General features: G+C 43.5%; 6 protein-coding genes across 7 annotated transcripts; 3 read left to right on the top strand and 3 right to left on the bottom strand.

Annotated features, from left to right (window-relative positions):
- Positions 1-12,307: 12,307 nt before the first annotated feature.
- ccl19a.1 (chemokine (C-C motif) ligand 19a, tandem duplicate 1) lies at positions 12,308-39,435 on the bottom strand. Its single transcript, XM_064934373.1, has 4 exons — positions 39,141-39,435; positions 29,975-30,098; positions 22,282-22,396; positions 12,308-13,313 (listed from the first exon to the last, which is right to left on the bottom strand). Exons 1-4 carry the CDS (start codon positions 39,202-39,204, stop codon positions 13,275-13,277), a joined length of 342 nt encoding a protein of 113 aa, XP_064790445.1. The 5' UTR covers positions 39,205-39,435; the 3' UTR covers positions 12,308-13,274.
- A 6,737-nt stretch (positions 39,436-46,172) lies between these two features.
- ccl19a.2 (chemokine (C-C motif) ligand 19a, tandem duplicate 2) lies at positions 46,173-49,058 on the bottom strand. Of its 2 annotated transcripts, none has more exons than XM_064973426.1 (4): positions 48,888-49,058; positions 48,215-48,338; positions 46,924-47,055; positions 46,173-46,643 (listed from the first exon to the last, which is right to left on the bottom strand). In XM_064973426.1, exons 1-3 carry the CDS (start codon positions 48,934-48,936, stop codon positions 46,929-46,931), a joined length of 300 nt encoding a protein of 99 aa, XP_064829498.1. In that variant the 5' UTR covers positions 48,937-49,058; the 3' UTR covers positions 46,173-46,643; positions 46,924-46,928. The 2 variants fall into 2 exon arrangements, with proteins under 2 accessions (XP_064829498.1, XP_064829415.1); XM_064973343.1 differs by having other exon boundaries at positions 46,173-46,646.
- Positions 49,059-59,870: 10,812 nt separating this feature from the next.
- On the top strand, positions 59,871-66,775 carry LOC135511497 (ubiquitin-conjugating enzyme E2 L3-like). Its single transcript, XM_064933022.1, has 4 exons — positions 59,871-59,976; positions 61,510-61,605; positions 62,667-62,853; positions 64,436-66,775. The coding sequence occupies exons 1-4, from the start codon at positions 59,950-59,952 to the stop codon at positions 64,588-64,590; spliced, it is 465 nt and encodes a 154-aa protein (XP_064789094.1). The 5' UTR covers positions 59,871-59,949; the 3' UTR covers positions 64,591-66,775.
- Positions 66,776-69,149: 2,374 nt separating this feature from the next.
- On the bottom strand, positions 69,150-80,606 carry ydjc (YdjC chitooligosaccharide deacetylase homolog). Its single transcript, XM_064933118.1, has 6 exons — positions 80,497-80,606; positions 79,452-79,627; positions 78,629-78,788; positions 76,035-76,134; positions 71,362-71,539; positions 69,150-71,049 (listed from the first exon to the last, which is right to left on the bottom strand). The coding sequence occupies exons 2-6, from the start codon at positions 79,613-79,615 to the stop codon at positions 70,698-70,700; spliced, it is 954 nt and encodes a 317-aa protein (XP_064789190.1). The 5' UTR covers positions 79,616-79,627; positions 80,497-80,606; the 3' UTR covers positions 69,150-70,697.
- Positions 80,607-85,589: 4,983 nt separating this feature from the next.
- sdf2l1 (stromal cell-derived factor 2-like 1) lies at positions 85,590-90,718 on the top strand. Its single transcript, XM_064933206.1, has 3 exons — positions 85,590-86,031; positions 87,789-87,985; positions 88,130-90,718. Exons 1-3 carry the CDS (start codon positions 85,854-85,856, stop codon positions 88,412-88,414), a joined length of 660 nt encoding a protein of 219 aa, XP_064789278.1. The 5' UTR covers positions 85,590-85,853; the 3' UTR covers positions 88,415-90,718.
- A 41,968-nt stretch (positions 90,719-132,686) lies between these two features.
- Positions 132,687-135,264, top strand: LOC135506138 (octapeptide-repeat protein T2-like). Its single transcript, XM_064925641.1, has 2 exons — positions 132,687-132,813; positions 134,531-135,264. The coding sequence occupies exons 1-2, from the start codon at positions 132,687-132,689 to the stop codon at positions 135,262-135,264; spliced, it is 861 nt and encodes a 286-aa protein (XP_064781713.1).
- Positions 135,265-139,435: the final 4,171 nt, after the last annotated feature.

Here is a 139,435-nt window from a genome sequence, read left to right on the forward strand (position 1 = left end):
GATTGGATGAGAGACCTCCCCCCGGGACCTATGTGTCTTGTGTATCACCAGCGTCACCAACATCCAGGAGCGTCACACTGCCAATATATGACTTCTTCATGGAATATTGGTCTGAATTGAATTTCACTGAATTTACACAAATGAGAAATGTCATTATTAATAGTTAGGACAATATCAAAAGTTTGATTCATCAAATTGATTCCAATGTTACTACCAATGTCCCTAAAATACTGTCCATATTGCCCCACTACCACTAAAATAGTTTAAATGAAATCTAATCCACTTAGGTTTTAGTGGCACTAATCTTTATCAATCACCTTATATATATTTTTGTTGTTGTTGTTGTTGTTGTTATTATATTGCTTATAAAAATATAGGAGCTCTCTCTTCACCTCGTGCTTGGGACGGACTTGACCTCGTGCTGTGCTTAGCTTCATTTATCACCCTGGTTAACCCATATTCAATAGAACAGAAACACAAAAGGCTTTCAATTACAGCACATAAAAGGTTTAAATCTAACGTGTAGTGGTGTATCTACATTAGGATGTTTTGACGATGCTGGAGAGAGACGCTTTTATTAGCCAATCATTTCATTTGGTCCAGTAGGATTGTTAAGACCTCTTAGGATTCTAACACCAGTTCAGCATTTCAATCATATTCTCCACTCATATTGCTGACAGCAAGCAAGCTGCCTTAAACTTTTATATTGCTGACAGCAAGAAAGCTGCCTTAAACTTTTATATTGCTGACAGCAAGAAGGCTGCCTTAATACACTTTTATATTGCTGACAGCAAGAAAGCTGCCTTAATAAACTTTTATATTGCTGACAGCAAGAAGGCTGCCTTAATACACTTTTATATTGCTGACAGCAAGAAAGCTGCCTTAATAAACTTTTATATTGCTGACAGCAAGAAGGCTGCCTTAATACACTTTTATATTGCTGACAGCAAGAAAGCTGCCTTAATAAACTTTTATATTGCTGACAGCAAGAAGGCTGCCTTAATACACTTTTATATTGCTGACAGCAAGAAAGCTGCCTTAATAAACTTTTATATTGCTGACAGCAAGAAAGCTGCCTTAATACACTTTTATATTGCTGACAGCAAGAAAGCTGCCTTAATAAACTTTTATATTGCTGACAGCAAGAAAGCTGCCTTAATAAACGTTTATATTGCTGACAGCAAGAAAGCTGCCTTAAACTTGTATATTGCTGACAGCAAGAAAGCTGCCTTAATAAACGTTTATATTACTGACAGCAAGAAAGCTGCCTTAATAAACTTTTATATTGCACTGAAGTAAACCACTTAGCAGCTGAGCTGGTTTCAATAAGCAATATATAGAATATAGATATATATTATAGAACTAATTGGGTATAGTTACAATGAAGTAACAGATTCCTTTACATTTAAATCCCTGTTGTTTTTTTGTTTGTTTTTAAGAAAGCAACTTTTGAAGTAGCCACAATCAGCAGAGACATTGCTTAAAATAATTTCTAAACGCAGGTAATTTAGCAAGTTCTTTTTTTTCTTCCAAGTCAAGCATTTCATTCACAGCCTTCAACGTGTATCACATATTTTCTGTTTTCAAACCTCAGCATTTAAATATTCTTTGTGTCTATTATGGTGCAGCTAAATGAATGTTCAACAGGGTGAAACCTTACAGAACGTTCAACGTAGAAATGTACTGTGTAGAACAGATATGACTGTCTGTCAGGTAGAATAGAGAATTGTTTCGGCTCTAGTCAATACATTTCCCCTCACTGAAAACACCTTGTTTTATTATCCAGCTGCAGTGGCCAGCACATCAGTACAAGAAGCCCCATAAGGGGAGAATCCGGATGCACTTGTTGAGCAAGAGGCTGGCCTGATCATCTGGAGGAACCCCGTCGAGATCTTTTCATTTCCCTGGAACTGTGCTCGTCTTCACTGCAGCCAAGGGTTTATTGTTCAGTAGATCTCCCACCGTTTCCACAACAGCCTATTTCTGCCACTGATATCACTGTTATTAGAGAAGACGCTATTTACTCGGAGCGTTTGTGGATTAAGAGAACATTCGCACCACGCAGACTAAGAGTTTATGTCATTCAAGTTATTTTAATGTGCCAAGGTCTTACATGATATATGACTAACAACAATTAAAGGGACATGTGTTAACTGCCAAATGTCATTAAGCATTAAAACTGTCATTGTAAATATTTGACATATTTTGGCGAGACCTGATGAGAGTCAGACAGTAACTCTTAATCCAAAACATTCTAAGGGTGCTTGAAACGACTGTCTGCGTTCGCAACGTCTTCCTCGTGTTTATCTGACTTTCAGGGAAGACTTGAACCCGTTTAACCCCAAGTTTTTTACCATCATTGTAAAGTCCTCGTTATGTTAATTAATTTCTGAATATTATTATTTATTTCATATGATTAGTGATTCATTTCTGAATATTATTATGTATTTCATATGATTAGTAATTAATTTATGCATATTATTATGTATTTCATATGATTAGTAATTAATTTATGAATATTATTATTTATTTCATATGATTGGTAATTCATTTATGTTTTGTACCTCATTGTTAGGTGAACGTGAACTGAAGTGTCATTTTAATATGTTGAAAATATTATTTTTTGAAATTATGTTTTCAAGAGAAACATTGAACATCTAACAGTCAACTCGTAGTGTAAAAGCAGGTGAGCTGGGTCTAGTCTTTTTGACCATTTCCTGGTGTTTTGTGGTAGAAAACTGAGCACACATAACACGTCAACCCCTGTTACCCATAGATAGATATAGAAGAAATGTATTAACAATTTCAAAACAAATTTAAACTTGCATTTAATTTCCACTCCCTGTTGCAGGTTTAGCCAAAGAATACATTTTTTTCTTCTTATCACAAGGGGATTCGTGGCTGATTTAGGATGACAACCTCAACCCTGTAATGATCACACCTCTTACTTTATTGACACATTACTGGCACTTACCAAGTGTAATTTCTATTTTATTCAACCTCTTGAGATTAATAGTTTTAATTAACGACCAAGTTAAACACCCCCAAATGTACTCTGTTTAACAGCCCTTTGTAATCAACACAGACAAGAGTTTGCCTGAGACACACCGATGCCTTAGCTGACATAGGGATTCGTAATATGATTCAAGCCATTAAAATGTCACACTTGGTAAAAATCTAAATCTGGATGTGAAATGTCACATGCTGTGGCATGGGTTCCCCCGAACTGTACATCTATTATGGTGTCCAATGTCAGCAATGTAAGGACCTTGTGGTCGACTAATAAGGTCAAAATAATGTGCTGGCCTGTATCGGATCTCTCCGTGGTCCAGAGTATAGTTGATGAGGTCTTCACTTTTCAGCACAGTGAATTCAATGGAGGGGTACATTTAATATTAATCTCATACATTTACGAGGATAAACACTTTGACCAAACGGGGAGCTACTGTATTGTGCATTACAGATCTTTGGACAAACATACTAAGAGGCATAAAAGGTAGATTTACAAGAAGTAGTTCCATTTTCCGCTAGAGTTTAGCAACAGATCAACAAGCGACAGATAATTTACACGCCTAATATGGCCATGTTCAGAAACCAGTGTGCCAGAAATACATCCCGCTTCCACACAGTATTGCTTTATTGCTTGGTGGCAAATCTGCTGCCACTTGAGACCTGAGGATATATAAGAAACTGACTTATACATGATAGGGCCATTACACGGACCAGTCAAATACCTGCTTCTTATTGGACAGCTTCATTTGAAGACTTTCAAATACGTAGTTTTAAATGTCAAATGTTGAACATTATACTGAACTGTTATAGACTAAACAGAGTTATTCCAAGCTCTCTCTCTCTCTCTCTCTCTCTCTCTCTCTGTCTCTGTCTCTGTCTCTCTCTCTCTCTCTCTCTCTCTGTCTCTGTCTGTCTCTCTGTCTCTGTCTCTCTCTCTCTCTCTGTCTCTCTCTCTCTCTGTCTCTATGTCTCTCTCTCTCTCTGTCTCTGTCTCTCTGTCTCTGTCTCTCTCTCAGACAAACAAAAGGTCGTAACAAAAAATGTCAGCTCTTCTTAAATGACACATTATGTCCAATAACGGACAAGCGCCACGATTGATAATTTATAGTCATAACTTGACACACTACAAATGTAAACAGATTGTAGGAAGACAAAGTCAAGGACAAGAAAAGGAAAAGTCCATAACGGAGAACATAAATATAAACCGTGAATCCCACACCCTCCCTTCGGCTGCAGCTGTTGGAACAAGTGTCTTGGGGAGCAGGGTTGGAGACTCTGTCTGGGAAACACATACTGGCACATTATATTATTCAGTACATGAAGCAAGCCTTTGGAAGAGTCAGGACAAGTTACAGCTGAATCCACTAGATGGCCTGATGCCAGTGATCAATGTTTAAGAGTGAAAGTCTTCACATCAGTCGTGCAATTTGAAGACTGCTATACAGTGCACTTGGAAAGGATTAAGGCCCCTTGACCTTTTTCCCCATTTTGGTACATTACAGCCATATTCTAAAGTGGATGAAATTGTTGTTTTCCTCTCATCCATCTACACACAATACCCCATAATGACCACGTCAAAACAGGTTTTAAGACATTTTTGCAAATGTATTACAAACAAAAAACAGATATATCACATTTAAATAAGTATTCACACCCTTTACTCAGTACTTTGTTGAAGCACCTTTGGCAGCGATTACAGCCTTGAGTCTTCTTGGGTATGACGCTACAAGCTTGGCACACCTTTATTTGGGAAGTTTCTCTCATTCTTCTCTGCAGATCCTCTCAAGCTCTGTCAGGTTGGATGGGAAGCATTGCTGCACAGCTATTTTCTGGTCTCTCCAGAGATGTTCGATCGGGTTCAAGTCTGAGCTCTAGCTGGGCTACTCAAGGACATTCAGAGACTTGTCCCGAAGCCACTCCTGCGTTGTCTTGGCTGTGTGCTTAGGGTCGTTGTCCTGTTGGGAGGTGAACCTTTGCCCCAGTCTGAGGTCCTGAGCACTCTGGAGCAGGTTTTCATCAAAGATCTCTCTCTACTTTGCTCCGTTCATCTTTCCCTCGATCCTGACTAGTCTCCCAGTCCCTGCCGCTGAAAAACATCCCCACAGCAAGATGCTGTCACCACCATGCTTCACTGTAGGGATGGTGCCAGGTTTCCTCCAGATGTGAGGCTTGGCATTCAGGCCAAAGAGTTCAACCTTGGTTTCATCAGACCAGAGAATCTTGTTTCTCGTGGTCTGAGAGTCTTTAGGTGCCTTTTGGCAAACTCCAAGCCGGCTGTCATGTGCCTTTTACTGAGGAGTGGCTTCCGTCTGGCCACTCTACCATAAAGATCTGATTGGTGGAGTGCTGCAGAGATAGTTTCTTTCTGGAAGTTTCTCCCATCTCCACAGAGGAACTCTGGATCTCTGTCAGAGTGACCATCGGGTTCTTGGTCACCTCCCTGACCAAGCACTTTTCACCCTCTTGCTCAGTTTGGCCAAGCGGCCAGCTCTAGGAGGAGTGTTGGTGGAATGATGGAGGCCACTGTGATCTTAGGGACCTTCAATGCTGCAGACATTTGTTGGTACCCTTCATCAGATCTGTGCCTCGACACAATCCTATCTCTGAGCTCTGCAGACAATTGCTGCGACTTCATGGCTTGGTTTTTGCTCTGAAATGCACTGTCAACTGTGGGACCTTTATATAGACAGGTGTGTGCATTTCCAAATAATGTCCAATCAATCAATTTACCACAGGTGAACTCCAATCAAGTCGTAGAAACGTCTCAAGAATGATCCATGGTAACAGGATGAACCTGAGCTCAATTTCAAGTTTCATAGCAAAGGGTCTGAATTCTTATGTAAATAAGGTATTTCTGTTGTTTTAAACATTTGCTAAATTTTCTAAGTACCTTTTTTAGATTTGTTATTATGGGCTATTATGTGTAGATTGAGGAGATAAATAATTAAATGAAATCCATTTTTAGAATAAGGCTGTAAGCTGACTAAATGTTGAACATTTCTGAATATTCTCAGAATGCACTGGGGAAAATGTAAAGTGTTTCTGTCTGCCTGTGAATGAGTTGATAGGTTGCCAAGTTCAACTGTTGTTATGGTAACAGCTTTGACCTCTATGGCAGTTGGGAGATCTAGAATGACTGAAGACCTGATGACAGAAGCCTCTCCTTTATAGTCCTGCAATTTATCCCACGGACATGGCCATGTGCTGAGGGATTTATGTCCAACTGTCAGAATAACAGTCAACTTTAATATCCCAATCCTCTTAATAATGTCGTATGAAATTTGTTGGATCAGAATCGGGGTGGTGTTCATTAGGCACACTGCATCAAAACACTAGAAGAGCGGGTAGTTAACAGACCAGGGATTTAACCAGAAACAATTCTTGCTGGTATCTATTCACACCACCTGTTTTATTAAAGGGGAGCGGAACCCCAAAACAAACTTCTCTGGTTGAAAACGGTCCATCGCATTCTAGTGGCAAAATGTACTACAAAGTGTAAATAGGAGCACTTTTGGTCATAAAGTCAGTATCTTTCAATTTGGAGATTTACGAAACTAGAAAGTCCATTTTTTCCTTGGTTTGGGTTTAGATTTCAATCGTGCCCACACGGGACTGCTTCTTGGCACATTCTAATCAAGGCTGGCAGTCGTCAAGTCATCTGGAGCACAGCTGCTGGGTGTGCTGCAGGGCACGTTATCCAATCCCTCCGGAGAAACAACCACATTGATTTACGGACAGCCGAACAAACCATATGCACGCAGCGCCTCGGACTTTATACTTTTTTTTTAAAATGCAAAAATCGGCTTTTCATTTAACATTTAGCCTCACAATGAAGTTGTTTTACCATGTTATTTTCAGGACAACCAGGGCGACAAGTAGGACACAAGTAGAAGGTTCGTCCCCTTTGACAGCGTCCTGTGGACGGAGCCGCGCGTCGGGGAAGGGGTACTTTCACGTATACTCCCTCTCCGGCCTCTCCGTCACCAGGCTGCTGATTATCCCGCACAACTATCACCGTCGTCTCGCGCACCAGCGTCTCATGACACTCACCTGGACTCCATCACCTCCTTGATTATATTCCTTATATCTGTCACTCCCCTTGGTTCTTTCCTAAGCTGTTATTGACTCTGTTTTCATGTCGGGTGTTGTTTTCTTTTCGTGGTCATTGTTATTTTTATTTATTAAAACACTCACTCCCTGAGCTTCCCAACTCTCAGTGTACATTGTTACAGGACTCGTTGGCTTAATCTGTGGTTTCTACAATCATTGTTGGACTTATAAATTAATAACATATACATTGCCTTCAGAAATAATTCACACCGCTTGACTTTTTCCACATTTTGTTGTGTTACAGCCTGAATTCAAATGGATTAAATTGAGATTTGTTGTCCCCGGCCTCCACGCAATACCACATAATGTCAAAGTAGAATTACCTTATTCCACATTCATTAAAAATAAAAAGCTGAAATGTCTTGAGTCAATAAGGATACAAATCCTAAAGGAAAACCTACTTTCCACCAGACACTGGGTGCACCTTTCAGCAGGACAATAAGCTGAAACACAAGGCCAAATATACACTGGAGTTGCTCACCAAGAAGACAGTGACTGTTCCTGAGTGGCCGAGTTACAGTTTTGACTTAAATCTGCTTGAAAATCTATCACAAGACCTAAAAATGATTGTCAAGCTATGACTAACAACCCATTTGACAGAGCTTGAAAATGTTTGAAAAGAATTATGAGCAAATTGAATACAAACATATGGAAATCACTATTGACTCCATTCCATCGATTCCATTCCAGACATTACAATGAGCCTGTCCTATAGCTCCTCCCGCCAGCCTTTACTGGTAGACACAGGTATTGTGCTGGAGATAATGAATATGAGGTTGAAACATGACGAAATTGCCCTTTAAAACAATAAGCATTTGTGCCAATTTTGATTGAAATTGGTTCAGTGGGTACTGGGGGAACATAGAGCTGAGGGAACACAGGGCTGAGGGAACACAGGGCTGAGGGAACATAGGGCTGAGGGAACACAGGGCTGAGGGAACACAGGGCTGAGGGAACATAGGGCTGAGGGAACACAGAGCTGAGGGAACATAGGGCTGAGGGAACACAGGGCTGAGGGAATATAGGGCTGAGGGAACACAGAGCTGAGGGAACACAGGGCTGAGGGAACACAGAGCTGAGGGAACACAGGGCTGAGGGAACATAGAGCTGAGGGAACATAGAGCTGAGGGAACATAGGGCTGAGGGAACACAGGGCTGAGGGAATATAGGGCTGAGGGAACACAGAGCTGAAGGAACATAGAGCTGAGGGAACATAGAGCTGAGGGAACATAGAGCTGAGGGAACATAGAGCTGAGGGAATATGGAGTTGAGGGAACATAGAGCTGAGGGAACACAGGGCTGAGGGAACATAGAGTTGAGGGAACATAGGGCTGAGGGAACATAGAGCTGAGGGAACACAGAGCTGAGGGAACATAGGGCTGAGGGAACACAGGGCTGAGGGAACACAGAGTTGAGGGAACATAGGGCTGAGGGAACATAGAGCTGAGGGAATATGGAGTTGAGGGAACATAGAGCTGAGGGAACATAGGGCTGAGGGAACATAGAGCTGAGGGAACATGGAGTTGAGGGAACATAGAGCTGAGGGAACATAGAGTTGAGGGAACATAGAGCTGAGGGAACATAGAGCTGAGGGAACATAGAGTTGAGGGAACATGGAGTTGAGGGAACATAGAGCTGAGGGAACATAGAGCTGAGGGAACATAGAGTTGAGGGAACATAGAGCTGAGGGAACATAGAGCTGAGGGAACATAGAGTTGAGGGAACATGGAGTTGAGGGAACACAGGGCTGAGGGAACATAGAGCTGAGGGAACATAGAGCTGATGGAACATAGAGTTGAGGGAACATAGAGCTGAGGGAACATAGAGCTGAGGGAACATAGAGCTGAGGGAACATAGAGCTGAGGGAACATAGAGTTGAGGGAACATAGAGTTGAGGGAACATAGGGCTAAGGGGACATAGGGCTGAAAGAACATAGACAATGGGAAGATCTCAATTGCATACTCCTCGCATCCTCCCTCCTCGCCTCCTTCTCAAACCCCATTGGAGGAGGTCACAGGGGACGTCATCCAGAGACCTCTGGATTTCTCTTCCAATGGTATTGAGAAGGAGACGAGGAGAGAGGACACAAGGAGTATGCAATTGAAATCTTCCCATGGTCCAGCCTCAGCTTCCTACCAAAACAAAGGCGAGTAACCATTTTTTGTCCCCCACGATGAAATTGGGCAGGGGACTGTGGATTGGTCTCCGTCCGTCTGTCTGTTTGTACATTCGTCACACGCGATATCTCAGACAGCACTGGCCCGAAACATGATGAAACTTGGGTAAATGATGCTTCTTGCCATAGAGATCCGGCATTTAAAAAGTTTTGACTGATTGGCCCATTAGTAACTGAAAGTTGTGAGGTGATGCGAGAGGGAAAACTGGGCCGTAAATTCTGTGGTATTTTTTTCTTTGGCAACATGACATGGAGTACATGGAATGGACTACCTAAAAAGACTGTTACCCGGGTTAACTGCCTTCCATTTTTGAAGACATTTATTTTAATTTTCAAAACGGTCACTTGAGTATCTGGTCAATACAATGGAATAATCTGTGGTCACACACGACAACTGGAATTTGATAACTGAAATATGTTTGTCACACACAATATCTGCATCATTCATAGGGGAAGACATGTTTACTGTTGCTTTGTTTATTGTTTTAACTGTGGATTGGCCATCTAAGGTCCAGATCTTTTGTCAGAGTCTGAATTACAGGTGATGATAGCCAATGACAGCCTTTCGGTTGCTCAAAGAATTCAGGCTTTGCATGTGATGCTGTTGTATAATGAGCCTTTGACAGAAATCCACCTTCCTGTGTTAGAAACCATGGAAACTACCAAGGTGGAAATGTTTTCTGTGTGTAGATCAGATCGCGTGTTTTTGCATAATGCTGCTTTTCTAACAACCTGTCTTGGTTGGGTTCATTCCAGTGACTGATTGACTGTACATGGGAGGAATCCACACTATCACTGATAAGCAATTTGTCAGTATATCCAGAACATTGCTCTGCGAACCAAAAGGAGTATCTCAGTTTCAATGTAAGAAGCCTGGTGTGGTATCAGTCAGTCTCATGCAGGAACCAACCATGCTTTTAGGACTTGTTTGTGTAGCAGTATATTTAAACAGCCACAAGCCTGGGACACAAGGGCTAATCGCATTGCGGGGTATGTTCAAAACTGTGAAGCAAACCTGGCTGGCTTGATAGCTAGCAGCTAGGCTAGCTGCTTCACCAAGCAGCACCTCTTCAGACTTTGGGCTTTAGCGGTGTCCCCGGGACAGATAGTAGCGGTCTCAACAACTGAGAATAACTGCATCATCTGGGATCCAAATGAAACAGGTGGGTTAGTAAACCATTTTTCAGAAACCGAGCTCTCTCTCTCTCGTTCCACGTTCAGCGCGCATCGCACTCACAGTGCTTCTACATCTGCATTGCTTGCTGTTTGAGGTTTTAGGCTGTTTGTTTTTTTGTCCATACGCACTTTGAGACATCGGCTGAGAGGCTTTATTAATCAATTTGATTGATTGATGACGTGCGTTGTTGAGTATGTGTCGTGTTTGTGTTGTCGGGTATGTATTACATCAGAGGCCTGATCCTAAAAAAAAGCACACGTATCTACTGTGGTGATCCTCTTCCTGTTTCCTGTGGATGGTAGAACCATAAATACGGACTGCCAGCCAGCCCAGGAGAAGCTCTTGCTGAATACTGCAGTGATCTCCTGTTTCCTAAAACACTCACACATCTTGGCTATTGCCACGCCGTGACCGTAGAGAGCTTTTTATGTCTCTATTTTTGGTTTGGTCATGGTGTGATTTGGTGGTGTGATTTGTGGTGGGCATTCTATGTTCATGTTTCTATGTTTTCTATTTCTTTGTGTTTGGCCAGGTATGGTTCTCAATCAGGGACAGCTGTCTATTGTTGTCTCTGATTGGGAATCATACTTAGGTAGCTCCCCCCCCCCCATTCTTCAGTGTGGGATCATGATCTTCGTTTGTGACCAGGTAGTTTGCACTACGATGCTGTTTCCTTCCTTTCTTTCTTTCTTTCTTTCTTTCTTTTTTTCTTTCTTTCTTTCTTTTTTTTCTTTCTTTTCGAAGTTTCACTTCAACAATAAATATTACGTGGAATCCAAGGAACGCTGCGCCTTGGTGTCATCCTTCTGACGACAGCCGTTACAGCGATAAACACTGTTGGTTAGCCAACCACCTGTCAGGGGAAACACTCACTACGTACTGACTCACAGACAGTAGGTTAATTGTGGTTATTTGGTTTAGTCAATGCTTTCGGCTCCTCCGATTCCCCTCTCGTCAGGCATATCTAATAACCTTTGCTAAAAATAGCCAGTTGCGTTGCTTCAGGTAGCCTAGTGGTTAGAGTGTTGGCCCAGTAACCAGAAGGTTGCAGGATCAAGGTAAAACATCTATTGTTCTGCCCCTGAACAAGACAATTAATCCACTGTTTCCTGGTAAACGGTCATTGTAAATAAGAATTTGTTCTTGACTGACTTACCTAGTTAAATAAAATAATAGTCATCCCCCTCTAGTGGAGAATAGTTATACCACTTGTTGTTTACAGATTTGGGCCCATGAGCTTAATCCGTGTCTGGGAATCTGGCCCATACACCGTGTCTGGGAATCTGGCCCATACACCGTGTCTGGGAATCTGGCCCATACACCGTGTCTGGGAATCTGGCCCATACACCGTGTCTGGGAATCTGGCCCATACACCGTGTCTGGGAATCTGGCCCATACACCGTGTCTGGGAATCTGGCCCATACACCGTGTCTGGGAATCTGGCCCATACACCGTGTCTGGGAATCTGGCCCATACACCGTGTCTGGGAATCTGGCCCATACACCGTGTCTGGGAATCTGGCCCATACACCGTGTCTGGGAATCTGGCCCATACACCGTGTCTGGGAATCTGGCCCATACACCGTGTCTGGGAATCTGGCCCATACACCGTGTCTGGGAATCTGGCCCATACACCGTGTCTGGGAATCTGGCCCATACACCGTGTCTGGGAATCTGGCCCATACACTGTGTCTGGGAATCTGGCCCATACACCGTGTCTGGGAATCTGGCCCATACACCGTGTCTGGGAATCTGGCCCATACACCGTGTCTGGGAATCTGGCCCATACACGATCGTCCTCAAAATATACAGCAATACGTTCACTCAGAATATTGATTTGGCAAAGTCTTTATTGAAAAAACAAAAGGTCCATGAAAAAATAAGAATTTGTCATATACATTGTATATTTCATTATCTGAGATGTACGTATAGATTAGGCAGATGGGTGTTCTAACCAGCTGCCAGCACCTTGACCCCTGACCTCTAACCCCTGATTTATTCTGATTTCTGATTCTGATTTTATATTATATATATTTTTCTATCTTTATCCTGCGTTGTTGGAATATGACGTGTTGGTAAGAATTTCACTGTTGGAACACAGCTGTTCATGAAGCATGTAACTAATAAAGTTGTATTTGATTGACAAAATCAGTCTGGGATCTAGGAATCTGGTCGTTTCAATTACTTCTGCCATTTTGTTGCTTTTTGAAATCACAGACTGTAGCTTTAAGGGTCAGTTCAAATGTGGGGTCAAGGGTCAAAGCCAGTCTACCCTTTTTTTTTTTATATTATCATTCGATATTTTGTCACATAAAAATAACATGAAAAACGTCTTCTACGTGAACGTGCCACTGAGAAACAGCATGGTATCTTAAGCAAGACGGTCTATTGGACAAACAAAAGACTGAAGACAGAAGGAAACTTAATAAAAAAGTGCATTAGTGGTAAGAGGAATCACATTTGTCTTTTTTTGTCATTGTTTTACTTCTCCCACCCTGTTCTTCACCCACTTGGAAGGTTCTTACATTTACATTACATTTAAGTCATTTAGCAGACGCTCTTATCCAGAGCGACTTACAAATTGGTGAATTCACCTTCTGACATCCAGTGGAACAGCCACTTTACAATAGTGCATCTAAATCATTTAAGGGGGGGGGGGGGGTGAGAAGGATTACTTTATCCTATCCTAGGTATTCCTTGAAGAATACTTCTCAGGCTCTGACATGGTTGTTTTGACCGTGGGGGTGGAGGTGGAGGTGGTGGTGGTGGTGGTGGTGGTGGTAGGCTCTGGCAGGGACCTTAGGGACTCTTGTGCATCAGCTTCTTACAGTGTTTAGCCTGCAAACACACAGACACACTTAGAGTTAGGTCACTAGCTAAAGTAAGTTTCTTTTGAATTCCAAAGTTTTGTGGTTTAGTAACCGCTGAATCACATCAGGGTTTTGTTTTTCCTTCTTCGTTTTGTGACTCAACACTCAACAACATTGTTGTTCAATGGTTGCAGCTAAAAACACCTGGAGGATTTGCAAGAGATTAAGCCAACCGCCAAATCATAATTCTGACTAATTTAGCATGTTATCTAACCAGTACTATAGCTACTATACTATACTACTATAATCTATGTAATCTACCCAGTACTATATACTGTAAACTATGTTATCTACCCAGTACTATAGCTACTATATACTATAATCTATGTAATCTACCCAGTACTATATACTGTAATCTATGTTATCTACCCAGTACTATAGCTACTACATACTATAATCTATGTAATCTACCCAGTACTATATACTGTAATCTATGTTATCTACCCAGTACTATAGCTACTATATACTATAATCTATGTAATCTACCCAGTACTATATACTGTAATCTATGTTATCTACCCAGTACTATAGCTACTATATACTATAATCTATGTAATCTACCCAGTACTATAGCTACTATATACTATAATCTATGTAATCTACCCAGTACTATATACTGTAATCTATGTAATCTACCCAGTACTATATACTGTAATCTATGTAATCTACCGAGTACTATAGCTACTACATACTATAATCTATGTTATCTACCCAGTACTATATACTATAATCTATGTAATCTACCCAGTACTATAGCTACTACATACTATAATCTATGTTATCTACCCAGTACTATATACTATAATCTATGTAATCTACCCAGTACTATAGCTACTACATACTATAATCTATGTAATCTACCCAGTACTATAGCTACTACATACTATAATCTATGTTATCTACCCAGTACTATATACTATAATCTATGTAATCTACCCAGTACTATAGCTACTACATACTATAATCTATGTAATCTACCCAGTACTATATACTGTAATCTATGTAATCTACCCAGTACTATAGCTACTACATACTATAATCTATGTAATCTACCCAGTACTATAGCTACTATATACTATAATCTATGTAATCTACCCAGTACTATATACTGTAATCTATGTAATCTACCCAGTACTATATACTGTAATCTATGTAATCTACCCAGTACTATATACTGTAATCTATGTTATCTACCCAATACTATAATCTATGTAATCTACCCAGTACTGTATACTATAATCTATGTAATCTACCCAGTACTGTATACTGTAATCTATGTAATCTACCCAGTACTGTATACTGTAATCTATGTAATCTACCCAGTACTATATACTGTAATCTATGTTATCTACCCAGTACTATAGCTACTACATACTATAATCTATTTAATCTACCCAGCACTGTATACTATAATCTATGTAATCTACCCAGTACTGTATACTGTAATCTATGTAATCTACCCAGTACTATAGCTACTATATACTATAATCTATGTAATCTACCCAGTACTATATACTGTAATCTATGTAATCTACCCAGTACTATAGCTACTATATACTATAATCTATGTAATCTACCCAGTACTATATACTGTAATCTATGTAATCTACCCAGTACTATAGCTACTATATACTATAATCTATGTAATCTACCCAGTACTATAGCTACTACATACTATAATCTATGTAATCTACCCAGTACTGTATACTATAATCTATGTAATCTACCCAGTACTGTATACTGTAATCTATGTAATCTACCCAGTACTGTATACTGTAATCTATGTAATCTACCCAGTACTATATACTGTAATCTATGTTATCTACCCAGTACTATAGCTACTACATACTATAATCTATTTAATCTACCCAGCACTGTATACTATAATCTATGTAATCTACCCAGTACTGTATACTGTAATCTATGTAATCTACCCAGTACTATAGCTACTATATACTATAATCTATGTAATCTACCCAGTACTATATACTGTAATCTATGTAATCTACCCAGTACTATAGCTACTATATACTGTAATCTATGTAATCTACCCAGTACTATATACTGTAATCTATGTAATCTACCCAGTACTATATACTGTAATCTATGTAATCTACCCAGTACTATATACTGTAATCTATGTAATCTACCCAGTACTATAGCTACTATATACTGTAATCTATGTAATCTACCCAGTACTATATACTGTAATCTATGTAATCTACCCAGTACTATATACTGTAATCTATGTAATCTACCCAGTACTATATACTGTAATCTATGTAATCTACCCAGTACTATATACTGTAATCTATGTAATCTACCCAGTACTATAGCTACTATATACTGTAATCTATGTAATCTACCCAGTACTATATACTGTAATCTATGTAATCTACCCAGTACTATATACTGTAATCTATGTAATCTACCCAGTACTATATACTGTAATCTATGTAATCTACCCAGTACTATATACTGTAATCTATGTTATCTACCCAGTACTATATACTGTAATCTATGTTATCTACCCAGTACTATAGCTACTATAATCTATGTAATCTACCCAGTACTATATACTGTAATCTATGTAATCTACCCAGTACTATATACTGTAATCTATGTTATCTACCCAGTACTATAGCTACTACATACTATAATCTATGTAATCTACCCAGTACTGTATACTGTAATCTATGTAATCTACCCAGTACTATATACTGTAATCTATGTTATCTACCCAGTACTATAGCTACTACATACTATAATCTATGTAATCTACCCAGTACTGTATACTGTAATCTATGTAATCTACCCAGTACTGTATACTGTAATCTATGTAATCTACCCAGTACTATATCTACTACAGTGCCTTGCGAAAGTATTCGGCCCCCTTGAACTTTGCGACCTTTTGCCACATTTCAGGCTTCAAACATTTAGATATAAAACTGTATTTTTTTGTGAAGAATCAACAACAAGTGGGACACAATCATGAAGTGGAACGACATTTATTGGATATTTCAAACTTTTTTAACAAATCAAAAACTGAAAAATTGGGCGTGCAAAATTATTCAGCCCCTTTACTTTCAGTGCAGCAAACTCTCTCCAGAAGTTCAATGAGGATCTCTGAATGATCCAATGTTGACCTAAATGACTAATGATGATAAATACAATCCACCTGTGTGTAATCAAGTCTCCGTATAAATGCACCTGCACTGTGATAGTCTCAGAGGTCCGTTAAAAGAGCAGAGAGCATCATGAAGAACAAGGAATACACCAGGCAGGTCCGAGATACTGTTGTGAAGAAGTTTAAAGCCGGATTTGGATACAAAAAGATTTCCCAAGCTTTTAACATCCCAAGGAGCACTGTGCAAGCGATAATATTGAAATGGAAGGAGTATCAGACAACTGCAAATCTACCAAGACCTGGCCGTCCCTCTAAACTTTCAGCTCATACAAGGAGAAGACTGATCAGAGATGCAGCCAAGAGGTCCATGATCACTCTGGATGTACTGCAGAGATCTACAGCGAATATGTAGCGATGGCCAGCCGATAGAGCATACAGGTCGCATTGGTGGGTGGTATAAGGGGCTTTGGTGACAAAACAGATGGCACTGTGATAGACTACATCCAATTTGCTGAGTAGAGTATTGGAAGCTATTTTGTAGATGACATCGCCGAAGTCAATGATCAGTAGGATAGTCAGTTTTACTAGGGTAAGTTTGGCGGCGTGAGTGAAGGAGGCTTTGTTGCGAAATAAGAAGCCAATTCTAGTTTTAATTTTGGATTGGAGATGTTTAATATGAGTCTGGAAGAAGATTTTACATTCTAGCCAGACACCTAGGTATTTATAGTTGTCCACATATTCTAGGTCGGAACCGTCCAGGGTGGTGATGCTAGTCCGGCGGGCGGGTGCGGGAAGCTAACGGTTGAAAAGCATGCATTTGGTTTTACAAGCGTTTAGGAGCAGTTGGAGGCCACGGAAGGAGTGTTGTATGGCATTGAAGCTCATTTGGAGGTTAGTTAACACAGCGTCCAAAGAAGGGCCAGATGTATACAGAATGGTGTCGTCTGCGTAGAGGTGGATCAGGGAATCACCAGCAGCAAGAACGACATTGTTGATATATACAGAGAAAAGAGTCGGCCCGAGAATTGAACCCTATTTTTTTTTTACCTTTATTTAACCAGGCAAGTCAGTTAAGAACAAATTCTTATTTTCAATGACTGCCTAGGAACAGTGGGTTAACTGCCTGTTCAGGGGCAGAACGACAGATGTGTACCTTGTCAGCTCGGGGATTTGCACTTGCAACCTTTCAGTTCAGCGCAGTCCAACGCTCTAACCACTAGGCTACCCTGCCGCCCCTATGGTACCCCCATAGAGACTGCCAGAGGTCCGGACAACAGGCCCTCCGATAAGACACACTGAACTCTGTCTGAGAAGTTGTTGTTGAACCAGGCCAGGCAGTCATTTGAGTAATCAAGGCGGTTGAGTCTGCCGATAAGAATGCGATGATTGACAGAGTCGAAGGCCTTGGCCAGGTTGATGAAGACGGCTACTCTATACTGCAATCTATGTCAAATCAAATCGAAGTTTATTTGTCACGTGCGCCGAATACAACAGGTGTAGTAGACCTTACAGTGAAATGCTGAATACAACAGGTGTAGTAGACCTCACAGTGAAATGCTGAATACAACAGGTGTAGTAGACCTTACAGTGAAATGCCGAATACAACAGGTGTAGTAGACCTGACAGTGAAATGCTGAATACAACAGGTGTAGTAGACCTTACAGTGAAATGCAGAATACAACAGGTGTAGTAGACCTCACAGTGAAATGCCGAATACAACAGGTGTAGTAGACCTTACAGTGAAATGCTGAATACAACAGGTGTAGTAGACCTTACAGTGAAATGCCGAATACAACAGGTGTTGTAGACCTTACAGTGAAATGCCGAATACAACAGGTGTAGTAGACCTCACAGTGAAATGCTGAATACAACAGGTGTAGTAGACCTTACAGTGAAATGCTGAATACAACAGGTGTAGTAGACCTTACGGTGAAATGCTGAATACAACAGGTGTAGTAGACCTCACGGTGAAATGCTGAATACAACAGGTGTAGTAGACCTCACGGTGAAATGCTGAATACAACAGGTGTAGTAGACCTTACAGTGAAATGCCGAATACAACAGGTGTAGTAGACCTTACAGTGAAATGCTGAATACAACAGGTGTAGTAGACCTTACAGTGAAATGCTGAATACAACAGGTGTAGTAGACCTTACAGTGAAATGCCGAATACAACAGGTGTAGTAGACCTTACAGTGAAATGCTGAATACAACAGGTGTAGTAGACCTTACAGTGAAATGCTGAATACAACAGGTGTAGTAGACCTTACAGTGAAATGCCGAATACAACAGGTGTAGTAGACCTTACAGGGAAATGCCGAATACAACAGGTGTAGTAGACCTCACAGTGAAATGCTGAATACAACAGGTGTAGTAGACCTCACAGTGAAATACCGAATACAACAGGTGTAGTAGACCTTACAGTGAAATGCTGAATACAACAGGTGTAGTAGACCTCACAGTGAAATGCTGAATACAACAGGTGTAGTAGACCTTACAGTGAAATGCTGAATACAACAGGTGTAGTAGACCTTACAGTGAAATGCCGAATACAACAGGTGTAGTAGACCTTACAGTGAAATGATGAATACAACAGGTGTAGTAGACCTCACAGTGAAATGCTGAATACAACAGGTGTAGTAGACCTTACAGTGAAATGCCGAATACAACAGGTGTAGTAGACCTTACAGTGAAATGCCGAATACAACAGGTGTTGTAGACCTTACAGTGAAATGCCGAATACAACAGGTGTAGTAGACCTTACAGTGAAATGCCGAATACAACAGGTGTAGTAGGCCTTACAGTGAAATGCCGAAAACAACAGGTGTAGTAGGCCTTACAGTGAAATGCCGAATACAACAGGTGTAGTAGACCTTACAGTGAAATGCCGAATACAACAGGTGTAGTAGACCTTACAGTGAAATGCTGAATACAACAGGTGTAGTAGACCTTACAGTGAAATGCCGAATACAACAGGTGTTGTAGACCTTACAGTGAAATGCCGAATACAACAGGTGTAGTAGACCTCACAGTGAAATGCTGAATACAACAGGTGTAGTAGACCTTACAGTGAAATGCTGAATACAACAGGTGTAGTAGACCTTACAGTGAAATGCTGAATACAACAGGTGTAATAGACCTTACAGTGAAATGCTGAATACAACAGGTGTAGTAGACCTTACAGTGAAATGCTGAATACAACAGGTGTAGTAGACCTTACAGTGAAATGCCGAATACAACAGGTGTAGTAGACCTTACAAGGAAATGCTGAATACAACAGGTGTAGTAGTTCTCACAGTGAAATGCTGAATACAACAGGTGTAGTAGACCTCACAGTGAAATACCGAATACAACAGGTGTAGTAGACCTTACAGTGAAATGCTGAATACAACAGGTGTAGTAGTTCTCACAGTGAAATGCTGAATACAACAGGTGTAGTAGACCTCACAGTGAAATGCTGAATACAACAGGTGTAGTAGACCTTACAGTGAAATGCCGAATACAACAGGTGTAGTAGACCTTACAGTGAAATGCCGAATACAACAGGTGTAGTAGGCCTTACAGTGAAATGCCGAATACAACAGGTGTTGTAGACCTTACAGTGAAATGCCGAATACAACAGGTGTAGTAGACCTCACAGTGAAATGCCGAATACAACAGGTGTAGTAGACCTTACAGTGAAATGCCGAATACAACAGGTGTAGTAGACCTTACAGTGAAATGCTGAATACAACAGGTGGAGTAGACCTCACAGTGAAATGCTTACTTACAGGCTCTAACCAACGGTGCAATTTTAAAGTAAAAAATAGGTATTGGGTGAACAATAGATAAGTAAAGAAATAAATGCAGAGAGAGGTTATATACAGTAGAGAGGCTATATACAGTAGAGGTTATATACAGTAGAGGCTATATACAGTAGAGAGGTTATATACAGTAGAGAGGTTATATACAGTAGAGAGGCTATATACAGTAGAGGCTATATACAGTAGAGAGGCTATATACAGTAGAGAGGCTATATACAGTAGAGAGGTTATATACAGTAGAGAGGCTATATACAGTAGAGAGGCTATATACAGTAGAGAGGTTATATACAGTAGAGAGGCTATATACAGTAGAGGCTATATACAGTAGAGAGGCTATATACAGTAGAGAGGCTACATACAGTAGCGAGGCTATATACAGTAGAGAGGCTATATACAGTAGCGAGGCTATATACAGTAGTGAGGCTATATACAGTAGCGAGGCTATATACAGTAGCGAGGCTATATACAGTAGAGAGACTATATACAGTAGAGAGGCTATATACAGTAGCGAGGCTATATACAGTAGAGAGGTTATATACAGTAGAGAGGCTATATACAGTAGAGAGGCTACATACAGTAGAGAGGTTATATACAGTAGAGAGGCTATATACAGTAGCGAGGCTATATACAGTAGAGAGGCTATATACAGTAGCGAGGCTATATACAGTAGCGAGGCTATATACAGTAGAGAGGCTATATACAGTAGCGAGGCTATATACAGTAGCGAGGCTATATACAGTAGCGAGGCTATATACAGTAGCGAGGCTATATACAGTAGAGAGGCTGCATACAGTAGAGAGGCTACATACAGTAGCGAGGCTACATACAGTAGAGAGGCTATATACAGTAGAGAGGTTATATACAGTAGAGAGGCTATATACAGTAGCGAGGATATATACAGTAGCGAGGATATATACAGTAGCGAGGATATATACAGTAGCGAGGCTATATACAGTTGCGAGGCTATATACAGTAGAGAGGCTATATACAGTAGAGGCTATATACAGTAGAGGCTATATACAGTAGAGAGGCTACATACAGTAGAGAGGCTACATACAGTAGAGAGGCTACATACAGTAGCGAGGCTATATACAGTAGCGAGGCTATATACAGTAGCGAGGCTATATACAGTAGAGAGGCTATATACAGTAGCGAGGCTATATACAGTAGCGAGGCTATATACAGTAGAGAGGCTATATACAGTAGAGAGGCTATATACAGTAGCGAGGCTATATACAGTAGAGAGGTTATATACAGTAGAGAGGCTATATACAGTAGAGAGGCTATATGCAGTAGCGAGGCTATATACAGTAGAGAGGCTATATACAGTAGCCAGGCTATATACAGTAGAGAGGCTATATACAGTAGAGAGACTATATACAGTAGAGAGGCTATATACAGTAGCCAGGCTATATACAGTAGCCAGGCTATATACAGTAGCCAGGCTATATACAGTAGAGAGGCTCTATACAGGCACCAGTTAGTCGGGCTAATTGAGGTAGTATGTACGTGACTATGCATGTATGATAAACAGAGAGTAGCAGTGGCGTAAAGGAGGGGATTGGCGTATGGCGGGTGGCGGGTGGCGGGTTGCGGGTGGTGGGTGGCGGGTGGCGGGTGGTTGTTGGCGGGTGGTTGTTGGCGGGTGGCGGGTGGCGGGTGGTTGTTGGCGGGTGGTTGTTGGCGGGTGGTTGTTGGCGGGTGGCGGGTGGCGGGTGGTGGGTGGTGGGTGGCGGGTGGTTGTTGGCGGGTGGTGGGTGGCGGGTGGTTGTTGGCGGGTGGTGGGACACAATGCAGATATTCCCAGCATGTAATCTACACAGTACTATATCTACTATACACTCTAATCAATGTAATCTACATTTACATTTACATTTAAGTCATTTGGCAGACGCTCTTATCCAGAGCGACTTACAAATTGGTGAATTCACCTTATGACATCCAGTGGAACAATCTACATACACATTGCTTGTAATGTACATACACATTGCTTGTAAGGACGTTACCTTGAAGTTGTTTTCGTGGCATTTCTTGATGAGGCGGTCCATGAAATTCATCAGGTCTGTAACCCAGGTGGGGTCAGTGGGAGCACACAGCTTGAGTCCCCTCCTGGTAGTGAAGCTGCAGTAAGGAATGAGAGGGGAGACAGGTTACAGGGAGGTACAGAGTAAGGAATGAGAGGGGAGACAGGTTACAGGGAGGTACAGAGAGTAAGGAATGAGAGGGGAGACAGGTTACAGGGAGGTACAGAGAGTCAGGAATTAGAGGGGAGACAGGTTACAGGGAGGTACAGAGAGTAAGGAATGAGAGGGGAGACAGGTTACAGGGAGGTACAGAGTCAGGAATGAGATGGGAGACAGGTTACAGGGAGGTACAGAGGGTAAGGAATGAGAGGGGAGACAGGTTACAGGGAGGTACAGAGAGTAAGGAATGAGAGGGGAGACAGGTTACAGGGAGATACAGAGTAAGGAATGAGAGGGGAGACAGGTTACAGGGAGGTACAGAGAGTAAGGAATGAGAGGGGAGACAGGTTACAGGGAGGTACAGAGAGTAAGGAATGAGAGGGGAGACAGGTTACAGGGAGGTACAGAGAGTCAGGAATGAGAGGGGAGACAGGTTACAGGGAGGTACAGAGAGTCAGGAATGAGAGGGGAGACAGGTTACAGGGAGGTACAGAGAGTAAGGAATGAGAGGGGAGACAGGTTACAGGGAGGTACAGAGTCAGGAATGAGAGGGGAGACAGGTTACAGGGAGGTACAGAGAGTAAGGAATGAGAGGGGAGACAGGTTACAGGGAGGTACAGAGAGTAAGGAATGAGAGGGGAGACAGGTTACAGGGAGGTACAGAGAGTAAGGAATGAGAGGGGGGACAGTTTACAGGGAGGTACAGAGAGTAAGGAATGAGGGGGAGACAGGTTACAGGGAGGTACAGAGAGTCAGGAATGAGGGGGGAGACAGGTTACAGGGAGGTACAGAGTAAGGAATGAGGGGGAGACAGGTTACAGGGAGGTACAGAGAGTAAGGAATATGCTGGGATCAAACTCCTGCTACTGGCATAGCCATGGGAAGTAGGGGTGCTGAGGGTGCCGGCAGCACACCCTGATTTTGTTTTTAGAAAAATGTATATTTTCACAAAAGTAGTCCACTGGGCCTTTACTAGTATTAGCAGACCGGTATAGATGTCCGTAGCATGGGCAAAAACTGTTTTTCATCATCTCTGCTTCGACAAAAAAAAAGGTAGCTGTATAATTAAGAACAGTATCTTGCAGGATTTAATAGTTGTAATTGTGAGAGTTGTTGGTTGCCCTGTCCCTTTCTCTGTGATGTCATTCTCATGTAATCCAGAAAGAACAAAACCCTGTCCCTTTCTCTGTGATGTCATTCTCATGTAATCCAGAAAGAACAAAACCCTGTCCCTTTCTCTGTGATGTCATTCTAATGGAATCCAGAAAGAACAAAACCCTGTCCCTTTCTCTGTGATGTCATTCTCATGTAATCCAGAAAGAACAAAACCCTGTCCCTTTCTCTGTGATGTCATTCTCATGTAATCCAGAAAGAACAAAACCCTGTCCCTTTCTCTGTGATGACATTCTAATGGAATCCAGAAAGAACAAAACCCTGTCCCTTTCTCTGTGATGTCATTCTCATGGAATCCAGAAAGAACAAAACCCTGTCCCTTTTTCTGTGATGTCATTCTCATGTAATCCAGAAAGAACAAAACCCTGTCCCTTTCTCTGTGATATCATTCTCATGTAATCCAGAAAGAACAAAACCCTGTCCCTTTCTCTGTGATGTCATTCTCATGTAATCCAGAAAGAACAAAACCCTGTCCCTTTCTCTGTGATGTCATTCTCATGTAATCCAGAAAGAACAAAACCCTGTCCCTTTCTCTGTGATGTCATTCTCATGTAATCCAGAAAGAACAAAACCCTGTCCCTTTCTCTGTGATGTCATTCTGATGGAATCCAGAAAGAACAAAACCCTGTCCCTTTCTCTGTGATGTCATTCTCATGTAATCCAGAAAGAACAAAACCCTGTCCCTTTCTCTGTGATGTCATTCTAATGGAATCCAGAAAGAACAAAACCCTGTCCCTTTCTCTGTGATGTCATTCTAATGGAATCCAGAAAGAACAAAACCCTGTCCCTTTCTCTGTGATGTCATTCTCATGTAATCCAGAAAGAACAAAACCCTGTCCCTTTCTCTGTGATGTCATTCTAATGGAATCCAGAAAGAACAAAACCCTGTCCCTTTCTCTGTGATGTCATTCTCATGTAATCCAGAAAGAACAAAACCCTGTCCCTTTCTCTGTGATGTCATTCTCATGTAATCCAGAAAGAACAAAACCCTGTCCCTTTCTCTGTGATGACATTCTAATGGAATCCAGAAAGAACAAAACCCTGTCCCTTTCTCTGTGATGTCATTCTCATGGAATCCAGAAAGAACAAAACCCTGTCCCTTTCTCTGTGATGTCATTCTCATGTAATCCAGAAAGAACAAAACCCTGTCCCTTTCTCTGTGATATCATTCTCATGTAATCCAGAAAGAACAAAACCCTGTCCCTTTCTCTGTGATGTCATTCTCATGTAATCCAGAAAGAACAAAACCCTGTCCCTTTCTCTGTGATGTCATTCTCATGTAATCCAGAAAGAACAAAACCCTGTCCCTTTCTCTGTGATGTCATTCTCATGTAATCCAGAAAGAACAAAACCCTGTCCCTTTCTCTGTGATGTCATTCTAATGGAATCCAGAAAGAACAAAACCCTGTCCCTTTCTCTGTGATGTCATTCTCATGTAATCCAGAAAGAACAAAACCCTGTCCCTTTCTCTGTGATGTCATTCTCATGTAATCCAGAAAGAACAAAACCCTGTCCCTTTCTCTGTGATGACATTCTAATGGAATCCAGAAAGAACAAAACCCTGTCCCTTTCTCTGTGATGTCATTCTAATGGAATCCAGAAAGAACAAAACCCTGTCCCTTTCTCTGTGATGTCATTCTCATGTAATCCAGAAAGAACAAAACCCTGTCCATTTCTCTGTGATGTCATTCTAATGGAATCCAGAAAGAACAAAACCTGTCCCTTTCTCTGGGATGTCATTCTAATGGAATCCAGAAAGAACAAAACCCTGTCCCTTTCTCTGTGTTGTCATTCTAATGGAATCCAGAAAGAACAAAACCCTGTTGTCAAACATTTACATCAAAAGGTGCAAAGTTATGGGCAATGACACAAGACCTCAATCTACCTCAAATTAAATATATTTCTCGATCAAATAATATGGAAAACAACCACTTTTTGTGCAGCATTATTTTTTATTTTTTTTATTTTACCAGGGAAGTCAGTTAAGAACAAATTCTTATTTTCAATGACAGCCTAGGAACAGTGGGTTAACTGCCTGTTCAGGGGCAGAACGACAGATTTGTACCTTGTCAGCTCAGGGTTTTTGAACTTGCAACCTTCCAGTTACTAGTCCAACACTTTAACCACTAGGCTACCCTTACCATCCATACAAACAGTGGAGGCTCCTCAGAGGACGAAGGGGAGGACCATCCTCCTCAGTGAATTTAATTTTTTTTTAAAGTAAAACCTTTAAAAAGTATTCCTTTGTAGATGAAACTATACTAAATATAATCACATTTCACCATTTAATTGATTAAAACACTATTTTGCAATTCAAGTCTACAGTAACATCAACAGAACTCTGTAGGGTAGCACTATAGTGTAGCCGGAGGACAGCTAGCTTCCGTCCTCCTCTGGGTACATTGACTTCAATACAAAACCTAGGAGGCTCATGGTTCTCACCCCCATCCATAGACTTGCACTGTAATTAAGGCAACCTCCGGAGAACTTCTTCCAAGCTATCAAAGCTCTTGCAGCATGAATTTACATGTTGTCCACCCAATCAAAGCATAAACTACAGCTAGCTAGTTGACTCAAAGAGAGAGAAAGACAATAGTTTAACAGTTTTGAACAAATTTTTTCTTCCAAAAGGAAGGAGAATTAAGTGAATTAAATGATTGAGAGTCATCTAATATGCTGTATTCGAAATAAGGTCATGCTCATGGAAAAATAATTGTCCTCCCTCACTGACCGCCACTGCCTCTCTACTACAAACCACTTAATGTATATGTCATTACTGTATTGTACATACAATTGATGTCGGAAGTTTACATACACTTAGGTTGAAGTCAACAAAAACAAAATATAGTTTTGGCAAGTCGGTTAGGCCATCTACTTTGTGCATGACACAAGTCATTTTTCCAACAATTGTTTACAGACAGATTATTTCACTTATAATTCATTCACTGTATCACAATCCAGTGGGTCAGAAGTTTACATACACTAAGTTGAATGTGCCTTTAAACAGCTTGGAAAAGTCCAGAAAATTATGTCATGGCTTTAGAAGCTTCTGATAGGCTAATTGACATAATTTGAGTCAATTGGATGTGTACCTGTGTATGTATTTCAAGGCCTACCTTCAAACTCAGTGCCTCTTTGCTTGACATCATGGGAAAATCCAAATAAATCAGACAAGACCTCAGAAAAAAAGTTGCAGACCTCCACAAGTCTGGTTCATCCTTGGGAGCAAGTTCCAAACGCCTGAAGGTACCACATTCATCTGTACAAACAATAGTACACAAGTATAAACACCATGGGACCACGCAGCCGTCATACCGCTCAGGAAGGAGACGCGTTCTGTCTCCTAGAGATTAATTTCAGGTACAAAAGTATCTACAGCACTGTGAAAAAGTATTTGCCCCCTTCCTGATTATTATTATTATTTTTTTTTTACATTTGTCACACTTAAATGTTTCAGATCATCAAACAAATTTAAATATTCCACAAAGATAACCCAAGTAAACACAAAATGCAGTTTTTAACCCATTCAGAGGTGGACTTGCTGGTCTGTTTTGGATCATTGTCCTGCTGCAGAACCCAAGTGCGCTTCAGCTTGAGGTCATGAACTGATGGCCGGACAATCTCCTTCAGGATTTTTTGGTAGAGAGCAGAATTCATGGTTCCATCAATCACAGCATTTTGTCCAGATCCTGAAGCAGCAAAGCAGCCCCTGACCATCACACTATCACTACCATATTAGACTGTTGGTATGATGTTCTTTTTCTGAAATGCTGTGTTACTTTTACGCCAGATGTAACGGGACGCACATCTTCCAAAAAGTTCAACGTTTGTCTCGTCAGTCCACAGAATATTTCCCCAAATTCTTGGGGATCATCAAGATGTTTTTTGCCAAAAGTGAGACAGGCCTTTATTGTTCATTTTAGTCAGCAGTGGTTTTCGCTTGGAAGAAAAGGGGGATGCTTGCAAGCCGAAAAACAACATCCCAACCGTGAAGCACGGGGGTGGCAGCATCATGTTGTGGGGGTGCTTTGCTGCAAGAGGAACTGGTGCACTTCACAAAATAGATGGCATCATGAGGTAGGAAATGTATGTGGATATATTGAAGCAACATCTCAAGACATCAGTCAGAAAGTTAAAGCTTGGTCGCAAATGGGTCTTCCAAATGGTCAATGACCCCAAGAATACTTCCAAAGTTGTGGCAAAATGGCTTAAGGACAACGAAGTCAAGGTATTGGAGTGGCCATCACACAGCCCTGACCTCAATCCTATTGAACACTTGTGGGCAGAACTGAAAAAGTGTGTGCGAGCAAGGAGGCCTACAAAACTGACTCAGTGACACCAGCTCTGTCAGGAGGAATGGGACAAAATTCCCCCAACTTATTGTGGGAAGCTTGTGGAAGGCTACCCGAAACGTTTGACCCAAGTTAAACAATGTAAAGGCAATGCTACCAAATACTAATTGAGTGTATGTAAACTTCTGACTCACTGGGAATGTGATGAAAGAAATAAAAACTGAAATAAATAATTTTCTCTACTATTATTCTGACATTTCACATTCTTAAAATAAAGTGGTGATCCTAACTGACCTAAGACAGGGAATTTTTACTAGGATTAAATGTCAGAAATTGTGAAAAACTGAGTTTAAATGTATTTGGCTAAGGTATATGTTAACTTCCGACTTCAACTGTAGGCTTGTCATCTATGTTTGTACCTGTAGTCTTTCCATCACTGTGACAATAAAACAATGACCAATCCAGTAATTGAGTACAATGAGACAATGAGACAAGCTGTTAGTGGTGATGTGGCTCAGTTGATAGAGAGTGCATGGTGCTTGCAATGCTAGGATTGTCGATTTCGGTTCCTAAATGGGGACCAGTATGAACGTGTATGTAGTTACTCTGGATATGAGGGAGTCTACTAAAATGGAAAAGGAAGGAATGGACCATTTTAGTTTTCACATAGAAATAATTTGCATTTGCCAAAGTATTTCAAGAACCTGGAAAACATATATCAAGCAAGTATTCTTATATTCCACAAGTATTTTATCAGATTAATTGTTTTTGTACAGATAATTATGAGACTCTTAAATTTGAAATGTTTTCATAAACGTAGTGCACTTTTCTAGTCCTGTAGTAGTGGACAGATATATAGACATCTTCAGCAAATCCTCCAAACTACCGTTGCTATGGCTACTGGGGGGCATGTGAAGTCTTGTCGACAGTGCTACCACTACTAGACAATGCTTTAGAAAGGTTGCTGCTATAGACCTACCACGTACTGTACGGACTAGACAATACAGCACCTTAATTGATTAGCATTATGTAAGGTGACAGGGTAAGGTATAAGCAAGATATACTGAACAAAATATAAACGCAACATGTAAAGTGTTGGTGCCATTTTTCGTGTGTTGAAATAAAAGGTTCCAGAAATGTTCTATACGCACAAAAAAAAGAAGCTTATTTTTCTCAAATTTGTTTATATTCCTGTTAGTAAGCATTTCTCCTTTGCCAAGATAATCCATCAATAAGCTGATTAAACAGGATGATCGTTGCATAGGTGCACCTTGTGCTGGGGGACAATAAAAGGCCACTTTAAAATGTGCAGTTTTGTCACACAACACAATGCCACAGATCTCTCAAGTTTTGAGGGAGCGTCCAATTGGCATGCTGACTGCAGTAATGTTCAACAGAGCAGATGCCAGAGAATTGAATGTTCATTTCTCTACCATAAGCCTCCTTCAATGTAATATTAGAGAATGTCGCAGTACATCCAACCAGCCTCACCACCGCAGACCACGTGTAACCATGCCAGTCCGATACCTCCAAATCCAGCTTCTTCACCTGTGGGATCGTCTGAGGAGGGGCGAGGGGGGTGCTGAGGAGTTTTTCTGTTTGTAATTAAGCCCTTTTGTGGGGAAAAACTCATTCTGATTGGCTGGACCAGGCTCCTAAGTGGGTGGGCCTATGCCCTCCTAGTCCCACCTATGGCTCCTAGGCCCATCCATTGATTAGGGCCTAATGAATTTATTTCAATTGACTGGTTTCCTGCTATGAACTGTAAGTCAGTAAAATCTTTTAAATTGTTCCATGTTGCATTTATGTTTTTGTTAAGTATAATAACAGCCCTCACTTTCTTATAAGGCATGTGAAGTTTTCACCATATTTCTTCTACCAAATCAAATCAAATTGTATTTGTCACATACACATGGTTAGCAGATGTTAATGCGAGTGTTTGCGAAATGGTTGTGCTTCCGACAATGCAGTAATACCTATACAATCCTCTCAACCCCACAGTGGGTGGTCGTTGTAAATCCAAACCAATGAAATACAAGTTTTTCACTTACACCACAGCGCTGATGGAGCAGCCTTGACCTCTGACCTGAGGCTGGTAACCTATGACAACGTGTCTAGGTATCTCTCTCTGACTGACCGTCAGACAGCAGTCCATCACCATCTGGCCCTGAGTCACTGAGAGAGAAGAGAAAGAGAAGGTAAAAAACAACAACATTGAACCTTCAAAATAAAAGTTTAAACAATCAAACAGTCAGCAGATAATTGCCTCAACAACAAATAATGGGTAACACTTTTTACAATAAGATTTCATTTGTAAAGGGCTTATAAAGGGGTTATTATATATTTTTTAAATCAATTATTTAATCATTTTAAAATGCATTATAAACCATTAATAAATGGTTATAAATCATTGGTAAAAATAGTTCAATAACTGGTCAGTGTTTGCCAATAGGAAGCCAATATTTATGTCCAGTTACTAACCTTTTAATAACTTACAAACGCTTATAATATTGAACCCTTGTGTATCATCATGCATCCTTATTTTCAATAGTTGCACAGTTCAACAATAGTTATTTTCTCCCTTTTAGGTGTGATGTAATTGGTGCTCTGTCCCAGGAATAGAAGTGGTTGGTTTTCATGATGCGTCTACATCCAGAACACGATTCAATCATCATTCCTAATTCCTTACAAGATTATATCAACACACTTAAAACCACTTCTCTGTGATAGTCCAAGTATGGTGAACGCTCTGGTGTGAAATGGCAACCGTAATATCACTGGATGTTGAAACAGAGGAGGAGAAATCCTTGTTATTGATACATAGGGCTGTGGCAGTCATGTTATTGATCCCTAGGGCTGTGGCAGTCATGTTATTGATACATAGGGCTGTGGCAGTCATGTTATTGATACCCAGGGCTGTGGCAGTCATGTTATTGATCCCTAGGGCTGTGGCAGTCATGTTATCGATACCCAGGGCTGTAGCAGTCATGTTATTGATACCCAGGGCTGTGGCAGTCATGTTATTGATCCCTAGGGCTGTGGCAGTCATGTTATTGATACCTAGGGCTGTGGCAGTCATGTTATCGATACCCAGGGCTGTGGCAGTCATGTTATTGATACCCAGGGTTGTGGCAGTCATGTTATTGATACCCAGGGCTGTTGCAGTCATGTTATTGATACCCTGGGCTGTGGCAGTCATGTTATTGATACCTAGGGCTGTTGCAGTCATGTTATTGATACCCTGGGCTGTGGCAGTCATGTTATTGATACCTAGGGCTGTGGCAGTCATGTTATTGATACCCTGGGCTGTGGCAGTCATGTTATTGATACCTAGGGCTGTGGCAGTCATGTTATTGATACCTAGGGCTGTTGCAGTCATGTTATTGATACCTAGGGCTGTTGCAGTCATGTTATTGATACCTAGGGCTGTGGCAGTCATGTTATTGATACCTAGGGCTGTGGCAGTCATGTTATTGATACCTAGGGCTGTGGCAGTCATGTTATTGATACCTAGGGCTGTTGCAGTCATGTTATTGATACCTAGGGCTGTTGCAGTCATGTTATTGATACCTAGGGCTGTGGCAGTCATGCCATTTTGTCAGCCTGTGATTTTTATGCAAATAACTGCCAGTCTCATTGTAATGGATCATTAGTTAACGTAAACATGTTTAGCATCTCCTGCCTTCCACGCAGTCGACAAGCCACTGACGAGGAACCTTATGAACATTTACAGTCTACAAGCCACTGACGAGGAACCTTTAGAACATCTACAGTCTACAAGCCACTGACGAGGAACCTTTAGAACATCTACAGTCTACAAGCCACTGACGAGGAACCTTTAGAACATCTACAGTCTACAAGCCACTGACGAGGAACCTTTAGAACATCTAGTCTACAAGCCACTGACGAGGAACCTTTAGAACATCTACACTCTACAAGTCTTCATTTAGCAGACAAGATTTGCTTAAAATTCCGTGGCATTATTTTATATTATATTATAGTAAGGATGAATACAATTGAACATAGCTGAATGAAATAGAAGGGATATTTTCCCCAAACAACTCTTCTGTGTCGGGCGGTTAACAGAAAACAGGTCCTCCTATCAGACATGGTGCGTGGGTAAAATCACAAAGGAAGCCAGGGGGAAAAAATACATATTATTTTTGTTGTTTGCTCTACAACCTGTTAGTTCACATCCCTTGCCACCGTGAAATATAGGCCTAAGGGTCGAGACAAGAAGAAGACACATTGGCAGAATAAATCCAACCACACCTTTGTTTCATCACAAAACCTGGGAGCAACCTCTGTCCAGTCCACATACAGTTACATGATCTACAGCATGGTCAAGCAAGTTAATGTTTCCGACATTTTCTGACTACTGAACAACTATTGATTTAGACCCCAAGTCCCAAAGAAAACAGGAGCTGCCTCGAACTACTCCAGCACCATTTGGACTTCCATATTTCAACATAATTTAATCACCTACAGTATGCTTATGTAACGGATGTGAAACGCTAGCTTAGTTAGCGGTGGTGCGCGCTCAATAGCGTTTCAATCGGTGATGTCACTTGCTCTGAGACCTTGAAGTAGTAGTTCCCCTTTGCTCTGCAAGGGCCGCGGCTTTTGTGGAGCGATGGGTAACGATGCTTCGTGGGTGACTGTTGTTGATGTGTGCAGAGGGTCCCTGGATCACGCCCGGGTATGGGCGAGGGGACGTTCTAAAGTTACACTTAGTCTAATAGTGACAACTAAGATACCAAAAAAATTTAGTCCAATGAAATATAATATGCCTGCCCATGCTACTGTGCATAGCCGCGGGAAGTAGGGGTGCTGAGGTTACCTGGGCCTTTACTAGTCCTGCATTAGCTGACCAATATATTAGTGTAGTGGAGACTAAACTATTTCCTGCATTTACACAGTGCCTTTTTGTAACGGATTTCTTACTCTTCGTCTGAGGAGTAAGGATCGGACCAAAGCGCAGCGTGGTAAGTGTTCATGACGATTTTAATTAAAGAAAGCACTGAACACTGAATCAAAACAATAAACGATGACGTGAATTTACAAAACCGAAACAGTACCGTGTGGCCCAAACACACACACACGGAAACAAACACACACAAATCAAAAGTGAAACCCAGGCTACCTAAGTATGATTCTCAATCAGAGACAACTAACGACACCTTCCTCTGATTGAGAACCATACTAGGCCGAACACAAAAACCAACATAGAAAAACAAACATAGGTTGCCCACCCCAACTCACGCCCTGACCATACTAAAACATAGAATAAAATAACAGAACTATGGTCAGAACGTGACACTTTTTGAAAGTATTCAGACCCCTTGAATTTTTCCACATTTTGTTACGTTACAGCCTCATTCTAAAATGGATTAGAAATGTGTATATATATATATATCCTTAGAAATCTACACACAAGACCCCATAATACATTTTTATAAATGTATTAAAAATATGGATAAAAATAAGGATATGCATATAATGGTAGCATTGGATAGAAAACACTCTGAAGTTTCTACAACTGTTAAAATAATGTTTGTGAGTATAACATAACATATATGGCAGGTGAAAACCTGAGGAAAATCCATCCGGAAAATGTATTTTCGAGGTCACACACCATTTCAATGCGAGCCCATGTGAAAAACAAATAGATAGGACGCATATTGCAGTTCCTATGGCTTTCACTAGATGGTAATATGGTCACCGTAACGAAGTGTTGAATCTTCTGTCATGTATTGTATGTAGTGATGAGTACCCAATACTGCCTTTAAGTATGTCTACACTCTGAGTGAACTCTCAAATAATTTATAAATGATGTATAACTGCTAAAAGTGTACCTTATCCTAAAGTGACCGACCTATAAACATTTATAATTGAGTTATCAACATTTTTAAGAGCTAAATGTATACCTTATTCTAAAGTGGTAATCCACTGACCATTAACAAATGAGTTACCAACATTTATAACTGCTGAAAATATACCTTTAAAGAAAGTGGGTTAGGCCTATCAATATTTATAACTTCTAAAAATATATCTTAAAAGAAAGTGGAAATATTCTGGACGTTTATGAATGAGTTTCAACCATTTAAAACAGCATATCATCTCCTAAAACATACAAAACAAGAGTAAGAACAAAATGTAATTTAATCGAATGATACATTGGGAAAATAATTATAATTTCAGTGACTCGTTTTTTTCTCATTTTTACCATTACAAGTCAGAATAGAAATTGACAACAGCTTAACTATTTAAAATACAACATTGGGTCTCATGGTCCCCTTCTGTGTTTTCACAAGGGGAGGCAGGTAGCCTAGAAGGGGCGGTAGGTAGCCTAGAAGGGGCGGCAGGTATCCTAGAAGGGGCGACAGGTATCCTAGAAGGGGCGGCAGGTAGCCTTGAAGGGGCGGCAGGTATCCTAGAAGGGGCGGCAGGTAGCCTAGAACGAGCGGCAGGTAGCCGAGAAGGGGCGGCAGGTAGCCTAGAAGGGGCGGCAGGTAGCCGAGATGGGGCGGCAGGTATCCTAGAAGGGGCGGCAGGTAGCCTAGTGGTTAGAGCAATGGGCCAGAAAGGTTGCTAGATCAAATCCTTGAGCTGACAAGGTAAAAATCTGTCATTCAGCTAGCTAAATGGTGATACATTTACTGTTCCCTGGACACTGGAGATGTGGATGTCAATTAAGGCAGCCCCCCTGTACCTCTCTGATTCAGAGGTGTTGGGTTAAATGTAGAATGTATGTCAATTTAGCGTAGACACTCTAGCTACAGATATCTCTGCTATCATGACTTAGGCTTAGCTAGTTATGTTATCCACTGCTAGCTAATAATAATAATAATAGCTAGCGAGCTAGTGTTTAACATTACTTGCTAACACTAATAGCCAGCTACCACTGATTAAAGGGGTTAGCTAGTTATCCCAACTTTTGCTAATACACTAGCCTGTTAGCTAGCTAGATAGTAAGTTAGTCTGAAAATTGGAACTACTACTGTGCTGACAAAGGATGCTAGCTAGCTAAATGACCAGCTAACGTTACCTAGCTAAAGACAATACCTGAGTTCAAAGGTTAGATAACTAGCTAGCTAGCGTACGAATCTAAACTAGCCAGCAAACATGATCTACTTCGCTAGCTAACTACATAATGCCAAAGATTATCTCGTGCTAAATCATCTAGCAGAATTTTTACATTCAAAAATGTGTTTTGGATTTTACCTAAAGCTAGTTAGCTAGCTAACGTTTCCTAGCTAGCTAGGTAGGACAGAGGTGCTAGCAAACATTAGCTTTGCAGCAGAACTTCTGTATCCAAAAGTGAGACAAATTGCATAGAGAATGTACCCTTTCTCCTCTGTCACCATTTTTTATCTTGCGAGCAATGTTTATTTTGTGCAATCTCTTCCTTCTGGCCTTTACACACGTATCATAGCCACATCCATCCTGATTCTTCACAATGCACTGTGACATGATGTAAGTGTCAACACAAAAATTCGGGGCATGTTCCAGGTCGTCTTTATATCAAGCGCATTTCAAAGATTGGTATCTCTCATCAAAGTTTGGGGAATTTCTCCGAAACTAGCAAACCACTATGGCTTGAGATCTTCAGATGAGGCCTTCATTCCTGCAATAAACAAGTGTACCAATGCATCGTCACGGTTTCAAACGTGGGGCAATTGACACATCGTGGGAGTTTGACCATTGGTTTTGAAAACTCAACCATTTCCGGTCCTGGGACAGAGCAACAATGCATCACACCTAAAAGTGAGAAAATAACTATTGTTTAACTGTGCAACCATTGAAAATTAGACAAGATAGCATTTCATCGAATACAGAAAGAGAGGAGAGGAATAGAAAGCTGGAGGTTAAAAAACGATGTGTGAGAAAGAGAGAGGAACAGATGTAGGAAACCGGGGGGGGGGGGGCTGACGTGAACAGGCCACACCTTTACAGAGATCAGTGTGTGTGTGCGCGTGCCCGTGCGGGACCGCGGGTGTGTGTTTGCCAATGTGTGTCTTTGTGGTAGTGATTGAGTGTCCCCTTTTTTGGGGGTATCTCAAAACAGAAATATGGTAAAACAGTTTTAAGTTGTGTAAGACTAGATCTGAAATATAATACTCCCTTTACCGTGAGTCTCTGATTAGGGATGGCTTGAGTTTCTCAGGATTGATGTCGTTTCAGTTGTGGGAAACAGGGTAATGGTCCAATGATTTATCATGGTTATTTCAGTCCAACACACTATTGTGGATGTAGCTGAGCATACATGAACACAGAGAGGGAGAAAGAGAGTGAGAGGGAGAAAGAGAGGGAGAGAGGAGAGAGACATGGACAAGGACAGGAAGTGGAGGGAGAGAGCGAGACTTTAAGAGAGCGAGAGCGAGAGAAATCAGTAGTGTTCATGCTGATTTGACACTATAGTTAAATGATGTTTATCTCTTTTATCTGGCTGGGAATTTCCCTGTAACTTAACAACACTACAGGCACTAGACGGTCAAACTATAGCGTAGTGTTAGGTAACAGCTCGTTCACACACACACACAAACGTTTGCACGCGTGCACACACACACACACACACACACACACACACACACTCCTTTTCTGTTAACAGAATTCTATTCACTGAGTGCCAACATTTAGTTTCCTGGTGGGAGAGGTGATAACATGAGTTGACGATTCAAGGAGCTCACATGATGACAAAGTATTTTCGTGTGTGTGTGTGTGTGTGTGTGTGTGTGTGTGTGTGTGTGTGTGTGTGTGTGTGTGTGTGTGTGTGTGTGGCTGATTCAACTTGCAATTATTGAGTAACTGGTTCCACAGACTTTTTTTAGTTACTGAACATTTTCGATCGAAATGAATTTAAACATTTCAATATTTTAAATTGGCACAATCTACTGCACTGGCCAATCAGAGAGCTCACATAACCATGCATACGGCTACCACAACCCCGCCCATAGAAAAGATACCAGCCGACATGAGATTTCATCATGTTTAAAACCATGACCAGAGAGAGAGACTGTCAAAGAATACAGCAAAGAGCTGCTGAGTTTAAGTTTTTAATTTTTTTATTCAACATTGTCAACACTGTTTTGATTCAACACTATTACATAATATAAAACATGTTTCTCTCTACTTACACTCACACTGTAATGAATGAGGAGCCAAGTGTATCGACAGCGCTGTGTTTCTATTATTATTAGCATCTCGTCCTGTCTATTTTAATAGGGAGGGATATTATACTTTCTCTGGTCAGAGGAACAACATGAATTTGTGTCTGAAAGCAGATGTGGTGTGACTCGACTTTAGCCATCAGGTAGAAGACGTTGTCCCCTCTCTCTGGTCAGTCTCACCTCTCTCTGGTCAGTCTCACCTCTCTCTGGTCAGTCTCACCTCTCTCTGGTCAGTCTCACCTCTCTCTGGTCAGTCTCACCTCTCTCTGGTCAGTCTCCCCTCTCTCTGGTCAGTCTCACCTCTCTCTGGTCAGTCTCCCCTCTCTCTGGTCAGTCTCCACTCTCTCTCTGGTCAGTCTCACCTCTCTCTGGTCTGTCTCACCTCTCTCTGGTCAGTCTCACCTCTCTCTGGTCAGTCTTACCTCTCTCTGGTCAGTCTCATCTCTCTCTGGTCAGTCTCACCTCTCTCTGGTCAGTCTCATCTCTCTCTGGTCAGTCTCACCTCACTCTGGTCAGTCTCACCTCTCTCTGGTCAGTCTCACCTCTCTCTGGTCAGTCTCACCTCTCTCTGGTCAGTCTCACCTCTCTCTGGTCAGTCTCACCTCTCTGTGGTCAGTCTCACCTCTCTCTGGTCAGTCTCACCTCTCTCTGGTCAGTCTCACCTCTCTCTGGTCAGTCTCACCTCTCTCTGGTCAGTCTCACCTCACTCTGGTCAGTCTCACCTCCTCTCTGGTCAGTTTCACCTCTCTCTGGTCAGTCTCACCTCTCTCTGGTCAGTCTCACCTCTCTCTGGTCAGTCTCACCTCTCTCTGGTCAGTCTCACCTCTCTCTGGTCAGTCTCACCTCTCTCTGGTCAGTCTCACCTCTCTCTGGTCAGTCTCATCTCTCTCTGGTCAGTCTCACCTCTCTCTGGTCAGTCTCACCTCTCAGTCTCATCTCTCTCTGGTCAGTCTCACCTCTCTCTGCTCTGTCTCACCTCTCTCTGCTCAGTCTCTGGGAACTCTGGGAAATATGAGGTCAAGTCATGATGTCCTTGGTCTTCAGGTCGAAAAGTCAGAGATCTACAAAGAGGTCCAAGTTCCTAACTTGGAATTCCAAGTTGGAAAAGCGATTTTTTTTTTCTCCCCCAGTCAGAACTCTTAAGATTTCCAAGTTCCCAGTTGTTTTGAACGCGGCATTGAACCCACCATGCCCATCAGATGTAGGTACCATCAGTCCAGCAAAATAAAAAAACAAATTATTTCAATTTATGCTCAACTCTGCCTCGCAAGTGCTACACCAACAGATCTATTTTGTTATCAAAGCTCGAGTTTTGAAATATAATATGGTCAGAAAAGAACAGTATTGGCAGACCAGACATATAGCCAATATGATGTGATAATATATTAGACCTACTGCACAAACCTCATTTTTATTAGGTTAATGTTACATGCACAAAGTCAACGTGTGTCAAATATGTAATCTGAAAATGTTGTATGTTAAAAGCACTATTTGAATGTCCCTAATTTACCTTTTCCAAATAGGAGCTCGGCCCAACTGAAGTTCGGGCCAACTGAAGTTCGGGCCAACTAAAGTTCGGGCCAACTAAAAATGTTAATTTCAGGTAACACTTTGATCGAAAAGTTAAGTAAACAAAAAAAAGATGGGAACCAGTTGCTAAATAATAATGAATTGAATCAACTAGATTTTTACAGTCTGTCTGTCTGTCTGTCTGTCTGTCTGTCTGTCTGTCCGTCTGTCTCTCTGTCTCTCTGTCTGTCTGTCTGTCTGTCTCTCTCTGTGTCTCTCACTCTGTCTCTCTCTCTGTCTCTCTCTCTCTGTCTCTCTATCTGTCTCTATCTGTCTCTCTCTCTATATATATATATATATATATATATATATATATCACTCTGTCTCTGTCCGTCTGTCCGTCTGTCCGTCTGTGAGTGTGTGCCTCGTGAGTATCTGTTTTTGTTGTTGTAAAGTAATAAACCCACTAATAAAGACATATCTACATCCCGTCATCATGATTAAGTAACCAAGCCGTCCAGTAACTGAGAGGACTTACCTCGGCAGCAGCTGTAGAGGAACAGAACACAGAAGAGGATCTTGGCAATACCCACGGTAGGCATTATGACTGGTCACCGATAACCTGAGCTGTACTGTGGGGTCTGGACTGGACTCAAGCTGTGTGTCTGAAGATATATGCGTGTGTGCGTGAGTGAGGATGGCTTCTGGAGAAGGGAAGTGTGTGAAATGTAGATTTTGTCTGTTATTGATGCTATGTAAGTAAGGATTTCCCTGTTGTGTGATGGTTCCTACCCTGCTATTAGCTCTGCTTTGTGATTACACTACCTCCCTATCCTTATAGGCTCTATCCAGTTTCACTTTTAGTCACACAAACTCCCCATTGGTCTTTTGGTAGTCCTCAGACTGCCCCTCCTACTGGTCATTCATCAATCCATATATATATATATTGTGTGTGTGTGTGTGTGTGTGTGTGTGTGTGTGTGTGTGTGTGTGTGTGTGTGTGTGTGTGTGTGTGTGTGTGTGTGTGTGTGTGTGTGTGTGTGTGTGTGTGTGTTTGAGATCCTCTATGTGGTTGAATGTGATTCCTTTTATGAAATGTTTATTTTGTTTTGTTTATTGTGCTGAATTATATTGTTTTATACACGCGTGTATGTTGTTTTATAATTGAAATGCGTGTGTGTTTTGAGACCTACCTTAAATATCTTCTCTTGTCCTAAAGATGATCTGTAGATGTTCAAACGGTCCGCTAACTGAGTAGACATGGCCGCTCCACTTCTAGCGCCTAAGCAACTTTGCGATATTTCGTTTTTTTGTGTGTTATTTCTTACATTATTAGCCCAGATCGTTTTTTTTTATTTTTTATATATATTATTACAATACAGCCGGAAATAAGTTTTGGATATCAGAGCGGTGGTAATTCACCGGTATTTCGACCAGAAATACAACTTTCCGGAATTCGATCCTTTGTTCGTACACCCCCCCCCCCCCAAGACTCTGCCGAGAAGAGGTATTCAGAGTGGACTTTTAGTCCGAGTAAGGAGGCATGCACACCATCCACCACTTACAAGTACATTACTCGCTAATGTTCAGTCACTGGACAATAAAGTAGACGAGCTCAGGGCGAGGATCTTCTTCAAGAGAGACATTCAGGGACTGTAACATACTCTATTTCACAGAATCCTGGCTCTCTCCAAATATACTGTCCCTGTCCATACAGCCAGCTGGATTCACAACACATCGCGCAGACAGAAATAAAGAACTCTCCAGGAAGAAAAAAAGGCAGAGGTGTATGTTTCATGATTAACTACTCATGGTGTGATTGTGGTAATGTACAGGAACTCAAGTCCTCCCTTCCTATAGGCAGAAACTTAAACAGGAAGTACCCATGCTAAGGTCTATTCAACGCTGGTCTGACCAATCGGAATCCATGCTTCAAGATTGTTTTGGCCATGTGGACTGGGAAATGTTCCGGGTTGGCTCTGGGATTAACATCGACATATACACTCGCACGGTGACTGAGTTCAACAGGAAGTGTATAGGAGATGGCAGCATTCGTACAAAACCGAAAAGCGAGAACCACCTCATTTAACCATGGAAAGGTGACTGGCAATATGGTTGTATACAAACAGTCCAGTTATTCCCTCCGTAAGGCAATCAAACAGGCAAAACATCAGTACAGAGACAAAGTGGAGTCGCAATTCATTGGCTCAGACATGAGACGTATGTGACAGGGACTCCAGACAATCACGGGTTACAAAGGGAAAACCAGCCACGCCACGGACACTGACGTCTTGCTCCTGCAAAACACCAGTCTCAACGTCAACAGTGAAGAGGCGACTCCGGGACGCTGGCCTTCCATGAACATCTGCTGATTGGCTCTCCTCTCTGCAGCTTTGGCAACGTGTCTATGCTAAGTCCTCCTGTGGATCTGCCTTTTTACTGAAGTTGCTGGGAAATGACTGACAACACAGCTCTTAGCTCCCTTAGTAGATGCCTACTGGAGAACTTGTTTTGTATTGCTTTTAATCTTTTTAATGAATTTATCTTATTAACACTGTTCTAGCTAGGTATTTGTGTAGGTAGCTATCAAGTAAACGCAAAGCCATATCTCAGACGGGCCAATAAAAAGAAAAGTTTAAGATGGGCAAAAAAACACAGACACTGGACAGAGGAACTCTGCCAAGAAAGCCAGCATCCTGGAGTCGCTCTTCACTGTTGACATTGAGATTGGTGTTTTGCGGGTACTATTTAATGAAGCTGCCAGTTGAGGACTTGTGAGGCGTCTGTTTCTCAAACTAGACACTCTAATGTACTTGTCCTCTTGCTCAGTTGTGCAGCAGGGCCACTCCTCTTTCTATTCTGGTTAGAGACAGTTTGCGCTTTTCTGTGAAGGGAGTAGAACACGGCATTGTACAAGATCGTACTTTTCTTGGCAATTTCTTGCATGGAATAATAGCCTTCATTTCTCAGAACAAGAATAGACTGACAAGTTTCAGAAGAAAGGTCTTTGTATTTTTTGGCCATTTTGAGCCTGTAATCGAAACCACAAATGCTGATGCTCCAGATACTCAACTAGTCTAAAGAAGGCCAGTTGTAATTGCTTCAATAATCAGCACAACTGTTTTCAGCTGTGCTAGCATAATTGCAAAATTGCAAAATTATTTTCTAATGATCAATTAGCCTTTTAAAATGATAAACTTGGATTAGCTAACACAACGTGCCATTGGAACACAGGAGTGATGGTTGCCGATAATTGGCCTCTGTACGCCTAATGTAGATATTCCATAAAAAAAACATTCCATTTCCATCTACAGTTATATTAAAATCAGCCGTTACCAGCTACAATAGTCATTTACAACATTAATAATGTCTACACTGTATTTCCGATTAATTTGATGTTATTTTAATGGACAAAAAAATGTGCTTTTCTTTCTAAAACAAGTACATTTCTATGTGACTCTGTCACGCCCTGACCTTAGAGATCCTGTTTATGTCTCTATTTTGGTTTGGTCAGGGTGTGATTTGGGTATTCTAGGTTCTATTATTTGTATTTCTATGTTTTGGCCGGGTAGGGTTCTCAATCAGGGACAGCTGTCTATCGTTGTCTCTGATTGGGAACCATACTTAGGTAGCCCTTTTTCCCACTTGTCTTTGTGGGAAGTTGTCTTTGTTTGTTGGCACTATAACCTTTAGCTTCACGGTTGTTTTGGATTGTTTATTGTTTTTGTCGGCGTTATATAAATAAAGGAATATGTACAGATTTTTCAAAGTTGCCACCCTTTGCCTTGATGACAGCTTTGCACACTCTTGGTATTCTCTCAACCAGCTTCATGAGGTAGTCACCTGGAATGCATTTCAATTAACAGGTGTGCCTTTTAAAATTTGTGGAATTTCTTTCCTTCTTAAGTGCGTTTGAGCCAATCAGGTAGGGATGGTATAAAGAAGATATCCCTATTTGGTAAAAGTCCATATATATGTTAATACTACGGACTCCGACACTTCTCGTTATAAAATTATCTATTTTGCCTTTGGGTTTGTGTGTATTGTTGTGTCTTGTTAGATTTTACTGCACTGTTGGGTCTAGGAACACGAGCATTTTGCTACACCCGCAATAACATCTGCTAAATATGCGTATGCGACCAATACATTTTGATTTGATCTTTGTGTGACACTGACTGTGCCCAACAAAATCTCCAATGTACTTGTGTTACTTATCAGTGGTTAACACATAGAAATATAACATAATACAGTGGGTTAACCTCTCTTAGCCTGATATCATGTCAATATGAGGAAGTCAATCTGTACTCTGATTTATTGGAAAAAAGATACACTGATTACAACCTAGGGTAAAATGATTATCCTTGTTTCCAATGTGGCCCCCTTTTTTACCTTTATTTAACTAGGCAAGTCAGTTAAGAACAAATTCTTATTTTTAATGACGGCCTAGGAACAGTGGGTTAACTGCCTGTTCAGGGGCAAAACGACAGATTTTGTACCTTGTCAGCTCGGGGATTTGAACTCGCAAACGTTCGGTTACTAGTCCAATGCTCTAACCACTAGGCTACACTGCCGCCCCTTTGTCCGTGGGGTCGTGCTCTTCGCTGAACCCGCTGTGGTCGTCGATGGCTCAGTGCAACGCTGCTGCCTTCCTGCCTGAGACCTAGAAGTACTGTGGCCCTGGATTCATGGGATCAGTGGTATTGACGGTTCTTCTGCATTGTTACGGCAATGAGGGTTGTGAGTTCCTGCCCTGGTTGGAATGGAATTTCCACATCAGCACAGGAACGCATCAATGTCTGTGTGAAACTATAGAGCTTTCATATAAAATGCCGGTAACAATAAATTATCAGAAAATGACCTTATCGCATGAAGTATCTGCAAATATTTGCTCTTTAGCAGGGTATTGCAGGATTTAAAGGGGAAATCTGTAATTATGTCATCCATTATTTGACTATTAAATGAATAGTATACCCATTGATTCTTGAGGAATATATCATTTATATACGCCACATGAGCTTAGTTCAACTGTCGTACCCCAAAATCAGATCCCCAAAATGTAATCTTGTTTTAATTATAAACAAACCCTGTATAACTTTAAAACATGGTTACAACTCTAATTTTTGATCTCATGGATGGTCAGTTCTTCCATCCAGAACTCTGTATAGAAATATGAGAGTGGCCCCATCCCTCAGCTGTTTGTGCCAAATTAAGAGGCAGGGTGAACGTTTTGTTGATTTTTAGAATTGTAAATTGTCCCTTTAAGTGTTACGAGAGTCAGTAAAACCGCAGGTTACTCTCTAACAGAGTTAGGTTTCATTTTCTCCTCAGTGTTTCTTGGAAGTGGAAGTGGTTTCTCTACTACTGGAATGATTTGGGTTCTTCCCCAGACTCCAGGATGTGACACTTTTGATAGGATAAGCTGAAGCAGAAGGACGTCCATTGCGAACAGAGTTTGGCACATTCCCAGACAGTGTCGGGAAATGACTGCAGGTGTCCAGGCTGTATGTCATATGTTGGAGGGATTGAGCATAAGGAAACCGCACAGTGTCTAAGTCATTGGCTCTTTATCAATTAATCTTTCTGCAATCCCTTGCATCATCTCTCCTCGCGTCCTTCTAGAAACAGAGAGAGGGAGGGGGGGGGCTTGGACTTTCTCTTCCAATGTGGTTGAGAGAAAAGCGAGGAGATAGGATGTGTGGGTAACCACAGGAAAATGTATTGAGAAAGAGTCATGGTGTCGCGGTCACAGCATCTCCCTAGTGCACCCTGGGTAACACGACAGGATGGAGGACCTTTGACCTAGGCCTCTTGGGGTCATTTCCCTAGATTTACTTGAAATGAAGTGTGTGCGTGTGTTCGTTCTAGGGGCAGCAACATGCTCCTGCCTCATGTAGCTGCCCCTGGGGTAGTTACTATAGCAGATACTACTGATTCTGCTGCCCCTGGGGTAGTTACTATAGCAGATACTACTGATTCTGCTGCCCCTGGGGTAATTACTATAGCAGATACTACTGATTCTGCTGCCCCTGGGGTAGTTACTATAGCAGATACTACTGATTCTGCTGCCCCTGGGGTAGTTACTATAGCAGATACTACTGATTCTGCTGCCCCTGGGGTAGTTACTATAGCAGATACTACTGATTCTGCTGCCCCTGGGGTAGTTACTATAGCAGATACTACTGATGCTGCTGCCCCTGGGGTAGTTACTATAGCAGATACTACTGATTCTGCTGCCCCTGGGGTAGTTACTATAGCAGATACTACTGATTCTGCTGCCCCTGGGGTAATTACTATAGCAGATACTACTGATTCTACTCCCCTGAGGTAGTTACTATAGCAGATACTACTGATTCTGCTGCCCCTGGGGTAGTTACTATAGCAGATACTACTGATTCTACTCCCCCTGAGGTAATTACTATAGCAGATACTACTGATTCTACTCCCCTGAGGTAATTACTATAGCAGATACTACTGATTCTACTCCCCCTGAGGTAATTACTATAGCAGATACTACTGATTCTGCTGCCCCTGGGGTAATTACTATAGCAGATACTACTGATTCTGCTGCCCCTGGGGTAGTTACTATAGCAGATACTACTGATTCTACTGCCCCTGGGGTAATTACTATAGCAGATACTACTGATTCTACTGCCCCTGGGGTAGTTACTATAGCAGATACTACTGATTCTACTGCCCCTGGGGTAATTACTATAGCAGATACTACTGATTCTACTGCCCCTGGGGTAATTACTATAGCAGATACTACTGATTCTACTCCCCCTGAGGTAATTACTATAGCAGATACTACTGATTCTGCTGCCCCTGGGGTAATTACTATAGCAGATACTACTGATTCTACTGCCCCTGGGGTAATTACTATAGCAGATACTACTGATTCTACTGCCCCTGGGGTAGTTACTATAGCAGATACTACTGATTCTACTCCCCCTGAGGTAATTACTATAGCAGATACTACTGATTCTGCTGCCCCTGGGGTAATTACTATAGCAGATACTACTGATTCTACTGCCCCTGGGGTAATTACTATAGCAGATACTACTGATTCTGCTACTACTGATACTACTGATTCAGGGTAGCCTCGTGGTTAGAGCGTTGGACTAGTAACCGAAAGGCTGCTAGTTCAAATCCCCAAGCTGACAAGGTACAAATCTATTGTTCTGCCCCTGAACAGGCAGTTAACCCACTGTTCCTAGGCCATCATTGTAAATAAGAATTTGTTCTTAACTGACTTGCCTGTTTAAATAAAGGAGAAATAAAATAAGAAATTCCTACATTTAACACCTTATAGATGTGGAACATAAAGGATAAACGGTACCAGAAGTACTTTTTTCATGTTTGCCTCTTTTAAAATGGTTTATAATGTTTCTAGTAAACCATATGAAGATTCAAATACCAAGTTAAACAACGTTTTAAAAATAGTTTGTTTGGTCTTATTGGACAATATGTCAGGATAGACTGTGTGATAAATTATTAAAATGTGTCATGATTGTCCCAATAAAGTTGGACAATTCAAACATTTTGGTTAGAATCATGTCTCAGAGAACAAACATTTTACAGAAAACTATATTTTATTGGAAATATTCATTTGAAATATACATTTTCATGACAGCTGACATTCACGTCAACATTTTCTCTAATCCACCCACCAAACCATATTAACAAATTGTACAATTTGAATATAACATTTTACAAAACCAATCTAACACATCTCTAAATATATTGATGGGAAATGGTTTTGCTATGATATGAATTTACAGTATGCAATATTCACAAGGGTTTCTTGTACAGTATTTTGTAAAAACGATTTGGTCTACTACAGTCTCTAGGACGACTCTTCAGTTAAAAAAGGTTTAAATAAATGTCTCCTCCACTCCTCCACGTCTCCTCTCCTGGTCTTACTCTGCTGTGGTCATCATGTGAGGGACCTCCACTCCTCCACGTCTCCTCTCCTGGTCTTACTCTGCTGTGGTCATCATATGAGGGACCTCCACGCCTCCACGTCTCCTCTCCTGGTCTTACTCTGCTGTGGTCATCATATGAGGGACACAGGCACCAGAGAGGACAGATATTAAAATAGAGAATCTTGAAATGTTGAGTTGTGAGTGAAAAAAACCCACTGCAGCAGATTCCTTTTAATTAAACATAATTTTAAAAAATATATATATATATATAAGAAAACAAAAAATAAATACATATATGCAGTTTAGCCAAACTATGAGCCCTAAATGAAGAGAGACAAGCACAGGAAAGTAGGATATTATTTCATTTGTTACGTGTGTGAACATAGAGTAACAGCTAACCTCCTTTACTCCTGAGGTGAGTGTGCTCTCCGGGGGGAGATGGTTCGCTCCAGACGTTTCACGTAGTCTGCCACCCACTTGCTCTCTGCGGGATGGGGCGAGCACAGTCTCGCCCCTGTCTTGGTGATAAACCTGGAGGGATACGATTTACAAATAGATCCGTATCAAAGATAATCATCAATATCCACAACAGTATCAGACAGGCGATTGCCAAAAAGTGCTCCAGGCACCACCTAGTGAGATCAGTGAGCCACTGATGGGGAGCAGAATCTGGCAGGCCTCCAAACTGCCTCGGAGTGTAAGACAAGACCTGAAACTAGCCTTTAAGTAATGTGGTTTCTAAAACTAGGGATTGTAATACACTTGGAATTGTGCTCTTGTGTGCTTATAACATGTGTCATATCATGTTTATAACAGTTCTATTCAGCCTGAAAATACAATGAGATGCTAAGTAGCCTACATATAGTGGGAGAGATGCTTAGTAGCCTACAGATAGTGGGAGAGATGCTAAGTAGCCTACATATAGTGGAAGAGATGCTAAGTAGTCTACATATAGAAGGGAGAGATGCTAAGTAGCCTACATATAGTGGAAGATACGCTAAGTAGCCTACATATAGTGGAAGAGATGCTAAGTAGACTACATATAGAAGGGAGAGATGCTAAGTAGCCTACATATAGGGAAGAGATACTAAGTAGCCTACATATAGAAGGTAGAGATGCTAAGTAGACTACATATAGAAGGGAGAAATGCTAAGTAGCCTACATATAGTGGGAGAGATGCTAAGTAGCCTACATATAGAAGGGAGAGATGCTAAGTAGCCTACATATATTGGGTGAGATGCTAAGTAGCCTACATATAGTGGAAGATACGCTAAGTAGCCTACATATAGTGGAAGATACGCTAAGTAGCCTACATATAATGGAAGAGATGCTAAGTAGCCTACATATAGTGGAAGAGATGCTAAGTAGCCTACATATAGAAGGGAGAGATGCTAAGTAGCCTACATATATTGGGTGAGATGCTAAGTAGCCTACATATAGTGGAAGATACGCTAAGTAGCCTACATATAATGGAAGAGATGCTAAGTAGCCTACATATAGGAGAAGAGATGCTAAGTAGCCTGCATATAGTGGAAGAGATGCTAAGTAACCTACATATAGTGGGTGAGATGCTAAGTAGCCTACATATAGTGGGTGAGATGCTAAGTAGCCTACATATAGTGGAAGAGATGCTAAGTAGCCTACATATAGTGGGAGAGAAGTAATTTGTCTTAGAAAGGAAAACACTCACACAGTGGCATCGATGTCACAGCCTCTGTCTGTAGTCTGCAGCAGGTAGGAGACCATCTTAAAGTGGCGAGGGAAACGGATGTCAGTGGTTGACAGACAGCAGTCCACGGGTACCTCTGAGAATGCTGCAGGAGAGAGAGACAGAGAGAGAAGGGGGTGAGAATTGTCAAAGAAGAGATAGAGGATGAAAAGAACATGGCCCGAGAGAGAGGGAGAGAGAGACGGAGAGAGAGAGAGACGGAGAGAGAGAGAGACAGAGAGAGAGAGAGACAGAGAGAGAGAGAGACAGAGACAGAGAGAGAGAGAGAGACAGAGAGACAGAGAGAGAGAGACAGAGAGAGAGAGTGAGACAGAGAGAGAGAGCGAGAGAGAGAGAACTAGAGAGAGAGAGAGAGAGAGAGAGAGAGAGAGAGAGGCCAATATGAGTGATCCAGGTTCTACTTGTGTAACTACCCCAGGCTGGTGCAACTTTCTAAGTCAATCACTGCAGAGGAATGTTTCCTGAGGACTCTTCTGTCCGTGTGTGTGTGTGTGTGTGTGTGTGTGTGTGTGTGTGTGTGTGTGTGTGTGTGTGTGTGTGTGTGTGTGTGTGTGTGTGTGTGTGTGTGTGTGTGTGTGTGTGTGTGTGTGTGTGTGTGTGTGTGTGTGTGTGTGTGTGTGTGTGTGTCTTTTACCTGCTGCATAGCCCAAGCAGATTGTTGCAATGAAGAGAAGAGCTGCCATATTACTGCTTTGAGCGTTGTGCTTCAGAGAGTCTGAGGATGACAGAGAGTCTGAGGATGACAGAGAGAGAGAGTCTGAGGATGACAGAGAGAGAGTGTCTGAGGATGACAGAGAGTCTGAGGATGACAGAGAGTGGGAGAATGCTGAGAGGTACAGGTGTATTTATACACCTGACTGTCTCTTTCTCTTTCACTATGACTTGGAACAAAGTGAAAGACTCCGCCTTAGTCCCGTAAATTCACCTTAATCTTTATATTTTTATCCCTCCCTCCCTCCCTCCCTCCCTCCCTCCCTCCCTCCCTCCCTCCCTCCCTCTCCTACTCTCTCCCTCCCTCCCTCCCTCCCTCCCTCCCTCCCTCCCTCCCTCCCTCCCTCCCTCCCTCCCTCCCTCCCTCCCTCCCTCTCTCCTACTCTCTCTCTCCCTCACTCCCTCCCTCCCTCCCTCCCCCTCTCTCTCCTACTCCCTCCCTCCCCCCCCTCTCCCTCTCTCTACTCTCTCTCTCCCTCCCTCCCTCCTTTATCTCTCTCTCCCTCCAGCTCTCTCTCCCTCCTTCTCTCCCTCTCTCCATCTCTCTCTCCCTCCTTCTTTCTCTCTCTCCCTCCTTCTCTCTCTCCCTCCTTCTCTCCCTCTCTCCCTCTCTCTCACTCTGCCTCCTTCCTTCCCTCTCTCTCCTTATTTCACTCTGTCTCCCTCAAATCTTCCTTCTCTGTCTTTATCTCTATTTCCTTGTCTGTCAATCAATCGCCCACCTCTGTAACGGTGGCAGAACATTGGAGCTTACGGTATCTGTTTTTTTCTTATCAAATGAGATGTTCAATTATCCATGCAAGGTTGTGTGTGCACGTGTGTGCCCTCGGGCTGTTTATCTACAAATGCCGGTCATTGAAGATAGAGGTCTGTCTTTCTACTACTGAAACTCCCCCGGTCGGTTGAATTCAGAGGAACAGAGAGGGAAGTGGACAAGTGACGCAACATTCCAACGAAGAGTGTGGGACAAAATAAATTTGCAGTAGGACATTCCTGTCAGTAGCTTTGTTTGGCATACATTTTAAGTGAAATATCTGAGTCTCAGGACAATTCTGTTAATGTGGAATGGCCCGTGTGAGAGCTATGAGAGCCTTAACAGTAATAGTGTCAACATGCTTTGAACATACTGGAAAACCCCTCCATAGTATCAGGAAGTTACAAGACAGCTGTTCATCGCAGGGTCAAGTGCACGGCGGTCATTGGCTGGGAGACCTTGTAGTCCACAGGAATAGTCAGTCAAAGATGAAGAAATGTACCAAGATAACTTTCTCTCACTTCCTTATCTCTTAAGACTCACAACATGTCATTTTAGTGGACACTAAAGATTGGAAAGCTGCCGCGGTCATCCCCCATGGGGCATGTTCAGCACAGGAACATGGGGCATGTTAAGGTGGCAGGGTAGCCTAGTGGTTAGAGTGTAGAGGTGGCAGGGTAGCCTAGTGGTTAGAGTGTAGAGGTGGCAGGGTAGCCTAGTGGTTAGAGTGTAGAGGTGGCAGGGTAGCCTAGTGGTTAGAGTGTAGAGGTGGCAGGGTAGCCTAGTGGTTAGAGTGTAGAGGTGGCAGGGTAGCCTAGTGGTTAGAGTGTAGAGGCGGCAGGGTAGCCTAGTGGTTAGAGTGTAGAGGTGGCAGGGTAGCCTAGTCGTTAGAGTGTAGAGGTGGCAGGGTAGCCTAGTGGTTAGAGTGTAGAGGTGGCAGGGTAGCCTAGTGGTTAGAGCATTGGACTAGTAACCGGTAGGTTGCATGTTCAAATCCCCGAGCTGACAAGGTACGACTCTGTCGTTCTGCCCCTGAACAGGCAATTAACCCACTGTTCCAAGGCCGTCATTGAAAATAAGAATTTGTTCTTAACTGACTTGCCTGGTTAAATAAAGGTTAAGTAAATAAATAAATAAAAAAAACAGGCAGAGACTAAACAAAAGGACAAGATAAATAATAAACCCTGCCATAGCCATGAGGATTTTTGAAGCTTCACGCGAGAATGACAAACGAATACAGTGATGTCTGATCTAAATTGTAGACAGGTTGTAACAGCTTTGACACGTGAAGTGAGATGGTAGAACACAGACAGTGATGTTGCTGAATGATCTGCTGGTTATGAACCATAGTGAACATAACTTTAGACAGGAAGTCGGGATTGCGTTAAGTATAAACATTTGGGTGTAGTGGTGTAGTGGTGAAGGTGGTGAGGTTTAATTACTGTATGTACACACACACACACGCACACGCACACACACACACACACACACAAACACACAAACACAAACACACACAAACAAACACAAACACTCAAAGCAGAATTGGTCACAGCTTTCACATGGTTCTTCATTAGAGGTTCTTGGGAGGATGGGGGGGGGGGGGTCGAGGTGAGTAGAGGGAATTATTTAAGATACTCTTTGAAGAGTTTTCAGGTGCTTTTTGAAGATGGGCTGTGACACTGCTGTCCTAGGAGGGATGTATATGTAGAGGATACAGCCTTCCTGAGACCAGGTACTGTTGCTCTGGGCTTTTCTAGGTCAGTGGTATTGACAGTGATTCTTGTTATGGTGCTCCTCTCTGGGCAGAATTGCCACTCTCTCGTATACAGTGCATTGGGGAAAGTATTCAGACCCCTTTACTTTTTCAACATTCAATTGATTGGACATGATTTGTAAAGGCACACAACTGTCTATATAAGGTCCCACAGATGATAGTGCACGTCAGAGAAAAACCCAGCCATGAGGTCGAAAGAATTGTCTGTAGAGCTCCGAGACAGGATTGTGTCGAGGCACAGCTCTGGGGAAGGGTACCAAAACACTTTTTCAGTATTGAAGATCCCTAAGAACACAGTGGCCTTGATCATTCTTAAATGGAAGTAGATTGGAACCACCAAGACTCTTCCTAGAGCTGGGCGCCCGGCCAAACTGAGCAATTGGTCAGGGAGGTGACCATCTCCTCTGTGGAGATGGGAGAAACTTCCAGAAGATAACCATCTCTGCAGCATTCCACCAATCAGGCCTTTATGGTAGAGTGGCCAGACGGAAGCCACTCCTCAGTAAAAGGCCCATGACAGCCTGTTTGGATTTTGCCAAAAGGCACCTAAAGGACTCCAAGAAACAAGATTCTCTGGTCTGATGAAACCAAGATTGAACTCATTGGCATGAATGACAAGCGTCACATCTGGAGGAAACCTGGTAGCATCCCTACTTGCCTGAGCGGCCCCCAGCTTCTCCTTCACCCAAATCCAGATCGCAGATGTTCTGAAAGAGCTGCAAAACCTGGACCCGTACAAATCAGCTGGGCTAGACAATCTGCACCCTCTCTTCCTAAAATTATCCGCTGTCATTGTTGCAACCCCTATTACCAGTCTGTTCGACCTCTCTTTCGTTTCGTCCGAGATCCTTAAAGATTGGAAAGCTGCCACGGTCATTCCCCTCTTCAAAGGGGGTGACACTCTAGACCCAAACTGTTATAGACCTATATCCATCCTGCCCTGCCTTTCCAGAGTCTTTGAAAGCCAAGTTAACAAACAGATCACTGACCATTTTGAATCCCGCCGTACCTTCTCCGCTCTGCAATCTGGTTTCCGAGCTGGTCACGGGTATACCTCAGTCTATCACAGTGCCATCCGTTTTGTTACCAAAGCGCCTTATACCAACAACCACTGCGACCTGTATGCTCTAGTCGGCTGGCCCTCGCTACATATTTGTCGCCAGGCCCACTGGCTCCAGGTCATCTATAAGTCTATGCTAGGTAAAGCTCCGCCTTATCTTAGCTCACTGGTCATGATAACTACACCCATCCATAGCACACACTCCAGCAGGTATATCTCACTGGTCATCCCCAAAGCCAACACCTCCTTTGGCCGCCTTTCCTTACAGTTCTCTGCTGCCAGTAACTGTAATGAATTGCAAAAATCGCTGAAGCTGGAGACTTACATTTCCCTCCCTAACTTTAAACATCAGCTGCCAAAGGTGCTTCAACAAAGTACTGAGTAAAGAGTCTGAATACTTACATAAATGTGATGTTTCCGGGGGGTTTTATACATAAATTTGCAATAATTTCTAGAAACATGTTTTTGCTTTGTCATTATGGGGTTTTGTGTTTAGATTGATGAGGGGGGATATATATATACTAGCATTATATTGTGTATATGTGTGATAAGGTTTAATAGGAATACAGCATATAGTTCTTTATTTTTAAATATCACTTTAAGCTGTTTCACAAGAAACGGGTGTAAATGTAGAATAGAAGTGCACCAAACCTATCCTTGATAAAGATTTTCATTGATAGTGTCTGTCTATCTGTCTGTCTGCTTGTCTGTCTATAAGCCTGCCTGCCTGCCTGTCTGTCTGTCTGCTTGTCTGTCTATAAGCCTGCCTGCCTGCCTGTCTGTCTGTCTGCTTGTCTGTCTATAAGCCTGCCTGCCTGCCTGTCTGTCTGTCTGCCTGTCTGTCTGTCTGTCTGTCTGCTTGTCTGTCTATTGGCCTGCTCACCTGTCTGTCTGTCCTCCTATCTGTCTGTCTGTCTGTCTGTCTGTCTGTCTGTCTGTCTGTCTGTCTGTCTGTCTGTCTGTCTACCTGTCTGTCTGTCTGTCTGTCTGTCTGTCTGTCTGTCTGTCTGCCATCCTATCCACCTACCTGTCTGTCTGTCTGCTTGTCTGTCTATTGGCCTGCTCACCTGTCTGTCTGTTCTCCTATCTGTCTGTCTGTCTGTCCTCCTATCTGTCTGTCTGTCTGTCTGTCTGTCTGTCTGTCTGTCTGTCTGCCATCCTATCCACCTACCTGTCTGTCTGTCTGCTTGTCTGTCTATTGGCCTGCTCACCTGTCTGTCTGTCCTCCTATCTGTCTGTCTGTCTGTCCTCCTATCTGTCTGTCTGTCTGTCTGTCTGTCTGTCTGTCTACCTGTCTGTCTGTCTATCTGTCTGTCTGTCTGTCTGTCTGTCTGCCATCCTATCCACCTACCTGTCTGTCTGTCTGCTTGTCTGTCTATTGGCCTGCTCACCTGTCTGTCTGTCCTCCTATCTGTCTGTCTGTCTGTCCTCCTATCTGTCTGTCTGTCTGTCTGTCTGTCTGTCTGTCTGTCTGTCTGTCTGTCTGTCTGTCTGTCTGTCTGTCTGTCTGTCTGTCTGTCTGTCTGTCTGTCCTCCTGTCTGTCTGTCTGTCTGTCTGTCTGTCTGTCTGTCTGTCTGTCTGTCTGTCTGTCTGTCTGTCTGTCTGTCCTCCTATCTGTCTGTCTGTCTGTCTGTCTGTCTGTCCTCCTATCTGTCTGTCTGTCTGTCTGTCTGTCTGTCAATGTTTTTACCCCCTGTATTGACAGCACATTCACCACATTCAATTTTAATAGGTCACAATCCTGAGCCAAGCCACTTCAAATTCCCCTCTGACTGTTTTATGGTGGGAATCGCTAACTACTTCAGTCTAAAATTATTCTCTAAACAAGGCCAAGGAAAATGTTCATTGTCCTCTTTTATTTAAAACGACAACCATAAACATCCAAAGAAACAAACATCACACGCATGCATGGTCCCAAACACACAGCCAGTCTCTGTGCAGAAATGCCCTCTGGTGGCAATGAGGGCATCATATGGGTCTTGTGTCTTGGTATCTTATCGGTATGCCAGACATGCCCGCTGTTTATGGAAGTAGAGAGTCTTTTATCACCCCTTACTGGCATCAACAGACACAGATACCAGACCTGGTTCAAAAACATGATGTGAAATCTAGAATTAGAATCCATTGCAGTCATTCTGATTCTATGCCTCTCACTGCAACCTCTTTGACCGAGAAAGTGTACTCTCTCTCTCTCTCTCTCTTCTGTAGAATTCTGAGATTGGCTTGATGATGAAATAATGTGTCTAGGACAGTGGTGGGCAACCGGCGGCCTGCGGCAGCCCTTGTTGTTTCGTTTTTAGGAACTCAGTCGGTGTATCAATTTACTCTTGAGTTAGAATAATAAAATATACCATTTCGAAATTTGGCTGTGCATCAAATAAACTGTCACTCAATTTGCCCATGTCAGCTACATGACTAACTTTTTGGAAAAGTTAGTCTAGCGTCAGATATCTAAACTTGTAGCAAGCATGGTCAAATTACTGACTGGGATGGGGCCCATAGATCATCACTTATCATATTAAAAACATTTGCCTCCAACCTATGGCAAAATGTGAAGAATATCAGATCATCAGCAATTGTGACTCAATCAATAGATTTTATTGTCCCAGGAAGGGCCAATTCTTATGCAGCTTAAAATGACACGGCCATTTTGAATGGAATTATTGAGTCTCGGAGGCAGACATGGCTGATGAAGTAAGATGGAGACAGAGGGGTGAAGTCTCTCTGGCGTTTTTATGCAGAAATCACTCTTGTTTTCTATCATTGTTTATGTCTGTTTTTTTTTTACTGGTAGACTTACAGTAAACTGCTGCTCATCATGCTCGGGCTAGTCCCAACCGAGGAATGCTAAGTGGCGGGAAAGAGAAAGTGTCAACTGGAGCCAAACTGTCATCACACCACAAAGCAAACAATTTCTATTGGTGGTCCTAAGTACAGGCTGTTTATATGCCACTGTCATGATAAGAGAAAAAAAACATGTTCAAAAAAATGTATAATATTATTATATTATACTCAACAGAAAGGTTTTGTGTTTGTTGCGCAAGGCTTGTGTATAATGAATCGGATGAGTGATGACACGTTTATGATATCGCTGCAGGGCAACGGAGAAGAGGACTGTTTTGTCTTGTGTAAACCTGTGATCATACAATAGTCAGCACTGGTGGAGAAAGTACCCGATTGTCATACTTGAGTAAAAGTAAAGATACCTTTAAATATAGAAAGTTCCTCAAGTAAAAGTGAGTCACCCAGTAAAATACGACTTGAAGTAAAAGTCTAAAGGTATTTGTTTTTAAATGTACTCAAGTATCAAAAGTAAAAAAGTATTTTAAAATTCCTTATATTAAGCAAAACAGACGGCACCATTTTCTTGTTTTTTTAATATGTACGGATATCCAGGGGCACACTCCAACACTCAGACATGATTTACAAACAAAGCATTTGTGTTCAGTGAGTCCGCCAGATCAGAGGCAATAGATGACCAGGAATGTTCTCTTGATAAGTGTGTGAATTATTCAATTTTCCTGTGCTGCTAAGCATTCAAAATGTAACGAGTACGTTTAGGTGTCAGGGAAAATGTATGGAGTAAAAAAAAAATATTATTTTCTTTAGGAATGTTGGGAAGTAAAAGAAAAAGTTGTCAAAAATAGGACTGAAGTTCAGATACCCCCCAAAAAAGCAACTTAAGTAATACTTGAAAGTATTTTTTTAATTAAGTACTTTATACCACTGCCGCCTTTGAGGTCGGTATTTTTTTGTGACTTGCAAAGGGGCGACATAAAAGTTCATATTTCACACACTGGGTGTGTAACAGTATAACGTTAGACCGTCCCCTCTCCCACATCAACAACAGTCACCCTCGAAGCGTCGTTACCCATCGCTCCACAAAAGCCGCGGCCCTTGCAGAGCAAGGGGAACTACTACTTCAAGGTCTCAGATAAAGTGACGTCACCGATTGAAACGTTATTTAGCGCGCACCGCTAACTAAGCTCGCTGTTTCACATCCGTTACAGGTGCATCCTCATTCGCAACCCTCTCCCAACGTATGCACTGGCGCACTCCCCTCAGACACTTTTGCTTACAACAGGAAAATGCTTGAAATCCATGACAGGCAGTGATAGAGGGGTGTAGAATCTGACACTGCCTGCAACGGGAAAATGCGGTCTCTCCTTCACTGCAGCGGAGGTGAGTAAAACATTTAAACGTGTTAACCCTCGCAAGGCTGCAGGCCCAGACGGCATCCCCAGCCGCGCCCTCAGAGCATGTGCAGACCAGCTGGCTGGTGTGTTTACGGACATATTCAATCAATCCCTATACCAGTCTGCTGTTCCCACATGCTTCAAGAGGGCCACCATCGTTCCTGTTCCCAAGAAAGCTAAGGTAACTGAGCTAAACGACTACCGCCCCGTAGCACTCACTTCCGTCATCATGAAGTGCTTTGAGAGACTAGTCAAGGACAATATCACCTCCACCCTACCTAACACCCTAGACCCACTCCAATTTGCTTACCGCTCAAATAGGTCCACAGACGATGCAATCTCAACCACACTGCACACTGCCCTAACCCAACTGGACAAGAGGAATACCTATGTGAGAATGCTGTTCATCGACTACAGCTCGGCATTCAACACCATAGTACCCTCCAAGCTCGTCATCAAGCTCGAGACCCTGGGTCTCGACCCCGCCCTGTGCAACTGGGTACTGGACTTCCTGACGGGCCACACCCAGGTGGTGAGGGTAGGTAACAACATCTCCTCCCCGCTGATCCTCAAAACTGGGGCCCCACAAGGGTGCGTTCGGAGCCCTCTCCTGTACTCCCTGTTCACCCACGACTGCGTGGCCACGCACGCCTCCAACTCAATCATCAAGTTTGCGGACGACACAACAGTGGTAGGCTTGATTACCAACAACGACGAGACGGCCTACAGGGAGGAGGTGAGGGCCCTCGGAGTGTGGTGTCAGGAAAATAACCTCACACTCAACGTCAACAAAACTAAGGAGATGATTGTGGACTTCAGGAAATAGCAGAGAGAACACCCTCCTATCCACATCGATGGAACAGTTTTAAGTTCCTCGGCATACACATCACAGACAAACTGAATTGGTCCACTCACACAGACAGCATCGTGAAGAAGGCGCAGCAGCGCCTCTTCAACCTCAGGAGGCTGAAGAAATTCGGCTTGTCACCAAAAGCACTCACAAACTTCTACAGATGCACAATCGAGAGCATCCTGGCGGGCTGTATCACCACCTTGTACAGCAACTGCTCCGCCCTCAACCGCAAGGCTCTCCAGAGGGTAGTGAGGTCTGCACAACGCATCACCGGGGGCAAACTACCTGCCCTCCAGGACACCTACACCACCCGATGTTACAGGAAGGCCATAAAGATCATCAAGGACATCAACCACCCGAGCCACTGCCTGTTCACCCCGCTATCATCCAGAAGGCGAGGTCAGTACAGGTGCATCAAAGCTGGGACCGAGAGACTGAAAAACAGCTTCTATCTCAAGGCCATCAGACTGTTAAACAGCCACCACTAACATTGAGTGACACTGACTCAACTCCAGCCACTTTAATAATGGGAATTGATGGGAAATGATGTAAATATATCACTAGCCACTTTAAACAATGCTACCTTATATAATGTTACTTACCCTACATTATTCATCTCATATGCATACGTATATACTGTACTCTATATCATCGACTGCATCCTTATGTAATACATGCATCACTAGCCACTTTAACTATGCCACTTTGTTTACATACTCATCTCATATGTATATACTGTACTCGATACCATCTACTGTATCTTGCCTATGCTGCTCTGTACCATCACTCATTCATATATCCTTATGTACATATTCTTTATCCCCTTACACTGTGTATAAGACAGTAGTTTAGGAATTGTTAGTTAGATTACTTGTTGGTTATTACTGCATTGTCGGAACTAGAAGCACAAGCATTTCGCTACACTCGCATTAACATCTGCTAACCATGTGTATGTGACAAATAAAATTTGATTTGATAGAATCTGAATTTAGCCTCCGACCCCAGTACAATTATTATTGCGGTAGTATGGGGACCACTGCTGTCATCTAGTGGTTAATACTACCAGGCCTGGAAAAGCAGCTCCTATATAGTTTGGGGAGTTGTCGCTTGTACTTTAAAACACTACAGCAATATTTAGTGGTCATTCGTTGTGTTCTGCTATATATACAGATAGTGGATGGAGGTGTATGTTGAGTGATTTGATTTTAAACCAAGGGAAAGGGGGATACCTAGTCAGTTGTACAACGGAATGCATTCAACTGAAATTTAACCCAACCCCTCTGAATCAGAGAGGTGCGGGGGACTGCCTTAATCGACATTCACTTCTTCGGCGCTCGGGGAACAGTAAGAGCAGCATCGGGTGGTTGTGATAGCACAACAAAGTTATTGTTTACAAGAGAACTTGACTTGTTCTATTCTATACAGAGGGGTAGAAAGGAAATATTTAATTCATTGACAAAACACTCGCTAGTGGCTAGTTTACAATGTTCGGCCCATTGGCTACGCTACGGGTTGAGCAGTCAGACAACTACAACCATCTCAAACAAATTATGACTTTGAATATGTCCTATTTCCATAAACATAATTTGAGATGCCTGTATTTATCTGTCACATTCAAATGTCACTCACGCACACACACACAGTCGCGCACGCACACACACACACACACACAATGAATTATGTGGGGCCGCAGGTAGGCTAGTAGTTAGTTATCCCACTGTTCCTAGGCCGTCATTGTAATTAAGAATTTGTTCTTAACTGACTTGCCTAGTTACATTTAAAAAAATGTCTGAACCGGACACACCTTTTTCATTTGATACTGTAACGACCCTGGGTTTCTAAGCGCGGAAATCGACTCGGCTTTTGCGGAACAGTCGATAGCGCGCCGGACTTCGGGCTCGAAGGTCGAGGGTTCGAGACCTGCTCCCTGCCTGTTTCATTACAATACTACAAATACAAGTCCAGGGAATGAATATGCTTAATTGGTATCGTAGCCAACGGGAGAGTTTTGAGCTGTTTATATGGGCTACACTGCAGTGTACAATAAGGGTATTTTCAGAATCAAGGCTTTTGACTAATCAATGCATAAGCCAGACAATAAATGAAACATTTCTGGTAGCTTCTAAACCTTTGTTGGTTTGAATGTTTACAAATTTGCCATCAACAACAGAAAAAAAAACAAGTGGACTGGCCTCTTTTGTATTCTAAAATGATTCATATAACACATGATAAAGAGAATCAACATTTTGGGGGTCATTTGTCCCATACTTCTTTTATTGCCTTTTTGGAACTGCGACCCCAAGACAAGTCGCCGCGTTGTATTCTGGGAACACACAGTAGATGCAAGATGGCGGCGAGCAGGAGACTGCACAAGGTAAATATCATGAGAACTCTATTTTCATACATCTATCCATATATTTTTTTTCAAGTCAGAATGGTCTATCTGAGGGCTTGGTCATTATTCAGTACGACTCAGTCACGATATCTTATTGTTGTCCTAAATTGTATTTGGTCCAGAAGTGTTGGAAGTCCCGCTGAAGGCGAGAAGGCAGTCTCTTTTACAAACTAGGCCAGCGAGCATAAAACCGGTGAGGAAAAGCACCGGCTGGGCCAGAGAAGATTGAGAGACCGGGAACAGCAGGGAAACTAGTCTGCGGCGTTGCTTGCTCATGCTTAGTATTGACACCAGTCTCCGGAAAATGTACAAACAACATTTACACCGATCAATTTCTGTGTATCATAACCGTGTTATGGCTACTGTCGTAGCTGACGAGTTAACTATTTCCTTTACGGAGCTGTCCTGGTTTTTTTATGACTCCTGGTTTTAGATTAACTAGATAACTAGTAGTTACCCAACTAACTAAATGGGGGAATTATATTTCGCATTATTTGTGAGACTCACACGATGCACAACCTCATTGTCCCGATGTTTTAAAGGGTTAAAAACTAACATTGAAACCGATCCATTTATGTTTTATCACAACCTTGTGATGGCTAGAAATACCGCGGAGTGAGTTATTTCCGTAACAGATCCGTCTACGCGGTTTGCTACTTTAGGTTAGCTAGTAGCTACCCAAAATTGCCTCACCTACATGGGAAAGGATGTTTCGCCTTATTTTGTGACTCACACGAAGCACAACCTCACTGTCCCGTTGTTTTAAAGGGTTATCAAGGGCTCGGTCATCATTCAGTACAACTACAGTACACCGTCTTATTTATCGTCCTAAACTGCACCATGACATGAGTCAATTATTCAAGTTACCCGGTTTATACATGCGACTTATCAAGAGCTTAGCTAACTAGCGAACAGTAACCATTTAAATCAACTGCCAAAGAAAATGCAATCATCTTGGGTTTTGTAACCGCCTGGGTACCACTCCAGTTGTATAGATAGATAGATAGCCAGCTATGGCTCTATCAAGATACATAACGTCATTGTAGAAAACTGCACCATGACACGAGTCAATTATTTCATGAGCTCATCAGCAGGAAACAAAACCTACATTCATACACTATTATTAGATATTTAAAAAAAATATGTTTATCTAATAAACAATCAGCCGCTAGCTAAATTAATTCTGTGGACCAAACAAAACATTCATTATTAGTATGTTGTCTGTCCAGACAGTAACATGACAAGCACAAAATTGTCTGTCTGGGTTTCAGTTTTGTTTACAATTACAAGACATGTCAATACCAAAAGAGCTGTCATTGACTGACATAGATGCCTCACAAGCAGCCACCTCTCTATTTTATCTGTTTATTTTATCTAGCTATTACTTGATTGACATCAGACTCATTGTAGGTATTTCTGAGGGTTACTCATCCTTGGAAGGATTGTACATTACCATCAGAGTCGTTGGAGGGGCCTTAACATATCATTATGTTTCTCTCTCTCCTCTTTCAGGAACTTGAAGAGATTCGCAAGTCTGGGATGAAAAACTTCAGAAACATTCAAGTGGATGAATCCAACATACTGACCTGGCAAGGTCTCATTGTCCCTGTAAGTGGTCTTATTCTCATCATTGATTCATGGCTTCACAATTCTCTCATGAAGGCTATTACATTCAAGAAGTCTCTATGTCCTGGTTCTAGAAGGACTATTACATCACAGAAGTCTCTGTTCTAGAAGGACTATTACATCACAGAAGTCTCTATGTTCTGGTTCTAGAAGGACTATTACATCACAGAAGTCTCTGTTCTAGAAGGACTATTACATCACAGAAGTCTCTATGTTCTGGTTCTAGAAGGACTATTACATCACAGAAGTCTCTATGTTCTGGTTCTATAAGGACTATTACATTCAAGAAGTCTCTATGTTCTGGTTCTAGAAGGACTATTACATCACAGAAGTCTCTATGTTCTGGTTCTAGAAGGACTATTACATCACAGAAGTCTCTATGTTCTGGTTCTAGAAGGACTATTACATGACAGAAGTCTCTATGTCCTGGTTCTAGAAGGACTATTACATGACAGATGTCTCTATGTTCTGGTTCTAGAAGGACTATTACATCACAGAAGTCTCTATGTTCTGTTCTAGAAGGTCTATTACATCACAGAAGTCTCTATGTTCTGGTTCTAGAAGGACTATTACATCACAGAAGTCTCTATGTTCTGGTTCTAGAAGGACTATTACATCATGAAGTCTCTATGTCCTGGTTCTAGAAGGACTATTGTATCACAGAAGTCTCTATGTCCTGGTTCTAGAAGGACTATTACATCACAGAAGTCTCTATGTTCTGGTTCTAGAAGGACTATTACATCACAGAAGTCTCTATGTTCTGGTTCTAGAAGGACTATTACATCACAGAAGTCTTTATGTTCTGGTTCTAGAAGGACTATTACATCACAGAAGTCTTTATGTTCTGGTTCTAGAAGGTCTATTACATCACAGAAGTCTATGTCCTGGTTCTAGAAGGACTATTACATCACAGAAGTCTCTATGTTCCAGAAGGACTGTTACATGTATTACATGTCATAACACAGTCATAAGAGATGCTGCTTGGATATGGTCATTGTCACACTAACTAACCATGGTTTATTTTCTACACGTTACTCCTGCAGGACAACGCTCCTTATGACAAGGGAGCTTTCAGGATTGAATTAATCTTCCCCGCCGAGTACCCCTTCAAGCCCCCCAAGATCACGTTCAAGACGAAGATCTACCACCCCAACATCGACGAGAAGGGACAGGTGTGTCTGCCTGTCATTAGCGCAGAGAACTGGAAACCAGCAACCAAAACTGACCAAGGTGGGTCTCGCACACACACCTCTATAATTTGCATATAATGTAAATTATGCTGAAATACTTACATTATTATATTTTTGTACCTTTTTTTATATAGGCAAGTCAGTTAAGAACAAATTCTTATTGACAATGACGGCCTACCGGGGAACAGTGGGTTAACTGCCTGATTTTTACCTTGTCAGCTCAGGGATTTGGTCCAGCAACCTTTCGGTTACTGGACCAATGCTCTAACCACTAGGCTACCTGCCAACCCAAATGATACACTGACACAATACACTGACATGAAACCGTACCACTGGTTGATACCCTGACGCGCTGTCATGACCGCCTGACGCTGGGCATGATGCGCTGGTATGATACCCTGATGCTGGGTATGATACCCTGACATGATACACTGCACGTGATACCCTGACACTGGGCGTGATACCATGGCATGATACCCTGACACTGGGCATGATACCATGGCATGATACCCTGACGCTGGGTGTGATACCCTGACGCTGGGCGTGATACCATGGCATGATACCCTGACACTGGGCGTGATACCATGGCATGATACCCTGACGCTTGGCGTGATACCATGGCATGATACCCTGACGCTGGGCGTGATACCATAGCATGATACCCTGACGCTGGGCGTGATACCCTGACGCTGGGCGTGATACCATGACATGATACCCTGACGCTGGGTGTGATACCCTGACTCTGGGCGTGATACCATGGCATGATACCCTGACGCTGGGCGTGATACCCTGACGCTGGGCGTGATACCATGGCATGATACCCTGACGCTGGGCGTGATACCATGGCATGATACCCTGACGCTGGGCGTGATACCCTGACGCTGGGCGTGATACCATGGCGTGATACCCTGACGCTGGGCGTGATACCCTGACGCTGGGCGTGATACCACGGCATGATACCCTGACGCTGGGCGTGATACCATGGCGTGATACCCTGACGCTGGGCGTGATACCATGGCGTGATACCCTGACGCTGGGTGTGATACCCTGACGCTGGGCGTGATACCACGGCATGATACCCTGACGCTGGGCGTGATACCATGGCATGATACCCTGACGCTGGGCGTGATACCATGGCGTGATACCCTGACGCTGGGCGTGATACCATGGCGTGATACCCTGACGCTGGGTGTGATACCCTGACGCAGGGCGTGATACCCTGACGCTGGGCGTGATACCCTGACGCTGGGTGTGATACCCTGACGCAGGGCGTGATACCCTGACGCTGGGCGTGATACCCTGACGCTGGGCGTGATACCCTGACGCAGGGTGTGATACCCTGACGCTGGGCAGTAGAACCTGATCAAATGACTGAAGAGAAAGGGAACTTAACAGGAGAACACGAGAATCAGTCAAGTATTCTACTTCAATGTCATGACTCATTTTCCTTTGTGTGTCAGTTTAATTGTTGAACTTTCTGTTGAGGTAGTAATTGCTTCTTTAGTCAAAAAGGAAAGTACTCTGTTCATTCTGCACTGATTCAGTTTCTGCAATGTCATGATTGGCTGTTTGTCTTATCTATTCTGCAGTAATGCGTGACTGACTGTTTGTCTATTCTGCAGTAATTCAGTCCCTGATTGCGTTGGTGAACGACCCCCAGCCAGAGCACCCCCTGAGGGCAGACCTAGCAGAAGAATACTCAAAGGACCGGAAAAAATTCTTTAAGAACGCAGAAGAGTTTACAAAGAAACATGGAGAAAAGAGACCAATGGACTGATTACTTGACCAGTTTGTAGCCCTCTCTCTCTCTCTCCTCTCCCCAACTGAAAGTCTCTGTTCTCCTCCCTCCTCTCTGTACCTTCCCCCTCTCTCCTCCCCATCTCCCTACACACACACATCATCCTAGCAGCCCGGGAGCAGCCCTAGCCTCACCTCCATCTTCGCAGGACTCTCAGACCGGTTTCTCCTCCTTCTGGCGATCGCTCGAGACCGTTACTAACTTTATACTATTTTCTTAAATTAAAATATGAAAAATGAAAAAGACAAGAAAAAAATAAATGGTTAGAACGTCCTTGTTAAATATGGAGAACTAAGGACGGAAAACAAATAGAAGGAAATGGGGGGGGGAGAAAAAAAGGTTTTTAATTTTGCTGTTCGTTAAAAAAAAATGTTTCAAAAAAATTGGGGGGGGGGAACAAGAAATCACTGCTTGAGTATTGTAGACCTTTCTCCTAACTTCTGGAAGGAGATCTTTCTGACTGAAGGGAAACGTTGTGGTTATCCTTTACTTTCTTTGTTCTGTTCTCTCGTCTCATCTCGTTCTATCAACCCTAAATGACATGTCTTACTGAAACAAAGAACCTCTCTCTCATAGCTTGCTAGGCCCTGGAAGTGTGTGCTGAAATGTTTTCCCTTTGGACTTCTCTGCTTCCGAAGGTGCACTGTATTCTGTGGAACATGCCCTCTCTCAGTTGTCCCTCCCCTCAGCTTGAAGCCAGCCCACTGAGCAGACAGACACACAAATGGCCACTGATAATACCCTAATATTGTAATGAATTACAAGTGCAATTGACTGGAGATGATCATCGTTCACACTCCCCTTCACCAGTCCAAAATGTTTTGAAAGATGCCCCTCTTTGCATTAGATGGTCTTAGTCTTCCTGGTTCGTTTTTTTTTTTTTTTGCTTTAATAGGCAGAAGTGCCATTCCGACTAAAAACATTTCCCTCTGTTATAATGTGGTTGTATACCCCCTGGTTCTACCGTTCCCACCATGCTGCGTGTCTTGGGTTTGAACTTTTCTCCTATACACATTTTAGATACCATTTTGCCATCTCAAGACAGTGGGAAGTAGAAATAGTAGTGACACCGTACAGTTTGTTTCCTGTATAAAAAAAATCTGTAGTGGCCACACAGCATTTACTGAGATACAGCCTCTGAAGCCAGGGCATGTATACTTCCTTAGCAGAGCTGTTGTCAAGGAAGTGAGTTTGTGTTTATACAGGACCCCACCTAATATCAACCAATCATGTCAATGCGGAGCTGTAAGGAGCCCTCCATACTGTTACAACATTTGGGTGGCGCGCGGTGAATGCGGTGTGGAGCTCAATTTGTCCTCTGCGTGGCTCCATAGTTGCGTCACACCCTCCTCCATACAGCGCCTCCGACCACATTTTCAAAATCAGGCATAAATTGGCTTTAAGTCTACTCTCCTGTCTGCCATTGGTCACACGCAAAATCAGAACCCCACCTCCTTTCTCTCTCTCGCTACATAAAAATAATCTAAGCACCGCAAACCAAATCTCATGTCATCACCAGAGACTTGTCATCACCAGAGACTTGTCATCACCAGAGACTTGTCATCACCAGAGACTTGACATCACCAGAGACTTGACATCACCAGAGACTTGACATCACCAGAGACTTGACATCACCAGAGACTTGTCATCACCAGAGACTTGTCATCACCAGAGACTTGTCATCACCAGAGACTTGTCATCACCAGAGACTTGACATCACCAGAGACTTGACATCACCAGAGACTTGACATAAATATATCATATCAGTGGCCGATTATATCCACTGGAACAAGGGACTTGGTGGACTGTCTGTCGTGCTTGGTCGGGGCAATGCCAGGTGGGAGTCTAAAGACCGGGGTGGGTCCAAAATGGCACCCTATTCCTTACATAGTGCTGTACTTGTAACCATAATCCTGTGTGTCCTGGCCATCAGTAGTGCGCTATATATGGAATAAGATGCTATTTCAAACACAGACTGGGTTTGAACAGAGACGCACAGAGACGGTGGTCCGTTGTAACGGGCGCCTTTATATTGAGCTGGGAGAGGGCTGTCTCTCTAATTGTCTGTCTGCCAGTAGGATGTAAAACAGGACAGGGACTGGAGCAGTGTAACAGCTGTGTGATTTGGTCCAATGTTTCATAATAAAGATGGCTAACCATTTGGTCTCATTGTCTGGGTGAATGGATGCTTTGGGAGTGTGATTACGTATCGTTTTACAGGGATAGTGCCAGGTTTAACCAGCCGGCTCATTTTTCAACTGCAGTCCCTGCCAGGATATACTGTAGATGTGAAAGTGTCACCACTCGCAGCAACAGATAACGAGTGAAGTCTCCGGTCTGAGTGAATGTGTTTGAATTCACGATCTAGACGTGAAACAGAAAGTTTTCGGTAAGAGTGACAACACGCAAAGGTATTCAGCTGTAGATTATGAGTGAAATCTCCATGATAGTAGTGTCTTGTCTATTTCCCATCCAGAAACAATGGACATAGCACAAAATTGGAGCTTACATTAACATCGGTGGCCTGAAGAGGCAAACAAGAAGTGTGGTGTGTAGCAACACAGCCTACCACTAGAGGGCGCCATACTCACACCTCCATAGGACACCACCCAGTTCAGCTTCTTTATCTAACTTTTTTTTTTTTCTTTTTTTAAATAACACAAACCTGAGCCAAATACTAGGTGAAACTTTTCAGCAGTGATGTGATGTCTAAGGCTATTGATTGGTTAGATGAAGAAGAATGTTTATGGTAGATGACTTCCTGAAACACCTGCAGTGTGATTGGCAACAATCGTGTAACCTAGGAGATTTATTCTGTACTAGAGCCCTGCCTGCTTATCACTGTAGCTTACTTTCATACCCACAGACAAAGTTTGCATTCCAAGTAAATTCCATATGAAGTGAACAACTTTTGACCAGATTTACATTTACTATGTTATGTCTACCTCTGAGACCAGATGGGCTCTAACTAGGGAATAGTAGTTGTCCATAGGAAATGGGGGTCCATTTGAGATGCCGAGGCTCACCTCCCTCTGAGGGGTATCGTACAAAGCAGGTTTAAGGAGCAACCTGGACTCGGGGGTAGACGTAACATAGTACATGTAAATCCGGGGGTTCCATTTGAGATACAGAGGCTCACCTCCCTCTGAGGGGTATCCTACAAAGCAGGTTTAAGGAGCAACCTGGACTCAGGGGTCGACGTAAAATAGTACATGTAAAACCGGCACTCTCCAATTAGTATGATTTGCTACGTTTCATATGGTATGTATTCATTTGTGGATGTCCATCCATTTCTTCCATTCAGCCACAAGAACATTAGTCAGGTCAGGCACTGATGATGGGCCATTAGGCCTGGCTCGGAGTCGGCGTACCAATTCATCCCAAAGGTGTTTGATAGGGTAGAGGTCAGGGCTCTGTGCAGGCCAGTCATGCTCTTCCACACTGATCTTGACAAACCATTTATGTATGAACCTCGCTTTGTGCTCGGGGGGCATTGTTATGCTGAAACAGGAACGGGCCTTCTCCAAACTGTTGCCACAAAGTTGGAAGCACAGAAACATCTAGAATGTCATTGTATGTTGTAGCATTAAGATCTCCCTTCACTGGAACTTAGGGTCCTAGCCCGAACCATTATTTATCCTCCACCAAACTTTACAGTTGGCACTATGCATTGGGGCAGGCAGCGTTCTCCTGGCATTCTCCCGCGTTTCCACTGCTCCAGAGTCCAATGGCAGCGAGCATCACACCACTCCAGCCGAACCTTGGCATTGTGATCTTAGGCTTGTGTTCGGCTGCCTGGCCATGTTAACTCATTTCATAAAGCTCCCGGTGAACACCTCTTGTGCTGACGTTGCTTCCAGAAGCAATTTGGAACTTGGTAATCGAGGACAGACAATTTTTACGCTCTACACACTTTCTGTGAGCATGTGTTGCCTACCACCTTGTGGCTGAGCCGTTGTTGCTCCTAGGCGTTTCCACTTCATAATAGCGCCTCACAATCAGCACACATACAGTAGCCCTGCCATCATCCTGTTTCACCACGTCACCTAATATTTCCGGGATATTACTTTTCTGACCCTCCCTTTTCTCTTATTGAATTAAACTCAGACATTGTCCTTTTTCCTCCATGGAACAACATACATTTTTATTTCTGCCCGTTCCCAAAATCATTTGCTGATTGGCTGTAAGGCTATTTAGCGAGCCTACAGTTAGGCTAGCGCATGAATGCTGTGTTGTGGTATGCGGCCAATATATCACGGCCAAGGGCTGTTCCTGTGCATGACACAACGCGGTGTTTGGCCATATACCACACCCCTCGGTGCCTTATTGCTTAAGTATAAACCGGATGCAACCTGGATATTGATTTTCATGCGGAAGAGTATGCGAACGTGAGTAGATTATTATTTTAAAGGTAGTCGAACATCTTGGACGCGTTCTCCAATATAATACCTCAGTGGGTTCTACTTGGGACTCGGAACGTGTGACTGGAATAATAGCGACGGGGGGAAAACGATGCTTGTGATAACCAAAGACAGCAATAATGATACGTTTATTTTATTTTTTTTAATCAGAGGGCCCTAAAAAGCACTTCACACCATGGTCTGCTGAATTTGCACAATAGCTTTTGTTTGATTTTGACACAAATGAAAATGTGGCGGCACTGACTCGCCCATGGATTGACGTTTCAGCATTGTCTCAAAGAAGAGTTCGGTGTTCAACTAGCCATGGGTGACATGAGTAGCTCGAGCTTGCTTCCTAGGATAGCCTCCCCCTTCAGCTGCTTCTGCGTAACCCCAAAGTCTCTTACAGGGCTTGTGTGTAGCTAAATGACTCAGTTTGTATTTATTTTTGAGTTCATTAATATTGGGTGCATTGACTTTACTTACGTTGCTTTTTGGTTGGAAAAAAACTTTTCATATACTGTGATTCAAAGTGATTGAGGGGTTACTCGTGACCAACGAAGTAAATAACAACAAAAAACCTTGTAAGACATGATACTACCGAGTCCTGACTCACCTTTTAGTAACCTATTTTTCCCCCACGGTAGCAGATGAATCCTGTAACGTTTCAAAACGTAGAAAACCCTCATTTCAAACCAAAATACTTCATGCAAGAATTAGGTTTTCTGTCACCTTTCATTTATTCATACAGCCATTATAGTCAGTTGGGCATTTCAGACCATTCTGCTTCTTGTGATAGCCTAAGAACATCATTAAATAAATAGTGTGACACAAATTAAGAAATATATATACAGGATTGTTCTTTAAAAACCTAGATAGACTACATGGCCATGTTTAAAATATAATATGCTGTAGGCAAGCCCTATTTGGGCCGCCCCCTTTTGACAGTTACTCTTCTGTTGACGCCTTCTTGTGTGATCAGCTGATTTGAGGTTCGTTTTGGGATGAGAGAGAGCATAGTGATTTTTGTGCTTGTCTCTCTCACCTGAGATGATTGGAAAACAACTGCCTTGTCTGTAATAAACACTGTCAAAAATAGGATTGTGCTTCACAGAAAATAGTGGCGCCGCCTGGTGGTTTGGAGGTAAGCTTGCACCAATGAAAGAGCAGCAGAGGAGTCCAATTCCAATATTTACCCAAGCTTACCACTCAGAATGAAGCAATGTATTGGAAATGTGTTCGAAATACTCAGAACAAAGCCATTCGAGGGGGCTGTTGGGAGGAGCTATAGGAGGACGGGCTCATTGTAATGGTTGGAATGGAATAATGGAACGGTATCGAACACATCAAACATATAGAATCCAGGTTTGATGCCATTCTATTCCGGCCATTACAACGAGCCTGTCCTCCTATAGCTCCTCCCACCGGCCTCGGGAAAGCCATGTATTGGATAGATCGTGTGGCAGTGAGTGTGGATATTGGAACGTGACCCCTGAGTGGGGGACTCAGAGGTAGGATCACAAAACTTCCCCAAAATGCTCTGGGGTTTTGAAAAAAATCCCATTTGGAGAATTCTGGGAATAAACAGCAATCTTCAAACCTTCTTCAATTGAGATTTATGAAACACCAGATAAAAGTTTTGGGAATTCAACAACCCTACCCCTGAGCGCGAGGGGTGTAGGGGCCTCAGAGGTCCCTGAAGGCACAGAGTTGGACTCTCTCCTGGGTGTAGAAGGCCTGTAGGGCTGGGTCCTTCAGGGTGGTCAACTCCTGCTGCCTGTCAGCCGACTGGGAGAAGTCGTCCGGGCCCTCCCCACAGCCGCCCTCCTGGGGGTGGCTGGGGTACCCAGGGTGCACCATGAGCTCTGCCGTCAGCACGGGCCGCTCCGTAGTGTTTGTCCTGTTTTTACTTTCACCCCCGGGGGACGAGAGTGAGACATCCAGGTCTCGTTCCAGGGCATGGCTGAAGGCTCGTCTGAGGTTGGGGACTGACATGTTGTGACCCATGGTGGTCAAACCTAGATAGACATCAGGCCATCTGAGAGAGAGAGAGAGAGAGAGAGAGAGGGGGGGGTAGAAGAGGAAGGTCATTTCCAGCTCATGGAAATATTAAACTTTTAACCGTACCCGAGAGAAACAGAAACACTATCTCTCATTGCATGATTGAATCCCCCGACTGAGACGAACAGGAAAATAATATCACCATATGTGCCTTAAAGGTAATCTTCAAGTGTCTAGTCTAAAAGGAACATGACACCTCTCTAATACCGTACCGGGCTTTACTGTAAACAGTGTGTATCAATGAAGAGATTCTCATGACATTCAACAGGGATTTCAGCGCGTCTCCTACCTGATGCCATGTCGTCTGAACACGGGGATAGACTCCAGTGCGTCCTTCTCTACCTGCATGTAGAAGTCTCTGAGGACAGGGGACAGCCAGGGACACGAGTGTAGCCCACGCTCCACAGGGACACGAGTGTAGGAGATCCCACAGTCAGACAGCACCTGGGCAAACACCTCGCACACCTCTGACACACGAAATGTTGTTATGTTGTGTTGCTACCATGTTGTCGTCTTGTTGTGTTGCTACCATGTTGTCATCTTGTTGTGTTGCTACCATGTTGTCGTCTTGTTGTGTTGCTACCATGTTGTCGTCATGTTGTGTTGCTACCATGTTGTCGTCTTGTTGTGTTGCTACCATGTTGTCGTCTTGTGTTGCTACCATGTTGTCGTCATGTGTTGCTACCATGTTGTCGTCATGTTGTGTTGCTACCATGTTGTCGTCTTGTTGTGTTGCTACCATGTTGTCGTCTTGTTGTGTTGCTACCATGTTGTCGTCTTGTTGTGTTGCTACCATGTTGTCGTCTTGTTGTGTTGCTACCATGTTGCCGTCTTGTTGTGTTGCTACCATGTTGCCGTCTTGTTGTGTTGCTACCATGTTGCCGTCTTGTTGTGTTGCTACCATGTTGCCGTCTTGTTGTGTTGCTACCATGTTGCCGTCTTGTTGTGTTGCTACCATGTTGCCGTCTTGTTGTGTTGCTACCATGTTGCCGTCTTGTTGTGTTGCTACCATGTTGCCGTCTTGTTGTGTTGCTACCATGTTGCCGTCTTGTTGTGTTGCTACCATGTTGTCGTCATGTTGTGTTGCTACCATGTTGTCGTCATGTTGTGTTGCTACCATGTTGTCGTCATGTTGTGTTGCTACCATGTTGTCGTCATGTTGTGTTGCTACCATGTTGTCGTCATGTTGTGTTGCTACCATGTTGTCGTCATGTTGTGTGGCTACCATGTTGTCGTCATGTTGTGTTGCTACCATGTTGTCGTCATGTTGTGTTGCTACCATGTTGTCGTCATGTTGTGTTGCTGTCTCTCTTCATGTAGTGTTGTGTTGTCTCTTATGTAGTGTTGTGTTGTCTCTCTTTATGTAGTGTTGTGTTGTCTCTCTTTATGTAGTGTGGTCTCGTTATGTAGTGTTGTCTCTCTTTATGTAGTGTTGTGTTGTCTCTTTATGTGGTGTTGTCTCTTATGTAGTGTTGTGTTGTCTCTTTATGTAGTGTTGTCTCTCTTTATGTAGTGTTGTCTCTCTTTATGTAGTGTTGTGTTGTCTCTCTTTATGTAGTGTAGTGTTGTCTCTCTTTATGTAGTGTTGTGTGGTCTCTCTTCATGTAGTGTTGTGTTGTCTCTTATGTAGTGTTGTGTGGTCTCTCTTTATGTAGTGTTGTCTCGTTATGTAGTGTTGTCTCGTTATGTAGTGTTGTGTTGTCTCTCTTTATGTAGTGTTGTCTCTCTTTATGTAGTGTTGTGTTGTCTCTTTATGTGGTGTTGTCTCTTATGTAGTGTTGTGTTGTCTCTCTTTATGTAGTGTTGTCTCTCTTTATGTAGTGTTGTGTTGTCTCTATGTAGTGTAGTGTTGTCTCTCTTTATGTAGTGTTGTGTGGTCTCTCTTTATGTAGTGTTGTCTCGTTATGTAGTGTTGTCTCGTTATGTAGTGTTGTGTTGTCTCTCTTTATGTAGTGTTGTGTTGTCTCTCTTTATGTAGTGTTGTGTTGTCTCTATGTAGTGTTGTCTCTCTTTGTAGTGTTGTCTCTCTTTATGTAGTGTGGTGTTGTCTCTCTTTATGTAGTGTTGTCTCTCTTTATGTAGTGTTGTCTCTCTTTATGTAGTGTAGTGTTGTCTCTCTTTATGTAGTGTTGTGTGGTCTCTCTTTATGTAGTGTTGTGTTGTCTCGTTATGTAGTGTTGTCTCGTTATGTAGTGTGGTCTCTCTTTATGTAGTGTTGTGTGGTCTCTCTTTATGTAGTGTTGTGTGGTCTCTCTTTATGTAGTGTTGTGTGGTCTCTCTTTATGTAGTGTTGTGTGGTCTCTCTTTATGTAGTGTTGTGTTGTCTCTCTTTATGTAGTGTTGTGTTGTCTCTCTTTATGTAGTGTTGTGTTGTCTCTCTTTATGTAGTGTTGTGTTGTCTCTCCTTATGTAGTGTTGTCTCTATGTAGTGTTGTCTCTCATTATGTATTGTTGTGTTGTCTCTCCTTATGTAGTGTTGTCTCTCCTTATGTAGTGTTGTCTCTCCTTATGTAGTGTTGTCTCTCCTTATGTAGTGTTGTCTCTCCTTATGTAGTAGTGTCTCTCCTTATGTAGTGTTGTGTTGTCTCTCTTTATGTAGTGTTGTGTTGTCTCTCCTTATGTAGTGTTGTCTCTCCTTATGTAGTGTTGTCTCTCCTTATGTAGTGTTGTCTCTCCTTATGTAGTGTTGTGTTGTCTCTCCTTATGTAGTGTTGTCTCTCCTTATGTAGTGTTGTGTTGTCTCTCCTTATGTAGTGTTGTGTTGTCTCTCTTTATGTAGTGTTGTCTCTCCTTATGTAGTGTTGTCTCTCCTTATGTAGTGTTGTCTCTCCTTATGTAGTGTTGTGTTGTCTCTCTTTATGTAGTGTTGTCTCTCTTGTCGTGATGTGTGTTTTGTCCTATATTTATATATATTTATGTTTAATCCCAGCCCCCGGCCCCGCAGGATGCCTTTTGCCTTTTGGTTGGCCGTCATTGTAAATAAGAATTTGTTCTTAACTGACTTGCTTGGTTAAATGAAGGTTAAATAAAAAATAAATAAAACTAGGCACACGTAATCAGAGGCAGCCATTTCCGATTCAGATTTGTCAAGCATTAAAATGACAGTCACAATTTTAACCATCAGTTATATTTTAACCATCAGTTATATTTTAACCATCAGTTATATTTTAAATCAGTTATATTTTAATCATCAGTTATATTTTAAATCATCAGTTATATTTTAATCATCAGTCATATTTTAATCATCAGTCATATTTTAATCATCAGTTATATTTTAACCATCAGTTATATTTTAAGTATTTTAACCATCAGTTATATTTTAACCATCAGTTATATTTTAATCATCAGTTATATTTTAATCATCAGTCATATTTTAACCATGAGATATAACACTAGTGCTCTATTAACTAATTAATAGTCTATAAACGACCTTTAAACCGAGAGTATCAAGTGTCACCAATGCCCTTATGACAACGCCGTGGTCAAAAGCCGCACATATTCAAAATGAAAAAAAGAAGAAGGAATTACTACGACTAGTGGTTAAATAAACCAGTTAGATGAAAACAACAGTGGTCATCTCATTTAAAACTGAAGGCGGGGCCCTTTCCCTTCCTTGCCCTGGAAACAACTGTTGTGGAACATGTATTCATCTCGATTAGATCACCTAACAACCATTTTCACAAAACCACATGATTCTGTGACTCATCGTGTGATGTAAAAAAAAAAAAAACGGGGTCATGTGCTTCATGACAATGAAGAGGAAGAGTTCCGCAGTGTCATCAGAGTGTTCTCAGTAGAGTATGTCTGTCAGAGGGGGAGACGTGGTTGAGGTTCAGAGTACGTCTGTCAGAGGGGGAGACGTGGTTGAGGTTCAGAGTATGTCAGTCAGAGGGGGAGACGTGGTTGTCCTATATTTAGGTTCATTTAGTTTAACGTCAGTCAGAGGGGGAGACGTGGTTGAGGTTCAGTAAGTACGTCTGTCAGAGGGGGAGACGTGGTTGAGGTTCAGAGTTATATTTTAACGTCAGTCAGAGGGGAGACGTGGTTGAGGTTCAGAGTACGTCAGTCAGAGGGGGAGACGTGGTTGAGGTTCAGTTATATCTGTCAGAGGGGAGACGTGGTCATAGGTTCAGAGTTACGTCTGTCAGAGGGGAGACGTGGTTGAGGTTCAGAGTACGTCAGTCAGAGGGGGAGACGTGGTTGAGGTTTAATCACGTCTGTCAGAGGGGGAGACGTGGTTGAGGTTCAATTACGTCAGTCAGAGGGGAGACGTGGTTGAGGTTCAGAGTACGTCAGTCAGAGGGGAGACGTGGTTGAGGTTCAGAGTACGTCAGTCAGAGGGGGAGACGTGGTTGAGGTTCAAATACGTCAGTCAGATGGGGAGACGTGGTTGAGGTTCTGAGTACGTCTGTCAGCCCTGGGGAGACGTGGTTGAGGTTCAGAGATCACGTCAGTCAGAGGGGGACCACGTGGTTGAGGTTCGTGTGATGTACGTCTGTCAGAGGGGGAGACGTGGTTGAGGTTCAGAGTACGTCAGTCAGAGGGGGAGACGTGGTTGAGGTTCAGAGTACGTCAGTCAGAGGGGGAGACGTGGTTGAGGTTCAGAGTACGTCAGTCAGAGGGGGAGACGTGGTTGAGGTTCAGAGTACGTCAGTCAGAGGGGGAGACGTGGTTGAGGTTCAGAGTACGTCAGTCAGAGGGGAAGACGTGGTTGACGTTCAGAGTATGTCAGTCAGAGGGGGAGACGTGGTTGACGTTCAGAGTATGTCTGTCAGAGGGGGAGACGTGGTTGACGTTCAGAGTATGTCTGTCAGAGGGGGAGACGTGGTTGAGGTTCAGATGAATGAACATTGGTGAACACACACACAGTTCTATTAGGTAAGACCTCTCACAATAAAATGTTTTTTCGCAATGAGCATAAGAACACACACAGACCTTTCTAGTGGTTTTATGACAGCATACCTGGCAAGACATGAATGTGTTGGTGCCCGTCCATGTGACAGGGCAGATAACCCATCAGCTCTCCAAACAGCCTCACCTGAGCCCTCAGCTCCAGCTCCACCTGACACACACACACACACACACACACAATGTGAAAGTACACACCTGAAAGATAACCATGTGCCACAAAGAGAGTGCAAATATACCCTTGGGGCGGCAGGGTAGCCTAGTGGTTAGGAGCGCAAGTTCAAATCCCCGAGCTGACAAGGTACAAATCTGTCGTTCTGACCCTGAACAAGGCAGTTAACGCCACTGTTCCTAGCCTGTCATTGAAAATAAGAATTTGTTCTTTAACTGACTTGCCTCGGTAAATAAAGGTAAAATATTTTTTTTAAATCCAGTTTGAGGGACAAATACACCCCCCAGGGATAGTGTACAGCTAAAAACACACACACCTGATGAGGAACAAACACACACCCTCCACAAAACAGAAGGGGAAAACACGCTAAAACTGTTCCCGGTAGATCGGGAACGAACACCTGAGTTCCACGTATGAAAAAACAGGGAGTTGAATCAGAATATTAAGGAAAACTTGATCCTGCTTTGGTTTACTGTGAAGTCGAAGGCCTCAAGCACTTAAAAAATACCAGGTACTCCTGAGTATATTTCTTTATAAATCATCAGACAGTTGGATAAGTCAACATAGTGGGTGAATTTTTTTTGAAAGCCTCTTATATGGTATATTGACGTATGGTGTATATTGTCACAGCTGTGCTGTGGGCCAGTTAAACAACATAGCAGCAACAGTGGCTCTTCACCTCGCCCGTCCCCATCCAAACACATACATGCTCACGTTTACACCCTCCTTTCTATCCTGTGTCTCTTCCCATCTCCTGTACAGTCTCTTCCCATCTCCTGTACAGTCTCTTCCCAACTCCTGTACAGTCTCTTCCCAACTCCTGTACAGTCTCTTCCCAACTCAATGTGACCAAGATCTCCACACACACACACACACACACACACACACACACACACACACACACAATGGTTGACCTAACCCTCTTCCAAAAGACGCTGTGCTTACATCACAGACAATACAAGATGCAACTGGCAACTTCCCTAACCACGACAGTATCCTTCACAGAAGCTGCCAGTGCCAGTATTCATGAAGCGCGCAGATCTCAGGTCAGTTTTGCCTTTTAGATTCCAATGAAGGTGCGAGGTAGCCTGGAATCCAGGACCTGTTGTGCTAACATCCCACTCCTTGTATTCTGTGTTTAGCATGACAAGGAGAGGAATGATATGTCATAAACAGACTGGTACCCAGGCTAGATAAGCACTCCTACTCTGAGACACTTTTTGAATATGGATCGTGATCAGTGTGGGCTAAGCTGCAACGGAACTATTATGCTGGAAAACAGGTGACTGTTGTTTTACAGCATAATAGGAATCAGAGAGAATTCATTTGATTCAACTAGGTAGGTTATTAAACGACACTCTCTCAGATCACACTGATAGCTAACCTGCTACTAAACGACACTCTCTCAGATCACACTCTGATAGCTAACCTGCTATTAAACAACACTCTCTCAGATCACACTGATAGCTAACCTGCTATTAAACAACACTCTCTCAGATCACACTCTGATAGCTAACCTGCTATTAAACGACACTGTCAGATCACACTCTGATAGCTAACCTGCTACTAAACGACAATCTCTCAGATCACACTCTGATAGCTAACCTGCTACTAAACGACAATCTCTCAGATCACACTGATAGCTAACCCGCTATTAAACAACACTCTCTCAGATCACACTCTGATAGCTAACCTGCTATTAAACAACACTCTCAGATCACACTCTGATAGCTAACCTGCTATTAAACAACACTCTCTCAGATCACACTCTGATAGCTAACCTGCTATTAAACAACACTCTCAGATCACACTGATAGCTAACCTGCTATTAAACAACACTGTCTCAGATCACACTGATAGCTAACCTGCTATTAAACAACACTCTCTCAGATCACACACTGATAGCTAACCTGCTATTAAACAACACTCTCTCAGATCACACTCTGATAGCTAACCTGCTATTAAACAACACTCTCTCAGATCACACTGATAGCTAACCTGCTATTAAACAACACTATCAGATCACACTGATAGCTAACCTGCTATTAAACAACACTCTCAGATCACACTGATAGCTAACCTGCTATTAAACAACACTCTCTCAGATCACACTGATAGCTAACCTGCTATTAAACAACACTCTCTCAGATCACACTGATAGCTAACCTGCTATTAAACAACACTCTCTCAGATCACACTGATAGCTAACCTGCTATTAAACAACACTCTCAGATCACACTGATAGCTAACCCGCTATTAAACAACACTATCAGATCACACTCTGATAGCTAACCCGCTATTAAACAACACTTGAGTGAGTCTGGTCTGAAGCTCAACGCCTGTTTTTGTTCTGCATACATTTTAAAGTGGAAAAATCTAAGTCTCAGCATCACTCTGTTACCGTGGAAATGGGCAAATATAAAAAAGGAAAAAATGCCTGCCCTACCTCAACTATGTGGTTAAGAAGGAAGCCTACCTCTGTCATGTTGACCAGGCCACTCTGTAATGCCTTTCTGAAACCCATCTTCCCATGGAAGTACCCATCCTTGTTGAGGAGAGTGGAGCCCTGTTTCAGACCCTGGCTCACTGGTAGACCCTCTGAGAGGTTGGCATGGAGACCGATGGGAATGTGATGTCTACGGAGGAAGAATAGGGGTCAGTTTTCCGGACTCAAGGTAAAAGCCTGGTCTTTGTGACTTAAGGAAACATGATCAATAGAGATGTTCAACTGAAAGTGCTTTTTATTCCTGGACTGGGATTTCTATGGATACGGGAAACCAGTCCCTATAGTGTCTGACATCATAGATGGAACTGCCAAACAATAATATGAGCTGGTACATGCTAAAGCAAGAGAAGAACACTGATTGGACAAAATACAGGAAATATGAGGTTTCAAATGTATAACACCTTTCCTGATTGCAAGAATTATTCAATACACAATAAATAAAAACACAACAAGTGAAACTATCAGGAAGTTACTGTATTTTTAAACCGACTAATTTATCGGGACTCTATAAAAAAAAATGTTTTATTTAAAAAATAATAATAAACAAACCACTTCAATGCAAGTGACTTTTCGTAACAGGTTAAGAGAGCATTTCTGCTAACCCGAACCCTTTTCCTAACCTTAACATAATTCTCATAAATTGCTTGGTGAATTATCCCAACTTGCAGCATAAATTCATAGCTGCATGGAAGTGTTGTGTTTTAAGGGCATCTTGTACGTTTTCAGTAAGCTATTAAACATCCTATTAGCGATGGACGTAAACATTGTACTTTACTATATGAAGCTTACTTACCTTTTGGCCAGCTCTGTCGCTTCTTTCGCCGAGGAGGCGTTAACCAGAAGGGACACATTAGAAATGCCCCCGGCTTGGAAACAATCCACTATCCCCTGGTTCCTTTTTGGACAGTACCCAAAATCATCTCCTGTCACCACCAGCTTGACTTTGGGTTGAGGCATTATCGCTGGACGCTGATGGAAAAAGTGACACAGCACAGGAGATACACTGGTTGAATCAACGTTGTTTACACGTAATTTCAACGAAATTGCGTTGAACCAACGTGGAATATGCGTTGAATTGACGTCTGTGCCAAGCGGGACTTTGTTTCCACGTTGCGCCCAGCACTGAGCTGCAACAATGTTAAGGATGTTCAATTCACCAGCTTGTGACACATCAGCGGTGGACTCTAGATATTTATTTAACGTGATCGTCTCGTGAACGTGGTAAACAAGACAATGTCAGGCACGAGAACACAAACTAATGTTCCCTGTTCGAAGTGGAAACCTGATCAAAGTTTATATTCTATGTCGAATAAAGAACTGTCAAATTCCTCTTCTATGATTTGAGTCAGCGAATCAGATAATTTGTAAACCCGGATTAGAAAAAAAACATGTTGCTTGCCCTCTTTTGATCGATCTTTGTATAGATCCATAAAAGCCTGTCCTGGTGATAGCCGATTGCCTCTATAAACTGGTTTCCAGCTAGCAGGAGCCAGCTCGTTGTCAACCCAACACACAGGAAGGCAACTCAACTCATTAGTGGAAAACACAGTCACAATGGTCACTTTTATTGCCTAATCTTAAAGAGCCAATCGCCATAGTATACCTAGAAATGTATGGACGTTTAAGAAATAGGCCTAAAATGTACACTTGTTTCAACGAATGGGAGACTAATGCAAACAAGCATCATCTATTTAGGATATGCGAGGAGGTTATAACTGCAATCTGCCTCTCTTTCAGTAGCATACATAATATACAATAATAGATAATGGAATCAAATCGAATTGATCCATAGCCTATATGTCATAATAGGCTCTAAAGAGTGAAAAGACGCGTCTTACCCATTTTCAAGACACGTGCTTGTCCATTTATGTCCGAAGCCGGAGAGTCAAAACGAGAACAAATACCAAGCTCTTCCGACTGACTCAAAACTGCAATGAAATCCGTAACCTACTTTTTCGGATTAACGCAACCTCTAGTGGATTGAAATGGTATTTAATGTGACGTGTGTGTGTATAGAAGCAATGACGTGTATGATCCCTAGATGATTTGCAGGGGCCGCTGTTTTGAAGCCAGCGCCGCCATCTGGGTACACCTCTATTGTAAAAAAAAAATATATATTTTGGAAGCTGTATATTATGAAATGTATTTATAAATGTCTAGATTTGTTTTTGACACGTCTATTCTATTACAGACACATTCATGCACACTTGTACATTATATTATGTGAGCTAAACATAACAAAATATATAGAAGAAAAATCCTGCTTCCAGGAATTGTGTACAGATCCTTGTGACATTTGGCCGTTCATTATCATGCTGAAACATGAGGTGATGGAGGCGGATGAAAGGCACTGCAATGGGCTGAGGCCATTGAGGATCTCGTCAGGGTTTCTCTGCGCATTCAAATGGCCATCTATAAAATGCAATTGTGTTTGTTGTCTGGTAGCTTATGCCTGCCCATACTATAACCCCACCACCACCATGGGGCACTCTGTTCACAACGTTTAACGTCAGCAAACCGCTCGCCCACATTAAGCCATACACGTGGTCTGTGGTTATGAGGCCGGTTGGACGTACTGCCAAATTCTCTAAAACTATGTTGGAGGCGGCTTATGGCAGAGACATTTAAACTACATTCTCTGGTAACAGCTCTGCTGGACACTCCCTCAAAACTTGAGCCATCTGTGGCATTGTGTTGTGTGACAAAACTGCATATTTTAGAGGGGCCTTTTATTTATTGGTCCCAGCACAAGGTGCACCTATGTAAGGGCCATGCAGTTTAATCAGCTTCTTGATATGCCACACTTGTCAGGTGGATGGATCATCTTGGAAAAAGGAGAAATGCTCACTTAACAGGGATGTAAATACATGTGTGCACAACATTTGAGAGAAATAAGCTTTTTGTGTGTTTGGAACATTTGTGTTTTATTTCAGCTCATGAAAACCTGGGAATCAACAGTTTACATCATACAGTGCATTCAGGAAAGTATTCAATATTCACTAATCATTCAGTGGTTCTAACAGCATATTTTCCCGTTATGTTGGTACAGAGAAAACACATACAGTGTCTTCTGAAATTATTCACGCTCCACCTTTTCCACGTTTTGTTACGTTACAGCCTTATTCTATAATGATAATAATAATCATATTCTATAACAGCCTTGTGCGAAACGGTATTAAATTGTTTGTTGTTTTTGTCATCAATCGACACACTACACACCCACTGTATTTTAGATCCGTGTATTTCTCTCTGTAGCCTACCACATTGGGGAGGATGGGCTCGTGGTAGTGGCTGGAGCAGAATCAGTGGAATGGTATAAACTGCATCAAACACATGGTTTCCATGGTTTCCAGGCGTTTGATGCCGTTCCATTTGCTCCGTTCCAGACATTGTTATGAGCCGTCCTCCACTCAGCAGCCTCCCGAGTTAAAGCCTACATATGGTTTTCATTTAGTTTGAGGAGAAGAATGAAATATTCGGCACATGTCGCATAGCTATTGGAGTAAATAACTATGTGTAAATCATTTGCCCTATTCAATCAAGGCATGTAATTCGGTGGTCTAAAAAAATACTTTTAGCCTTTTCCTAGTCAAAGGGTCTACTCATCAAACACAGACTGATCATCACATAAAACACTCGTAAATGGTAGTAAGACCTATCCCCTTACTGCGCCAGGCTCTTGTGAAACCTTTCTTCCATTATGAATACCACTGTCTACACAGTGTTGCCTTTCCCCATGTCACATTGCCCCAGCTGGCCAATGACTGTTTAAAGTTGACACAGGAGTCTATGACATAATCTGTTCTTTATACAACGGGTGTGTCTAATCGTGAATGCTGATTGGCTAAAACCGCCTTCCAGTCAGTGTCTGTTCCAGAAGTGACCGCCTGCTAACTCTATGACCATGAAATGTCTTTTTACTCTGTTCCATCTGACTGCGCAATCCACTATTTCATCAGCCCAGCCAGGCACTTTATAAACTTGATCTCCACTATAAAAATCATCTAGACTTTATCTCACATTTCTTTTTGTCTAACATTTTGTTTTCAACAGCAGGGGGGGAGATTTAAAAGACTCAATGACATAGCAGCCTGATGCACAATTAGCCAACATAATAGTAATTTAATTATATTGTACTATTATGCATCTGTGTAATCACTGACGCAGGTGATTGGTCAAGAGAATTGAGGGAGCAGGAAACTCAGACTTCGATGCAAACAGTGGACTCAACTTTCTCATATCCGACTTGACCGAATCTGAATGCGTCCTCTTCGTAAATATAAAACTGTTGGACGCGAACCAGATATGGATGGAGTCCGACGAGGACATGGTTCCGTTTAGCAGAACCTCGGGCTCCTCTGCCCGAGCCCAGTCACCCATCGCTGATCTCTGCGACACCTATGGCGTGTACCTTGAAAGAGGAGCTCAAAGCTTTTCCTTGAGAAAAGAGGGACCCTACAGGAGACAAATGTATCTTGTTCGAATGTAACGGCTGGGACTTCGGCGGTTGACGCCAATCAATCACTCGCCGGGCTCTCCTCCACGGATCTGGACTCCTCGACCAATCAGAGCACAGGAAACACAGGGGGAGATTCCACAGGAGCAGTCGTCATCCACTCTGAAAATAGAGCAACGTGAGTGTTCAAATCTGATTGCCTTTGATACCCATGCTGATGCATAGGCAGTATACATAAACTGTGTGTGTGCGTGTGCGTGCACGCGTGTGTGTCTGTATTCATGGTTGTCAAAGGAACTAGGCTTCCCCCAAAAAATTGACCAAAAAAAAAAAAAAACCATACAAAATTATTTATCTCTGTGTTTCAGAAATGTCCTTCAATTTCCAAGAGGATTCATTTCTCTCGCTGATTTAAAGCATCCGGTCGAATGAAACAGCGCCCCTCTGTCTCACTATGTGTAGAGTATCTGATGCTGTCTGGTCAGAAAGAGTATGACATTGTTGCCGCACTGAGCATTAAATGCTAAGGGAAGCCAGTGAGCATTTGGCCTCCCTTGATAAATGAAGTATTAAAATAATAGCCAATCAGCATTGAACTAAACTGAAAGGTCTTGGTGCACCGGTTTGGATTTTGCTTCAGACCAATCACATCACAAGCCAAACTTCATTATTGACAGGTCCATCCATGGCTAAAATCGGCTATGGATGGAGATAGGGATTTGGACTTGTGGTTTTACTTAATTCTCCGTACTGGCCAATGATTATGACGGCTGTTCTGATAGAACCATGAATTCTATATGTAGCTAGCTAGCTAGATGTAGTATGCTAATGTTAACTAGCTGGGCTGGCGTATCGATGCACACGAACGTTAGGATAGCGAGCAGGCATTCAAGCCAGGTAGCCTAGGACAACAAAACCTAAAAGTGTACTGTATGACAGAGTCATAGACCGTTTAGGCAACATGAAAGAGGAGAATGGCACTAGCCGTTTCTCTACAAGTAGGATGAGTCATCATGTTTTTTCTACTTGCACACAAACACACATACACACACACAAATGCACACACACGCACAAACACACATACATACACACACACACACACAAACACACATACACACACACAAATACACACACACACACAAACACACACAAACACAAATACACACACACAAACATACACACACACACAGAAATCAGAACCATGGACAGCCACATCATATTTAGCTTACGTTGATTGGACTGAATAGTTTTTGGTATCTTTTAGTTGTCACTGTATCAGACTAAGCATACTGTAGGCGATTTAATGATGTTGAAATGTTGAAGTTGAAAAGGTGCTGGAATAGTGGAGGCAGCTCCTGTTTTCCGGAACTGAGGTTTTAAGTAATATACCATGAATCAAATCAAAGTTTATTGGCCGTGTACACAGTTTCGCTGATGTCATAGCGGGTGCAGTGAAATGCCGACGTCACTACCTCCTAACAGTGCAGTTTTAACGTCAAAGCTCCTGTTTTCTTTGAGACTTTCGTTAACTCCCTGTGGTTCTAAATAAATAGTTGTTTTAGCAGTCCGAAAATGTAGGGAAACATTACCTTACTTGACCATGCTGTAGGTGGGCAATATGTGTGTTTATGCAAGGCAGGAGAAAAAGCCTGCAAACACAGTAGCTCACCAGGAGGTTTGATGACTCCTGATTTAAACCAGATTGTAGTTAGGCTTCCTATTAGATCGTGGACTTCTCTTCCTATTTTCACAGAAGCTTGGCCAGACCCCTCATCACAGATACACTGGCTGCTTTCCTCCAGTGAGCAGCAGCTTCCGTGGTCTCTGAGAGGGATCCTGCAGGATGCCCTATCTAAACTCAACAGACAGACCAGGAGGGAGATAAACCTCTCCCAGAACATCCCGTCTAAGCTCAACAGACAGACCAGAAGGAAGATAGACCTCTCCCAGAACACCCTGTCTAACCTCAACAGAGAGACCAGGAGGGAGATAGACCTCTCCCAGAACACCCTGTCTAACCTCAACAGAGAGACCAGGAGGGAGATAGACCTCTCCCAGAACACCCCGTCTAACCTCAACAGACAGACCAGGAGGGAGATAGACCTCTCCCAGAACACCCTGTCTAACCTCAACAGACAGACCAGGAGGGAGATATACCTCTCCCAGAAGAGAAGACAACCCAGCCTACTAAATTGTTATATAGCCTAAATCCTTGAATGACATGGTTGACCACACAATAACACTCAAATTCGATTATGATCAACACAAAGACATATCAAAGACCATATAAGGGAATATTTTGTTGCAACAATGTATACATCTTGTATCAGCAGTAGTTTTCTGTTTCCACTAGTTACCACAGTGGAATATTGTGGTATATATTGTAAAAAAAATATAAGGTAGGAATAAGGTTAGCAGTGGGATTAGGGTTAGGTCTAAAATCTAATTTTAAGAAGATAAATTGTAGAAATCTGCGGGTTTTATTACTTTGTTACTGTGGTAAATAGTGACGACGACTTTCTGGCCATAATTTAATTTCCGCTTCCGAATTAATTGACCAAATATGCACGACCTCACATGTGCTTCAACCAATAACAGATCAGCATGTGTTATATTTTACTTCCGTGATCAGGGACTTGTCAAGCTCTGATTGGTTTATATAAGCACTAATGTTTGAAAGTGCCTTGTCCTTGAGTTTTACATCCTCTCGCTCTCGATTATGTCCATAGAGACAGAACAATGGGATTAATTTACACTATCCGCGTCTTAATCAAATCCATTTTGGTCGTTATTTTGTGGTCCAAATGCGAGGGTCGGGAGTCAGAGTTTAACTACGTCACCTGCGGTTCGCTTGTGAAATTGCTGAACACGAGACACAACGTTCGGCTGCACTCTCATGATGTAAAATACGGCTCAGGTAAGTCATCATTATCAGTAGAGAACTCCACCGTCAGCAGTTATTGACGGAATAGTCATGCTGCGTTTAAAAACTACTGGGAACTTGGAAATATCCGATTTCCAACTTCAAAGGTTTCAAGACAACACAGAAAACGAGCTCCGATTTGGAAATATCGTTTTGAACAGTGGGCCAATTCTGAATTCCAAGTTTGGAACTCGGAATTGGCCCACTGTTAAAAACGAGAAATCAAGAAATGTTGGAACTAATCAAATTAACAGCCCAAATAGCTTTTGGATTACTGTTAGTGTTATCGGTACATACATCGGATGAATTTACACTTAAAATGACCTTAAGATCACTGAAGTCATGATTTGACTTCCGCGTTTGACTCCCCCGACTCCCCCGCGTTTCTAGTTGTCTTAAAAGCACGGTAAAAGTCAATCTTAGTGATTTCGTTGAGTCAAGGCACCGTAGCGTAACAAATACCCTACTGACAATCATAAACCGGTTGGTCTCCATTTCATAGCTGCATGTCTGGAGGAACGATGTTGCGTTAAACCGAAAAGTATCACGGCTTTAAATGGTCATAATAATAAGCTAATTGATTTGCCTATATGACAGTGTACTAGGCTCTGGTGAAGAATCAAGCTCGTAACAATGATGTATCAATCGTTGAGTGGAACATTTTTGTTCCAACAAACAAGTGAAAAACATTTGTAACCATGGGGAAAGCAGGTGGTTACATTCTAGTGCGGTCTATTGGATAAATTTGCCTCCAATTTTTAACCACTGATTGAGACGTGAAGTAGGCCTATTGTAATGTACAGTAAAATGTAGACTGTGCTAGATGCAAATCTTGCCATCCCCGGCGATAGATATCAGTAGCACCGACTGCAGGCGTACTGTAACCTAATGGGCAACAACAGAACCCTCAGGAAGAGTGCTTTTAGCTGTAACACTTACCAGTCATTCCGGAACTGACGTTTAAGTAATATACCATGAATCAAATCAAAGTTTATTGGCCGTGTACACAGTTTCGCTGATGTCATAGCGGGTGCAGTGAAATGCCGACGTCACTACCTCCTAACAGTGCAGTTTTAACGTCAAAACAAGTACACAAATAATCACACAAAAAAACAACAACAAGAAATCAAGAAAATTTAGCTGATGTTAAAATTGGGTGCAGTGAAATGCTTATGTCACTAGCTCCTAACAATGCAGTTAAACAAGTACACAAATAATCACACAAAAAAAACAACAAGAAATCAAGAAATGTTGGAACTAATCCAATTAACAGCCTAAATAGCTTTTGGATTACTGTTACAGTGCTATTGGTACATATACATACACCGGATTAATTTACACTCGATCTAGCCTACTGAAAATGGTATGCACAGCAGTAGATGTGTTGATGAACTATGTCAAGAATCCAGTGTATAAATTGAGTTTCATATTTCTGTTTGATTTTGACTGCCGGGTCTAATATCCAAAATAAAGAAACTTTATGAGAGAAATGATGTAAGAACCACCGCAAGAGGAACACTGCACACTGGGACCCTGAAACGGGATGCCCTTGTGTCAGTCGGTGCCATCTTACGCGTCAAACCTCAAAATGCTGTGAAGTTTTTGGCGCTTAACCTTTTGTGCTCTAAACGTTTCATACGAGACTGTATATGTCTGTGCCCCGTTCACTGACACTCTGGACTCAGAAATGGAAGAATGAAGGCAAGATGGATGTTTGAGGCAAATCTGTTGACTCCTTTTGTAAACTGTAGGCAGTGGGCAGCAGTCTGTGACAGGCGTGGAGAGTGCAGATGACGCCAACAGTTACTGGAGGATTCGGGGGAAGCCCGACGGGACCTGCCAACGAGGCGTGCCCATCCAGTGTGGTCAGGCCGTCCGCATCACGCACATGACCACGGGACGCAACCTCCACACACACCACTTTAGCTCGCCGCTGTCCAACAACCAGGTAATAGAGTCAGTGGGAATATATATACACACACACACACACACACACACACACACACACCTAGCTAGTCACTGTCCAACAACAAGGTAACAAACACACACCACTTCCCTTCAATGCTGACATCGTCCTATTCTCTTTCTCCAGGAGGTGAGTGCGTTCGGTGAGAACGGCGAGGGGGATGACCTGGACGTGTGGAAGGTGCAGTGTGACGGCTCCATCTGGGAGCGGGACGAGGCAGTGCGCTTCAAGCACGTCGGCACCGACGCCTTCCTGAGTGTGACGGGCGAGCAGTACGGCAACCCCATCCAGGGGCAGAGGGAGGTGCACGGCATGGGCACTGCCAACCAGAACAACTACTGGAAGGCTATGGAGGGTGTCTTCATTCTCCCCAGCCAAGAACCGCTGAGACACAATCACGAAGAGCTCTGATGACATCATCAAGCTAACGAGACGCCGTCGCGAAGAGCTCTGATGACATCATCGAGATAACGAGACGCCGTCGCGAAGAGCTCTGATGACATCATCGAGCTAACGAGACGCCGTCACGAAGAGCTCTGATGACATCGTCAAGCTAACGAGACGCCGTCGCGAAGAGCTCTGATGACATCGTCAAGCTAACGAGACGCCGTCGCGAAGAGCTCTGATGACATCATCGAGCTAACGAGACGCCGTCGCGAAGAGCTCTGATGACATCGTCGAGCTAACGAGACGCCGTCACGAAGAGCTCTGGTGGCATCGTCAAGCTGCTGCGTCACGATGAGCTCTGACGTCATGACGTCAGAATGAGTTCCGATGATCTCATCGGACATCGTCACATAATATTGCGCCTGGTCTGAAACTGAACCCTATTCCCTAATTCTATAATATATACCCACATGACTCTGTACAACAAAAACATAGAGTATAGGGAGCCATGTCAGACGCATGACGACACTGATGACGACGACACTGATGACGACGACACTGATGATGACGACACTGACGACGACACTGATGACACTGATGACGACGACACTGATGACGACGACACTGATGACGACGACACTGATGACACTGATGACGACGACACTGATGACACTGATGACGACGACACTGATGACGACGACACTGATGACGACGACACTGATGACGACGACACTGATGACGACGACACTGATGACGACGACACTGATGACGACGACACTGATGACGACGACACTGATGACGACGACACTGATGACGACGACACTGACGCAGCTCACTGGGTCAAGATGGCGCCTAATGACTTTGTTATGACATTCTTTCGTATACCCGTTAGCCAACCGGGAACAACTTTTGATGACTATTGACTACTGAATATAGGCTTACGTTAGGAGCGTCCGGCTCTGTGCAGTCGTGGTGACGGGATCAGAAGGGAGATGAGAAGGTTGTCTGACGATGAGAATCGGTTGACGGTTTTTTGAATTTGACACATCTCTGAACAAAATGGGACTCAAGAATTTGGCTTTGGTTAGTTTGAGGGAGAATGTGGTAAGGCAGTTGCTCTGCTTGAGTCTGATATCAGAGGTATTAGCACCTGCCTGCAGGGGGGAAATCTAAGGGAAACACTGCCATTTCCAGGTGAATCTACTGTGCCTGTCTACTCCTTAGCGACCGACATCCTAATGGTAATAAAAACAAACATTGTCTGGATTTTTCACTTCCAAGGTCAACACCTCTAGCCGCTGTGCTCACCTTTCACCTGTAGCCGCTGCGCTCACCCTTCACCTGTAGCTGCTGCGCTCACCCTTCACCTGTAGCTGCTGCGCTCACCCTTCACCTGTAGCTGCTGCGCTCACCCTTCACCTGTAGCTGCTGTGCTCACCCTTCACCTGTAGCTGCTGTGCTCACCCTTCACCTGTAGCTGCTGTGCTCACCCTTCACCTGTAGCTGCTGTGCTCACCCTTCACTTGTAGCTGCTGCGCTCACCCTTTACCTGTAGCTGCTGCGCTCACCTTTTACCTGTAGCTGCAGTGCTCACCCTTTACCTGTAGCTGCTGCGCTCACCCTTTACCTGTAGCTGCTGCGCTCACCCTTTACCTGTAGCTGCTGCGCTCACCCTTTACCTGTAGCTGCTGTGCTCACCCTTCACCTGTAGCTGCTGCGCTCACCCTTTACCTGTAGCTGCTGCGCTCACCCTTTACCTGTAGCTGCTGCGCTCACCCTTTACCTGTAGCTGCTGCGCTCACCCTTTACCTGTAGCTGCTGCGCTCACCCTTTACCTGTAGCTGCTGCGCTCACCCTTTACCTGTAGCTGCTGCGCTCACCTTTTACCTGTAGCTGCTGTGCTCACCTTTTACCTGTAGCTGCTGTGCTCACCTTTTACCTATAGCTGCTGTGCTCACCCTTTACCTGTAATAATGACATCACATTTAGACACCACCTACTGTAAGGCCTTTTCCCCCGGGACATGACTCACATGACTTGCTTTTGGGAGTGTTTTCTTATTGTGTTTAGACTTATTTTATGTTTGTATTTCAGGAAAGGATATTGTTTATTTGTATAAGGGAAGACGAGGTGATTGAAGTTCTTTGGAACACAATTTAAGGGCTTTTTTTTTTTTCTCTGCAGTTTTTATTGTCGGTCATCGGGGAGGATATTTTCTAGTCTATAATAAAGAGCCTCAACTCCATATGTTATCATGAAACACCTTCGTTTGGGCTTGTTGCTCTTTTAATGATGAATCACAATTAATAAAGACATTGTGTTTCTCTGCCTACGTCCCAAGGAATATTCTCTAGTTGTGCAATTCACACCTATAGGTTACTGCACACAGCCACACACTATTGGACAGAACAAACTCATGTAATGACATGGAAGTCATGTACTCTTGCAATAACAGGGCGTTGTCAAGGCTGGAACAATGTCACAAGACGGAAAGATAGAGAGCATAAAACAGGACCAAGCTCATATTAATAATATTGCAAAGGTTCTTAGAGAATCTGACGGGTGGTCAGTGCAGTGGAGCTGCCCAGTAGTTGCCTCAGAGTTAAATAGAGGACTCTGGATGAGCTCTGAAGTGGTTCAGTGCTAAGAGGCGTCACTGCAGTCTCTGTTTCGAATCCAGGCTATATCACGTCCAGGCCGTGATTGGGAGTCCCATAGGACAGCGCACAATTGGCCCGGCACCGTCCAGGTTTGACCGGCTTAGGCCGTCATTGTAAATAAGAATTTGTTCTTAACTGACTTGCCTAGTTAAATAAAGGTTCAATAAATATTAGCCGTTTTAGACTCAAAGATTAGTCTTACTCTATGAGTTGACTACAGACTGGAATTCTAGTTCTATTTGACCCCACCCCACCCAATCAGAACAGACCCTGCCTAAAATGGTTGACAAACTATTCCATTTAGATGTATAGAGACTCTATGAAACTGGCCTATCTAAGGTTCTTCAGTGACGATGGTTGACTCTGCTGCCTCCATATGCACAGGGCTGATCCTGGATCAGTGTGGTGGGCGGATGGCTCCTGGTTTGTTGCACTGACAGACCGACAGGTGGTGCTACGAGCTTCCTCTGGGGTTCTCTCTGATAACTGTGGTGCCTGGGTCAGCTGGTACATTATCATAGGGATCAGCAGCTCCAGCGTCTGGCAGAAGAGTCGTGGAAATGAGATTCCCGTGAGGTTGGGATGAGGGCTGGGGAAACATCTTCCTGAAGTAGAGGAGCTGTCCTCCAATCAGGCTGCAGCAGATGATCAGTTCCAACGGTGGAGTTGTCGTGTCACAAACACTCCTACCTGACTAGAGGACTAGGGCATGGGGGGGTGACTAGAGGACTAGGGCATGGGGGGGTAACTAGAGGACTAGGCCATTGGGGGGTGACTAGAGGACTAGGCCATGGGGGGGTGACTAGAGGACTAGGGCATGGGGGGTGACTAGAGGACTAGGGCATAGGGGGTGACTAGAGGACTAGGGCATGGGGGTGACTAGAGGATGAGGGCATGGGGGGTGACTAGAGGACTAGGGCATAGGAGGGGTGACTAGAGGACTAGGGCATAGGGGGGTGACTAGAGGACTATGGCATGGGGGGATGACTAGAGGACTAGGGCATAGGGGGGTGACTAGAGGATGAGGGCATGGGGGTGACTAGAGGACTAGGGCATGGGGGGTGACTAGAGGACTAGGGCATGGGGGTGACTAGAGGACTAGGGCATGGGGGGTGACTAGAGGACTAGGGCATAGGAGGTGACTAGAGGACTAGGGCATGGGGGGTAACTAGAGGACTAGGGCATGGGGAAGTGGCTAGAGGACTAGGGCATGGGGGGGTGACTAGAGGACTAGGGCATGGGGGGGTAACTAGAGGACTAGGGCATGGGGGGTGACTAGGGCATGGGGGGTAACTAGAGGACTAGGGCATAGGGGGGGTAACTAGAGGACTAGGCCGTGGGGGGTGACTAGAGGACTAGGGCATAGGGGGTGTCTAGAGGACTAGGGCATGGGGGTGACTAGGGCATGGGGGGTGACTAGAGGACTAGGGCATAGGGGGTGTCTAGAGGACTAGGGCATGGGGGGTGACTAGGGCATGGGGGGTGACAAGAGGACTAGGGCATGGGGGGTGACTAGAGGACTAGGGCATAGGGGGGTAACTAGAGGACTAGGGCATAGGGGTTGACTAGAGGACTAGGGCATGGGGGGGGGTAACTAGAGGACTAGGGCATGGGGGGTAACTAGAGGACTAGGGCATAGGGGGTGACTAGAGGACTAGGGCATAGGGGGTGACTAGAGGACTAGGGCATGGGGGGTAACTAGAGGACTAGGGCATAGGGGGTAACTAGAGGACTAGGGCATAGGGGGTGACTAGAGGACTAGGGCATAGGGGGGTGACTAGAGGACTAGGGCATAGGGGGTGACTAGAGGACTAGGGCATAGAGGGGGTGACTAGAGGACTAGGGCATGGGGGTGACTAGAGGACTAGGGCATGGGGGTTAACTAGAGGACTAGGGCATAGGGGGGGGGTAACTAGAGGACTAGGGCATGGGGGGTGACTAGAGGACTAGGGCATGGGGGGTAACTAGAGGACTAGGGCATGGGGGTTAACTAGAGGACTAGGGCATAGGGGGTGACTAGAGGACTAGGGCATGGGGGGTAACTAGAGGACTAGGGCATAGGGGGTAACTAGAGGACTAGGGCATAGGGGGTGACTAGAGGACTAGGGCATAGGGGGTGACTAGAGGACTAGGGCATAGGGGGTGACTAGAGGACTAGGGCATAGGGGGTGACTAGAGGACTAGGGCATAGGGGGTGACTAGAGGACTAGGGAATAGGGGGTGACTAGAGGACTAGGGCATGGGGGGTGACTAGAGGACTAGGGCATAGGGGGTGACTAGAGGACTAGGGCATAGGGGGGTGACTAGAGGACTAGGGCATAGGGGGGTGACTAGAGGACTAGGGCATAGGGGGTGACTAGAGGACTAGGGCATGGGGGGGTGACTAGAGGACTAGGGCATGGGGGGTGACTAGAGGACTAGGGCATAGGAGGGGTGACTAGAGGACTAGGGCATAGGGGGGGTGACTAGAGGACTAGGGCATAGGGGGTGACTAGAGGACTAGAGCATGGGGGGGTGACTAGAGGACTAGGGCATGGGGGTGACTAGAGGACTAGGGCATAGGGGGTGACTAGAGGACTAGGGCATGGGGGTGACTATAGGACTAGGGCATAGGGGGTGACTAGGGCATAGGGGGTGACTAGAGGACTAGGGCATGGGGGGTGACTAGAGGACTAGGGCATGGGGGGTGACTAGGGCATGGGGGGGTGACTAGGGCATGGGGGGGCGACTAGAGGACTAGGGCATGGGGGGGTGACTAGAGGACTAGGGCATAGGGGGTAACTAGAGGACTAGGGCATAGGGGTTGACTAGAGGACTAGGGAATGGGGGGTAACTAGAGGACTAGGGCATGGGGGGTAACTAGAGGACTAGGGCATAGGGGGTGACTAGAGGACTAGGGCATAGGGGGTGACTAGAGGACTAGGGCATAGGGGGGTGACTAGAGGACTAGGGCATAGGGGGTAACTAGAGGACTAGGGCATAGGGGGTGACTAGAGGACTAGGGCATAGGGGGTGACTAGAGGACTAGGGCATAGGGGGTGACTAGAGGACTAGGGCATAGGGGGTGACTAGAGGACTAGGGCATAGAGGGGGTGACTAGAGGACTAGGGCATGGGGGGGTGACTAGAGGACTAGGGCATGGGGGTTAACTAGAGGACTAGGGCATGGGGGGGGGGTAACTAGAGGACTAGGGCATGGGGGGGTGACTAGAGGACTAGGGCATGGGGGGGGGTAACTAGAGGACTAGGGCATGGGGGTTAACTAGAGGACTAGGGCATAGGGGGTGACTAGAGGACTAGGGCATGGGGGGTAACTAGAGGACTAGGGCATAGGGGGTAACTAGAGGACTAGGGCATAGGGGGTGACTAGAGGACTAGGGCATAGGGGGTGACTAGAGGACTAGGGCATAGGGGGTGACTAGAGGACTAGGGCATAGGGGGGTGACTAGAGGACTAGGGAATAGGGGGTGACTAGAGGACTAGGGCATAGGGGGGTGACTAGAGGACTAGGGCATAGGGGGTGACAAGAGGACTAGGGCATAGGGGGGTGACTAGAGGACTAGGGCATAGGGGGGTGACTAGAGGACTAGGGCATAGGGGGTGACTAGAGGACTAGGGCATGGGGGGGTGACTAGAGGACTAGGGCATAGGGGGTGACAAGAGGACTAGGGCATAGGAGGGGTGACTAGAGGACTAGGGCATAGGGGGGGTGACTAGAGGACTAGGGCATAGGGGGTGACTAGAGGACTAGAGCATGGGGGGGTGACTAGAGGACGAGGGCAATGGGGGTGACTAGAGGACTAGGGCATAGGGGGTGACTAGAGGACTAGGGCATGGGGGGTGACTATAGGACTAGGGCATAGGGGGTGACTAGAGGACTAGGGCATAGGGGGTGACTAGGGCATAGGGGGTGACTAGAGGACTAGGGCATGGGGGGGTGACTAGAGGACTAGGGCATGGGGGGGTGACTAAAGGACTAGGGCATAGGGGGAGGTGACTAGAGGACTAGGGCATAGGGGGGGTGACTAGAGGACTAGGGCATAGGGGGGGTGACTAGAGGACTAGGGCATAGGGGGGTGACTAGAGGACTAGGGCATAGGGGGGTGACTAGAGGACTAGGGCATGGGGGTGACTTGAGGACTAGGGCATGGGGGGTGACTAGAGGACTATGGCATGGGGGGAGGTGACTAGAGGACTAGGGCATGGGGGGTGACTAGGGCATAGGGGGGTGACTAGAGGACTAGGGAATAGGGGGTGACTAGATGACTAGGGCATGGGGGAGGTGACTAGAGGACTAGGGCATGGGGGGGTGACTAGAGGACGAGGGCATGGGGGGTGACTAGAGGACTAGGGCATGGGGGGTACCTAGAGGACTAGGGCATGGGGGTGACTAGAGGACTAGGGCATGGGGGGTACCTAGAGGACTAGGGCATGGGGGTGACTAGAGGACTAGGGCATGGGGTGACTTGAGGACTAGGGCATGGGGGATGACTAGAGGACTAGGGCATGGGGGGAGGTGACTAGAGGACTAGGGCATGGGGGGTGACTAGGGCATGGGGGTGACTAGATGACTAGGGCATGGGGGGTAACTAGAGGACTAGGCCGTAGGGGGTGACTAGAGGACTAGGGCATAGGGGGTGTCTAGAGGACTAGGGCATGGGGGTGACTAGGGCATGGGGGGGTGACTAGAGGACTAGGGCATAGGGGGGTGTCTAGAGGACTAGGGCATGGGGGGTGACTAGGGCATGGGGGGGTGACTAGAGGACTAGGGCATGGGGGGTGACTAGAGGACTAGGGCATAGGGGGGTAACTAGAGGACTAGGGCATAGGGGTTGACTAGAGGACTAGGGCATGGGGGGGTAACTAGAGGACTAGGGCATGGGGGGGTAACTAGAGGACTAGGGCATAGGGGGTGACTAGAGGACTAGGGCATAGGGGGTGACTAGAGGACTAGGGCATGGGGGGTAACTAGAGGACTAGGGCATAGGGGGTAACTAGAGGACTAGGGCATAGGGGGTGACTAGAGGACTAGGGCATAGGGGGGTGACTAGAGGACTAGGGCATAGGGGGTGACTAGAGGACTAGGGCATAGAGGGGGTGACTAGAGGACTAGGGCATAGGGGGGTGACTAGAGGACTAGGGCATAGGGGGGGTGACTAGAGGACTAGGGCATAGGGGGTGACTAGAGGACTAGGGCATAGGGGGGGGGGGGGGTAACTAGAGGACTAGGGCATGGGGGTGACTAGAGGACTAGGGCATGGGGGGTAACTAGAGGACTAGGGCATAGGGGGTGACTAGAGGACTAGGGCATGGGGGGGTAACTAGAGGACTAGGGCATAGGGGGTAACTAGAGGACTAGGGCATAGGGGGTGACTAGAGGACTAGGGCATAGGGGGTGACTAGAGGACTAGGGCATAGGGGGTGACTAGAGGACTAGGGCATAGGGGGGTGACTAGAGGACTAGGGAATAGGGGGTGACTAGAGGACTAGGGCATAGGGGGGGTGACTAGAGGACTAGGGCATAGGGGGTGACTAGAGGACTAGGGCATAGGGGGGTGACTAGAGGACTAGGGCATAGGGGGGTGACTAGAGGACTAGGGCATAGGGGGGTGACTAGAGGACTAGGGCATAGGGGGGGGGTGACTAGAGGACTAGGGCATAGGGGCGTGACTAGAGGACTAGGGCATAGGGGGGTGACTAGAGGACTAGGGCATGGGGGGGTGGCTAGAGGACTAGGGCATAGGGGGTGACTAGAGGACTAGGGCATAGGAGGGGTGACTAGAGGACTAGGGCATAGGGGGGTGACTAGAGGACTAGGGCATAGGGGTGACTAGAGGACTAGAGCATGGGGGGGTGACTAGAGGACTAGGGCATGGGGGTGACTAGAGGACTAGGGCATGGGGGGTGACTATAGGACTAGGGCATAGGGGGTGACTAGAGGACTAGGGCATAGGGGGGTGACTAGAGGACTAGGGCATAGGGGGTGACTAGAGGACTAGAGCATGGGGGGGTGACTAGAGGACTAGGGCATGGGGGTGACTAGAGGACTAGGGCATAGGGGGTGACTAGAGGACTAGGGCATAGGAGGGGTGACTAGAGGACTAGGGCATAGGGGGGTGACTAGAGGACTAGGGCATAGGGGGTGACTAGAGGACTAGAGCATGGGGGGGTGACTAGAGGACTAGGGCATGGTGGGTGACTAGAGGACTAGGGCATGGGGGGTGACTATAGGACTAGGGCATAGGGGGTGACTAGAGGACTAGGGCATAGGGGGTGACTAGGGCATAGGGGGTGACTAGAGGACTAGGGCATGGGGGGTGACTAGAGGACTAGGGCATGGGGGGGTGACTAAAGGACTAGGGCATAGGGGAGGTGACTAGAGGACTAGGGCATAGGGGGGTGACTAGAGGACTAGGGCATAGGGGGGTGACTAGAGGACTAGGGCATAGGGGGGTGACTAGAGGACTAGGGCATGGGGGTGACTTGAGGACTAGGGCATGGGGGTGACTAGAGGACTATGGCATGGGGGAGGTGACTAGAGGACTAGGGCATGGGGGGTGACTAGGGCATAGGGGGGTGACTAGAGGACTAGGGCATGGGGGGTGACTAGAGGACGAGGGCATGGGGGTGACTAGAGGACTAGGGCATGGGGGATGACTAGAGGGCTAGGGCATGGGGGTGACTAGAGGACTAGGGCATGGGGGGTACCTAGAGGACTAGGGCATGGGGGTGACTAGAGGACTAGGGCATGGGGGTGACTTGAGGACTAGGGCATGGGGGGTGACTAGAGGACTAGGGCATGGGGGGAGGTGACTAGAGGACTAGGGCATGGGGGGTGACTAGGGCATGGGGGGTGACTAGATGACTAGGGCATGGGGGAGGTGACTAGAGGACTAGGGCATGGGGGGGTGACTAGAGGACTAGGGCATAGGGGGGTGACTAGAGGACTAGGGCATAGGGGGGTGACTAGAGGACGAGGGTATAGTGGGGTGACTAGAGAACTAGGGCATGGGGGGTGACTAGAGGACTAGGGCATGGGGGGGTGACTAGAGGACTAGGGCATGGGGGTGACTAGAAGACTAGGGCATGGGGGGGTGACTAGAGGACTAGGGCATGGGGGGTGACTAGAGGACTAGGGCATGGGGGGTGACTAGAGGATGAGGGCATGGGGGTGACTAGAGGACTAGGGCATGGGGGTGACTTGAGGACTAGGGCATGGGGGGTGACTAGAGGACTAGGGCATGGGGGGAGGTGACTAGAGGACTAGGGCATGGGGGTGACTAGGGCATAGGGGGTGACTAGGGAATAGGGGGGTGACTAGATGACTAGGGCATGGGGGGAGGTGACTAGAGGACTAGGGCATGGGGGGGTGACTAGAGGACTAGGGCATAGGGGGGTGACTAGAGGACTAGGGCATAGGGGGGTGACTAGAGGACGAGGGTATATGGGGGGGGTGACTAGAGGACTAGGGCATGGGGGGTGACTAGAGGACTAGGGCATGGGGGTGACTAAAGGACTAGGGCATGGGGGGTGACTAAAGGACTAGGGCATGGGGGGTGACTAGAGGACTAGGGCATGGGGGGTGACTAGAGGACTAGGGCATGGGGAGGTGACTAGAGGACTAGGACATGGGGGGTGACTAGAGGACTAGGGCATAGGGGGGTGACTAGAGGACTAGGGCATAGGGGGGTGACTAGAGGATGAGGGTATAGGGGGGTGACTAGAGGACTAGGGCATGGGGGTGACTAGAGGACTAGGGCATGGGGGTGACTAAAGGACTAGGGCATGGGGGGGTGACTAGAGGACTAGGGCATGGGGGGTGACTAGAGGACTAGGGCATGGGGGGTGACTAGAGGACTAGGGCATGGGGAGGTGACTAGAGGACTAGGACATGGGGGGTGACTGCAGGACTAGAGCATGGGGAGGTGACTAGAGGACTACAGTCACAAGACACAGGCCTCACTAACCCTAGAATTTCTAAGCAAACAGCTGGAGGCAGGGCTTTCTCCTATAGAGCTCCATTTTTATGGAATGGTCTGCCTACCCATGTGAGAGACACAGACTCTACCTTTAAGTCTTTACTGAAGACTCATCTCTTCAGTGGGTCATATGATTGAGTGTAGTCTGGCCCAGGAGTGTGAAGGTGAACGGAAAGGCTCTGGAGCAACGAACCGCCCTTGCTGTCTCTGCCTGGCCGGTTCCCCTCTCTCCACTGGGATTTTCTGCCTCTAACCCTATTACAGGGGCTGAGCCACTGGCTTACTGGTGCTCTACCATGAAGTCCCGAGGAGGGGTTCGTCAATTGAGTGGGTTGAATCACTGACTTGATCTTCTGGTCCGGGTTGGTGCCCCACCCTTGGGTTGTGCTGTGGTGGAGATCTTTGTGGGCTATACTCGGCCTTGTCTCAGGATGGTAAGTTGGTGGTTGAAGATATCCCTCTAGTGGTGTGGGGGTTGTGCTTTGGCAAAGTGGGTGGGGTTATACCCTGCCTGTTTGGCCCTGTCCGGGGGTATCGTCGGATGGGGCCACAGTGTCTCCCGACCCCTCCTGTCTCAGCCTCCAGTATTTATGCTGCAATAGTTTATGTGTCTGGGGGCTGGAGTCAGTCTGTTATATCTGGAGTATTTCTCCTGTCTTATCCGGTGTCCTGTGTGAATGTAAGTATGCTCTCTCTAATTCTCTCTTTTTCTCTCTAATTCTCTCTTTCTCTCTTTCTTTGTTTCTCTCTCTCGGAGGACCTGAGCCCTAGGACCATGCCTCAGGACTACCTGGCCTGATGACTCCTTGCTGTCCCCAGTCCACCTGGCCGTGCTGCTGCTCCAGTTTCAACTGTTCTGTCTGCGGCTATGGAACCCTGACCTGTTCACCGGACCTGCTACCTGTCCCAGACCTTCTGTTTTCAACTCTCTAGAGACAGTAGGAGCGGTAGAGATACTCTGAATGATCGGCTATGAAAAGCCAACTGACATTTACTCCCGAGGTGCTGAGCTGTTGCACCCTCGACAACCACTGTGATTATTATTATTTGACTGCTGGTCATCTATGAACATTTGAACATCTTGGCCATGTTCTGTTATAATCTCCACCTGGCACAGCCAGAGGAGGACTGGCCACCCCTCATAGCCTGGTTCCTCTCTAGGTTTCTTCCCAGGTTTTGGCCTTTCTAGGGAGTTTTTCCTAGCCACCGTGCTTCTACACCTGCATTGCTTGCTGTTTGGGGTTTTAGACTGAGTTTCTGTACAGCACTTTGTGACATCAGCTGATGTAAGAAGGACTATATAAATACATTTGATTGATTGATTGATCATTTGCAACACCCAGTAGTGAAGCGCTAAGTGCTCGGGTCAAGTTTACTCCCCAGTCCGGTCCAAAGGGTGAAGATCTCCCCCCAATGGGGCATCTTCTCTCCTCAGCGCCCAGGTGGTTGACATGGACAGTGGGTCACGTGTTTGGGGTCACGTCACCACCCTTCGGGGACTACGGACCGAGTGTTGAGTGCCTTAACTGGAAGCATCACCTCAGGGTGTCGAGCATTACGTTGGTGCTGTTGTCTGATCATCCCACTGACTTAATTCTGATGTCACCGATGTTAACACAGTCTTGAAGTGACATATATGGGTATCTGGGGGGGGGGGGTCCAAAGTGGAAATGACCTGGATAGGTTGTGCCTTCCCTTTCTGCAATGGGCCAATGAAAACACTGCTCTCGAGGACCCTCTTAATCTGTGACATCACAGCGTATCGACGCGGGTTTTCCCTCCACACGGATCAGAGAACCAGGAGAGACAGAGACCACCCTGGAGAACATAGACACACACACACACACAGAGAGAGACTTCATAATGTGCAATATGTGGAGGTGGAGTTATGATAAATAGATGTGTGTGTGTGTGTGTGTGTGTGTGTGTGTGTGTGTGTGTGTGTGTGTGTGTGTGTGTGTGTGTGTGTGTGTGTGTGTGTGTGTGTGTGTGTGTGTGTGTGTGTGCAGCCGAATCCCTTAGCATATTAAACAAAGTGATACTCAGGCTGTTGAAATCACAGATTTCAAATTAATCAATAGTTCTATGAAAATTACTGATGTTGAGTTTTGTCCGGCCAAATTGTGTTCATCATGTATGATTGGGCATTGGACAGAGTATACAATACAGGGTGAAAACAGGAACTAGCAGTACCACAGCTCATTTCCTCTGTCCCGTCAGCACCATGCTTCCTCTGTCGCTCTCGATACAGGGGATGCTCCCTCTCATATTGTCCTGGGCTAAATGCTCCCTCATATTGTCCTGGGCTAAATGCTCCCTCATATCGTCCTGGGCTAAATGCTCCCTCATATCGTCCTGGGCTAAATGCTCCCTCATATCGTCCTGGGCTAAATGCTCCCTCATATCGTCCTGGGCTAAATGCTCCCTCATATCGTCCTGGGCTAAATGCTCCCTCATATTGTCCTGGGCTAAATGCTCCCTCTCTTATCATCCTGGGCTAAATGCTCCCTCTCTTGTCTTTCTGGGCTAAATGCTCCCTCTCTTATTGTCCTGGGCTAAATGCTCCCTCTCATATCACCCTGGGTTAAATGCTCCCTCTCATATCGTCCTGGGCTAAATGCTCCCTCTCATCACCCTGGGCTAAATGCTCCCTCTCATATTGTCCTGTGCTAAATGCTCCCTCTCTTATCACCCTGGGTTAAATGCTCCCTCTCATATTGTCCTGGGCTAAATGCTCCGTCTCATATTGTCCTGGGCTAAATGCTCCCTCTCATCATCCTTGGATAAATGCTCCCTCTCGTATCATCCTGGGCTAAATGCTCCCTATTATCACCCTGGGCTAAATGCTCCCTCTCTTATCTTCATGGGCTAAATTATCCCTAACTTCCTAAATTATCTTAACTTCCTGGGCTAAATGCTCCCTCTCTTATCATCCTGGGCTAAATGCTCCCTGTGTAGTAGACCGTACAGTGAAATACAGAATACAACAGGTGTAGTAGACCTTACAGTGAAATACTGAATACAACAGGTGTAGTAGACCTTACAGTGAAATGCTGAATACAACAGGTGTAGTAGACCTTACAGTGAAATGCTGAATACAACAGGTGTAGTAGACCTCACAGTGAAATGCTGAATACAACAGGTGTAGTAGACCTTACAGTGAAATGCTGAATACAACAGGTGTAGTAGACCTCACAGTGAAATGCTGAATACAACAGGTGTAGTAGACCTTAAAGAAAAATGCTGAATACAACAGGTGTAGTAGACCTTACAGTGAAATGCTGAATACAACAGGTGTAGTAGACCTCACAGTGAAATGCTGAATACAACAGGTGCAGTAGACCTTACAGTGAAATGCTGAATACAACAGGTGTAGTAGACCTTACAGTGAAATGCTGAATACAACAGGTGTAGTAGACCTTACAGTGAAATGCTGAATACAACAGGTGTAGTAGACCTTAAAGAAAAATGCTGAATACAACAGGTGTAGTAGACCTTAAAGAAAAATGCTGAATACAACAGGTGTAGTAGACCTTACAGTGAAATGCTGAATACAACAGGTGTAGTAGACCTCACAGTGAAATGCTGAATACAACAGGTGTAGTAGACCTTACAGTGAAATGCTTACTTACGAGACCCTAACGAACAATGCAGTTAATACAAATTTTTGGGGAAAATAAGAATAATTCAAATAAGAATAAGAAAAAAAGTAACAAGTAATTAAAGAGCAGCAGTAAAATAACAATAGCGAGGCTATATACATGGGGGGTACTGGTACAGAGTCAATGTGCGGGGGGAGACACCGTTTAGTCGAAGAAATTGAGGTAATATGTAGATGTAGGTAGAGTTATTAAAGAGACTATGCATAGATGATAACAACAGAGAGTAGCAGTGGTGTAAAAGAGGGGGGTTGATGTTCAGGAGTCTTCTGGCTTGGTGGTAGAAACTGTTTCCTCTTGGACCTAGACTTGGTGCTCCGGGACTGCTTGCAGTGCTGTAGCAGAGAGAACAGTCTATGACTTGGGTGGCTGGAGTCTGACAATTTTCAGGGTCTTCCTCTGACACCGCCTGATATAGAGGTCCTGGATGGCAGGCAGCTTTGCCCCAGTGATGTACTGGGCCGTTCGCACTACCCTCTGTAGTGCCTTGCGGTCGGAGGCCGAGCAGATGACATCACAAATCCTCGTCAGACCAACTCTTTGGATGCCCTGCTCCTTAAAGTTTACAGTCAGGCCCAAAAAAAAAAACACACACACCATTTTGCTCCAAACATTTTTACCCTTCAGTACTTTCCTGTGTTGATACTTGGGATATTGCTTTTGTCAGTAAAAGTTGACTTCTTTAAATATTTCTCGACCCCTCAATTTCCTCTTCAAATCGTAGACCCTGCCCATAAGGATGAAAACCATGTGCACACACACACACTGCAGTTCAGTATTTAGATTTGGGGTGGCATACCTGGAATAACAGGTAAACCTCTCATTGACATTTTACATTTTAGTCATTTAGCAGACGCTCTTATCCAGAACGACTTACAATTACATCATCTATCTTAAGAAAGCTCGGTGAGACAACCACATATTACAATCTTATCATGTACATTTTCCCTCAACAAAGTCAGCACTGTCAGGAAAAGACACACGCCATTTTGTGTATGTTTTTTTTGGAGGGGAGGGTGGTGCATTGGGGGGGGGGGCTCCATGAGAGTTATTTAAGAATACTCTTCAAAGAGGCCAAGTTTGGGAAACCAGGAGCTATACCATAACGATCCCTTCTTCATTTCCTTATGACATGTAGTCCAACAAGACCACTCATGTCCTCATTACTCATGTCCTCACTACTCATGTCCTCATTACTCATGTCCTCACTACTCATGTCCTCACTACTCATGTCCTCACTACTCATGTCCTCATGTCCTCACTACTCATTTCCTCACTACTCATGTCCTCACTACTCATGTCCTCATGTCCTCATTACTCATGTCCTCATTACTCATGTCCTCATTACTCATGTCCTCACTACTCATGTTCTCATTATTCATGTCCTCACTACTCGTGTCCTCATTACTCATGTCCTCATTACTCATGTCCTCACTACTCATGTCCTCACTACTCATGTCCTCATGTCCTCACTACTCATGTCCTCACTACTCATGTCCTCACTACTCATGTCTTCACTACTCATGTCCTCATGTCCTCACTACTCGTGTCCTCACTACTCATGTCCTCACTACTCATGTCCTCACTACTCATGTCCTCACTACTCATGTCCTCACTACTCATGTCCTCATTACTCATGTCCTCACTACTCATGTCATCACTACTCATGTCCTCATGTCCTCATGTCCTCACTACTCATGTCCTCATTACTCATGTCCTCACTACTCATGTCCTCACTACTCATGTCCTCACTACTCATGTCCTCATTACTCATGTCATCACTACTCATGTCCTCATTACTCATGTCCTCATTACTCATGTCCTCACTACTCATATCCTCACTCCTCACTACTCATGTCCTCATGTCCTCACTACTCATGTCCTCATTACTCATGTCCTCGTGACATGTAGTCCAACAAGACCACTCTCAGTTCTCTACTGTTGATTAGATTTAAACAAACAATATGGGAATCGTCATGGTCACAACCATAAACTGTCAACTTAATCTGCATGATAGATTAAAATAGATTTTACATTTTGGTTCAAATATGTTACATTTAACTCGGCTTTAGATTTGTAAATCAACCAACTGAGGAGAAACTAAATCGCTACTGTGTACATATCACTTGAATGAAGAAGGGGGAAAAATGTATATTTTTGTCAACTCCTGTAAACATCAACTCCATCAGAGTGCTGAAAGATCTGATAGACTGGTTATGGTTTCATTGGGGATTTTCAAATGAATCATTTCCCATATATTTAGACATTTGTTTGTATTGCACTTTTATTTTTAGAGGCTAATATATCTAGAAGAAAAAGAAACGCACACCTATTAAGACGAGGTGCCTGCTAGCGGAATAGAAACTTGAAAATAAAAGAGCCGCACACTCTAGGAGAGCATCTGAGCTCCTAGAGTGTACGGCTCTCTTTTATTTTCTAGGGGCTAATATATGTCTGTTTTGAGTATCTGTTGTCAACTCAGTCACTGATGGCTCACCCCCTTAAGATCGTTTTTTTTGGGGGGGGGGGTCCATATTCAGAAAAAAATCTTGTATTTACTGTTCTGCAACATAATGATTAAATGATTGAAGTAGTTGCTGTGTGAGACTTACGACATAATGTTTGATTTATAAAGGTTGTTTTATGTTCTAAATCTAGAATAACATGCCAAAATGCTATCAAAATTAGCCCTGGAACATTCAATCGTGCTATAAAACAATACAGAAAGAGTTTTGGAGATTTGTATTACAGATTTGAATAATTAAACATTAAAGGCCAATAATTGTACAAATGAACTGTATTTCATGGTGTTTGATGGAGTCAGACACCAGTTACTTGCCTTTTATGAAATAACTTTTTTTTTGTATTATTGAGATGTTGTTCCTTTACATGGTTTGATAGCTGATGTTTATTTTTATGTCACCTTTATTTAACCAGGTAGACTAGTTGAGAACAAGTTCTCATTTGCAACTGCGACCTGGCCAAGATAAAGCAAAGCAGTGTGAACAGACAACAACACAAGAGTTACACATGGAGTAAACAATTAACAAGTCGATAACAGTAGAAAAAAAGAGTCTATATACATTGTGTGCAAAAGGCATGAGGAGGTAGGCGATTAATTACAATTTTGCAGATTAACACTGGATTGATAAATGATCAGATGGTCATGTACAGGTAGAGATATTGGTGTGCAGAATAAATAAATATAAACCGTATGGGGATGAGTTAGGTAAAATTGGGTGGGCTATTTACCGATAGACTATGTTCAGCTGCAGCGATCGTTTAGCTGCTCAGATAGCAGATGTTTGAAGTTGGTGAGGGAGATAAAAGTCTCCAACATCAGCGATTTTTGCAATTCGTTCCAGTCACAGGCAGCAGAGAACTGGAACGAAAGGCGGCCAAATGAGGTGTTGGCTTTAGGGATGATCAGTGAGATACACCTGCTGGAGCGCGTGCTACGGGTATATCAAAATCTATATTTCAAATGCTGTTAATATTAAGACAAATATTTGTGGCAAAAAGTCCCATCTTTCAAGAATTCCGGAGCTCTAAAACAGAAACATTTTTCTCTCAGCCTCATGGGAAAATGTGTAAAATAGCATGAGATTAGCTATAAAACTGCACATTTTTCTCTCTGCCCCATGGCGACAGCAACAAAAAATATATAGAGATATTTTGGGGGGGGGGGGGGGGGTGTTTCTGGTTTTGGGGGAGGGGTTCTTGCTCCGACCTAGCGGGGCCAGGCGAAACTGCCACTGAGCAACAGTGAAGAACTCATTTAAATATGCCACCCTCAAGCATTACGGATTTCATTAGATATGATGGATGTTCCTATACGTCACATCGTTATTTTATTGGCGAAGACAGTAATATAGCATAGTCTTAAAGATTGTCACGGATTGTTCCTGAACTATAGGTTACGAATTCGGCAACACTTTAATTTAAGTTAAATGATCTCACTCAAACAGGTTTATTTATTTATATATATATATATAGGGGAGAGAGAGAGAGATTAACTATTGACCTACACAATTCTAACTCTCAGAAGTGTGACAATCTAAATTATGCAAATCAGGTAATTATACATTACTCCAGTCAGGAGTTGTGGAAAATTGGTCGAAGACATTAATTGTCCATGATCCAAGATGTTATGAAGGTTCACGTGAATGCAGGGTTCGTTTATAACAATTCTTATTAGGACCATTCTCATTTCAAAGCATCAGTGTTTTGGTTTACACATAATTCTCTAGTGCATATTTAGCCAAATTATAGTTATCAAATATAGCATTGGCACATTACTTAATTAAATCAAATATTTGTTTTGATATTTCTGGTTGAATAGTTTAACATTTAGACTGCAAACACATTTACATGCCTAGCAATCCAATCTCACCAAAAGTAAGAGTCATAAGTACATCAGACACGTTATTATTTTCGATACGAAAAATATGAGACATTTCCCTCAAAACACAGGATGACTTCCTGTCACATTGTTGAATAGACTACTAATAGGATATACGGGTTTGTACGAGAAGTTAAAGAAAACCACCTGCATTTCCAATCCTCCAAAACTACAATCTCATAAAAAGTATATATGTTATCCTGCATGATAAAATAACTTTTAATTGCTTTTTATCTGTCTGTTCTGGATGGGGCTGTGGTACTCAACGCACCTTGACTTACCATCCACCGTGCCTCTTCCAAATTGGTGCGCCTTGCTCTAGCGCTTTCAGACCAGCAGGTGGCGACAAACAACCAGGAAAATACCCGCGTTCACCACGCCATGGACCAGTGAGGATGTTCCATTATGCGGTCGGCTGTGGTCCGCATCACTAGTGTCACTGCCTGTCTGTCGAGGATGCAGTAGGCTACACACACTCACACAAGCCCCTCTGAAAGGTGAATCGCTCGTCGACCATAGCCAAAATTCAGATTTCATACAGCACCTAAAACGTTGCCAATTGTTTCTTGTCTTGGACGATACCACGGCATCTCACCTGGCTTGGCTATTAGATTATGTTTAATTGTCCTTTTAAATGGATCTTGAAATACTCAAAAGACAAAACTCGGTTGTAGCTTGACTTCTAATATAACCTAGCCTCCTTGTAACGCAGGTATGTGTGGACATCAGATATAGCACCGGGTTATGGCTACCCTGTAACAGATATTAACAGGTTTATTGCAATAAAACACTTGCTTCAATTTTTTTCACACATAAAATCATTATTATTATAGAAGCTATCAAGAATTTGCGCCACATGTAGCCTAATTATTAGCATTATAGGCTAAAATTGTCTTTTAGAACATGTAAAATGCGTTGTGTTCCTGTGTCAATCCATGTGACATGTAGGCACATGTATAGTCTAGGTATGTGTATAAATGTATAATTATATTGCAGATTAGGGCAGCGTTTCCCAAAGTCGGTCCTCAGGACCGAGGGAGTGAACGTTTTGGTTTTTGCCGTAACACTCCAAGGCTGATTCAAATGATCAAATCTTGATGATTAGTTGATTATTTGAATCCGCTGTTTAGACCGAGTGAAACGAGCATCACGTACGTGTATGTCATTTCATGGAGTGGGAGCACGACGCACATTGTCCATTTCGCGTAGACTCCAGTCGCTATGCTGATGATGTGAGTGTCGAGTTCAATCAACTCTACATGTATCTCCATGAAGTGTGCACACAACACGCACGCGATTTCCTACTGAGACTCTGCGTTTTATTCAACGCCACTAATTTTGCGACCTGTAAAAAAAAAAAGCTTCTGAGAGCGATATTTAAAAAAACGGAGTTTTGGTGGGAAGCTATAGAAGTGTATAACCCTGAACCCTGTACCCCGAGAATTAGGTGGAGGGACTTCAACTCTTCAAAGGCGGACCCGACCCGATTCCATCAATTGACCACTTCTCTATAGTTCAAGGAAAGTAAACATTCACTCTATTTTCAGCTCCATGGTTGTGATAATGGCTGATCCGCTTCAGAGTGTGTGCGTGCGTGCGTATGTGGAAAGGGGCCATCACTGTCGCCACTTTTGCCTTCAGTTCAGAAGCTCTACGGACCAATGCCGCCACACTAGTGACGTGGGGGAGGAGAACTTGCATAAAAGAACCAGGGGCAGGCAGGGGCTGGTTAGAACGCCCATTATACCAAGAGCCGCGTAAGAGTGGGGAAAGGACATGTAAATGCGGCTACTGTGACCACCCAAGAGGTCGTCTACCACCAGGGGCGTACTGGGTACTACTACCACCATCAGGGGAGGAGTTTCATCTACACCAGCCCACATCACTGCGTGTGCCACCATCTAGCTCTAGACTAATATGTTCCCCTGAATCATCACCTACCCTCAGTGTTCATTACTATCACAGGTCTCTAGACTAACATGTTCCCCTGAATCATCACCTACCCTAAGTGTTCATTACTATTCCAGGGCTCTAAACTAACATGTTCCCCTGAATCATCACCTACCCTAAGTGCTCATTACTATCACAGGTCTCTAGACTAACATGTGCCCCTGAATCATCACCCACCCTAAGTGTTCATTACTATCACAGGGCTCTAGACTAACATGTTCCCCTGAATCATCACCTACCCTCAGTGTTCATTACTATCACAGGTCTCTAGACTAACATGTTCCCCTGAATCATCACCTACCCTAGGTGTTCATTACTATCACAGGTCTCTAGACTAACATGTTCCCCTGAATCATCACCTACCCTAGGTGTTCATTACTATCACAGGGCTCCAGACTAACATGTTCCCCTGAATCATCACCTACCCTCAGTGTTCATTACTATCACAGGTCTCTAGACTAACATGTTCCCCTGAATCATCACCTACCCTAAGTGTTCATTACTATCACAGGGCTCTAGACTAACATGTTCCCCTGAATCATCACCTACCCTAAGTGTTCATTACTATTCCAGGGCTCCAGACTAACATTTTCTGTCACTATCTTCTACAGTGGCACCATGCCTCCACAATAGTTTTTCTCCAATAGAGATGAATTACATTCTTCTTTATGTGCACTAACTAATATCATAGGCTAATTAATTTGGTATTCGACACCTGAGGAAGTGGAAACTCAAAACACATGAACTAGATCTCTAACTCTAAATATAATACCCAGCATAGGAGGCTGGTGAGGGGAGGACGGCTCATAATTTAGGCGCCACCAAAGGCCTGTGATACCCACTGCTGGAAGCCATGTATTCATCCAACGGTAAATGCAATGTCCTATGAAAACGTTGGAGTTGTAGGCTACTACCCATCACACCTACGGCACCTTCAGAAAGTATTCATACCCCTTGACTTATCCCCCCCCCCCAAATGATATTACAGCCTGAATTGTCACCCATCTACACACAATTCCCCATAATGACATCACAATACCCCATAGTGACAAAGTGAAAACATGTTTTTTGAAAATGTATTGAAAATTAAATACAGAAATATCTAATTTACATAAGTATTCACACCCCTGAGTCAATACATGTTAGAATCACCTTTGCCAGCGATTACAGTTGGGAATCTTTCTGGGTAAGTCTCTAAAAGCTTTGCACACCTGGACTGTGCAAGATTTGTCTATTATTCTTTTTTATTTTTTATTCTTCAAGCTCTGTCAAGTTATTTGTTGATCATTGCTAGGCAGCCATTTTCAAGTCTTGCCATAGATTTTCAAGCTGATTTAAGGCAAAACTGTAACTAGGCCACTCAGAAACATTCAATGTCGTCTTGGTAAGCAACTTCAGTGTATATTTGCCCTCGTCTTTTAGGTTATTGTCCTGCTAAAAGGTGAATTTGTCTCCCAGTGTCTAGTGGAAAGCAGACTGAACCCGGATTTTACCTGTACTTAGCTCTGTTTCACTTCTTTTTATCCCAGAAAACTCCCTTGTCTTTGTCAATGACAAGCATATCCGTAACATTAACACCACTATCAACAAGGCAGGTCCTACAGGCCCTAGTTTCTACCTTCTTAACAACACTATCAACATGGCAGGTCCTACAGGCCCTAATTTCTACCTTCTTAACAACACTATCAACAAGGCAGGTCCTACAGGCCCTAGTTTCTACCTTCTTAACAACACTATCAACAAGGCAGTTCCTACAGGCCCTAGTTTCTACCTTCTTAACAACACTATCAACACGGCAGTTCCTACAGGCCCTAGTTTCTACCTTCTTAACAACACTATCAACACGGCAGGTCCTACAGGCCCTAGTTTTGTCGCACCTGGTCTACTGTTCAGTCGTGTTGTTCAGGTGCCACAACAAGGTATTGACATCTTGAATGCACAGAGCTGTCTGTTTGAACAACTGGCACACAACTCCCGACACCCATGCATACCCCACAAGACATGCAACCAGATGTCTCTTCACAGTCCCCAAGTCCAGAACAGACTATGGGAGGCACACAGTACTACATAGAGACATGACTACATGGAACTCTATTCCACAGTACTACACAGAGCCATGACTACATGGAACTCTATTCTACAGTACTACACAGAGCCATGACTACATGGAACTCTATTCCACAGTACCACATAGAGCCATGACTACATGGAACTCTATTCCACAGTTCTACATTGAACCATGACTACACGGAACTCTATTCCACAGTTCTACATAGAACCATGACTACACGGAACTCTATTCCACAGTTCTACATAGAACCATGACTCCACGGAACTCTATTCCACAGTTCTACATAGAACCATGACTCCACGGAACTCTATTCCACATCAAGTAACTCATGCAAGCAATAAAATTTGATTAAAAACAAAAACAGGTAAAAATACACCTTATGGAGAAATTGTGAAGCAACACAAACACATGCATACAAACACACAATAACATACACACTATACACACATGTACACATGGATTTTGTGTTGTAGATATGTGGTAGTGGAGTAGTGGCCTGAGGGCACACACTTAATGTGTTGTGAAATCTGTTGATGTATTGTAGTGTTTTTAAAATAGTATAAAACTACCTTCATTTTTCTGAACCCCAGGAAGAGTAGCTGTTGCTTTGGCAGGAACTAATGTGGATCCATAATAAACCCCAGGAAGAGTAGCTGCTGCTTTGGCAGGAACTAATGGGGATCCATAATAAACCCCAGGAAGAGTCTCTGCTGCCTTGGCAGGAACTAATGGAGATCCAGAATAAATAGAAATACAATAGATTTGATGCAGGCATCACTATGCTTGAACATATGAAGAGTGGTGCTCAGTCATGTGTTGTGTTGGATTTACCCCAAACATCACACTTTTTGTCTTCAGGACATTAAGTTAATTTCTTTGCCACATTTTTGATTAGTTTTATTTTAGTGCCTTGTTGCAAACAGGATGCATGTTTTAGAATATTTTTATTCAATACAGGCTTACTACTTTTCACTCCGTCATTTAGCTTAGTATTGTGGAGTAACTACAGTGTTGTTGATCCATCCTCAATGTTCTCCCGTCACAGCCATTCATCTCTGTTTTAAAGTTACCATTAGCCTAATGGTGAAATCCCCGAGCGGTTTCCTTCCTCTCTGGCAACTGAGTTAGGAAGGAAGTCTGTATCTTTACAGTGACAAAGTGTAATTAAGAATTTCACCATGCTCAAAGGGATAGTCAACGTCTGCTTTATTTTTTTACCCATCAGGTTGCAAGTTCGAATCCCGAGCTGACAAGGTACAAATCTGTCGTTCTGCCCCTGAACAGGCAGTTAACCCACTGTTCCTAGGCCGTCATTGAAAATAAGAATTTGTTCTTAACTGACTTGCCTGGTTAAATAAAGGTAAAAAAATATATTAAAAAATCTACCAATAGGTGTCCTTCTTTGCAAGGCATTGGAACCCCCCCCCCCCCATCCTCCCTCCCCCCTGTGTGTTTGAAATTCACTGCTCGACCGAGGGACCTTGAACATGTGGGGCACAGAGATGATGTAGTCATTCAAAAATCATGCTAAACACTATTATTGTAGTTCATGCAACTTATTATGTGACTTGTTAAGCAAATTTTTACTCCTGAACTTGTTTAGGCTTGCCATGACAAAGAGGCTGTTGAATACTTATTAACTCAAGACATTTCAGATTTTCATTTTTTTAATGAATTTGTAGAAATGTCTAAAAACATAATTCCACTTTGACATTATGGGGTATTGTGTTTAGGCCAGTGACAACAAAATCTTTATTTAATACAATATAAATTCAGGCTGTAACACAATAAAATGTGTCAAAAGACAAGGGGTGTGACTACTTTCTGAAGGTGCTGTTTAGGCCTATGCCCTCACAATAGTTAGTGCACATTTTGTGCCACCAACCGCTGCTCCTTATCAAATATCTTGGTCATAAAATAGTTGGTATTGAGCTAAACTTTGAGAGTTGAGAAATAAAAATGATACCTACAGAAAGAAGGGCTGATTACCCTCCTCCCTTTGACATGGACAAGGGGGACGAAGCATAAAAATCTGCGTTTTTTCCAAAATTGAATTTTGAAATGTTATACAAGCAGAACACATTATACTTTCAAAAGCAAGGTTGGAGAAGAGTTCGCTCAGTACAGCAGCATACCCCAGCGAGGCGCAGGGGCAGGGGCAGGGACAGGGGCAGGGACAGGCGCAGGGACAGGGGCAGGGACAGGGACAGGGGCAGGGACAGGGACAGGGACAGGGGCAGGGGCAGGGACAGGGACAGGGACAGGGACAGACACATTTTCGTTACAGGAATCATGACTATAATACACTTTACTGTTTCACCAAATCATGGTTTTAGCCGAGTTTTAAGTGAGGTGACAATGTAGAATGTGCTCTTTCTACATTTATAGGCACGGTTTCCAGTTTTGTTTATGATTCATGATCTTGGTTGTCTGACTGATGACAGAGTCGGAGCAGGTATTTTTGCTGATGCCCGGGTTTGACTTTGAATGCGAGTTTGCTTGACCTCAGCTCAACCTATCAGAAAACCAGGCCAGGTAGGAGGGCCAGCCATTTCCCACTGATCAGCCAAAGGCTCATTATAGATTAGTATGACAATTTTCGAGTCAATTTTGACCAGCCCACCCAACAAAAAAATTGTCCAGCCCATCTGGCATTTGCCACCACCACATGTCTTGAGGTATCCTACCCTCTCCACCCTAATCTGACTAGAGGTATCCTACCTTCTCTACCCTACCACCTCCATCTGACTAAGAAGTCAGCAAGTGGAAGTGTTTTTTTTTTATATATGCAAAGAAAAAGTATCAGACTGGCCACTTAAAATAAAATATTAAGATGGGCAAATGAACACAGACACTGGACAGAGGGACTCTGCCAGAAGGCCAGCATCCCGGAGTCACCTCTTCACTGTTGATGTTGAGACTGGACAGAGGAACTCTGCCTAGAAGGCCTGCATCCCGGAGTCACCTCTTCACTGTTGATGTTGAGACTGGTGTTTTGCGGGTACTATTTAATGAAGCTGCCAGTTGAGGACTTGGGAGGCGTCTGTTTCTCAAACTAGACACTCTAATGTACTTGTCCTCTTGCTCAGTTGTGCACCGGGGCCTCCCACTCCTCTTTCTATTCTGGTTAGAGCCCGTTTGCGCTGTTCTGTGAAGGGAGTAGTACACAGTGTTGTATGAGATCTTCAGTTTCTTGGCAATTTCTCGCATGGAATAGCCTTCATTTCCCAGAACAAGAATAGACTGACGAGTTTCAGAAGAAAGTTATTTGTTTCTGGCCATTTTGAGCCTGTAATCAAACCTACAAATGCTGATGATCCAGACACTCAACTGGTCTAAAGAAGGCCAGTTTTATTGCTTCTTCAGAACAACCGTTTTCAGCTGTGCTAACATAATTGCAAAAGTGTTTTCTAATTATCAGTTAGCCTTTTAAAATGATAAATTTGGATTAGCTAACACAACGTGCCATTGGAACACAGGAGTGATGGTTGCTGATAATGGGCCTCTGTATGCCTATGTAGATATTTCATTTAAAAATCATTAACAATGTTAACAATGTCTACACTGTATTTCTGATCAATTTGATGTTATTTTAATTGACAAAAAAAAGGCTTTTCTTTCAAAAATCAGGACATTTCTAAGTGACCCCAAACTTTTGAACAGTAGTGTATATATTTTTTTTATAATGTCACACACTGGTTAGGTCCGGCGTTTTAAATGGAAGCACCTATAGGGATGTCTGCTTTAGAAGTGATTTTACGGTCACTAGCTAGTAGAATCTTACGGTACATGTTTCCTATACAGTATGGTCCTTATGGTTGACTAACAGAGGAACATACAGAGTATGGTTTCTGTTTTTAACGGTATAACAGTTAACACCGCACTTTATCTTTTAACTTGTTCCGACTTAGAAGCCGGGGTGTAATTGGTGGCACACAGTGGAAATTGAATAGATTTTGGTCGGAAATTAACATGATAAAAAAATAATAAGAAAAACTCGTGGTCATTTTTTTATGCTTCCAACAATTGAATGGTTATTTTAAGCAGCGTTTCAGCCTCAGTCAAACTTCATTAGGGTAACATTGAATGAAAAAGCAACTGACTTAGTGGTGAAGTTCCACCAACAACAACAAGATCCCAATCTAACCAAACACTACTGTTTCTTTAGAATGCTAATAAATAATAATAAACATACTCACAAATGCGAATATTTTCTTACTTGTTTTTAACATCATAAATTAGACAAATAGAGACACTAATGTTGGCTACAAGAGTGCTTGTTTTGCTATATTTTATAGGAATGTTATTGATTCAAATAATACCGATAATTTCTTCACAATATTGCAAAATATTATATTTCTTGACGCACATACAAACACATCTCAAAACAGAATTTTTCAATGAACCCTGCTCATTTTACTCAAATATTTGTTTCAGAATTCAAATGAACCACCACCAACAATAACTTATTTTCTCAATGACGTTTATTAAATATGTACCAGCAACATATCACTCTTACACATACAGTACATTACCACACAATTATTACAAATACCTTGGAGTGTTTATTCAAAGGCACTGGTTTCCATTCCCTTTCTAGTGCACTTCTTAGGGTTGAAATTGTGTACTTCCTAGAGTTGAAAGCATATACTTCCTAGGTTGAAGATGAGCCCATTCTAGGGTTGAACATGTGCACTTCCTAGTGTTGAAAATGTGCACTTCCTAGTGTTGAAAATGTGCACTTCCTAGTGTTGAAAATATGCACTTCCTAGTGCTGAAAATGTGAACTTCCTAGTGTTGAATATGTATACTTTCCTATAAGGTTGAAGTGGCCCAGCTGACCGATGCCCTTTCATTATTGCACTGCTAGCTACAGCTCCCACAGTAGTGCAACAGGGAAAGAGTGTCGGGCACAGAGTGAACTTCCTGTTGTGTCCTCCTGTCTGTCTGTCCGTTAGCTGAGGTAAGGACCTGGGCCCCTCTGTTGATGGTTCAGAGAATGGCCTACAGTCCTCAGCCCTGGGGGGGGGGCATGTCTGTCTGTCCGTTAGCTGAGGTAAGGACCTGGGCCCCTCTGTTGATGGTTCAGAGAATGGCCTACAGTCCTCAGCCCTGGGGGGGGGCATGTCTGTCTGTCCGTTAGCTGAGGTAAGGACCTGGGCCCCTCTGTTGATGGTTCAGAGAATGGCCTACAGTCCTCAGCCCTGGGGGGGGGGGGGGGCATGTAGGGCACTATGCAGGTTAAAAGACCTGGGGGTTTTACCCCCCCCCCGACACACATATTTACTTGACCTACTGCTAGAAGTTAGAACAAACACATACAGTTGCATACCCATAAGTTACAGTATGGGCATAGAATAATGTATATTCATGCAGTTGATTAGATTTGTTTTATGTCCGTTTAGGAAATACATTCAACATCCAAGTCCTTCATTTTAAACACATGTCAGGTGGAAAATATGCAATTCATGGATTGGTGGAGGACATTGAATATTATATTGACCCCAATAGAGATATTATTTTCATTTGATATACCTTAATTGAACTAGGCAAGTCCGTTAAGAACAAATTCTTATTTACAATAACGGCCTACCCCGGCCAAACCTGGACGATGCTGGGCCAATTGTGCGCCGCCCTATGGGATTCCCAACCACGGCCGGATCTGATACAGCCTGGATTTGAACCAGGTACTGCAGTGGCGCCTCTTGCACTAAGATGCAGTTCCTTAGACCACTGCGTCACTCAGTGGCAGAGTAGCCTAGTGGTTAGAGGAGGGAGGCAGGTAGCCTAGTGGTTAGAGCATTGGACTAGTAACCAGCAGGTTGCAAGTTCAAATCCATGAGCTGACAAGGTAACAATCTGTCATTCCTCCACCGAACAGGCAGTTAACCCACTGTTCCTAGGCTGTCATTGAAAATAAGAATTTGTTCTTATCAACTGACTTGCCTAGTGAAATAAAGAGATTCAGACTGTAACGAGTTGTAAATGTGTCAAACATTTTCTACCTGGAAGGGGCATGGTCATTATGCAACTGTTTCCAAAGCAGCATTATGATATGAAATGGCCACAATGAACATACAAGTTGGCTGCTAATGTATTTTCATGGTGCCTTACAGCATTTTTTTTATGTAGTTAGCCATATTCACTTCGTTCATTCCTTATAAACACAAAACATTATCTCAACATTTTCGATCAGAATACCACAATGATTACTACAGGTTTTAAAGTAAACATTGAGCTATTATCTAACAGTAACACTTTCACATGTTTTATTTTACTAGGCAAGTCAGTTAAGAACAAATTCTTATTTTCAATGACGGCCTAAGAACAGTGCGTTAACTGCCTGTTCAGGGGCAGAACGACAGATTTGTACCTTGTCAGCTCGGGGATTTGAACTTGCAACCTTTCGGTTACTAGTCCAACGCGCTAACCACTAGGCGACCCTGCCGCACCAAATGGTGACAACAAGCAACAACTAGTCATATATCCCAGCATATATAAACAACAGGTGAATGGAGGACATCCCTGGGAGTCAAGACCCTATAAGCGATATTGCACTACTCCATTAAATCAGTAAGAAAAGCAGCGGCAATATTGATAGGGTCTCGCCTGCAAGGCGACCAACATATACAGCAGACATCATGACACGCGTTTCGCCGAAGACAACTGTGGTGAAGATGGAGGAGAAGGAGCAGACGACACTGCATATAGAACAGATAGAATGAAGACGACATATCCGCAGGAAGGCTTTCGATTAAATCATTTCAAATTTTGACTGCATGTCTCCGGTTGTCTCGTCACGTGGTGAGTTTGCGGACGTTGAGTGAATTCCAAACTCTGCGCAGTAGCCCGGGTGGAGGACACGGATATTGCACGTGCCTGACTGACTGAGAATTCCAATTTAGCCATTTGTTGGGTTCTTTTCCATTCTATATCTCAGATTTAAAAAATGTTTTTACATTTTACGCCTTCTTGCTCTCATCTCTTCTTTACCCACAACACACTAGGGCACCACGACAATTACAATCCTCCCCCATAACATGCACTCTTTCCATTCTCCCTTCCAGTACCTTCCAGATTTGGAGAGAAGACCAAACCATCGCTCAGAACAGACACGGGTTGTCCTCAATCTGTAAGAAAATAACTCATTGCCCGAAATCAATCACTCAAATCGATAGGCCACTATTCTGTTCACGTGACGCTGATCTTTACAGCTCCTATACATACATGTTCTCTCCTGTATATGATCTCAGCAAATCCGGGGAAAAATACACTCACCAAAAGACAAACCGGTCTTCCATCCACCACTATGTTGATAGACTTGTTCAGGAGACTATTCCTCACTAGTAGTCTTGGAGATTTCGAATCCACAATGTCAAGAATATCTGTATTCTCATTTGAACCTTCACTTCCAATTTCCCAGTCCTACGTCGACTAGTCGAACATGAACGCTCGTGCACATGCTATGGGGGAAAGAGAACAGAGCACGTGAGTGGGGGGAGGAGGGGCTCAACAAACCATAAATTGGACTCTATAGCATTACATGTGCACGCATCGATTAGAGGTAGAGTGGGTTAGGTCGCCTCCAAATTATTTGAACATCTTAATTGGAATTGTATTATTTGATATAACCACTTTACCAATTAGGCTTAACGCAGTCTAAAATATTAACTGTCTATGCATGAGTCATACATTGAGATGTATGCAAAGCTGTTGCAGAATTGGGGGTTTGGGTAAGAGATACTGAGAGCTGCATGTCGTGTTGTAGCGTATACTACCATGTCAAACGAGAACAACTTTTTTTTAACGAATCTTTATATTTTCGATAACCTATAGGCTAAATAAACAGACCAAACAAGGATAGCCTATAGGAACCACCGATCCAAACTAAGACAAAACACCCAATGGTGAAATCAATTTGATATTGAAACATCAAGTTTCACTGGTTACATCTATACATGATATAGTCTAATACCAAGTTACATGGAAATCCATCAACTATTCAATGGCTACATTTCAGCGGGACATCGGAGCTAAAAAATCTATAGGCCTCACGTTGTTTCCATTTATCAAGTATGAGGAAACGTTCGGGTAATTTTAAGCAGAACCAGCTTCCAAGGAGCCACTATTATTTTAAGTGGCAGAAATGGTGACCTCTGACCCCCATTAAAGCAGTGACTTTGGAGACAACAGATGTGGGAAATCCCGCTGTTTTTTTTCTTCTTTTTTTTCTGAGGGGCTTCTGACTGCAATGTTCCGACAATATCCCCTCTCTCATTTGCTATGTATGTTGTATGATCAAATAGTCTACTGTTAAAATAAGGAGTACAGACCGATTCACAACGTGTTTGGCTCGAATGGCGTTATTGGTAATATATTTCGTAGGCCTATTGTAGCCTGTAGACAGAACTACAGCTGTTATTTTACATCTTAGATAAAAAAAAAAACATGTATAACATCAAATAGGCTACATTAAACGACTGCACTTTCAAACGAACTAAAGCAATTACAAAACATGTGACATACAGCCTTGCAAATCTAAGATGTCAAGGTCGAATCTTATAGGCTACAGCCACCAGTCCCTAATTTAACAACTAAATAATATATAGGTCTACCACTAGTTCACCACTCAAATATTACATTTAATCAAATCAAAGTGTATTGGTCGTGTACACAGTTTTGCAGATGTTATAGCGGGGTGCAGTGAAATGCTTATGTTAGCTTCTAACAGTGCAGTAAAATGGCAATCAAGTACACGAATACTTCAAACATTTTTTTTAAATTTATAAAGACATCAAGAAACGTCGGAAGGAATCAAATGATCAACCCAACTAGCACTGTAAAAGTCATCCTATTACAATCTATGCGTGTGCACACCGGATGAATTTACGCAATATATACGCTACTAAGAAGTGTATTTACAGAAGGAGTGAGCTATGTCAAGAATCCAGTGTATAACTAAATATGCGGTGTGTATAAACAGTGTAACTAAATTCAATATACGGTAGTATAAATCTTTGCATGAGAATACAGTATTTAAATACACAATATTAAACGTGGGACATACGCGTTGGCTGTGTGTGTATGTGAGAGTAAATGCCAAAACTACATAGTGGTGGCCATAGCTCTATACGCTTTGTCTCGTTCTACACACAAACCTGCTGTCGACTAAACTATGCATTCTGGTATTTGCCTGGCAGCATATAGGCTGTGATACGACAAGCTTCCACATGCTGTTTTTTTCCCCTCTAAAGGGAGCTTTAGAAGTAGGCCTACCATCTTGAAATCTTTAACCACCCCCATGCACCTCTCAAAATCTCGGTTTCGTGCATCACCCACTCCATCCACATTCGACTGGTTACCTAGGCCTATAGCGGTCTCCAAAAAACGCCTGCATGCAACGCCTGAATAGGCTTGGTTTCACATTATGCAAACCTCCATCGATGGTCGGGGTTCTTCAGAAGAAGAGCTGCTCAACACGAACAGAGGTAGACTTACATATTGGAAACTCTGGTGCAAAATAGGTGCTTGGATTGCACCCAAATTCATGATGTTGCACACCACAGAACACGGGGTCCAGTGTGGCTGAGTTGATCGAGCATGGCGCTTGCAACGTCAGGATTGTGAGTTCGATTCCCATGGGGACCAGTACGAGAACATGTATTAAACCACTACTGTAAATCGCTCTGGAGAACAGCGTATGTTAAAATGTAAACGGCGTGGGGACATGCGCTGTAGACTACAACATTTTAATCTAAATTGTAAAAATGAAGTTGCAGGCTTGACACATTAAGACGAAAGGTTGACGAAGTGAAAGACACACTGCAGTCCGCAAGGCTGAAACTGATCCAGAGGCGTCACCCCTCACACCTCCCCCCTTCAGAATGGGACCTGCCCTCCCCCTGCATTCCTTCAAAATAGCCCCATCCCCCCAACGACCTGCCGCAAATAGGAAACTAGCCCCTTTCCCACCCACACCGTAACGTCTTCCAGTATAGGATCTGCCGAGGAGTGAAATTATGCTTTCAGATTAAAAAGACATGTTTACAAAAAATCCTCGCAGTTATAATTGGATTATAACCCAGCATATCACATGCTTACCATCCCAAACAAATGAATCTCAACTATGGTTTGCATTTATTATCTTCTTTTAAGATTGGTCTTTTGTAGAAATGGGCGAGAATATATATATATATATTTCTTTAATAATCAACACATTTACAAATCTGGTAAATGTTTGGAATTGAGAGGAGATTAAGGTTTGTTGTTTAGTGAGAATGACAATCACTTTGCTTTTAATAAAATATATATTGTTATACATGTTTTGTTTTACTGCCGGTTTTCTTCATTTTAAGATTTCAGACTTAATTTAGTTGCAAGGTGTTAAAATATGAAGACAACTATTGTTTAAATAAATAAATAAAATGATTTATATCACTAACAAATAAATACATAAGTGATTTAAAAAAAAGAGTCAAACCAACAATATTTCGAAAATACAAACTTCATTTTTTTTAACAAATGCAATTTCATCACACGAAAAGTCTAAATTGTTGTGATTATTTTATTTGAAGAATATATTAAAGTGTGGGTCCGACTACATGCAAGATAGGCCTATCTAATCATTTCTGAGTTTGCGCAAAGTGTGACTGCAATACGAATTTAAATTATATACATTTAGACAACAAAAAAAATGTTTGATTAATAAAGGCCTACACGCGACAATCCTGTTACTCTGGCATAATGTTTTGTGTTGTAAACATTCCAAATTGACATTTAATTTAAACTAAACCTAAAGCCAATTTTCGACAATGTAATACAATTAGACTAGAATGGGACACCAGTATGGCGCAGACGGGTGTAGCAGTAAACCAATGTGTACATTACACGACTTCACAAAACGTGTGAAAAGTTGGGAAACTGACTTCGAAGCATTGTTCCAGTGTTACTTAATCTGAACACGTGGTTTCCAAAGCAAACGAAGACAACCTCTGAAGTTCTGACTGTTGAACAAAATGTTCTTTTTTTCGGAAGGCGTGGTCAATAGAGGCCCTTTCTACCAGGGTAGAATAAGAAAAAACAGGCATTTTGGTTGCATGACTCTTCTCCATATGATCTATCCCATTATGGAGTGTAGCCTCATGGCATTATGGAGTGTAGCCTCATGGCATTATGGAGTGTAGCCTCATGACATTATGGAGTGTAGCCTCATGACATTATGGATTGGAGCCTTACAGCATTGTGGAGTGTAGCCTCATGGCATTAGGGAGTGTAGCCTTATGGCATTATGGATTGGAGCCTTACAGCATTGTGGAGTGTAGCCTCATGGCATTATGGAGTGTAGCCTCATGGCATTATGGAGTGTAGCCTCATGGCATTATGGAGTGTAGCCTCATGGCATTATGGAGTGTAGCCTCATGGCATTATGGATTGGAGCCTTACAGCATTGTGGAGTGTAGCCTCATGGCATTATGGAGTGTAGCCTCATGGCATTATGGAGTGTAGCCTCATGGCATTATGGAGTGTAGCCTCATGGCATTATGGAGTGTAGCCTCATGGCATTATGGATTGGAGCCTTACAGCATTGTGGAGTGTAGCCTCATTGCATTATGGAGTGTAGCCTCATGGCATTATGGAGTGTAGCCTCATGACATTATGGAGTGTAGCCTCATGACATTATGGAGTGTAGCCTCATGGCATTATGGAGTGTAGCCTCATGGCATTATGGAGTGTAGCCTCATGGCATTATGGAGTGTAGCCTCATGGCATTATGGAGTGTAGCCTCATGGCATTATGGAGTGTAGCCTCATGGCATTATGGAGTGTAGCCTCATGGCATTATGGAGTGTAGCCTCATGGCATTATGGAATGTAGCCTCATGGCATTATGGAGTGTAGCCTCATGGCATTATGGAGTGTAGCCTCATGGCATTATGGAGTGTAGCCTTATGGCATTATGGAGTGTAGCCTCATGGCATTATGGAGTGTAGCCTCATGGCATTATGGAGTGTAGCCTTACAGCATTGTGGAGTGTAGCCTCATGGCATTATGGAGTGTAGCCTCATGGCATTATGGAGTGTAGCCTCATGGCATTGTGGAGTGTAGCCTCATGACATTATGGAGTGTAGCCTCATGACATTATGGAGTGTAGCCTCATGGCATTATGGAGTGTAGCCTCATGGCATTATGGAGTGTAGCCTCATGGCATTATGGAGTGTAGCCTCATGGCATTATGGAGTGTAGCCTCATTGCATTATGGAGTGTAGCCTCATGGCATTATGGAGTGTAGCCTCATGACATTATGGAGTGTAGCCTCATGGCATTATGGAGTGTAGCCTCATGGCATTATGGAGTGTAGCCTCATGACATTATGGAGTGTAGCCTCATGGCATTATGGAGTGTAGCCTCATGGCATTATGGAGTGTAGCCTCATGGCATTATGGAGTGTAGCCTCATGGCATTATGGAGTGTAGCCTCATGGCATTATGGAGTGTAGCCTCATGGCATTGTGGAGTGTAGCCTCTTGGCATTAGGGAGTGTAGCCTCATGGCATTATGGAGTGTAGCCTCATGGCATTATGGAGTGTAGCCTCATGACATTATGGAGTGTAGCCTTATGGCATTATGGAGTGTAGCCTCATGGCATTATGGAGTGTAGCCTCATGGCATTATGGAGTGTAGCCTTACAGCATTGTGGAGTGTAGCCTCATGGCATTATGGAGTGTAGCCTCATGGCATTATGGAGTGTAGCCTCATGGCATTATGGAGTGTAGCCTCATGGCATTATGGAGTGTAGCCTTACAGCATTGTGGAGTGTAGCCTCATGGCATTATGGAGTGTAGCCTCATGGCATTATGGAGTGTAGCCTCATGACATTATGGAGTGTAGCCTCATGACATTATGGAGTGTAGCCTCATGACATTATGGAGTGTAGCCTCATGACATTATGGAGTGTAGCCTCATGGCATTATGGAGTGTAGCCTCATGGCATTATGGAGTGTAGCCTCATGGCATTATGGATTGTAGCCTCATGGCATTATGGAGTGTAGCCTCATGGCATTGTGGAGTGTAGCCTCATGGCATTAGGGAGTGTAGCCTCATGGCATTATGGAGTGTAGCCTCATGGCATTATGGAGTGTAGCCTCATGGCATTATGGAGTGTAGCCTCATGGCATTATGGAGTGTAGCCTCATGGCATTATGGAGTGTAGCCTTACAGCATTGTGGAGTGTAGCCTCATGGCATTATGGAGTGTAGCCTCATGGCATTATGGAGTGTAGCCTCATGGCATTATGGAGTGTAGCCTCATGGCATTATGGAGTGTAGCCTCATGGCATTATGGAGTGTAGCCTCATGACATTATGGAGTGTAGCCTCATGACATTATGGAGTGTAGCCTCATGACATTATGGAGTGTAGCCTCATGACATTATGGAGTGTAGCCTCATGACATTATGGAGTGTAGCCTCATGGCATTATGGAGTGTAGCCTCATGGCATTATGGAGTGTAGCCTCATGGCATTATGGATTGTAGCCTCATGGCATTATGGAGTGTAGCCTCATGGCATTGTGGAGTGTAGCCTCATGGCATTAGGGAGTGTAGCCTCATGGCATTATGGAGTGTAGCCTCATGGCATTATGGAGTGTAGCCTCATGGCATTATGGAGTGTAGCCTCATGGCATTATGGAGTGTAGCCTCATGGCATTATGGAGTGTAGCCTTACAGCATTGTGGAGTGTAGCCTCATGGCATTATGGAGTGTAGCCTCATGGCATTATGGAGTGTAGCCTCATGGCATTATGGAGTGTAGCCTCATGGCATTATGGAGTGTAGCCTCATGGCATTAGGGAGTGTAGCCTCATGGCATTATGGAGTGTAGCCTCATGGCATTATGGAGTGTAGCCTCATGGCATTATGGAGTGTAGCCTCATGGCATTATGGAGTGTAGCCTCATGGCATTATGGAGTGTAGCCTTACAGCATTGTGGAGTGTAGCCTCATGGCATTATGGAGTGTAGCCTCATGGCATTATGGAGTGTAGCCTCATGGCATTATGGAGTGTAGCCTCATGGCATTATGGAGTGTAGCCTCATGGCATTAGGGAGTGTAGCCTCATGGCATTAGGGAGTGTAGCCTCATGGCATTATGGAGTGTAGCCTCATGGCATTATGGAGTGTAGCCTCATGGCATTAGGGAGTGTAGCCTCATGGCATTAGGGAGTGTAGCCTCATGGCATTATGGAGTGTAGCCTCATGGCATTATGGAGTGTAGCCTCATGGCATTATGGAGTGTAGCCTCATGGCATTATGGAGTGTAGCATTATGGCATTATGGAGTGTAGCCTCATGGCATTATGGAGTGTAGCCTCATGGCATTATGGAGTGTAGCCTCATGGCATTATGGAGTGTAGCCTCATGGCATTATGGAGTGTAGCCTCATGGCATGGCATTATGGAGTGTAGCCTCATGACATTAGGGAGTGTAGCCTCATGGCATTATGGAGTGTAGCCTCATGGCATTAGGGAGTGTAGCCTCATGGCATTATGGAGTGTAGCCTCATGGCATTATGGAGTGTAGCCTTATGGCATCATGGAGTGTAGCCTCATGGCATTATGGAGTGTAGCCTTATGGCATTAGGGAGTGTAGCTTTATGGCATCATGGAGTGTAGCCTTATGGCATTATGGAGTGTAGCCTTATGGCATTATGGAGCACATTGAGCACATTAATATGTTATTAACGGCCCTTTAAACTTAAGTGTCATAATGGTGGATTTGTGGATTGGGTTTCGATATGCCAACTCAGAGCAGGGGCCAGAACACCTGCAGTATTAGGCTATAGGCCCAGGGAGAAGGAAGGCCTGCAGTATTAGCATAAAGACCCAGGTAGAGGGAAGGACTGCAGTATTAGACTATAGGCCCAGGGAACAGGAAGGCCTGCAGTATTAGGCTATAGGCCCAGGGAGAAGGAAGGCCTGCAGTATTAGCATGTAGGCCCAGGGAGGGAGGACTCACTCTTGTGCTTATATATACCACTCATATATACCCCTCAGTCCATAGCATCTGATTGCATGGGAAGCCACGGCGGAGACCGGTTGCCATGACAATACTATTGCACTGCTTCATCCGATGGAACAGTAGTGCAACATCGTCAAAGCAGCTGACCTCTGCGCGCTCGGGGGTTAACGCACACACACACACACACACACACACACACACACACACACACACACACACACACACACACACACACACACACACACACACACACACACACACACACACACACACACACACACACACACACACACACAAATCAAAAATGACTGAAAAGCCAAAACGTAGAGTAAAGAAGCCTAGTAGTTGGAGAGCTGTTTTGCATAAATGACAAATTAGACCAAATGCAATCACTATGCAACCACTATGCAACCGCTATGGAATCACTATGCAACCACTATGCAACCGCTATGGAATCACTATGCAATCACTATGCAACCGCTATGGAACCACTATGGAATCACTATGGAATCACTATGCAATCACTATGCAACCGCTATGGAATCACTATGCAACCACTATGCAACCGCTATGGAATCACTATGCAATCACTATGCAACCACTATGGAATCACTATGCAATCACTATGCAACCACTATGGAATCACTATGGAATCACTATGCAACCACTATGGAATCACTATGGAATCACTATGCAGCCACTATGCAATCACTATGCAATCACTATGCAATCACTAAGGATTCACTATGCAATTCTTATGCAATCACTATGCAACCACTATGCAATCACTATGGAATCACTATGCAACCACTATGGAATCACTATGAAATCACTATGGAATCACTATGCAACCACTATGGAATCACTATGGAATCACTATGCAACCACTATGGAATCACTATGCAACCACTATGGAATCACTATGCAACCACTATGCAATCACTATGCAATCACTAAGGATTCACTATGCAATTCTTATGCAATCACTATGGATTCACTATGCAATCACTATGCAATCACTATGCAACCACTATGCAATCACTATGCAACCACTATGGAATCACTATGCAACCACTATGGAATCACTATGGAATCACTATGGAATCACTATGCAACCACTATGCAATCACTATGCAATCACTAAGGATTCACTATGCAATTCTTATGCAATCACTATGGATTCACTATGCAATCCTTATGCAATCACTATGCAACCACTATGCAATCACTATGCAATCACTATGCAATCCTTATGCAATCACTATGGAATCACTATGCAATCACTATGCAATCACTATGGATTCACTATGCAATCACTATGGAATCACTATGCAATCACTATGCAATCACTATGCAATCACTATGCAATCACTATGGATTCACTATGCAATCACTATGGAATCACTATGCAATCACTATGCAATCACTATGCAATCCTTATGCAATCACTATGGAATCACTATGCAATCACTATGCAATCACTATTGATTCACTATGCAATTCTTATGCAATCCTTATGCAATCACTATGCAATCCTTATGCAATCACTATGCAATCACTACAGGCCTATCTGAGATCATTCTCTTATCATTATTCTTTCTATAATGAAAATATGACTTGAATTTCTAAACAACCCTGCTTTCTGTCAGTTGTATAGGCGTCAGAGGCTAAATCAATTCAAACACCACACTATTGTCAGCTTTAGCCTATCTATCTCAAACCAATCACAAGTGGGAAAAAAATAGCTAATTCTAACCACAAACATGACTAACGCTTCGATCACACCGACAGCATCATTGCATTTTGGTACACGAGAATTACATTCATTTCCAATAAACGCTGCGTTTGCCTTGCACCGTTGAGTTGCAGAGGCAGTTTGCAGTGTGTTCGGTGTGGCGCATATGTTGGATTTATCGAACGTATGCGTCAAAACTGTATGCGTAGATGGCTTGACAGAAATGGTAGCAGAAAGTGAATGTTGAACTTTTGTTGCACACATACCCAGAGGATGCTGCGTACTATTTTGCACAACGACACTGTCAGTGTGATCAAAGCGTCAAATGAGCTCTTCCATTATGACATATTCCTGAATTGTGTGTTAATTTCCTTCAGGATTCATAGTAACATGTTGTACAAAAACGTCTATCTCAACAAAGAAAAGGACTGCATAAACTATAGCAATTAAAAGCATCGACTATTTTTTGTCCATGTGATAAGCCTATGTAGAGAAATTGAGCAATGCCGTTGCAACCAGAGATCACTCATATCCCAAAAGGAGGTGCAATTCAGGAAGTTAGGGGGGGTGTCGGGTTTTTTGTCAGCCAATGCCCTTTTAATATTGCACTGCTCATTTGATTTCACAGTAGTACAAAATTAAAAGAGCCCCGGACAACATTTAAATCAATTCCATTTATTTAGTATCCACCCAAATAGTGAACGAATAGTGTCGGTTAACAACTGCATAGGCCTAGACACGTAGTCTATTTTGACAGTGTAAATGTGCACTTCTTGGTTTTCTCCCACAGCACTGGTTAGCATATCACCCAACCTATATGGTCTAAGGGTCCTTGTTTAATTCGATAAACAGACCAACAATTCTGTCACAAACCGGTTGAATATTACTTGCATAAATAGTAACAATTAAAACACAACTATGTAAACCGTAAGCAACGAAAACGGAACAGTCAAAATAAATGTAAGCCTATATAAAGTGTGCCATACCGAGCAGGATACAATCACAAAATACCACAATGAAAGACTTAAAGAGATCAGCAACAGCTATTATAACATTCAACGGCCCTCAAACAATTTATCTTCAATTGCAAAAAGGTGTTTTGTGATTTAAATGAGTGCCATTTTTTTAATATATGGTCCTTTTAACTATATAACGCTGGGTCTCGCCATTCGTGCTCTTCTATTTCAACGCGCTCATTAATACCATTCAGAGGCTAAATCTTACATAAACCATAACGTCTAAGTGCGTGCGAAATAAAACACCAATTACCTACATTTTATTTTTATTTAACCTTTAATTACCCAAATAAAAATGAACGATGTTTCTCTAGTTTATAGTCTACTAAAAGGTAGGACTAAACACGATATAGATTAGAAGGAAACTAGGGAGGACAAAACATATAGGAGAAAGAGCACATGCCAATACAATACCAGAAACCTTAATTTAATACATACTTATGGCCAAAGTGGCAATTTGAAATCCTCTCGTTCGGGTTCCGGAGGGGCGGGACCGGTGGAGGTGTTGTTATTTCCAACGTCCAACGGGCCTTTGAGTTTGAATCCCTTGCTAGTCCCAAAATACCAAAGTGGACATTTTGAGAACCAAAACTGTGTCTTCACTCCAGTCTGACACACACCATCAACACACACAAGCTGACGTGTTTACATCTCAGATCTTTAAAACTCGCAAACAAATGCAGCAATATCCAGAGCAGGGATTTGTTTTGGGTATACTGGGGAACGGTGAGTCCAGTGTTTCGAGTTATTTGAGACGTTACAATAGCAGGTATCTTTATGTGGGCCTATAAGAAACATCATGAAAATGTTGCTGTACTGTTAAGTTGAGTTCTCTTTCAAATGTTTTCTGGGAAAGCATTGAAAGAATATACAAAGTGACTAGGCCTCTCCTGTATAGACAGCTCTCTCGCTTCCATCACAATCAAGCTCCTACATTTTATTAAACAACTGTTCTCAGGCACACTTGGGATGTTTAAACCCGTGTATTTAATTTACATTTACATTTAAGTCATTTAGCAGACGCTCTTATCCAGAACGACTTACAAATTGGTGAATTCACCTTCTGACATCCAGTGGAACAGCCACTTTACAATAGTATTTCACAACTGTATTTAATGCTGTTGGAGTGCCTGTCCACTCTGATGTATAGTCCACGTGTTAGAACGTTGACTCGTACGAAACTCTGTTAACTCCGATTCAGGGCGCCAGGGGAATTCCGATTTATCAAATCGGATCTCAAGTTATGGCCACCAGTGCGTTGACACATAATGCATGCATGGATGTACATCCATTTGTCAATCACACCCCTAATCCCTATCTACACACACACACACACACACACACACACACACACACACACACACACACACACACACACACACACACACACACACACACACACACACTTCAAACTCCCCCAGCCGAGTGCATACCCCTCCCCTCCACACCATCCCTATTTCGCGACAAGCTCCCGCCATTTCCGCTCCACCACCTGGATGCTACTCACAGAGCGAGACAGAGAAAGAGAGAGGGGCCCCAAATGTCATGAATGGTACCTGGCCGAGGGAGGGACAATTCTTTGAGGCAGATAGAAGGAACGTCAAAAATCAAGTTAAATTGCCGTTAGCTTTTGACTAGGCGCAAATGCCCCGTATGTATCCAATTGTATTCCCAAAAGCGCGCATCCGTTTCAGCGTAGTAATTTCTGCGAAGCACGGCGCGTTGTCGCCTGGCATTGTCTTCCAAATAGAAAATGCTATTTCGTCCATGGCCAGCCTCACGGCCTCCTAGCTCCAGACTCCATCTTTGACTAGTTGACATTCAGCTCTTGCTGAAGCAAATTCCTTATTTGCATGCCTATTTCCGATTGGTCCGTTTCTGCGCTAGTCTTTGCCGCGTGACGCGCCATTGGAGGAATTTTGAGGTATTTAACTATCTTATAACCTTCAGGATTGGTCACATACCAAGAAACGTCACTGTATAGTTTTATTCTAACAATGAAAACAAGTTCTGCCTGCCATTCACACATTTACATCATTACCTGCCTCGGAAGTGAGAGATTCTCATAATTCCTTTATGCCATGTTTATATAAAAGAATACATGGGCAGCTTATGCTGAAAGTGTGCCACTTGCACTTGTGTGAAACGCATTTATATACACTTTATTATCAGAAGAATATGTTAGGGGTTTAGCACTTGAAGTACTTCTGTCATGAACTTGTGTTGAGTTAGTTTCGACTGCCTATTTGTGTTGAGTTAGTCTCTTCCCTGGTGAGAGGTAGCCTCGTGGTTAGAGTGTTGGGCCAATAACCAAAAGGTTGCAGGATCAAATCCCTGAGCTGAAAAGGTAAAAGTCTGTTGTTCTGACCCTGAATGAGGCAGTTAACCTACTGTTCCAAGCAGATTTGGTAAAATAAGAATTTGTTCTTAAAACTCACTTGCAAAGTTAAAATAAAAAAAATAGGCACCACAATACAGTTTCTTTACAGAAAAGTTACATTATGCAAAAGCCTCCCATAGTTTTCGTGTAACTACGCAAATAGCCTATTGATGTCCACACGTAATACAGTTCCTCGGTGTACACATCACTGACAAACTGAAATGGACCACCCACACAGACAACGTGGTGAAGAAGGCACAACAGAGCCTCTTCAACCTCAGGAGGCTAAAGAAATTTGGCTTGTCACCTAAAACCGTCACAAATTTTTACAGATGCACAATTGAAAGCATCCTGTCGGGCTGTATCACCGCCTGGTATGGCAACTGCACCACCCGCAACCGCATGGCTCTCCAGAGGGTGGTGAGGTCTGCTCAACGCATCAGCGGGGAAAAACAACTTCTTTGCGTGCTTTGAGGACAATACACTGCCACCAACTTAGCCCGGAGAGAATGTGTTAACCCTCACAAGGCTAGCCGCACCCTCAGAGCATGCGCAGACCAGCAGGCTGGTGTGTTTACGGACATTTTCAATCAATCTCTATCCCAGCCTGCTGTCCCCACATGCTTCAAGATGGCCACCATTGTTCCTGTTCCCAAGAAAGCTAAGGTAACTGAACTAAAGACCATCGCCCCATAGCATTAACTTCTGTCATCATGAAGTGCTTTGAGAGACTAGTCAAGGATCATATCACCTCGGCCCTACCTGACACCCTAGACCCACTTCAATTTGCTTACCGCCCCAATAGGTCCACAGACAATGCAATCGCCATCACACAGCACACTGCCCTATCCCATCTGGACAAGAGGAATACCTATGTGAGAATGCTGTTCATTGACTACAGCTCGGCATTTAACGCCATAGTACCCTCCAAACTTATCATTAAGCTTGAGACCCTGGGTCTCGACACCGCCCTGTGCAACTGGGTACTGGACTTACTGACGGGCCGCCCCCAGGTGGTGAGGGTAGGTAACAACATCTCCTCCCCGCTGATCCTCAACACTGGGGCCCCACAAGGTTGCGTTCTTAGCCCTCTCCTGTATTTCCTGTTCACCCACGACTGCATGGCCACGCACGCTTCCAACTCAATCATCAAGTACGCAGACAACACTACAGTGGTAGGCTTGATTACCAACAACGATGAGACGGCCTACAGGAAGGAGGTGAGGGCCCTCAGAGTGTGGTGTCAGGAAAATAACATCACACTCAATGTCAGCAAAACAAAGGAGATGATCATGGACTTCAGGAAACAGTAAAGGGAGGAGCCCCCTATTCACATCGACAGGACAGCAGTGGAGAAGGTGAAAAGTTTTAAGTTCCTCGGTGTACATATCACCAACAAACTGAAATGGTCCACACACACACAGACAGTGTGGAAAAGATGGAGCAACAGCGCCTCTTCAACCTCAAGAGGCTTAAAAAATGTGTCTTGTTCCTGAAAACCCGCACTAACTTTTACAGGTGCACAATTGAGAACATCCTGTCGGGCTGTATCACCGCCTGGCATGGCAACTGCAATGCCCACAACCGTAAGGCTCTCCAGAGGGTAGTGAGGTCTGCACAACGCATCCCCGATGTTACAGGAAGCCCATAAAGATCATCAAGGACAACAACCACCCGAGCCACAAACCTGTTCACCCCGCTATCATCCAGAAGGCGAGGTCAGTACAGGTGCATGAAAGCTGGGACCGAGAGACTGAAAAACAGTTTATATCTCAAGGCCATCAGACTGTTAAACAGCCATCACTAGCACAGTAGAGGCTGCTGCCTACAGACATAGATTAGGAATCACTGGCCACTTTAAGGAATGGAACACTAGTCACTTTAATAATGTTTACAAATCTGGCATTACTCATCTCATATGTATATACTGTATTCTATACTATTCTACGGTATCTGAGTCATAATGTTTACATATCTTACATTACTCATCTCATGTGTATATACTGTATTCTATACTATTCTACGGTATCTCATTCACTTAATAATGCTTACATATCTTGCATTACTCATCTCATATGTATATACTGTATTCTATACTATTCTACTGTATCTTAGTCTATGCATTATTCATCTCATATGTATATACTGTGTTCTATACTACTCTACTCTATCTTAGACTATGTATTACTCATCTCATATGTATATCTTGTATTCTATACTGTTCTACTGTATCTTAGTCTATGTATTACTCATCTCATATGTATATACTGTATTCTATACTATTCTACTGTATCTTAGTCTATGCATTACTCATCTCATATGTATATACTGTATTCTATACTATTCTACTGTATCTTAGTCTATGTATTACTCATCTCATATGTATATACTGTATTCTATACTGTTCTACTGTATCTTAGTCTATGCATTACTCATCTCATATGTATATACTGTATTCTATACTATTCTACTGTATCTTAGTCTATGCATTACTCATCTCATATGTATATACTGTATTCTATACTACTCTACTGTATCTTAGTCTATGCATTACTCATCTCATATGTATATACTGTATTCTATACTGTTCTACTGTATCTTAGTCTATGTATTACTCATCTCATATGTATATACTGTATTCTATACTATTCTACTGTATCTTAGTCTATGCATTACTCATCTCATATGTATATACTGTATTCTATACTATTCTACTGTATCTTAGTCTATGCATTACTCATCTCATATGTATATACTGTATTCTATACTGTTCTACTGTATCTTAGTCTATGTATTACTCATCTCATATGTATATACTGTATTCTATACTTTTCTACTGTATCTCAGTCCGTTCCGCTCTGACATCGCTCATCCATATGTATATTGTCTTAATTCATTCCTACTTAGATGTGTGTGTATTGGGTTTATGTTGTGTAATTTGTTATATATTACTTGTTAGATATTACTGCACCGTCGGGAGCTAGAAACACAAGCATTTCGCTACACACACAATAACGCCTGCTAATCAAGTGTATGTGACCAATACAATTTGATTTGATTTAGAGAATTCTCACAACACACTTTATAATTTAGTAATTACTGCCCTTACTGCCAAAATGCATAATTATATGCATTACTTAACTAAATATAAATACTGTAATATTTCTGATAAAAATAATATACCCCATTTAATTATTATGACTTTTAAACAACAACCCTGTTCATTTTTTTATATATTTTTTTTATGTAGCTTGAAACTAATAAGCTGTCTGTGTTTACTAGTGTTTAGTGTGGGAGCCGAGGGCGGACGGAGGGCTGGCTGGGCAGGTTGGGCCCTGGGGGGGAGAGGCTCGGAGGGGGAGAGGCTCAGAGGTGGAGAGGCTCGGAGGGGGAGAGGCTCGGAGGGGGAGAGGCTCAGAGGGGGAGAGGCTCAGAGGGGAGAGGCTCGGAGGGGGAGAGGCTCGGAGGGGGAGAGGCTCGGAGAGGGGGAGAGGCTCAGAGGTGGAGAGGCTCGGAGGGGAGAGGCTCAAAGGTGGAGAGGCTCGGAGGGGGGAGGCTCAGAGGGGGAGAGGCTCGGAGGGGGAGAGGCTCAGAGGGGGAGAGGCTCGGAGGGGGAGAGGCTCGGAGGGGGAGAGGCTCGGAGGGGGAGAGGCTCGGAGGGGGAGAGGCTCGGAGGGGGAGAGGCTCGGAGGTGGAGAGGCTCGGAGGGGGAGAGGCTCGGAGGTGGAGAGGCTCGGAGGGGAGAGGCTCGGAGGTGGAGAGGCTCGGAGGGGAGAGGCTCGGAGGGGGAGAGGCTCGGAGGGGGAGAGGCTCGGAGGGGGAGAGGCTCAGAGGGGGAGAGGCTCGGAGGGGGAGAGGCTCGGAGGGGGAGAGGCTCGGAGGGGGAGAGGCTCGGAGGGGGAGAGGCTCGGAGGGGGAGAGGCTCGGAGGGGGAGAGGCTCGGAGGGAAGGCAGACTGTTCTACCGTTCACTGGAGCCTCTTTACTCCACGCTTGGAGGAGGGCAGCGGTCTGTGAAATCCGACATTCCTGACCAATGGAGCTGAAATAATGGCATTGTCCAGCGGGAAAATAACCCGCCTTTTGCTACCATGCAGCCCCCCCCCTCTCCCCTTCTGTAGGGACCTGATTGTGCAGCTAATCGGCCGAGAGCGTTTGATGTCAGCCACGGAGTGAATTCCAAATGTGACAAGAGAGGGAGAGCAGCTAGAGAGGGAGAGGAGCAGGAGAGGGAGAGGAGCAGGAGAGGGAGAGGAGCAGGAGAGAGAGGGGAGCAGGAGAGAGAGGGAGAGCAGCGAGAGAGGGAGAGGAGCGGGAGAGGGAGAGCAGCAAGAGAGGGAGAGCAGCGAGAGAGGGAGAGGAGCGGGAGAGGAGCGAGAGAGGGAGAGGAGCAGGATAGGTGCGAGAGAGGGAGAGGTGCAGGAGAAGGAGAAGAGCGAGAGAGGGAGAGGAGAGGGAGAGGAGCAGGAGAGGGAGAGGAGCAGGAGAGGGAGTGCAGCGAGAGAGGGAGAGGAGCAGGAGAGGGAGAGGAGCGAGAGAGGAGCAGGAGAGGGAGAGGAGCGGCAGAGGAGCGAGAGGGAGAGGAGCAGCAGAGGAGAGAGAGAGGGAGAGGAGTGAGAGAGGGAGAGGAGCAGGAGAGGGAGAGGAGCAGCAGAGGAGCGAGAGAGGGGACACATGCACACCTCCCCTCTCTCTCTCTCTCTCCCTCTGTCTCTCTCTATTTAAATTTAAGGGTCTTTATTGGCATGGTAAACATGTTTACATTGCCAAAGCAAGTGAAATAGATTTCAAATGTCATAATATGTCTATATACAGTGTTGTAAGGATGTGCAAATAATTAAAGTACAACAGGGAAAATAAATCAACATAAATATAGGTTGTATTTAGAATGGTGTTTGTTCTTCAATAGTTACCCTTTTCTTGTGGCAACAGGTCACAAATATTGCTGCTGTGATGGCACACTGTAGTATTTCACCCAATATATATGGGAGTTTATAAAAATTTGATTTGTTTTCGAAATCTTTGTAGGTCTGTGTGTTTCTAATATGGTCATACATTTGGCAGGAGTTTAGAAAGTTCTCTCTCTCTCAATTTCTATTCAAGGGGCTTTATTGGCATGGGAAACATGTTTACATTGCCAAAGCAAGTGAAATGGATAAACAAAAGTGAAATAAACAATTAAAAGGGAACAGTAAATATTACACTGAAAATTTAAAAGTTCTCTCTCTCTCTTGCTCTCTCAATCTGAATTGTATTATTACTCTGGTCGGTAATTTTCATCTGAACATTCAGAGGCATATAAAGCACTCTTTCTCTCCATTTTCCTCTATCCTCTCTTCTCGGCGCACAGACTGCAGATGAAACCCGTTTGCTATGATGTGTTCGATAAACTATGTAAGGAATGTGTGTGCGCGTCTGAGTGTGTGGCTATAAGTGTAGAGTGGGGTGGGGTGTGTGTGTGTGGGGGGGGGGGGGCTAAACTAATACATCCTGCTCCGAGGTATGTGCAGCAGCGTGAGCCCGCCGGAGGAAGTTCGTAGAACATGCCCATATTTAGTTATGACGGTTCCCGGTTTCCTCTGTCTAAGCTAATTCACTTTGACATGCCACATATCGTCACCATTTTGCCAACTGACATTTCAACTCGACCAAACATTTAATTATATGTGTTCTCTTTTCACAGGATCCAACAAGAGTGTTTTAAAAATTACAATTATTTTAAATGCAGCTTACGTTCGAAGGCATGCGCAACTACTATTTAACTCGTAACAAGGATATAGGCTACAGAACTACAAAACGTGTCTGTTTGTCAGTGCTGCTTGCCTTGAACGAGTTCCTATTCACTGTGAGTTATTGTGCAATTTTGCAGTAGGCATCACATGCTACACTATATGGCATGGATGGACACATGTTGCAAATCAGCTCATACACTGTAGAACCTTTCCCAGTACATTTACAACATTATAATGGCAGCAGAGTTGCCAGCTAAATACTGTAATTTTGCTTTACATTAGGGATGCTGTAAAATGTTTTACAATAAGAAAAACAGTGATGTATTAAACAATACAGTATTATACAATACAGCATTATACTGTACATTAGCCTACTGTAATCATTAGAGCAACACAGCTGTATTATATAATTACAGTAATTTGCTGGAAATTCTGCTGCCAGTATAAAGCTGTAAATGTACAGTACAGCATGTTACCAAAAATCGTTTTACATTACTAATAGTCTTACTGTAATATTTGTACATAATTGTAATGAATAAATGAATGGATTAATTAATTAACTCAGTTCATTGAGGGAAGGCGGGGTTTGTATTTTACTGTAATTGCATGTGATTGGTGCAAGCAGGTTGACTGACAGGTCAATTGTTTTCATATTACGGGGCATGTCAAATATATGTGAATATCACGCTGCACTTCTCGAGGCCTTTGTGCAACTTGAAATTGAAAAACAGACCAAAGGACAATGCAGACTTTGAACTGAAATTATTTTTTTGAAAGATAAAATGACTTTTTTTTGTCAATCATTAACTTTTTCCCGTCACTTTAAAAAACAAAAAGCAAAGAAAAAAGGGGAAAGTATGTCAGTTAAAAATGTTTGTTTTTGAAATTGTAATAATTAAATAAAAACTCTTAGTATCAAGGGGCCAATCAGACAATATGGCGCTGCTACTATATGTATTAATATATATGCATTTATTCAGACTATATTGCTTTGTCTTGCTTCCTTCTATTGTTAATCTTATACTTTATGCCATTTGTCACAATCAATTAAACAGTTTACTGCAAGTCATATTGTTACGGTGTACAGGCCTACAGTTGCAAAAGTGCTGGGAAGGGGAGGAGTGAAATGGGTGAGAATGACGGGGTCTGACGGGGGGCGGGACATTTGCCCTGACTTGACCTAATGAATGGGAAAATGTACATTGATTGACACTTTCCGTTGGGTTGTTCTACCCTCCCATCAGTAAAAGTAACGTCGAGTTAAAAAAAAAATAATATCGAACGGATTCATATAGCTTTCCTTATTTTGATGGAAAATATAAATATATTAGTTTCTATAATAGTTTCTAATAAAATGCATTTAGAATCCATGTTTAATCAAATGTGTCCGTTTGTTTCCTGTCTGATACATTCCTCACAATGTACAATCGGCTAATAGAGAATTTCCAAGCGACAAGCAAGTAGGAATACTTATTGTAAATTACTAAATTATAATAGTTCATAAAGCCGCTGTTTTATTTTGTGTCGCTTATAGTCTTATAATTTGTAAACTATTTGTAAACTATTTAGGAATATAATATTACAATTTGTAAATTGATTGTGAAGGCCATAGACTTGGTATAATTGCAACAACAACAACAACAAAAAATCATAATTTTCCAATCAACAAAATTGTAAATAATTGTCTAGCAGAATCTAGCTGACAATGTACAAATCTGTCATTCTGCCCCTGAACAGGCAGTTAACCCACTGTTCCTAGGCCGTCATTGTAAAATAAGAATTTGTTCTTAACTGACTTGCCTAGTTAAATAAAGGCTTAAAAAATTACTAACGGCAGTAAAGACGACAAAGTACAACGTATAGGGGCCATATGATCAACTGAATTTGTAACGTTTTGTTATTCTGTAACGCTTGCATTGTCTACAGAGAAGGATACGCAACAGACGTTGATTCAACGCCACCCCGACAGACTTTCTCTGGCCCTCATGGCATCGTCCACATTGGCCCTTAAACCGACGGGGGTCTGTATTCTGTATGCTATAGCTATCAACAGAACGGCCCTGCATGGTAGGCGTACGCGAGGAAAGTGTTTCAAACATCCAGCACAATTCTCGCCCACATCGGACACACAGCCACACAGCTTCTCCGTTTGGCTTCAGAGACAGTGCAGTGTGTCTCACATGGAACCTATGCAATGTATAGGCCTATAGGTCAACACTCAACTGTTTGTAAGTTAAAACCCCCTAACCGAGAGTACTCGAGGTCCAGGGTTAGGCAGACATGTAGCATCACTTTCCTGAAGACATTGCTCTCGTTACACTCAAATGTAGTGTAGTCCTGTTCCTATAGTAGTTCCCTAAAAGCTTTAATGCATTTTTTTTTTTTTTGGGGGGGGGGAAAAAAAAAAACTCAACAATGTTGATAACAAGGCGCCAGCCGACGTGTCACATTGTTCC

The sequence above is a fragment of the Oncorhynchus masou genome, chromosome 1 (assembly GCF_036934945.1).
Source record: "Oncorhynchus masou masou isolate Uvic2021 chromosome 1, UVic_Omas_1.1, whole genome shotgun sequence".
Classification (NCBI taxonomy): Eukaryota; Metazoa; Chordata; class Actinopteri; order Salmoniformes; family Salmonidae; genus Oncorhynchus; species Oncorhynchus masou.

Coding starts and splice junctions, on each gene's coding strand:
- ccl19a.1 (XM_064934373.1), bottom strand. CDS start 39,204: ATGCCTACCGTGGGTATTGCCAAGATCCTCTTCTGTGTTCTGTTCCTC. Junction 30,099..39,140: donor CCTCTACAGCTGCTGCCGAG/GTAAGTCCTCTC, acceptor CTTCTCTCTCAG/TGACTCAGGGCCAGATGGTG. Junction 13,314..22,281: donor GCCACGAAAACAACTTCAAG/GTAACGTCCTTA, acceptor GTGTGTTTGCAG/GCTAAACACTGTAAGAAGCT.
- ccl19a.2 (XM_064973426.1), bottom strand. CDS start 48,936: ATGGCAGCTCTTCTCTTCATTGCAACAATCTGCTTGGGCTATGCAGCA. Junction 48,339..48,887: donor CTGCTTGGGCTATGCAGCAG/GTAAAAGACACA, acceptor TCTCTCCTGCAG/CATTCTCAGAGGTACCCGTG. Junction 47,056..48,214: donor TGTGACATCGATGCCACTGT/GTGAGTGTTTTC, acceptor GTATCCCTCCAG/GTTTATCACCAAGACAGGGG.
- LOC135511497 (XM_064933022.1), top strand. CDS start 59,950: ATGGCGGCGAGCAGGAGACTGCACAAG. Junction 59,977..61,509: donor CGAGCAGGAGACTGCACAAG/GTAAATATCATG, acceptor CTCCTCTTTCAG/GAACTTGAAGAGATTCGCAA. Junction 61,606..62,666: donor GGCAAGGTCTCATTGTCCCT/GTAAGTGGTCTT, acceptor TTACTCCTGCAG/GACAACGCTCCTTATGACAA.
- ydjc (XM_064933118.1), bottom strand. CDS start 79,615: ATGCCTCAACCCAAAGTCAAGCTGGTGGTGACAGGAGATGATTTTGGG. Junction 78,789..79,451: donor GCGACAGAGCTGGCCAAAAG/GTAAGTAAGCTT, acceptor CTTCCTCCGTAG/ACATCACATTCCCATCGGTC. Junction 71,540..76,034: donor ACACATTCATGTCTTGCCAG/GTATGCTGTCAT, acceptor TTCGTGTGTCAG/AGGTGTGCGAGGTGTTTGCC.
- sdf2l1 (XM_064933206.1), top strand. CDS start 85,854: ATGGGATTAATTTACACTATCCGCGTCTTAATCAAATCCATTTTGGTC. Junction 86,032..87,788: donor TGATGTAAAATACGGCTCAG/GTAAGTCATCAT, acceptor TGTAAACTGTAG/GCAGTGGGCAGCAGTCTGTG. Junction 87,986..88,129: donor CGCCGCTGTCCAACAACCAG/GTAATAGAGTCA, acceptor CTCTTTCTCCAG/GAGGTGAGTGCGTTCGGTGA.
- LOC135506138 (XM_064925641.1), top strand. CDS start 132,687: ATGGAGCAACAGCGCCTCTTCAACCTCAAGAGGCTTAAAAAATGTGTC. Junction 132,814..134,530: donor CTGTATCACCGCCTGGCATG/GCAACTGCAATG, acceptor TGTGTTTACTAG/TGTTTAGTGTGGGAGCCGAG.